The sequence below is a fragment of the Sitophilus oryzae genome, unplaced genomic scaffold, assembly GCF_002938485.1.
Source record: "Sitophilus oryzae breed Bouriz unplaced genomic scaffold, Soryzae_2.0 scaffold_85_pilon_pilon, whole genome shotgun sequence".
NCBI lineage: Eukaryota > Metazoa > Arthropoda > Insecta > Coleoptera > Curculionidae > Sitophilus > Sitophilus oryzae.
In genome coordinates, this window is record NW_022147483.1 from 247,962 (window position 1) to 384,761 (window position 136,800).

The 136,800-nt window shown below is 33.7% G+C and overlaps 14 protein-coding genes and 5 long non-coding RNA genes across 33 annotated transcripts in view; 8 read left to right on the top strand and 11 right to left on the bottom strand.

Annotated features, from left to right (window-relative positions):
* The window catches only part of LOC115890153, a 15,381-nt gene extending 10,138 nt beyond the window's left edge, over positions 1 to 5,243 (bottom strand). For 2 of the 4 annotated variants that reach the window (XR_004051581.1, XR_004051580.1), the window contains exons 1-4: positions 3,620 to 3,748; positions 2,683 to 2,984; positions 2,196 to 2,299; positions 1,691 to 1,860 (exon numbers count right to left, since the gene is read on the bottom strand). This is a non-coding gene — a long non-coding RNA (uncharacterized LOC115890153). Of the gene's footprint in view, positions 1 to 566; positions 764 to 1,690; positions 1,861 to 2,195; positions 2,300 to 2,682; positions 2,985 to 3,619; positions 3,749 to 4,221; positions 4,356 to 4,421; positions 4,756 to 5,125 lie in introns of those variants that run through there. The other 2 variants (XR_004051578.1, XR_004051579.1) reach the window with 2 other exon arrangements.
* Positions 5,244 to 12,236: 6,993 nt separating this feature from the next.
* LOC115890116 lies at positions 12,237 to 48,345 on the top strand. Its single transcript, XM_030910261.1, is given in 43 exon segments — positions 12,237 to 12,436; positions 24,864 to 24,967; positions 29,781 to 29,862; positions 31,344 to 31,531; positions 31,588 to 31,788; positions 31,847 to 32,071; positions 32,128 to 32,970; positions 33,030 to 33,208; positions 33,264 to 33,447; positions 33,502 to 33,951; positions 34,006 to 34,118; positions 34,179 to 34,490; positions 34,542 to 34,977; positions 35,036 to 35,408; positions 35,462 to 35,918; positions 35,976 to 36,213; positions 36,271 to 36,764; positions 36,818 to 37,031; positions 37,082 to 37,299; positions 37,406 to 37,658; positions 37,713 to 38,209; positions 38,266 to 38,444; positions 38,537 to 38,702; positions 38,972 to 39,413; positions 39,473 to 39,763; positions 39,821 to 39,982; positions 40,041 to 40,163; positions 40,221 to 40,466; positions 40,519 to 40,684; positions 40,744 to 40,995; positions 41,434 to 41,597; positions 41,600 to 41,644; positions 41,706 to 41,759; positions 41,762 to 42,247; positions 42,307 to 42,430; positions 42,558 to 42,722; positions 42,854 to 42,922; positions 43,525 to 43,715; positions 44,502 to 44,675; positions 44,872 to 45,103; positions 45,201 to 45,432; positions 46,438 to 47,113; positions 47,181 to 48,345. Coding segments are annotated over 42 exon segments (10,731 nt in total). The 5' UTR covers positions 12,237 to 12,436; positions 24,864 to 24,867; the 3' UTR covers positions 47,216 to 48,345.
* Positions 48,346 to 48,685: 340 nt separating this feature from the next.
* LOC115890119 (cytochrome b5) lies at positions 48,686 to 50,822 on the bottom strand. 2 transcript variants are annotated; one of them, XM_030910265.1, is made up of 3 exons: positions 50,543 to 50,822; positions 49,470 to 49,669; positions 48,686 to 49,086 (listed from the first exon to the last, which is right to left on the bottom strand). In XM_030910265.1, exons 1-3 carry the CDS (start codon positions 50,648 to 50,650, stop codon positions 49,008 to 49,010), a joined length of 387 nt encoding a protein of 128 aa, XP_030766125.1. In that variant the 5' UTR covers positions 50,651 to 50,822; the 3' UTR covers positions 48,686 to 49,007. The 2 variants fall into 2 exon arrangements, with proteins under 2 accessions (XP_030766125.1, XP_030766124.1); XM_030910264.1 differs by lacking the exon at positions 50,543 to 50,822 and adding an exon at positions 49,940 to 50,361.
* Positions 50,823 to 50,887: 65 nt separating this feature from the next.
* On the top strand, positions 50,888 to 57,985 carry LOC115890117 (chromobox protein homolog 1-like). Of its 2 annotated transcripts, XM_030910262.1 has the most exons (7): positions 50,888 to 51,220; positions 51,695 to 51,919; positions 54,034 to 54,172; positions 54,231 to 54,373; positions 54,426 to 54,651; positions 55,674 to 55,752; positions 57,794 to 57,985. In XM_030910262.1, exons 2-6 carry the CDS (start codon positions 51,889 to 51,891, stop codon positions 55,729 to 55,731), a joined length of 597 nt encoding a protein of 198 aa, XP_030766122.1. In that variant the 5' UTR covers positions 50,888 to 51,220; positions 51,695 to 51,888; the 3' UTR covers positions 55,732 to 55,752; positions 57,794 to 57,985. The 2 variants fall into 2 exon arrangements, with proteins under 2 accessions (XP_030766122.1, XP_030766123.1); XM_030910263.1 differs by lacking the exons at positions 50,888 to 51,220; positions 51,695 to 51,919 and adding an exon at positions 53,897 to 53,978.
* A 1,134-nt stretch (positions 57,986 to 59,119) lies between these two features.
* LOC115890120 lies at positions 59,120 to 69,154 on the bottom strand. Of its 4 annotated transcripts, none has more exons than XR_004051565.1 (10): positions 68,991 to 69,154; positions 68,677 to 68,895; positions 67,544 to 68,420; positions 67,164 to 67,486; positions 66,651 to 66,900; positions 66,191 to 66,312; positions 64,996 to 65,211; positions 63,004 to 63,240; positions 62,528 to 62,649; positions 59,120 to 59,204 (listed from the first exon to the last, which is right to left on the bottom strand). It is a non-coding gene; the product is annotated as an uncharacterized LOC115890120 (long non-coding RNA). The 4 variants fall into 4 exon arrangements; XR_004051568.1 differs by having other exon boundaries at positions 59,121 to 59,204; positions 67,544 to 67,673; positions 68,789 to 68,895; XR_004051566.1 differs by having other exon boundaries at positions 59,121 to 59,204; positions 67,544 to 67,695.
* Positions 69,155 to 69,509: 355 nt separating this feature from the next.
* On the top strand, positions 69,510 to 71,030 carry LOC115890176 (zinc finger protein 391-like). The gene is made up of 3 exons (XM_030910338.1): positions 69,510 to 69,723; positions 69,779 to 70,520; positions 70,571 to 71,030. Exons 1-3 carry the CDS (start codon positions 69,562 to 69,564, stop codon positions 70,984 to 70,986), a joined length of 1,320 nt encoding a protein of 439 aa, XP_030766198.1. The 5' UTR covers positions 69,510 to 69,561; the 3' UTR covers positions 70,987 to 71,030.
* A 637-nt stretch (positions 71,031 to 71,667) lies between these two features.
* Positions 71,668 to 76,769, bottom strand: LOC115890103 (cellular tumor antigen p53). Of its 2 annotated transcripts, XM_030910246.1 has the most exons (8): positions 76,610 to 76,769; positions 76,208 to 76,335; positions 76,078 to 76,144; positions 75,131 to 75,322; positions 74,882 to 75,071; positions 73,458 to 73,689; positions 72,815 to 73,022; positions 71,668 to 72,109 (listed from the first exon to the last, which is right to left on the bottom strand). In XM_030910246.1, the coding sequence occupies exons 2-8, from the start codon at positions 76,270 to 76,272 to the stop codon at positions 71,942 to 71,944; spliced, it is 1,122 nt and encodes a 373-aa protein (XP_030766106.1). In that variant the 5' UTR covers positions 76,273 to 76,335; positions 76,610 to 76,769; the 3' UTR covers positions 71,668 to 71,941. The 2 variants fall into 2 exon arrangements, with proteins under 2 accessions (XP_030766106.1, XP_030766107.1); XM_030910247.1 differs by lacking the exons at positions 76,078 to 76,144; positions 76,208 to 76,335; positions 76,610 to 76,769 and adding an exon at positions 75,387 to 75,980.
* On the top strand, positions 74,625 to 76,114 carry LOC115890105. Its single transcript, XR_004051562.1, has 2 exons — positions 74,625 to 74,717; positions 75,979 to 76,114. It is a non-coding gene; the product is annotated as an uncharacterized LOC115890105 (long non-coding RNA).
* Positions 76,770 to 76,908: 139 nt separating the features above from the next.
* On the bottom strand, positions 76,909 to 77,776 carry LOC115890104. The gene is made up of 2 exons (XM_030910248.1): positions 77,489 to 77,776; positions 76,909 to 77,429 (listed from the first exon to the last, which is right to left on the bottom strand). Exons 1-2 carry the CDS (start codon positions 77,718 to 77,720, stop codon positions 77,236 to 77,238), a joined length of 426 nt encoding a protein of 141 aa, XP_030766108.1. The 5' UTR covers positions 77,721 to 77,776; the 3' UTR covers positions 76,909 to 77,235.
* Positions 77,777 to 80,607: 2,831 nt separating this feature from the next.
* Positions 80,608 to 90,244, bottom strand: LOC115890021 (zinc finger RNA-binding protein). Its single transcript, XM_030910123.1, is given in 18 exon segments — positions 80,608 to 81,005; positions 81,072 to 81,158; positions 81,161 to 81,173; positions 81,230 to 81,484; positions 81,544 to 81,639; positions 82,337 to 82,428; positions 83,895 to 84,015; positions 84,073 to 84,259; positions 85,420 to 85,520; positions 85,585 to 85,847; positions 85,909 to 85,963; positions 86,671 to 86,853; positions 86,914 to 87,379; positions 88,332 to 88,575; positions 88,637 to 88,763; positions 88,821 to 88,994; positions 89,053 to 89,197; positions 90,141 to 90,244. Coding segments are annotated over 18 exon segments (2,730 nt in total). The 5' UTR covers positions 90,194 to 90,244; the 3' UTR covers positions 80,608 to 80,937.
* Positions 90,245 to 90,390: 146 nt separating this feature from the next.
* On the bottom strand, positions 90,391 to 93,445 carry LOC115890022 (arginine/serine-rich protein PNISR). Its single transcript, XM_030910124.1, has 10 exons — positions 92,859 to 93,445; positions 92,369 to 92,808; positions 92,225 to 92,314; positions 92,060 to 92,168; positions 91,847 to 91,900; positions 91,567 to 91,679; positions 91,355 to 91,514; positions 91,059 to 91,305; positions 90,659 to 91,003; positions 90,391 to 90,575 (listed from the first exon to the last, which is right to left on the bottom strand). The coding sequence occupies exons 1-9, from the start codon at positions 93,346 to 93,348 to the stop codon at positions 90,691 to 90,693; spliced, it is 2,016 nt and encodes a 671-aa protein (XP_030765984.1). The 5' UTR covers positions 93,349 to 93,445; the 3' UTR covers positions 90,391 to 90,575; positions 90,659 to 90,690.
* A 263-nt stretch (positions 93,446 to 93,708) lies between these two features.
* On the top strand, positions 93,709 to 95,768 carry LOC115890024 (threonine aspartase 1). 2 transcript variants are annotated; one of them, XM_030910127.1, is made up of 8 exons: positions 93,709 to 93,767; positions 93,881 to 94,013; positions 94,073 to 94,201; positions 94,253 to 94,447; positions 94,502 to 94,768; positions 94,825 to 95,065; positions 95,134 to 95,281; positions 95,342 to 95,768. In XM_030910127.1, the coding sequence occupies exons 2-8, from the start codon at positions 93,995 to 93,997 to the stop codon at positions 95,441 to 95,443; spliced, it is 1,101 nt and encodes a 366-aa protein (XP_030765987.1). In that variant the 5' UTR covers positions 93,709 to 93,767; positions 93,881 to 93,994; the 3' UTR covers positions 95,444 to 95,768. The 2 variants fall into 2 exon arrangements, with proteins under 2 accessions (XP_030765987.1, XP_030765988.1); XM_030910128.1 differs by lacking the exon at positions 93,709 to 93,767 and adding an exon at positions 93,789 to 93,806.
* A 130-nt stretch (positions 95,769 to 95,898) lies between these two features.
* Positions 95,899 to 103,539, bottom strand: LOC115890023 (girdin). Its single transcript, XM_030910125.1, has 19 exons — positions 103,189 to 103,539; positions 102,872 to 103,127; positions 102,648 to 102,808; positions 102,344 to 102,588; positions 102,206 to 102,287; positions 101,954 to 102,152; positions 101,792 to 101,898; positions 101,528 to 101,741; positions 100,225 to 100,967; positions 99,601 to 99,798; positions 99,327 to 99,548; positions 98,437 to 98,724; positions 98,166 to 98,366; positions 97,836 to 98,074; positions 97,694 to 97,766; positions 97,464 to 97,626; positions 96,929 to 97,021; positions 96,692 to 96,871; positions 95,899 to 96,366 (listed from the first exon to the last, which is right to left on the bottom strand). Exons 1-19 carry the CDS (start codon positions 103,243 to 103,245, stop codon positions 96,218 to 96,220), a joined length of 3,870 nt encoding a protein of 1,289 aa, XP_030765985.1. The 5' UTR covers positions 103,246 to 103,539; the 3' UTR covers positions 95,899 to 96,217.
* A 224-nt stretch (positions 103,540 to 103,763) lies between these two features.
* Positions 103,764 to 104,854, top strand: LOC115890028 (dehydrodolichyl diphosphate synthase complex subunit nus1). The gene is made up of 2 exons (XM_030910135.1): positions 103,764 to 104,211; positions 104,372 to 104,854. The coding sequence occupies exons 1-2, from the start codon at positions 103,911 to 103,913 to the stop codon at positions 104,803 to 104,805; spliced, it is 735 nt and encodes a 244-aa protein (XP_030765995.1). The 5' UTR covers positions 103,764 to 103,910; the 3' UTR covers positions 104,806 to 104,854.
* On the bottom strand, positions 104,807 to 108,016 carry LOC115890026 (SCY1-like protein 2). The gene is made up of 5 exons (XM_030910129.1): positions 107,600 to 108,016; positions 106,917 to 107,537; positions 106,632 to 106,852; positions 106,272 to 106,574; positions 104,807 to 106,214 (listed from the first exon to the last, which is right to left on the bottom strand). The coding sequence occupies exons 1-5, from the start codon at positions 107,736 to 107,738 to the stop codon at positions 104,967 to 104,969; spliced, it is 2,532 nt and encodes an 843-aa protein (XP_030765989.1). The 5' UTR covers positions 107,739 to 108,016; the 3' UTR covers positions 104,807 to 104,966.
* Positions 108,017 to 108,144: 128 nt separating this feature from the next.
* LOC115890027 lies at positions 108,145 to 110,955 on the bottom strand. 5 transcript variants are annotated; one of them, XM_030910134.1, is made up of 9 exons: positions 110,815 to 110,951; positions 110,747 to 110,753; positions 110,300 to 110,594; positions 109,953 to 110,210; positions 109,677 to 109,855; positions 109,358 to 109,620; positions 108,828 to 109,011; positions 108,477 to 108,744; positions 108,145 to 108,423 (listed from the first exon to the last, which is right to left on the bottom strand). In XM_030910134.1, the coding sequence occupies exons 3-9, from the start codon at positions 110,567 to 110,569 to the stop codon at positions 108,262 to 108,264; spliced, it is 1,584 nt and encodes a 527-aa protein (XP_030765994.1). In that variant the 5' UTR covers positions 110,570 to 110,594; positions 110,747 to 110,753; positions 110,815 to 110,951; the 3' UTR covers positions 108,145 to 108,261. The 5 variants fall into 5 exon arrangements, with proteins under 5 accessions (XP_030765994.1, XP_030765993.1, XP_030765990.1 ...); XM_030910133.1 differs by lacking the exon at positions 110,747 to 110,753 and having other exon boundaries at positions 110,815 to 110,955; XM_030910130.1 differs by having other exon boundaries at positions 110,747 to 110,955.
* Positions 110,956 to 113,014: 2,059 nt separating this feature from the next.
* LOC115890039 lies at positions 113,015 to 114,156 on the bottom strand. The gene is made up of 3 exons (XR_004051553.1): positions 113,825 to 114,156; positions 113,314 to 113,625; positions 113,015 to 113,078 (listed from the first exon to the last, which is right to left on the bottom strand). It is a non-coding gene; the product is annotated as an uncharacterized LOC115890039 (long non-coding RNA).
* Positions 114,157 to 124,730: 10,574 nt separating this feature from the next.
* Positions 124,731 to 129,894, top strand: LOC115890179. Its single transcript, XM_030910341.1, has 3 exons — positions 124,731 to 124,831; positions 126,659 to 126,817; positions 129,764 to 129,894. The coding sequence occupies exons 1-3, from the start codon at positions 124,786 to 124,788 to the stop codon at positions 129,892 to 129,894; spliced, it is 336 nt and encodes a 111-aa protein (XP_030766201.1). The 5' UTR covers positions 124,731 to 124,785.
* On the top strand, positions 127,512 to 128,536 carry LOC115890040. The gene is made up of 3 exons (XR_004051554.1): positions 127,512 to 127,706; positions 127,904 to 128,217; positions 128,455 to 128,536. It is a non-coding gene; the product is annotated as an uncharacterized LOC115890040 (long non-coding RNA).
* Positions 129,895 to 136,800: the final 6,906 nt, after the last annotated feature.

Sequence of the window (136,800 nt, forward strand, 5' to 3'; positions counted from 1 at the left end):
TTTTTACAAGAAAAATAAAAAAAATATATGAAGATATACTTGAATATTTTCTAACTCACAAAAATCAAAACGAGTAGTAATACCATTTCCTTTTCACTCTTGGGTAGATGGTTATTAATTTTAATTAACGTCAATTTTTTGCTATTACAATATGTTAAAAAAGCACAAAATTTATTTAGTTCAATGCTAGGAAAAACATGATTATAAATTTTATGCTTTTTAAAAATTTAATAATAGGAAAAATACATAAATAATGAAAATACATCAAAATTCATAATTATATTGAAATTATATTATCATAGAAACGCGTTTTAATTTTTAAGACTACAAAACCTTCACCCCATAAATTAAAATTTTCTTTTTCTCTAAAAACAGTATGGACATTTAGAAAACTATAAATGGGATTAACCATTTTAGAACAAGCAATTATTTTTATAAAGAATGCATTTTACTCAAAATATGAATAATAGAAAAAGGTTTGCTTCAGGTGATCTGGAGACATACTGTATAAACACGCGTTTTCTATATGGTACTACTAGAAAAAACTCTACTGAAAATAAACTTACATCTTTTAAAGGTGAACATTGTTTGAACACTGCCAATGTCTCAGTGAAGCTAGTACTTGCAGTGCCCTGTATACAAAAACCATTCAAATAACTCCTTGAAATCCAAGTGCATATTGCCACAAAAACTCTATTGACCACGTATTTTCAATACTCTCGTAAGTAAGGAGAACTGAAGAAAAACCATAAATTCTTCATTCCTAAAATGACAAAGAAATTAACATTCGTTGATTTTGTTGTTCTAGGCATTAAATTTATTTTTGAAAGGATAGGCAACCAGTAAATCAGAACAAAAAATCTAAATTCAAAAATAATTCGTTTTATGTCTGTCTAGTCTCTCTTTCTTGGTTTAGATATATTTAATAATGTGACTAAACAAAAGAAAAACAAGAAAAATATATTCTTTTCTATATACAGTATGTTACCGGATCGTCTTTGCAGGAGGACAAACTTTTATTATTTACTTTTTGAGACTAATGTATTCCCCATAAAAATTGTTAATTCTGTTTATACTTTTCCAAATTTCCATATCGTTTAAGAGAAAAATAAAAAAATATACGATGATATACTTGGTTAAATATTTGAAAAAAATAAAAAAGACATGAATTTCAATGGAAATATTATTTCTTTTTTGTTCTTCGATAGATGATAATTATTAATCTTGATTAACATCCATTTAAATTAAAATATTAAAAAAGCATAAAATATATAATCACTTTTTCTGCAAAACACTTTGAACAAAATAAAATTTGTACTTCTTTAACATACAAAAACAGCAAAAAATATGACGTTAATCAAAATCAATAATAACCATCTATCAAACAGTGAAAACAAAATTATATTAACATAGAAACGCATTTTAATTTTTAGGACTTTGAAAAAAGTCACCCACATTTCTTAAAAAAAATATTTTTCTTTAAAAATAAATTTAGAAAAGTATAAACTAAGGACTAACCGTTTTAAAATACATTTTTATTAAGAATGTTTGTATTTTACTCAAAATGTTAGTAATACAAAAGTCTTTCCTCCTGTAAAGATGATCTGGAGACATACTGTATGAACACCAAACACGCGTTTTTTTTATGTGGTACTACAAGAAAAAAAACTATACAAAAAAAAACACTTACATCTTTTAAAGGCAAAAATTATTAAAACACAGCCAGTGTCTCAGTCAAGTAGTACTTGGAGTGCCCTGTATTGGCAGATACCATTCAAAAAAAACTCTTACCACCATAACTTTTCAAAATTCTTGTCAACGAAAAGGAGAAATGAGGAAAAAAACGGAAGTTTTTCATTCCTAAAATGAAAAAGAGAATAATAATTATTATTTCAACAAAAAGAAAATACATTAAAATACTAGATAAACAAGAAATTAATATTGTTATTGCTTTCCTGGTCTAAGATTATTTGTATTAAATAATTTTAATAATAATAAACATAATTTTAATAATAATAAAAATAATTAAATCATTTCTAGAAAACGCTAGAAATCCCGTCGTCCATATTGGATTAATGACTAACAAATAGAGAAAAAAAATTGAGAAATTGTAAACAAATACAAAGAAAAATTGTAATTTGTAGTTGATTTCTTAATAAAGTAGTAACGATTAATCACAGAATTAATATATTTACCTTAATCACATATAATTTATATATAATTAATAACAAAATAACAATTATTGCTTTATCCAGGGCTCCTAGTCTATGGAAGGATGCAGAAAAACATATTTAAAATACTGCAAAAATAAACACTTTATTACTAAAGACTAGCAATTTATATCTAGAAAAATATTTTTATTACTATAACAAAGATATTTAGATAGTTATTTTTAATCATTAAATTAATAATAATCATTTATCAAAGAATGAAAACGAGATGCTACAATCACACAGACTCATTTTGATTTTTAGGACTTGGCAAAATTTCAACCATATTCTCATAATTTTTTATGTTTCTCTAACAGTATGGATATATGGAAAAGGATAAATGAGATTAACCATTTTAAAACAAGCAATTTTTTTTATAAAAAATGCATTTTACTCAACATGTTAGTAATAAAAAAGTTTTTCCTCTTGTAAAGGCAATCCGGAAACATTTATTAATAAAAATAAAACTTACTTTGAATTTCTTGCACAGCAGTAGTTGAAGATAGAGCTGAACTTTTATATAGACCTCCTCTTTTTTTCCTTCATTTGCCTTATGATGATGAAACATTACCTTCTTGCAGCTGATTTAACACTTGGTCGAAGATTAAGACTCAGCCAGCTTGTAGACACGAAGGGTAGCAACTTCCTTGAGTATGTGCACATGCTATGCAGGTCCTGGATGGTCCTACATCAAAGTTAGAGAGTGATCCAGGTCTCCTAGTCTATGGAAGGATGCAGAAAGACACCATTCTCTTGTGTTTCATATTAACATGTCTAAAACAAAAAAAAACTTATTTAAAACACTCAAAAAATAAACACTTTATTACTAAAATTTAGCTATTTACATCTAACAAAAAATTTTCTTGTTTTTGCCTATGACAAATATATTTAAAATTATTTTTAATCATTAAATTAATAATCAGTAGTGTTTTGGAAAAATGTCACTAATAAAAACCATCAAAAATCAAAGCAAAATACATAGCAATGATTAAAAATACCTTTTTTACAAAAGAAAAGTAAAACTACATAACACTATATCGATATAGGGCCAGTATTTAGAATAAAATACGTAAACATTAAAAATAATTAAATCATTTCTAGAAATCGCTAGAAATCCCGTCGTCCATATTGGATTAATGACTAACAAATAGAGAAAAAAAATTGAGAAATTGTAAACAAATACAAAGAAAAATTGTAATTTGTAGTTGATTTCTTAATAAAGTAGTAACGATTAATCACAGAATTAATATCTTTACCTTAATCACATATAATTTATATACAATTAATAACAAAATAACAATAATTATTGCAAAATTGAAGGGATGCCGGAACGCCATGACGGTTTACGATTACGAAAAACTTTTTACCATGCGAAAATACGTAATATGCTTGAAATAAAACGCACTTACCGTTTCGGGAGATTAAGTGGAACTTAGGAAAGAGGTTACACACGAATAATGTAAATTAAAATCACTTTTTCTAGATTAAAATTAAAAAAATTGGAAGAACACACGGGAGGACGTGCGAATCAACCAGTTGCAAAAAATGACAGTCGGTGTTGTCAGATTGTACGAACGTAAATATTACAGGCAATTACAGAAATATCTGTATTAAGAATAATTAAATATAATAACAAAAATATTATGTTATAGATGTTATTAAGAATAACTTATGTCAAACAAAATAATAATTGTATTATTAACTAGCTAAATTTTGCTTCAAAAAAATGTTGAAAGATAGGAAAATGGCAGTAAATTATAAGAATTTATTGGTAGTTTGGCAACATAACTAATAGTGTCCTTTGCGGAATCCTGGCGGAATCCAAATAGACCAATCACAATTATTAAGCATTTGTAATATTTGTAATCAACAAACTGTCAATTTAATAAGTTATGTAAAAGAGAACTAAGATATGTAATTACTTAATAACAGAGCAAAAAAAATAGAAACATTTTGTATATTTTTATACCAGTTCTAATAAAATTTAAGTTTAAAAATAAAAATAACCTACCTTTAAACATTGTTCTTCTACCCGTTCTACCCAATTCCCTGGCTCAGTTGTACCAGTATTACAACTGAGTTGTAACAACATGGTAACAACTCCCTGTTAGACCAAGAACTCGTAAACCAATATGATATGATGATCTATAATGAATTAAATAAACGTGTATTTAAAATACTGAACTGTCTTATACTTTGATTAACTGTTACAATATGTACCGTAGCCACAGAAATAAGAACATTTTCTTTTGATCGGCTCACAGAAAACTGTGTTTCTTTCTTTAGGAAATGGGGTCTTATTGATTTAATAAAGAATGTTCCATCGCCTTCTGAACTAAGTTGAACTTCAAGTTGGTCACTTTCACACAGTGCCACATCACTCACTACCGCTTAATTTTGTTTGTCCTTTGTCTTTTGCTTAAACACTGTTAAGGTAGCTTTGAAGGGTTTTCTTGTGCATCATCAATAGAATGACATTGTTTCTTAGGTAAATTCTGTGAGGGAACTATATATCGTTTCAGTTTTGGTTATTTCATTTTTATACCTAGAAAAGTACTTTAAATAACTGTTGAACTTATACTTGCGGCTGAAGTAAAAACGCAGGGATGCCGACAATAATACACAACTTTATATAAGATGCTAAGGTAATGACCATGATTTGTATGATTTATTTTTAATGTCATGGAACCTTATAATAAACAGAAATACCGTATGATCGGAAAAAAACGGCGTCAGTGTCCAGCGACGGCTGTGAAATGAAGATCGCAGTCACTTTATATGGGAAATGTCATTGATCGTCATTGCCTAGCCAACTGGACACCATTTTTTACTAATCATACGGTATGATACACCATAAAAATACACTATATATGCCACCTTTTAAAATTTAACTGGTGCTATGTTTACCTGTTTACCTTTTATTAGCTTCAAATGTTTGTTGGCTGGTTTGATTACTTTCAATTACTACATTCATTACCGCTGCTGAACGTCACATATTTCTATGCAGCTTACGTATTTTCAATTCTGAATTATCAATATTATAGTTATTAAACGTTTCTTCGTTTCTTGTATTTCATTTATATATTTTTAAACCACTTTTAAACTCTGATTTAAGGTTAGGTGAAGAAAAGCCGGTTGCCGTGATTGATTTTCCAACGGACTTCCTGTAACGTTCAAAAATAAGGGAAGATAATTAAAATACATCAATTTAATGTTACCTTTATCGAAAAATTGGAGCAACGTTACCTTAGATATGCCGTTCGAGAGCAAAAACCATATTATTTACTGGCAAGAAATTATCCAACTGCATTTAACGGTATCTTGACGCCGTTTTTTCGATTAAATTGCTTGATCAAAATGTTCTATTTCATAATGGGGCAAACTGGAAGCATGCTGGAACTTCCTATAAATAATTGGAAAATTATTTTAAAAAAAGTAACAAAAAACATTCCCAAGTTTATAACTCCAAGCATTTACGGGGTGAATTGCAAGCGTCGTCTCTCCGACTAGACGAATCTTAACAATCCCCCCCGTAAACGAAGGTACCTGAGAATGCGGAATTTCGTGGTAGAAATTGACCGGCGCCTCGGCATCAAGACTACCTTGACAGACATCGTACGACTGCAGACAATTCTCTAACAACAACTCAAGAGGGCTAAATTATGGGCTGGCCAGTTCCCATAACGTCGCATTCCTCAAGCGCCAGAAAGTTAGGATTAGAGTCTACATCGCACGCCGCGTCTGCGAATCCCAAATAAAATTCTTTTGTTTTTTGTATAAGTACTTATTTTATGTCGGAAGCGAGCGGTGAGATATTAAGGCAATGACGTATACCGAAGGTGTATTACTGGTTGCCTATTAGTTAGAAATTTTAAATTTAATATTTATTTTTCTTGAAAATTTTCATTTCTAGAACCAATGCTGGCTTTATTATGACCAGAACAGCTGGAATTTGGCATTCTGGATGCTTTGAACCATCATATTCGATGACAAACCTGGGAAAACACGCAAAAAAACTTGGATTTATAGGTAAAAAATTAATAACATAAACTTTAAGAAGAACTATGTCTTTTTTTCAGGTGGTAGTGCAAGTCAGCTACCTTCACCCGAAAAAAAAAACAACCCAAATCACCTTAAGACCATCATGGATATATTTGATGTTGTCTGGATAACGATATCTCCAGAATGAGATCAGGTAACGTGTGCCTTATGTGAGAGTTGTATGTTAAATTTTTATATTGCATGTTAAATTTTTATATTGTTTTTGTGCTTTTTGTTTTTTCATTATTTTGCATATTTTATTTTTTAGATTCATTTATTTTTCTATTTAATATTATTTTGCTATGATTTTATTTTTGGTTCTAATAAAGCTTTTTTATTTTGTTTAATATATAATAATAAATATAATATCTTTTTTATTTTGTTTTCTGCACTATTTTTATTTAATTTAATTTTTCATTTGTATTTTTTACCGTTTGAATTTTGAATATTCTTGATTATACAGTTTCATCCATATGGTCGAGAAAAAACGGCGTCAAAGACGGCTGGGGAATAACAATCGACGATAATTTTGTCGAGGTTTAACTCTAGACGTTATTACTTGGCCCGCACTGTTTTATTTTTTAATGGCGCTTACTGCCAGTTGGTTGTAAGAAGGTTGTAATTTATTTTTATATTCAGTAAAAAATTTGAGATAAAATAATTTTTTGGAAATAGGCTTGTGTGCCTGGAAATGGCTCTATCTATTTTTAATGTATATGACGCCGTTTTTTTCGATCTCACAGTATTTGAAAAATTACATAAAAAATCCAAGTCCTTATTTAAATAAAATAATACAATAGCAGTAACGAAAATAAGCCTATTATAGTTATTTTTTATACAAGACGATAAAACAATATTTTTTTCCATAGCGAGTTACGTTTTAAAAAATATTCAGAAATTAATATTTCAAGGAATTTATTACGAGTAGAAAAAATATTGTGCTGGGTTGGCGTTGGTTTCTATGTAATTTGACAAATAAATAAAGCTGTCTCTTTAGTTGTCAGTTTTGAGTCAATATTTTTTAATTCTCTTTCGTGTCGATTGCTGATTGAATTGGAGCGAGAAATGGCTCAAAACGAAATAAGTAAATTACCAACAGATATTCAGGCTGAGGCGACAAACGCCATATCCAAACTACTTCCATTTAAATCCCGAATAACTTATGAAAAGGAATACAAAAATTTTCAAAAATGGAAGCAATTAAAAGACGTGCGAGAAGAAATAAAGTTTTTAACCTATCCTCGCTGTTAAAGTATCATTTAATCTACCCTTGGGGTTAAACTACTATTTTATCTACTATTTTTGATAGATATAAGACAATTTTAACAGTTGATGCTATGGAAAAAATGTTATAAACTATATTTTAATCCATGATCAAACATTTTAATCGTGTATATGGGTCTTTCCCCGTATTGGTTCGGCCATATTGGGCGATCATCGACCCATACCAAAGCAACGGTTCGACCAGGGGTCGGCTGGAATGCGACCTGCTTGCCAAAATCCCAAACGCACGCTTGCGACATATTTAAGTTGGTCAGTGCGGTCAGCAGAGAGAACGCCAGATACAGCTGGCTAACTTCTTCACAAGAAATTCGGCCACTTTTTTTAATCGCTCCGTATTAATGCTCTATATTTTCTTTTGATTGCTGTGAATTTCTGTCTTAATTTATTAGTACCAAAGTGTATAATATTTACCTACTCTTTACACACTTAATATTGTTATAATTGAAAAATTATGATTTAACAATATCTTCTGAAACCATGACAATAAAACTAAAATAATGATTTCATCTAGATCAAGCATAATAATTACAGTACATAGTTCCCATTCGCCTTTTTTTATTTGAAAGAAAGGTTCACTAACCAACTTGCCCTTTAAAAGAACCAAAGTATATATTTTCGTGATACGAATTTTAATTAAGATAAAAATTCAAACCTTATATCTGTGTCTCTCTCTCTAACACATTTGTTTTAAGTATAACGTATGTCGTGGATTTTTTTAACTGTTAGGTCTCATTAAAATGCTTATTAATAAGGTGTGATACAGACAGAGCTTGACCCGTAACGAATTATATGGACTATAAACAGTTAGCTGTGATTAAAAATTGTTTAGAGCTTACGCGTGATTTTTTTTCGTCATTATTTATTTGGTCTTACTACATTTATCAAGTAAATTTCATCATGATACCAAACATATATCCTGTGTTCTATTTAATTTCTTAGTCTGAGTTGAGGAAGATTCTTAAAAACCACCTGTTACTGAAAGTAAAAATATCGGAACACCTGTTACTAAACTAAATTTCTCTAATAACGTCAATAAAACCCTTAAGAAATATATATACCATAAAAATTTGTAATACCAATTTTCATATAAAATTTGAATTTTGATTTTATTTTTAAAAGTAAACGTTCTTTTTCTTTAGTATTATCTGTTTATTAAACTACTTTATTATACCTAGTACCAGTATAATATAGAATATAAAATATAAATAAAAAAGAACCTGCTGTAGAAAATAAAATATTTTAGCACCTGTGCGCAAAGACCCTTTTGAGGGATCGTAGGTAAAAATTTTGCAATATCCAGCCATAAAATCTGCCATAAACCATCATTATTACGTGACTTAGTACCCAGTTTTAAATACAATCTCGTAAAGCTTTAATGTTGCTTCTTTTTTTTACGATTCAACCAAGTATTGATTGGTTTTACGACACCTTTTTATGGCTTGGACCCCCAACAACTGTTTAAAAGAAGATTTAACCAACCCTAGATTGTAGATCTGAACTTATTGTAGAACTTAGAGCAGAACTTGAGAACCAGAGGACTATCTAAGACACTATTAGAAATTTTCTTGAATAAGGTTTGCAGAGCTTCAGCATTTGCCATAAAATAGCGAACAATTTGTTACAACACCATATAAATTATACATATACAATCTATTTCCGTATAGTAACGGAATTTTAAATTATGTCTTTAATTTCGGGAAAATTTAGTCCAAACATAAGGAATATTTTGTTGCATTTGCTACTTTCAACGCTTATTTTGCTACTTTTTGGGACTAATGAAATGGACTTTTAAGTAATTAAAATTATTTAAAAAAGACTCAAGTTTTTTGTGAGCTTGCAACTCTGGTTGTCACTCAAGAAACTTCTTGAGTTACTTGAAGAAACTTCTTCCATCTGATACAATCTACATCCCTAACAACTGTTTGAAAAAAGATTTAAGCAACCCTAGTTAAATTAAAATAAAAAAAAACAAATGTTTTCGAGTGTTATATTGTTTTAAACGAATTGTTGTTTGTAATTAGGGGTTCGTAGATCGGTATAAAAAGATGGGAAAACAATAAGAGACTATTAAACAGTCGACTGGTTCGATAATTTGCTTTCTTTTTATCTATTTGGACGATTTAAAGGAAACAGCCGGTTTCTTCTTTGCTAAAGCGTGAAAACGTACCATCCATCACAATTGCACAATTTCAAATTAGAATATCTAAACAATCAGGCTCATTTTGCTTAAATTGTTACCTTAAATTCAGAGATAATAAAACACTTCATTAGTGGAAAATAAGTGATATACAGTAGAGACTCGGTAATCCGGCTCAATCAAAGAATGGGTTAATCCGGATTATCGCGTCTTGCATTTTTATATAGATACCATTATAAGAATATACAGGGTGGCGCCCCTCATTCACCTCGGTTGATTATACGAAAACGGAAAGATGTAGAAACTAAATATTTTATGGGTATATGTGGGGAGTCAATGTGCACAATTTAAAATTATTTTAAAATATACAGGGTGTCTCAGAACTAAGATCCATACCAAAGTTATATTTTTTCTTATAGAACACCCGGTATTTTATTTCATTTTTCGTTTCTTGGACCCAAAAAAAGACATTTATTATAAGGGTTAAATATGTTTAAAATCATTGGTTTTAAAGATATTTAAAGATATTTAAATATGCATGCTACAAGAGAATTGATTTTCAATACCCTGTACATTACTTTTCAGAATTAATTCTTGTTCTGAGTTTAAAGACAAAGAAATAGACTTTACTGAAAAATGTTACTGCTTCCTTAAATTTATACAGGGGTACCAAAAATTAGTGATCTATTTTAAGGATTTATTTTACATAAAAACTTTGTTATTTCAAATGCAACACCCTGTATTTTCTTAAATAAATCGAAGCAGATTCAAATGCTCTTTCAAACTATATTAGGGTTTCCTATACCTATCTATCTCAGATTTTGAATAAAAAGCGATTTTTAAATAAAATGGCAATCAAGATGGCTGGTATCGCTATTGCAGTTTTCTAGTGACAGTTAGTAACTGTCACAAAAGCGCCACCCTGTATATCCTCCTTAAATATTAGCATGTCATTAAGGAACACCCTGTATATGTATTCTACCTGAATTAACTATTTTATGGTATTCTTCCTGTTGTAATAAAAAAAGTCAAAATCCTAGCTTCCTTTTTAGACAATCCTAGTGATTTATAACACCTAAAATGCCTCCCTCGCTACAAAAACTCGAACTTGCGACATTAGAATGGGCGTACTCCCGTGGGTTCTTGTGTTCGTTTTGTGCGCTTTGTTTGTGAGCCTGGCTGGAAGGATAATAAGCCTGAAATACCGAGCGATTCAAAAAGAAAGACCGCTTAAAGCGAGAAACATCAACAGTCGCATGGACGAGTAACCCTAGTTTTGTAGATTGTAAATTATTTTATTATTATAATCTATCCAACGCTTTGAATAAGAAGACTAAGGAAGGAGCATATCAAAAATCTTAGGTACACCGCGATGGGCCTCAAATATGGCCGACTTAAATTCCGGTTTATCAGTGTCGTTCTAATTTTATTTAAAAAATGTAAAACTATGATAATAATATATATAATTTGTTGTTTTATTTTACGTTGTGAATAAATGTTGGTAGTTATTAAAATTGTTATAAAAATATATAATTCTAATAAAAATAGAAAAGTTATAATAAGTATTTATTAACACAAACATCCGATACGCTACTGAAGCAGGTAAGTCAAATTAACGTATCTAAATTCTTTGAACATCTTTGACAAGTAATGCTAAAATGCAAGAAAAATATATAATTTAGTAAATTTAAGTGAATTTCATAAATGATCGGTTTACTACACGTATGTATATTATATAGTCACTTACTAGCGAAAAGTTGTTCCATTATTTCACTCGATTTTTGCCGAGATCTACCGCACGCTACACAACCAACTATTTTAGAGTCTTTTTCGATAAATCGCGATAGTGTCACTGTTAGTTTAAGTTCTGCCAAAATTTCCATCTAGATTTACTACCTTTATACAACTATCAGTAGTAGAATAAAAAATAAATAACATAAAATACGCTCCGTAAAGACTGACAAATCAACAAAATTTCAAATCAAATTCAAATGTGTCAAATAAATCGTCAAACAGAACTGTCAAGGATCCCCACCCTAGAGTCCTTTTTCCGCCCACCATGCATGAATACATGGATAGCATTATGCTCCTTCCTTAGTTTTTTTATTTAAAACTTTTTTTAGTGAAATAAAAGGATTGGTATGGAAGTCATCTGCTTTTTTTCTGTCATCGTCTGTCGAAATCTTACCTGAGAAAAAACAGAGTATATACAATGTAATATATGAAGTATGTAAAGAAAAATAAGAAAGTTCGAAATATAATATACCAGCTGTCTTAAAAAAATCTCTATAATATGACGTATTATACATATTATATCGGTGTTTCTTTAATGTAATTTGGTTATACGGAGAACCAGATAACAGTGTTTTATCTTGTTCTAATTTGTTCTAACACCAAGACATATTATAAACTATGTCAAACATTTGAGGAATTCGAAACGGTACGATTTTTTAGAACCACCGGGTAGTACCGAACCTCGCGTCCAAGAAAACCTTTCTCCCACTAGCTACCTGCGTCCGGCCAGTCTTTAAGAATTCACCTGAATATCTTTAGTTGGCGCTGGCGATACTGCAGGCTACGGTCGTACCGTCTCGTGTGGACGCGTGCTAAGGTGAACGGTACCGTTAGAACTAGAGTTGTGAGAGAGAGAGTGGCAAAGGACTGAACACCATCGAAGCTAGTGTGGAAATTTCGACATTTTCATGTGTCCGAACCGAGCGAAGTAGTTTTTATTTTCCTTCCAGATAGATTACAGTACCTTAAGGTAAGTGACTGGGTACCGTTTTGCAGATAGAACGGTACCAGCTCAAGTGGAAATTTCAGAAAGTACATGTGGTTAGTCTAAGTTGCAACGGGTTTTGATTTTTATTTGAGATACGTTTAGTGCTGTATTGGTCCTAATCAGTCGATGGTACTTCTTAAAAGAAATAAAATCCATGGTGGTCCATATAAGAATGTTTACTATAAAAATTTTGTAATCCTCAAGAGATACAAAGATGGTTAAAGTAACCATGTATATGCATTTTAAAACGGTTTGGGTAGCACTATAGTTTTTAAAAATAAATACCAATTTCCATACAACAAAGAACGATGTCAAAGTGATTTTTCAAATGACAATTGATGAAAAATTGATAAATTTTTATATAATAATATCATTTAAGAATTTTTGAAGCTGTTGACGTAGTAGTATGGTACCTATTTATTTATTCTGAATATAAACACTGGCAGGTTAATTTTGAGTACCGACAAACAGTTAGGCCTTGCCCATACTATACCATGATACCGTTTTGAATAGTTCCTCGTGAATACTAAGTGTTCATACATTCCTCAGTGGTTAGATAACCTGTTCTCGGGAGGAACTTCAACGCGAAGATACCATAATACGACTGAATCTGAGATTTTTTTAGTCTAATTTTGTCGGGGGTTTACAAGTCAAGAAGGTCAGGAAATAATATTATAAACAATTATTTTTTTATATTTTCTACGACATAATAATATTTTGGAGTTGGCCAAAGAATGCATAGAGAAGCTGAACAAATTAGGCAAAGAAAATAAAGTCATTCTGCTCTGGGATACGAGGCTAATAAAAAGCGCCATTTTTTAAGCATTTTTTCACGAAATTACTGAGTTATAGCCAATTCTTATCTTTCTTGACTAATTTCACTTAGTTAGCCATGGAAACAAGTTCAATCGTCGTGGCTCTCAGAAATGTGAAACTGTCACATCCAAACTTTGTAAATTAAAATAAAGAAAAATTGTAAATATGAATTGTTCAAATGAAGAAAAGCGGTGTAGGATTATTGGTTCAACTTTTCTTGGCTATACAGTATCGAGGATACGTTGACAGGTGAACGTTACTTACGTTTTTTAAAAAATGGTTTTCAAAAACATGTTAGAAAAGTTAAATTTAGATACTTGCGCATTAATAGAGTGGTTCCAACATGACTTTCATTATGACACACCACCCTCCCCCACAATGAAAGAAATGTTAAAAATTATTTATATCATAATTATGTAGACTCAGGGATAGAAAGAGGTGGACCAATTGCGTGGGCCTCCTCGATTATATCCATTTTAGATTTTTTTATGCAATATGCTTAACAATAAGGTTTACAAAAGAACTTATCAATTAAGAGAGGCACTCGAAGAGGCGGTAGAGGAGAGGTTTAATTAAGTCCATCGGTCGTTCTGTGAGAATAGCTAGAAATTCAGTTTTAAAAAGATGCATTTATGTACTCAAAACAATAGCGGATTTTTTGAACATTTTCTAAAATAACTTAAAGTGTATGTAGTGAATGTATGAATTTTTTAAGTTTTAGTTTGTTAATGTAAATTGTAAAGAGCCGTTTAATAATATATTTTGTCTTTTTATAAGTTATAAATGATAACAAAATAAGAACACCATGCCAACTAAGTGAAATTAGTCAAGAAAGATAAGAATTGGCTATAACTCAGTAATTTTTTGAAAAAACATATTATAGTTTATATCGCTGAAAAGCTTAAAAAATGGCGCTTTTTATGAAGTCATGGCCAACTATGGTTTCCATTTAAAAAAACATATGTTTGTGTCATATGTCAAAAATGACAGGCTTTAGAAAAAATCGGAGAACACAAACACATGTGATTATCTACAACTTTTATTTGAAAATTTTTGTCTAAAATAGATTATAATGGAATTACGGACAATTTTTAAAATAATATTTCGAAATTTCTACTAAGCCATGAACTTTTTCAAAAATCTGAAAGGCGCATATTTATGACTCCACAAAACTGCAATTCTTTCCCCATTTAACCGACTCTCTATCTCCAGTAGTTTCCGAGATACCCCTAGAGAACATCGTAGGAAACTCACCCTGTATATAAACAATCATAATTTCTATGTTTTCTACGGTATATATTGCGGTTTTGCACTTGCACGATCTAAGTTATATAAATTTTCATGAGAATTATGACCCAAGGTCAGATTTTTGAATCGGTTGGAAGGTGAACTTGCTTAACGGAAATACAAGAAAGTTTTTCAATAACTCCAGATGCAAATGGGGCACTTACCTTGCGCGTAGGCACATTTTTAGCTCTAGAGAATCTGTTATAGTACTTTAATCAATTAGAACCTGTTAGAAATTGGAATAAATTAATGTAAAATTATTAGTAACGGAGTCAGAAAACAGTCTAAGGTCGTCATTTATCAAATTCAAAGACAAGGAATTCGTTCTTTTTGATAGATATACCAAAAATAGTAGATAAAATAGTACTTTAACAGCAAGGGTAAATTAAATAATGATACTTTAACAGCGGGGATAGGTTAAAAACTTTATTTCTTCTCGCACGTTTTTTAATTGCTTCCATTTTTAAAAACTTTTGTATTCCTGTTCATAAGTTATTCGGGATTTAAATGGAAGTAGTTTGGATATGGCGTTTGTTGCCTCAGCCCCATATCTGTTGGTTTGGTTTGGTTGAAATTACCAAATCAAACCAATCAATTAGAGTTTTTCACAAAAGAAACTAGCCAGAACTTACTCAATTTTACTTGTATTTTTTATCTGAATAATGAAATACTTTTTTTAGAAAACATCCGGTTAAAAAACTTCTTAAAATTCTCTGTTTACTGACCCACTGACTTACGCTGACGTCACTACACATCGACCCCATCAAATTCTTTTATTTTCAGTGTAAATATTTACCAAAAAACTTGTTAATTAATTTGTGTGTGAACAAAGAGAGAACATTAAGAATTCACACAGTAACCTGATTACTTTCAAGTACCGAACAGGTTTCTGTGTGATTTTTTCCCGTTTTTGAATTCCTCACTTCGGCCGTCAGACGTATCTGATTTGATGCCCGTTGAATTTTTCGAATGGCACTTTTGACAAGGGAAGTCTTTGTTTTGAGCTGCTTCAAGGTCGAGAAAGAAATGAAGGCGGTGTTTGTATGCCTACGAGTACCACTATATTTTCTTGTGTTGGTGGGTGGATTGTTTGAGTTTTGAATTTAGCGGAAAGTAAGAGTTTGGTTAGCACATTTTATTTTGGATATTTTTAGGATAAAATATTTCTTTATATTTAAGATTAAAATTAATATTGATCACTGCAGCAATACATATTCCTTAATGAATTAGTCATGGGAATAGTTTAAAATAAATTGCATAAATTAATTTAACCTTGATAAGTTTACTATAAATACTCGTAATTTCAGATATCGGTGATGTTTTGCAAGGTTCGCTGCAAAGGATAAGATAATTATTAAGAATTAATTAAATTTAAACAAAATCCTGTTTATTGGTACTGTATAATATTTTAAAAACAATTCTATAAAACGACTATTATGATAATTAAAAAAAAACAACAATTATTAATTTCTAAATTCTCCAGAAAACAATATAATACAAAGAGTAATAATCTTCTTTAACGTAACCAAGAAGAAAGAATTACTTAAATGCGGTAGAATTTTGTTCTCATATAATCATTATCTTCACTACCATTACATAATGTTCTTACCATTGTTGTTTTCGGAGAGTGCAAATCTTGATTGTATAGATTTAACACTTTTTTTAATGCCTATGTCACTTTGAAGAAATTTTAATAAAGCTCTTATTGATATTAGTTCAAACTTGCTAAAATGAATGTTTGGTATTAAATAAGAATTTTTAAAAAAAATACGCAAAAGGAAATTAGTATTCTCAGGCCTGACAAAGGATAATTAAACTAGCCAGAGCGTGACAGCAATGTCAAATATTATATAATGGTGTAAATAATTAGTTTCAGAGAGATTGCTGGTGACAATAAAAATATTGAGTTAATAAAAATGTATTAAAGATGTTTTTTACAAATAGAAATCATTTTTCTGTGCTATTGGACTGTTAAACACACAGTCCAGTAGCTCTAAAACTGTTTTAAACATTTATTGAGCCACTGAAAGACTACACGCGCTATCCAGTGGCTCTGTAACTGTTTTAAACCTTTTCTGTGCTACTGGAAAGTTACACACACAATGCAGAGGAGTTCAAAACTGTTTTAAACATTTTCTGTGCCACTGGAAGTTTACACACACAGTTCAATGGCTCCAAAACTGATTTAAACATTTTCAGTACCGCTGATATGAATAAAACTTCCAATCCCATGGGAGGCTACACACCCAGTTGGTTCTTAAATTCTTTAAATAAGTTTTTTTTTAAATAATATCTTGAAATTTCTATTATAAAATATTTAGGAAAAACTTTTAAATAAAAATTTGGAAAAATAAAACATTAAATACGTATTAGACAGTTAACTGAAACCAAAACAGTAAAAAGAAAGGTAGAACAATTGGAAAAAATGCAGTTTCTAACTAGTCAAGGAAACGATTTGATAAATTCATAACGTTTATTACCAAGGTGATACTAATTAAGGTAAACTTGTTCTAATAATCGAAAACACATACATATACATACATGGCACGAAATATTCTTGATTTTATACAAAACGCTTTCGTTTTTGATTTTTTTCGATAAAAGAAATTCTTTTTATAATGTTGTTTCGTGATTGTTTGACCAGTTTATACAATTACCATACCGAAATCTGGGCTGTAACCCAAAAAGCGTGCCTGCAGTTAGGCGATTCGATGATTCACAATTAGCACGTACTCACTAATTAAACGTAAGCATAAACGAACAAAAAAGAAACAGAATGGACAACAAAAATACACGCAAAACTTTCTAAAATCGTCTCGGAATGTCCACAAACACACCGAAACAATTTGTTTTACTTTTTCTTGAACTTCATATATAATATTTTAATTATCTCAAGACTTTGGATGATACTTCTTCATCGAATAGATTTTAACCCAAGAAAAATTGATTTACTATTGAATAAATTTAATAAAACTTTATTCTCCCATTAGATTCAGCGATCTTGCTTCACTCTTCATCGGCTATCGACCGAAAGTAGGTTAAAAGTTGCATAAGAATTTATTAAATTAAGCTTATAAAACGGTTGTTCTGCAAAGATGCAGTATCGATGCAAGTATTAACTGAGAAGAATCGATTTTAGGTTAATATCATTACTAACTTGCGGTCGTACGCTTTATTTTTACTTTATTTAGTACTTGGAATCTTGTTTTAATTTGTTTAAAATTACTATAAAACTACAGTACAGTTTAATATTGTATACAATTTAGTTACAAAACGTATATTTTTTGTAATATTATAAAAGAAATAATAGGTCAAAAAAGTTTCGAATTTTCTGTGGCAGTTAATTGTTAAACACACATTATATTTGTTCCTGAATAGTTTTAACCATTTTCTACGTCACTGGCAGGCTACACACATAGTCCGGTGACTCTCAACCTGTTTTAAACAATTTTTGTGCTACTGTAAGTCTATAAAATGGCTCTAAAACTGTTTTCTATGCCACTGGAAAGTTTAACATACAGTCAAGTGGCTGTTTTATACATTTTCTGTACCACTGAAAGGCTACACAGAAATTCTAGTAACCCTAAAACTATCGAAAACATTTTTTGTGCCACTAGAACGCTATAGACAGAATCCAGTGGCTCCAAAAGTATTTTAAACATATTCTTTGTCACTGAAATAACTTTATATGTTTAGTATACAGGGTGTTTCAAAACAAATGCGAAAAACTTTAGGGGGTGATTCCTTGTTCAAAATAAAGGGTAGTTTGCTTCATAAACGTTGGGTCAAAAGTCAACCATTAAGGAGATATCGCGGTACAAAAATGGCGGAAAAATAATGTTTTTATTTTTTATCTTGAAAACGAAAAGAGATAGACTAATGAAATTTTATGGAAGCATTACTCTTATGAAAACACACTTTCTGGTAATTTTTTCACTTTTTTAAAATGAGTGGAAGGGGTTGAAATAAACTACCCCTATCATTCTTGTTAACGAAATTTAAAGAAAAATCTTATCAAACACATGCAAAAAAATTAATTTGGATAGTTTAGTTTGTTTAGAAACGTTTTTATCTTTTGTGTTTTTTTGATAAAACTCACCGATTTGAAATTAAAAAATAAAATGTAAAGCATTATATGTCAGGACAAAAAAACATTTTTAAATAAAGAATCTAGTGGGCTGCTGTAATTTTTTTAGGAAAAATCTAGTCGGCCGCTGTCACTTTTCAGGATGTTATTATCTAGATTATTATTATTATCTTTATTATTATCTACTAGATTCTTAATCTAAAAATGATTTTTGTCCTGACATGTAATGCTTTACATTTTATTTTTTAATTTCAAATCGATGAATTTTGTCAAAAAAATACAAGAGATAAAAAAGTTTCTAAACAAACTAAACTATCCAAATTAATTTTTTTGCATGTGTTTGATAAGATTTTTCTTTAAATCTCGTTAACAAGAATGATAGGGGTAGTTTATTTCAACCCCTTCCACTCATTTTAAAAAAGTGAAAAAATTACCAGAAAGTGTGTTTTCATAACAGTAATGCTTCCATAAAATTTCATTAGTCTATCTCTTTTCGTTTTCAAGATAAAAAATAAAAACATTATTTTTCCGCCATCTTTGTACCGCGATATCTCCCTAATGGTTGACTTTTGACCCAACGTTTATGAAGCAAACTACCCTTTATTTTGAACAAGGAATCACCCCCTAAAGTTTTCCGAATTTGTTTATTAACACCCTGTATAATTTGAAACTTATATATTTATTAAAAATAATAAATTTCAATAAAAAAAAAACAAATTTCTCTTAAAAATATCCCATGTATGTACTTAAAAAAAACAGGACTCCATATATATTGAAATGAATTATGTTCAAATGTCAAACAATACCGTTAAAATATTAAAATTCATCGTGGACACGTACCACCTTAATTTTCATTCGTTCAAAGGCTTCATGCATATCCTCGATACATTTCCGTTTTAGGCGGTAAACAGTACTACCAACAAAAGGACTTCTTCCGCTACCAAAAACAGATCCTTGGTTGAGTTTGTTTATTCATAAGGCGGTGGTACCCAACGCGGACCTAACTGTACCGCGCCATACTTACTTTCCGAAGAACTTTGACTCATATTTTATTAAATTCCTTTTCTCTCGTGTCACTGATGTCATTGAGACGAGAATTCATCGCTGATCTAACCTTTTGGTCGTTTGATTTCAATAGAAGTACCGTAGTTTGGATGTAAAGTCGTTTTAATGGTTATATTAAATATTTTTAATGTATGTAATAACACTTAAGACTTCAGTCTTTTTAAAACTGACTCCAAATCTATTAAATAAAGAAGAAATCATATCATTTTAATCGACCAAATCTTGTAGTTTTCGGTTTCATACGTGACCCAAATCCACCACGATCGGACCAACGAAAATTCTGTCACCGATTTGATAACGGTACGACCTACAAAACTCTCCGGTTGTATTTCGCGACATAACAAGCATTATCGCTCAACTTTCTGACGTTGCTTTCGGCCCGAATTAGATCGGCATAATGAGATTTGCCACTTAAAAAACGCCTTTTCTCACTCGTAAAACATATTTATTTCTCTACAGAACTGTTAAAGTAACGGCAGTTCAGTATTTTCGATGAAAAACCATAGTATAAGGTACGTTGTCGATTAAATGGGCGTTAAAGAGTAATAAAGTACTGTATGGAGTGTGTTTCTTGCTTTAATTTCACTCATATTGTTTGATATGAGCACAGTTACGATTTATATGTAAATAGGGCGCTATAATATATTTATTATAATTATGCCTTACTTATAAACAAGGTGTATAATAAATATGTGCAAGGTATTTAATTTTATTTGATACTACACTCACCTTAAAAGGTTCATGTATTTTTTAAATTTTATATACCGGGTGCGTCTCAAAAGTGACTTCTTTGAGTTAAAAAAACGAGATTTAGTATGTTAGTATATGTCATTTATTAGGATTGATTGACGTATTCAATTGTTTTCGGCCACTTCCTGTTTCACCGGAAATGACTACGACTTTTGATTTTAAAATGGCACCCTCGGTATTTTTTTTACTTTATTCGAAAGAAAATAACACTCTAAATAGAATGACATATCATATGTCAACTTTGGACATTTTCGCATAAGGTTTATTTGAAATTATAACTTGCGGTTCGTAACGAAAATTTGACTCGAAATACCAAGTGTGTAAATTATTCGTAAAAAAATGCCTTTTCCAAATATGCTAATGAGCCACCCTCGTTTCATTTGAAAAAATTGAGATATGATTAAAAATACGATTTGGGCATTTTTAACCGACCAGGACAAGACACGAAAAACATTAGAGAATCAAATCTATTTTTCCAAGGCTCCATGATTAAGAAGTAGTGTGTTTAACATAGCCATGGCAATCTAGATTGAAATTTAAAATACGATTTTTTGTTAAGCAAGAATGTCAAAAGTTGACATATGATATGTCATTCTATTCAGAATATCATTTTCTATCGAATAAAGTAAAAAAATACCGAGGGTGCCATTTAAAAATCAAAAGTTGTAGTTATTTCCGGTGAGTTATTCGATGAGACACCTCTTAATATTAATATTAAAAGGTTTTTTTAAAAAAATTTCACGGTAACTAAAAAGAAACAAAAACATATTTTTTGGTGCACCCCACTGTATACTGTATAGTGTAAATAAAACTAAACTAGCTATCATATTCTATTGGATAAATTCACTTCCTTTTGTTAATTTCCTGCATCTCTCGCAATGCTCCACATAACGTATCCTCTTCGAAGGCAGGCTGTTTAACGCCGGGGCTGCGGATACCGTAACGCGCTTTTTTCGCCGCCTAATGCGTCTTTATGAAACGTAATTATATTTATGGAAAGCACGCCGGCTCACCAATCGTACTGCACTAGTTATCAGAGGAATGGTAACACTCGGTATCGCCGTTTAATTATTGTGATTTTTGTTGTTTTTGCGGGCCGTTGGCCGCCTTGCAACAAGCCTCTCTGGCCCAGATTATCGGCGTGGAGAGCACTTCTCTCATTAGGCATATGGTCTGTTGAGAGATTATGCTAAGCGGGACGGGGTTCAAAAATCGCGTACATAACCCATTATACAATAATAAACAGCAGATTCATATCTGTAGCTCATATCAAATACAAATACAACTTTTAATCACGTAATTTATCGATTTACGCATTTATAGAATTATCGATTTATCGATCTATTGATTTATCGATTTATTGATTTATCAATTTATTGATTTATTTCTTTTTCTCTCTCTCTCTCTCTCTCTTTCTCTCTCTCCCCCCTCGCATCCTCAATTTATTGATTTATCGATTTATTGATTTATTGGTTTATTGGTTTATTGGTTTATTGATTTATTGATTTGTTGATTTATTGATTTATCGACTTATCGACTTATCGACTTATTGACTTATTGATTTATTGATTTATTGATTTATCGATTTATCAACTTATCGATTTATTGATATATCGATTTATTGATTTATTGATTTATTGATTTATTGATTTATTAATTATCGATTTATCGACTTATCGATTTATCGATTTATCGACTTATTGATTTATTGATTTATCGATTTATCTATTTGTTGACTTATTGACTTATTGATTTATCAACTTATCGATTTATTGATTTATTGATATATCGATTTATCGATTTATCGATTTATCGATTTATCGATTTATCGATTTATCGATTTATCGATTTATCGATTTATCGACTTATTGACTTATTGTTTTATTGATTTATCGATTTGTTGACTTATTGATTTATCAACTTATCGATTTATTGATATATCGATTTATTGATTTATTGATTTATCGATTTTTCGATTTATTGACTTATGGATTTATCGATTTATCGATTTATCGATTTATCGATTTATCGATTTATCGATTTATCGATTTATCGATTTATCGATTTATCGACTTATCGATTTATCGACTTATTGACTTATTGACTTATTGACTTATTGACTTATTGACTTATTGATTTATTGATTTATTGATTTATCGATTTATCGATTTGTTGACTTATTGACTTATTGATTTATCAACTTATCGATTTATTGATATATCGATTTATTGATTTATTGATTTATTAATTATCGATTTATCGATTTATCGACTTATCGACTTATCGACTTATCGACTTATCGACTTATTGACTTATTGATTTATTGATATCTCGATTTATCGATTTGTTGACTTATTGACTTATTGATTTATCAACTTATCGATTTATTGATTTATTGATATATCGATTTATCGATTTATCGATTTATCGATTTATCGATTTATCGATTTATCGATTTATCGATTTATCGATTTATCGATTTAACGATTTAACGATTTATCGATTTATTGACTTATTGATTTATCGACTTATCGATTTATTGATTAATCGATTTATTGATTTATCGATTTATCGGTTTATCGATTTATTGATTTATCGATTTATTGATTTATCGATTTATTGATTTATATTAAATTGGTTTTTCCTTAATTTTTCCTCAAGCCAACTAAAATAATTAGCTTATTTTTGAGAGTATCGCTCCACCTATCGATGGAAGAATGAAATACTCGTCCGAAGTCGAAAAAAAAGACTGGATCATATCTGATCCATATATGATCTGATTGAATCACGAAGGGGATTTCCCGGAAGTCTGAACGAAATGTTAGATGTTAGTGTCTTATTAATGTAAGTTTTATAAATTTAACAGAATTGTGCTTTTATATGAATTACTCTTATATCCTACTAATAAGTATTTTTTTTTGTGTAATTATTCACCTCCATTCAGATTTCTGAAACCAGAAACTTATACATTTCTAGTCTCCACCACCAACAAGCGTTGGTGGTGGAGAAAGAGAAAAAAGAAAATATTTTAAGAAACAAAAATAAATTAATTATAAATATATAAACAGTTATTACATCAACGAAACTCACCTCCTTAAGAGCACTTAAGAGACAATAAGGGCCATTATTACCGCATTCCTGTTCAAAATATTCTAATAAAGTTGCGATGATTTTTTTACGGCTATTAAGCTATCTCGTACACTTCGCACTAAAAGAGGTTCTAAAAAGAACAGTGTTCGACTGCAAGGCTGCTAGTTTTAAGCTTAAAGGATCACAACACGAATGACAATGTCAGGAAATAAATAAATAAATGTGGAAACTTGACATTTTTCACAGCAGAGCTACCACCCGAATCGTAGGTAGAGGAATTCGGTGTCCTGTTAAAAACCCCGTAGCAATCCCAAGATTACTCTTCAAGGGAATATAGACTAAACATGTAAAAAAATTGATAAAAAAAAAGAAATTGGTTACTTTACGTACGACCACGAAGAATGTAGACCCACAACAAGTTTATTTTTTAACTATCACAAAAAAAAGCAAAACCTGTTCTCGGTAAAATGTAAAACAGAGAAATTTTGATGATGATTGTGCCATCAAAAAAAAAAGAACACGAAATTCTTCAATTTAAAATTCTTCCGATTTTTCCTCCTATTCTTTACATCGAAGAATAGCTTTCAGATGTTAATTGCGTTGTAAGATTGCAGTTTTATTGCAAGAATTAACATTAAACGCTTTTTGTAGTTATATAAACATCGGGGTAAGTTGCTTTAATAGCGTATCGTACTATTGTTAATGGCCGCATTGATTTCAAGGATAATTTTACGTAAGATATAAGAATTTTAAATATTTTCCTTTCATACTGTTTATTTATCTAGTAATAATATAAACGAGTTATTAATTCAAACGTATCTATATTATTTATTGGTTTTAATTGTTGTCTTAAAGTAAAATAGGTTCCTGTATATCAGGACACAAGAATGAACAACTTTTCTACTAAAATAAATTTTATCCACAATAATAATGGTACAACTGCTATTGGAGATGGATAACTAGCCTCTGTGAAACCGTCTCAGATACTGGTTTTTGTCAAAGCCCTGAGACTGTATGATGAGTTATAATTCGTTATAACTCAAGAGAGAAAGAAAAATTATATAGGGTTTATTGTCTAATCGACTGTTGATCTCTCCTAGTATTTCTGTATAAAACATGATGAAACTTCTAGAGCTTATAATATATCGATTGTTTTATTATTATTTTGACATTGTTTTAATTGATTTTTTGTCTTCTGTTCCATGAATGTGTTGAAAAATATTTTTTTAAATAATTTTTTCCTTAATTTAAATTTATTTGAATATTTTCTAATTTTAGTGTCTTATATTTATTTTATTCTTCTTTTTGTTTCAGGTTCATGTTGATTAGGATAGAGGCGACCATATTGGTCGCCATTTTGGCCATACTTAGGATCGACTCAGCTCAAAGTTCCAGTGGTCTCTTTAGCTGTCCAAACGGTGAGTCAAAACCATTTTTTTTTAATTAAATTATTTTTAAAACAATACTTTTTCATAGTTAGTTATTAGCTTATATGACTAGCAAACCGTTTAATAATATTTTATTTATGTTTAAACCTCTGCAGTCTCTGTCATGATTGTGTAATCTTTCAGTCACTTCAGGAATGCTGCTTGTTTCTTAAGGATATTTCATATACAGAGTGTTAATGCATATCCTGTCTCAATGTTATTGGTTTCTTTTAATCGCCATATTTAGTACCTAATAGAGTTACGCAAACAGAAATTAAATAACTTTGATTCAAACTACGGGTATCGGTATGTTTCTCATGACAGGCTGTTTAAAAAAATGCAGTAGTTGCAAAATTTATATTTGTTTCTTCCTGTACATAACTGCATGTTTGTGAGCCTAGCCCATACATACATCGATAATAAGTTATTAATATGATATTGTGCAAGAGGCTCGGACATTTTCTGCGTTTTTCTGATGAGTAACGTTATATGATTTTTTTTTCATTTCTTCGTTAGTGTAATAGTTATTCCTGTCGTTCGTTGGTTTCTATTACATCACCTAACCAACCTGTATAATATATTGTTATTTTATTCTTTGTATTGAATTAATAAGCTGTATCTTATACAGTTGAGTTAGAATTTAATGATCTTTGGTTTGTGGGATAAGTATTAATGTTACCAAATATTTTAAAAATAAATAGTCTAACTGTAAAAGGACATAAAAATGCACTGTTTTCAAAAAAAACCGTCATAGTACCCTTTGAAATCATTGATATATTTTTCTTTTAAAAGGCTACTGCGACAGTGATTTTTATCTTATTGTATGTCCTGCAGGTATATTAGTGTAATGTCTACGTATAGAAAGCTGCTATATCCAATAATCGTGCTGAGAATTTTTGGACTTAAATTTCGGATAACCTGTGCCTACTAATATGGTGAAAGTTAATATAAATATCAACCTATAGGCCCGAGCAAAGCGTTGCAACACACAATGAGATCAATGAATTTTTCGTTTCTTGTAGATTTAATAATAATAACAACTGAAGTGTAATAATAATGTGCAGAGTAGTAAATTTAGGTCAACAATTGACGTTGCAAAAGACTGTCATCGAAGGCAGCGATTTTATTTTAAATAGCAGTCGATTTCTTCTAAAATTAGATTGATCGGTTATCTCATACGGTCCTTGAACTGTTTATTTTTTTATTTGGTTGACATTAAACGGTTTAGTAAATGCCTTTATTACCAACTTATTTTAATTACTGTTGTAATTAAGTAATCAAGTAGTTTTATTAAAAATAGTGTCAACATTTAAGAATAAAAGCTACAGAATAGATTTTTTCGCGATATTTTAGTATAATAATGCTTGAAATTCAGTTGAATTTTGCTTCCAACGCATCTGCTATGGGCAATTCCGGTAAACATTGGAGTTTAGTCACCTTGATGGTACGAATTTTTGTTGTGACCGGTTGTCTTCGGCGTTGGCAGTACCCAAGACCGTACCTAAAAATGTCAAGGTCTCCCACCGTTTATGCAAATCGCAAAGAACCCATTGGGTACTCTCTTTCTCTGTGTATTTTCAAACGGTTTAACTCTAGGTATGTTTCTTGGAAAAGAATTATAGGTTTTTAGCCACTGAAAATCAACAAAATAAAAAAGATATTTTTAACACAGTGGTACTCTACTAGTAAAACAAATTTGCCTAACTGAGAAAAAAAGCTTTACGTTTCAGGAGGTATATCTCCTCTCGCCTTCAGAAGCAAAATGACACCAAGAACAAAGAAAAATAGTTATCAGTGTATTAAGGGAAATATAAAGGTGTTAATTACTAAGGGCATAGTTTTAGGAGAACAATAATAATTGCCCAAGGTTATTAACACTTTGTAATTCCCCTGGTACATAGATAATTTTATTTCTTACTGAATTTAGTATATTTTGTCCCATTTTAAAATGACTCAAATGTTGTCTGATTTGAAAAGTAATAACTTTTTGTCCGTACCTGTATAAAACAACTGAGTAAAAGAATATACATTTGCGACGTTTTTTACGTAAAAAAGTTCTCTTGATAAAAATCGCTACGAGTAATGGTTCTCGAGATATTTGGAATCGAAATTATCAATACCTGTCATCATTAAACATGTTGAGAAGAAAATCAACAAAATAAAAAAGATATTTTTAACACAGTGGTACTCTACTAGTAAAACAAATTTGCCTAACTGAGAAAAAAAGCTTTACGTTTCAGGAGGTATATCTCCTCTCGCCTTCAGAAGCAAAATGACACCAAGAACAAAGAAAAATAGTTATCGGTGTATTAAGGGAAATATAAAGGCGTTAATTACTCAGAAGAAATGTATATTTTTTCACTCGGTAGTTTATACAGGTACGGACGAAAAGTTAATACTCTTAAAAACAGTTAAAACACATGTAGGTGGCGCCCCCTAAAAATAGGAGTCATATTGACATCAAAATCAAATTTCTCATATCAAAAAATTTCCCAGACACCAATTTTCATCCAAATATTGACGTTACTTCAGAAATTATTTGAAAAAATCGAAATAAATATGAAACTTCTACACCCTGTATCTCCGAAACTAAGCATTTTAGGACATATATTTATTCAAAGTTTTTTACTTATTTTTATCTGCAGAATATGCTGCCGAAGTTTCCGGAATACAGTTTGAACCACCCTGTATATTATTACTCAAAATCTCTATGTATGATGAACAAAACATGTCGATTGAAAAAATTGCCAAAGATAGTTATGATCAAAGACGATGTTGAAGTTTTTCTTTGATGTTATGTTATTATACTAAAGTTCGCGAAATATGATCGAATATTATTTAAGAGATGTCTGACCTAGATGATCGGCGATTCACTGGCGATATAAAATTATGTATATTGCATATAATCCCCAATGAGTGAGAAATGAATTTCTTTGACCTACAGAAACACTTTGTACAACATGGCGGCCGCCTAGGCGGTAAATACTTGGAATAATTGCCGATAGAAAGTACCACTAAATGAGTTTTGCTTTTGCCTATGCCGGAGATATATCGTCAGTATCTATTTATTTAACCGTACTCATCGGATTTGGTGTACCTTTTGTTACTTTTTAGTGCATATAGGAAATATTTAGGTACTGAAGAAATTATAGTATTGGTCATATTTCAAGAAAATTCAACAAAATATCTAAATCAAATATTCCTTTTTGCCACCTGTAGCCCTTATGCAAGCTTGTATCCGCGCTGGCATGCTTCTTGTTAAATTATCCACGTTGTCTTGGGGTATAGTATGTTTTCCCATTCTACTAATGATGCATCAATAAGATGTGCGAGATTTCCTGGATTGTTTCGACGAGCTCTAACCCTTCTTTTGAGCTAGTCCCACAAGTGTTCGATAGGGTTTCGATCTGGTAAATCGGCAGGCCACTCTAAAACTATGACACCTTCCGTTTCAAGACATTCTCTAGTCACTCTGCTGGTATGGGGAGGTGCACTATCGTCCATGAAGTTAAAATAACGCCCATTTGCAGGCCTCCAAAGACTAACGATTGGTTCTAGCACGAAATCAACATATCTCCGACCCGTTAAAATTTGTTGAAGTGGTAACAATGGACTTTTTGCTCCCAGTATACTCGTAATACCTCCCCAGAACACTACAGTTCCTCCTTTATATTTTGGTACAGATTTGGCAGCCTGAAGTCTCGCTCGTCTTGAGCCCTCGAGAACCCGAATTCGATGGTTATCTGATCCTAGGCCAATTCTGGTCTCGTCCGAAAAAAGAACATTTTGCCAATTCTCAGTTTTCCAGTTTTGATGTTGAATGCATCAATTTAGCCGGTCAATTTCATTTTGCCGAGATAACTGTGGGATCCGTAACTCTCTCCTACTGTAAAACCCTCGTGCATGAAGCATTTTTCTTATGATTTCAACTGAAACGTTCACACTTGTAGCTGCCAGAAGTTGTCTTTATAGCTCTGGATGAGAAACATTGGGATTTATTCTAGCAATTTAGCATAATGCGGTCTTGTTGTTAAGTTGTGAATCTTTGACGGCTTTGCCTGGGCCTATCCTTGTGTGTTCTTAATTCCAAGTACCTTGCATATGTTTTCGGTAGAACACCCTGGGTAATGCCTACTATCTCTGCTACGTCTCCCTGAAGCATTCCTTGTTCGGTGAGAGCGATAATTCTTCTCCTCTGTATATCTGTTAATCCAACATAAGGCATTTTTTAATTTTTTTGGATTGAATGAAAATTACCGGACAATCGTGATTTTACTACTGAACACAAAATTCAAAAGAAAATAAATTGCAGCAGTCGTTTATTCTTTATTATCATGTTTATTTACAACAAAAAGCCTTATCTTAAAGTTGTCTACCAATTTTTATCCTTGCAAGAAATTTAGTCAGAAATAAAGAGTGATATAAGTCCATATAAGTTTGGTTGTGTGTATAAAGTCAGTAAGAAATAAAATTATCTATGTTCCACGGGAATGTCAAAGTGTTAATAACCTCGGGCAATTATTATAGGCCCTCGGGACAGAAATTTTGCCCCTTAAACACCCTGATAATCCCCTTGACGCATAAATAAGTATTAAAGTCACTTAAAATGCAAATTGTTTTTCCTATCTTTTCCCAAAATACTTTCCTCTGTAAAATGCTGTTAAAATTTAATTTCCCGCTACACACTTACCTTACTTACCTGATTTTTCCTATTTCCTATACCGGAGAAAGTTCAAATAGATTTTTATGCGGGTTATGTTTATGTTCTATTGACAATAACAATGATTTTCCTTTTTTGTTGCAGGCTGGGAACTGCGGGGACTGTCCTGCTACAAGTTTTTCAATATTAGGCATTCGTGGGAAAAAGCTGCAGAATTATGTAAAAGGTAACTATTTGTTTGACTAAAAACACTCCAATTCTTTGTCAGGACATCTTTTTGACCTTTTAACAGCGTTCTACAAGTTATATAATAAGTTTAGATACATTTTTTTACTTTTCAATTGGCAAGGACGTGCTAAAACTCTTCTTCGAGCATCACACACCTGTACCATCATCGACTGTCGCTGACGAAGACCTACTTTTTCAGTTTCCTTATGACCAACTCTGTATAACTTACCTACAGATACGATTTCTTTAAGTTGTTTAATTCTATTTCATTTCCTCAAAAGCTAAACATCTGTTAGACTTATAGAAAATCCGAAATTTGCTTTAAAAAAATCTTTATTTTTAACACCCTTTTATTAGCTTCACCTATACAGGGTGTTTCAGAAAACATCACGTAAAAATATGATTTATTTTTCATATCAACATAGGTCCGATTTTGCTTTGTTTCGTAGCTACAGGGTGTTAAAGTGTTAATATTTTTTTGAATATTCCAGTGATAACCCATACGCACGTCCCTGGTGAACATGTCAAGACCATTTTACCATTAAAATATGTCGCATTTATAGTAACTTTTACCCTCAAAATTTCATTCGAATCGCTAAAAGTACTTGGAAGAAAATTATAATAAATCAAAAAAATATTAAGACTTAACACCCTGTAACTACAAAACAAAGCAGAATCGGATCTATAATCTATATTGATATGAAAAATAAATCTTATTTTTACGTGAGGAATCTCCCCACGAAAAATGGTACATGTTTTTTTTTAACACCCTGTATAAATATTCCATTAATTATTCACTCAACTTAAGAAGAAAAAAAAGCCTGCACAATTCCCTAATTAAGAAGAAGTATTGGGCAAGATTCCTTATACACCCATTGGATACTAATTAATATAACTATAGTTTCTGCTAATGCAAGAGGTAGGCAACACAATGCTTGCCTTGTCGCCCATGATGGTCTATAATAAGAATTATACCCGTTAATATGCGCCCACTAAGCTTAAGTAAGCAATTTTGTAACAAAAGGATTAATAATTTTTAATTAGCATGAGATAATTATGCAAGAACTGCAGTTTTCGTATATGTTAGATTCTTAATTTTAATTGAAAATGTCTTATGTTATCGTTTCTCAACTTTCAAATAAAACCACCTATAACCACTAACTTTGTACGATTGTACTAAAACAAGCCTTCGAGCTAATATCATCTTCTACTTCTTCTTTGAAATCTCTTATTCCTATATACACTGCTACGACCATCCTCGTTTCATAACGTTTTAATTTTAATGCAAGACAGAGACAACTTTACATAGACGAATACCTTGACACTCCTATACCTTTGTTAATATTAACATTAACAGACACACAGCTGCATGATACTGTAACTTTCATCTTTTGAGTCAAGAATAATAATGCTAGGAAATTGTGAAGAGCTCCGTAATTTTTTGACCTTTAATTTTGTATGATTTAATATTTCTTCTAGATATGGTAGTGACCTGATGGCGGTAGAAACTTTTGCCGAAAATAATTTAACAGCTAGTATAGCAAATTCTTCCGTTCCTCTGGAACGGAGAGGCTTGGATCATTATTGGTTAGGTCTGGCATCGCTGGATGACCTTAAAACCAATACTCTGGAGTCAGCAGCTGGAACTTTAGTCTCTCAATATTCTGGTACCAGAAAAAAACAATCTTTAAACGCGTTTATACTATTTTCTGTCATATTACAGGGTTCTGGTCGTTAAATCAGCCAGATCCATCATCAGGAGAATGCGTTGATGTCACCATTACTGAAGAGAATCAGTCTTGGGAACTGACAACTTGCGAGAGTCTTTTACCCTTTATGTGTAGATCTAGGGCATGCCCTACAGGCTCATTTCATTGCTCGAACGGTAATTGTATCAACGAAAAGTTCAAATGTGATAAACAAGGTACTGTTATCTCCCCAAAAATAATTAAAAACAGGAAATGCAAGTTTTTTCTTTGTAGATGATTGTGGTGACAACTCAGACGAATTAGACTGCGCTCAAAACTGTAATTTCTACCTGGCTAGCAGTGGAGATGTCGTAGAATCCCCTTATTACCCTCACAAATACGCTCCTTTAACCAATTGCAAGTGGACTTTGGAAGGGCCTCAGGGTCACAACATCCTGCTCCAATTCCAAGAGTTTGAAACCGAAAAATCTTTTGATACCGTTCAAATTCTTGTGGGAGGTCAGTTTTCTGTCATCTTCACTAAAAAATAATCTCAAAAATGATTTTTTTTGTAGGAAGAACCGAAGATACATCTGTAAATTTAGCTACATTATCAGGAAAACAAGATTTAGGCAACAGGTCTTTTGTCTCCGCATCAAATTTCATGATTGTCAAGTTCAGCACTGATGCCTCGGTGGAGAAAAAAGGTTTCAGAGCCTCCTGGAAGACTGAACCTCAGATTTGTGGAGGAACTTTAAGAGGAACGCCTCAAGGACAAATCCTGAAGAGTCCTGGATACCCTAACCAATATCCAGGAGGCTTGGAATGTTTATATATCATTCGAGCTCAAAATGGCAAAATAATAACTTTGGAAATTGATGATTTGGACTTGGATGAGACTAGAGACTATATTTTAGTTAGAGACGGAGATTCTCCAAGGAGTAATCCGATAGCTAGGCTTACAGGAGAGTTAGAAGACAACCAGAGGATTGTTATGTCCACTAGCAGTCAATTATATGTTTACTTCAAAACTAGTCTTGGTGATTCAAGGAGAGGTTTCAGGATTAGATACACTCAAGGATGTAAAGCTACCATTGTAGCCAGGAATGGAACGATTACATCGCCCGCATTTGGTCTGGATAACTATCCAAGCAACCAAGAGTGTCTATATAAAATAAGGAACCCTATTGGAGGACCTTTATCTTTAAATTTCAACGAATTTGACGTAGACCAATCTGATTTTGTACAAGTATTTGATGGAAGTACACCAAGTGGTTTGAGATTACATCCAGGTTCAGGTTTCACATCAAACAGCAAACCAAAAATAACCTTGACAGCTTCAAGTGGAGAAATGCTGGTCAGATTCACTACAGATGCCCTTCATAACAGACCTGGTTGGAGAGCCACCTTTTCTGCTGGTATTTAAACCAAAATCGTCATTTTTTTCTTGTAAAATATTTACGATAAATTATTTTAGATTGTCCCCAACTTCAGCCAGGAGTTGGTGCTCTAGCTTCAAGCAGAGACACCGCTTTCGGTACTAAAATAATCTTCAGTTGTCCCACTGGACAGGAATTCGCTACAGGGAAAAATAGAATCACTACACAGTGCCAACCAAGTGGCAACTGGTCTGTTAGCTACATTCCAAGATGTCAAGTATGATTGGATTGTGCATTTTTTGGTGTAGTACTCAAATTTTGGTGGTTTTTAGGAGGTATACTGTGGCCCAGTGCCACAAATCGACAATGGATTCTCTATTGGATCTTCTAATGTCACATACCGAGGTCAGGCGATGTATCAATGTTACGCTGGCTTTGCTTTCCCTTCTGGAAAGCCTATTGAAAGAATTTCTTGTCTGGCTGACGGTAGATGGGAAAAGAAACCAACTTGTCTTGGTTAGTCCCCTAAATCTATTACTTAAACGCATAATTATACCATCTTTTTTACAGCTTCCCAATGCGCAACATTGCCTGACGTACCACATGCAAACATCACCATTTTGAACGGTCTAGGAAAGTCTTACGGTACCATAATCCGGTACGAGTGTGAACCTGGATATATCCGGAGCGGTCATCCAGTAATCCTCTGCATGAGCAACGGAACTTGGAGCGGTGACGTTCCAGTTTGTTCCAGAGCTAGATGCCCTACTTTGCCCAAAATTGAAAATGGAATCATTACTGACACTTCCAGGCAGTACTACTTTAATGACGAAGCCAGAGTTCAGTGTTTTAAGGGATTTAAACTGATTGGAAACAGTATTTTAAGGTGTGGAGAAAACCAGGAATTCAATAATCCACCTAGATGTGAAGATATCAATGAATGTATCAGTACCCAGTGTGATGTGGCTTCTACTGAATGTGTTAATGCTCCTGGATCGTTCCAGTGCAAGTGCAAGAAAGGTATGATGAGTTTTACGAGTTTTTAACTGGATTTCCAAGTTATATTTTTTCCAGGATTCACGCCAACTAATGAATGCAGACCTGTAGCAGATTTAGGATTAATAAACGGAGGTATTCCAGATGAATCTATCACAGTATCCAGTACAGAGCCTGGATATGAAAAATCGGTACGTCAAGCTAATTTATATTAATCTAAATCGTGTTTAACCATATCTATTTTTTTGTAGATGATTCGTTTGAACAATGGTATAGGTTGGTGTGGAAATACAATTGAAGGAGGTTCAAATTGGGTACTGTTAGATTTGAGAGCTCCCACAATTATCAGAGGCTTCAGAACCATGGCTGTAACAAGACTGAATGGAGATATAGCCTTTACTTCGGCTGTCAGGCTACAGTATACAGACGATTTAACTGACGTATTCAAAGACTACAGGAATCCAGACGGACTGGCTGTAGAATTTACCATAGAAAAACCAACATTGAGCATCCTGAATTTACCTGTTCCCATCGAAGCACAATATATCAAATTTAAAATTCAAGTAATGTTATTTTAGGATTTTTGGATTATTTTTTTAATGATTTTTTCTCAGGATTATGTCGGAGCTCCATGCTTAAAACTAGAAGTAATGGGTTGTACCAGATTGGAATGCTCTGATGTCAACGAATGTTCTGAAAACAACGGAGGATGTCAGCAAAAATGCCTCAACACTGCTGGAGACTACTCTTGCGGATGTAACGTAGGATTCGAGCTGTACCAACAAAACGGTACCGCCTCATATTATATAGAACCCTCAGAAAACGGTCTACGTGACGGAGATGTGTACCAAGTGAACAAATCTTGCGTTGCTGTGATGTGTCCTTCAGTAAATTCACCTGAGAACGGACTTATACTTTCTACCAAGGAGAAGTACCACTTTGGAGACTTAGTACGCTTCCAGTGTGACTTTGGATACGTCATGACTGGAAGTAGTTCACTTTTATGTACCTCTACAGGTGTCTGGAATGGTACAGTACCTGAATGCAAATGTAAGTAAAAAAAAACTGTTAATTTCAGATTTTTTCACTAATTATTTTTTCGTTTTAGATGCTCAATGTGTATCTTTACCTGACGACAAGAATGAAGGTCTCAAAGTACTCAGGAGTAACGAGGAAACAGTATTAGTACCTTTTAGAGAAAATGTCACACTTCATTGCGGTTCTACTGGAAGACATTTAAGGAAAACATCAAGCTCAGCTTTCAGGCAGTGTGTTTTTGATCCTAAACCAGGCTATCCAGATTATTGGTTAAGTGGTGCTTTACCCTCTTGTCCAAGAATCGACTGTGGGATTCCTCCTCCCACTCCTGGAGCAGAATACGGACAATACATCGACACCAGATACCAATCTTCGTTCTTCTTCGGTTGTCAGAACACTTTCAAGTTAGCTGGACAAAGCAGCAAGCACGATAACATTGTCAGGTATGTTTAAAGTCCAACACTAACGGTTCCAGAAAAATAAATTTTCTTTCCAGGTGTCAAGCTAACGGAGTTTGGGACTTTGGCGATTTAAGATGCGAAGGACCCGTTTGCCAGGATCCAGGAAGACCGAGCGACGGTTTTCAGATATCCAGAAGTTACGAGCAAGGTTCTGAAGTCAGTTTTGGATGTAACAGGGCTGGATATATCCTGATTAACCCTCGACCGATCACCTGCGTTAGAGAGCCTGAATGTAAGGTTGTTAGACCTCTTGGATTGGCTTCTGGACGTATTCCGGACTCAGCCATTAATGCCACGAGTGAAAGACCTAATTATGAAGCTAAGAATGTTAGGTTGAATTCGGTTACTGGCTGGTGTGGAAAACAGGAAGCTTTTACCTATGTTAGTGTGGATTTGGGGAAAGTTTTTAGAGTTAAAGCTATCCTGGTGAAAGGAGTTGTCACAAACGATATTGTAGGTCGTCCAACTGAAATTAGGTTCTTCTATAAACAGGTAAAATCAAAATATTTCAAAAACCATAACTAGTTTACAAGAAAATATTGTTTCCAGGCTGATAAAGAAAATTATGTGGTATATTTCCCTAACTTTAACCTCACGATGAGAGATCCAGGAAATTATGGAGAACTTGCCATGATTTCTTTACCCAAATACGTCCAAGCAAGGTTTGTAATTTTGGGAATTGTAAGTTACATGGAGAATGCCTGTTTGAAGTTTGAACTAATGGGTTGCGACGAGCCAGAGAACGAACCTTTGTTAGGTTACGATTATGGATACTCCCCTTGCGTTGGTAAGATCCAGGAAACTTTATATTAAATTTTTTGGGTAATTAAAATCTTTATTCCAGACAATGAGACTCCCGTTTTCCAAAACTGTCCCCAGCAACCGATAGTAGTCCAAAAAGACGCCAATGGAGGTCTTCTACCTGTCAACTTTACCGAACCAACAGCTGTGGATAACTCTGGAAGCATAGCTCGTCTGGAAATCAAGCCTCCAAACTTCAAGACACCTGTCTACGTGTTTGAAGACATGGTCGTCAAATACGTAGCCTTTGACTACGATGGCAACGTTGCCATTTGCGAAATCAACATCACCGTTCCTGATAACACTCCTCCACAACTTAGCTGTCCTCCAAGCTACGTCATCGAGTTGGTAGACAGGGAAGACAGTTATTCAGTTAACTTCAACGAAACTAGAGTCAGAGTTAACGCTACAGATGCTTCTGGAGAAGTCCATTTAACTTTTGTTCCAGAAAAAGCAACCATTGCTATTGGAGGTTTTGAAAATGTTACTGTCATTGCTTCGGACAAGTATGGCAATAAGGCTAGCTGTCATTACCAGGTAAGACTGAGTTTTTATCGTTTTTTTATCTGTCTTCATGATGATTTGTTTAGGTTTCAGTCCAAGCTACGCCTTGTGTTGATTGGGAGCTCAAACCTCCAGTCAACGGAGCTATTAATTGTCTTCCATGGGATAGGGGATTACAGTGTATAGCTACATGCAATCCAGGTTTTAGGTTCACTGATGGTGAACCTGTAAAGACGTTTACTTGTGACAAAAACGTACCGTGGAAGCCTACAGGAGTTGTGCCAGACTGTGTTTCAGAAAGTATGATTTTATTTACTTCAAAATTTGCATATATGAATGATTTATTCCAGATACTCAGCAAGCTGACTACCACTTCACTGCAAGCGTCAATTACAGGGCTAATGGTGCTGTGGCTTCGGCCTGTTTGAACCAGTACACCGATCTGTTGGCTCAGTTTTACAATAATTTGAACAATATCCTGTCTGAGAGATGTTCTGCTGTTAACGTCAAGATGAACGTGTCAATTATTAACGCTGTTGCCAGTTTGGTAGACGAAAATGTTGTAAAGGTAAGTCAGAAGGATCTCTGTTGGTGTTTCCCATAGCATTGTATCTTAACTTTTTGTCAACAACTTTTTACAAACTCTTTATTGATTATTTACTATTATTTTTTAGGTTGATTATATTGTCGACATTGTACCATTGGTCAGACAAATCCAACTCTACGAATTATGCGGTAGCACCCTAAACCTAATGTTCGATCTATCAGTACCGTCAGCTAACGCCGTTATAGAACCTCTCTTAAACGTCACCTCCATAGGCAACCAGTGTCCTCCGCTCAAAGCCCTCAAATCAGACAACCTAAGAGGCTTTACCTGTAACGTCGGTGAAGTACTCAACATGGATACCAACGACGTACCCAGATGCTGTAAGTCGCTTTATATTACTCAAATTTACTAAATAACCCATATCTCTCTTATAGTACATTGTCCCGCGGGTACTTTCGCCGGATTAAAACAGAAAGAATGCTCGTACTGTCCCAGGGGTTTCTTCCAAGACAGGGACAGGCAAGGGGCTTGTTCACGATGTCCTCAAGGAACCTACACTAAAGAGCAAGGTTCAAAGAGCATATTTGACTGCGTTCCTGTTTGTGGATACGGAACGTACTCACCAACTGGAATGGTACCTTGCTTGGAATGTCCAAGGAATAGTTTTACTGGGGAACCACCTACGGAAGGATTCAAAGATTGCCAGGCTTGTCCTGCTAATACTTATACGTTCCAGCCAGCGGCTCCAAGCATGGAATTGTGCAAACCCAAGTGTAATCCTGGACATTATTCTCCAACAGGACTAGCTCCGTGTTCTTTATGTCCAAAAGACTTCTATCAGTCTATTCCTGGACAAACGTCTTGTAATGAATGTCCGACAAACATGAAAACTGAAGTTCCAGGAGCAAGTGGACGCGATGAATGTAGACCGGTACGTCTAAATCATTCAAAATATCCAGAATATTTTTAATTCGATTTTTTTTTTAGCTGGAGTGCACTGAGAACGCCTGCCAGCATGGAGGTATCTGTATCCCAATGGGACACGGTATCCAGTGCTTCTGTCCAGCTGGATTTTCTGGAAGGCGTTGCGAGATAGATATAGATGAATGTGCTTCCCAACCTTGCTACAATGGAGCTACCTGTATTGACCAACCTCAAGGATACAGGTAAGAATTTTAATATATCTTGTGGTGAATTTTTTTTTTTACTGAATGAATATAAGCTTGTATCGTCTTGGTAATAATTTATTTATTTCTAGGTGTCAATGTGCTCCAGGATATTCCGGAATTAACTGTCAAGAAGAAAGATCTGACTGTTCAAATGACACATGTCCTGCCAGGGCTATGTGCAAGGACGAGCCTGGATACAAGAACTTCACCTGCTTGTGTCGGTCTGGATACACTGGAATTGACTGTGACATAACTGTAAGTATTTTTTCCAAAGGGGAGACAAAACACTCCATTCATAAAACTCTGTTTCTTTACAATCATATACTCGTATATTTTAATACTTTTATGTGAATTAAAAAGAGACGGTTACATCAATATGGCAACGCTGTTGAGTTTCGTGTGCATTTCTGTCTTTTCGGTCTACGTATGTGTAATATAACAATTATTATTTCTCTATTAGAGTAATAGTACATTATAATTCAAGACGAGTTCTCTTTGGTTATAACTATATTTTTTGCCGGTAGATTGATCCATGTTCAGCCAACGGCAATCCATGCAGCAACGGCGCCACCTGTCTGGCCCTGGAACAAGGCAGATTCATGTGCGAATGTCTGCCAGGTTGGGAAGGCCAAACCTGTGAAATCAACGTAGACGACTGCGCAGAAAAACCGTGTCTTTTAGGCGCAAACTGCACAGACTTAGTCGATGATTTCAGCTGCGCGTGTCCTCCGGGATTCACCGGCAAACGATGCCAGGAAAAGGTGGACCTTTGCGGACGAACACCCTGTAAAAACGGGATTTGCGTTGACAAGCTGTTCTATCACGAATGCGTGTGTCAACCTGGATGGAGTGGGGAGAATTGCGAGATAAACATCAACGATTGTAACCCGAATCCTTGTGATAATGGAGGACATTGTGTGGATCTGGTTGACGATTATTTGTGTACCTGTGAGCCAGGATATACCGGTAAAAAATCCCTAATTTTTATATCAAAATTTTCTAATTGTTTTTTTTATTATTTCAAGGTAAACGCTGTCAACACACTATAGACTTTTGTTCGTCCAAACCTTGTCAAAATGGAGCTACATGCACCGATTTAGTAGACGGTTTCAGCTGCAAATGCAGGCCAGGTTATGTTGGTCTTCAATGTGAAGCTGAAATAGATGAATGCCTGAGTGATCCTTGTAACTCTGTCGGTACAGAAAAATGCGTGGATCTGGATAACAAATACTTCTGTATGTGCAAGGAGGGATACAGTGGAAAGATGTGTGAAGAAAATATGGATGATTGTAAGAGCGATCCATGTCTCAATGGAGGTAAGTTTTTATTTGAAGTGTTTTATAATTTATTTTTATAATTTTCTTCATTTTCAGGATCATGTAGGGATGAAGTTGGTGGTTATAAATGCGTGTGTCAACCAGGATGGACCGGAACTAACTGTGAATCTGACATAGGAAACTGTCAAGGAAAACCATGTCAAAATGACGCAAAGTGTATTAATTTGTTCCAAGACTATTTCTGTGTTTGTCCTTCAGGTAATTTGTGATATTTAAAATTTCTTATTTTAGATTATTATGATTTTTTTATTGACAGGTACCGATGGTAAGCAATGCGAGACAGCTCCGGAAAGGTGCATAGGCAACCCGTGTATGCACGGAGGAAAATGCAAGGATTTCGGTTCTGGCCTTAACTGTTCTTGCTCTGAAGGATTCACTGGTAAAATTCCAAAAAAAAATATATTTAAAGATGTTTTTAATTTGATTTTTCTGAAAGGTATCGGGTGTCAATATGAATACGACGCTTGCCAAGCCAAGGCGTGCAAAAACGGAGCTACCTGTGTCAATAACATCTTCGGTTTTACCTGTCAATGTCCGCCAGGATACACTGGAAAATACTGCGAGAAAGATATAGTAGACTGTAAAGAAAACTCGTGTCCACCCAGTGCAACCTGTATAGACCTAACTGGCAAATTCTACTGTCAATGTCCTTTCAATTTAACTGGAGAGGACTGCAGAAAAAGTAAATTTAATTTTTTTTATTTTATTTTTTTCTTAATACTCGATTTTTACAGCTATCTCGGTGGATTATGACTTGTACTTCAGCGACGCTAGCAGGAGCTCAGCTTCGCAAGTGGTTCCATTCTACACTACCTCAGCTTCAAGCCTCACCATCGCCATGTGGATTCAGTTCACTCAGAAAGACGAGAACGGTATTTTCTTCACCTTGTACAGCGTCACGTGAGTTTAAGAAAAATACAAAAAATATAATATTTTTTTAAAAAATATTTTTTTGGTAGGTCCAAGCACGTGCCAACTAACAGAAGACCGATCATCCAGGCTCACTCGAACGGTGTCCAAGTGTCCATTTTCGAGGACTTGCAGGACGTTTACCTGAGTTACAGGGACTATACTGTCATAAATGACGCTCAGTGGCATCACATTGCGATCGTGTGGGATGGAGAAAATGGAGGTGAACTGAAATTGATCACTGAAGGACTGATAGCCAGTAAAATTGACGGGTATGGCAGTGGAAGAAAACTACCAGAGCAGTAAGTATTTATTCTTGATAGTTTTTGTTTTCTATTATTTTTTTTATTTGTTCAGTATGCTATAAAGAAAATTAGACATAAAACTTAATAAAAACCACTTTTAGCAAAAAACGACTGTGTTTCTTGATAATTATCATCAGATAAACAAATTACAATAAAAATTCCCCGAAGAAAAGTAATAGAAACAATTTTACAAGACCTGGTGCATCAGCTCCGTATACTATAAAGAAAATTAGAGATAAAACTCAATAAAATCCACTTTTAGCAAAAAACGAGACATGTGTTTCTTGATAATTATCACCAGATAAACTAATTAGAATAAAAGTCATAGAAACAATTTTACAAGACCTGGTGCATCAGCTTCGTATACTAAAAAAAATTCTTCACTCTCAAGTCTTTCATTTAACGAACATCCACTAATGTTTGATGATTTTCCAGCGCATGGGTCACCTTGGGCAAACCCCAATCGACCAGTCCCAAAGCCTATACCGAATCCGGATTCCAAGGCCACCTCACTAAAGTTCAGATCTGGAACAGAGCTCTGGACGTCACCAACGAAGTCCAGAAACAAGTCCGAGACTGCAGGACCGAACCAGTTCTATACAAGGACTCGTTTTAACGTGGGCAGGTTATGAAGAAACAGTCGGAGGTATTTTTTGGCTATATATCTTTTTAAATACTCGTAATAATTTGTTCTATGTCATTTTCAGGAGTGGAAAGAGTGGTTCCCTCGCATTGCGGCCAAAGGAACTGCCCAGCAGGGTACTCGGACCGAAATGCCAGAACCTGGAAGTAGACAAGATCCCTCCTAAGGTGGAATACTGCCCGGGAGACCTCTGGATCATAACCAAAAACGGATCGGCACTAGTAGCTTGGGACGAGCCACACTTTAGTGACAACGTCGGCGTTGCCAGCGTGCAAGAGCGCAATGGACACCGACCAGGCCAAACGCTGCTCTGGGGCATCTACCAGATAGCCTACGTGGCCAGCGACCAAGCCGGCAACACCGCGAGTTGTACCTTTAAGGTCTCGGTGTTGTCAGAGTTCTGTCCAGAATTACCCGATCCGATTGGAGGGTATCAGACATGTAAGGATTGGGGTGCAGGAGGACAATTTAAGGTGTGCGAGATTGGGTGTAATTCTGGCCTTAAGTTTTCCCAGGATATTCCCAGGTTCTATACCTGTGGAGCTGAAGGATTTTGGAGGCCTAATATCAACCCGAATTTGGCTTTGGTTTATCCTGCTTGTTCTCGTAAGTAAAAAAAATAAAAAAATTGACCATTTTTTAGTGATTTTTTAATGTTTCTACAGCATACAAACCAGCACAGAGGGTGTTCAAGATCAACATGCTCTTCCCCAGCTCAGTGCTGTGCAACGAGGCGGGACAAGGGGTCTTAAGACAGAAAGTCAGGAACGCTGTGAACAGTCTTAACAGGTAAAGAAATTGTATAACACAACAAAAAAATATATTTTCTATTTGAAATTAAAAAAAAAACTAATGCCAACATTTTGAGGACTGCCGGTACCAACAACATAATGTTTATATATTTTTTTTTTCTTAGGGATTGGAACTTCTGTTCATTCTCTGTCGAGGGTACCAGAGAGTGTAAAGACCTGAATATCGACGTCAAATGCGACCACAGGGCTGGAAGACAGGCCAGGCAAGTACCGGACCAAGAGGAAGATGGCGGTACTTACGTTATCGATGCCAGTGTACCGGTAGACAAGTAAGTAAATTTTCAAGAAAAAAAAATAGTAGGTAGAGTAATATTTGTTTAGATATCGTTATATTTTCGTCATATAGTGTAGAGCGTAGAGTAGAATTGTGTGTAGAATAGCATGTCCTTTCTCTTTATAGAACAGACAGACAAGGACGCCAATCTTCCAGTGACATGTACACGGTAGAGATAGCATTCCCGGCATTGAAGTAAGCACTTTCACTCCTCTTCCCGTATGCATATAGTTTTTCTTGCATAACTTTTCCTCCTTTTGACATAATAATATTTAACATTGTGTAGGTATGGTAACTTTTTAGATCAAAGAAAAAAATCAAACACAGACATGACATTTAAAATTTCTATTAATTTATACCATATTGGGAAAAGTTGCGTGATAAGAACTATACATTTTTCTTTTTCATGCATGACTAGTTATTTCTAGGACAGTTTTCATGTTTTATTTAATTTTATATGAATATAGAACATAAGCATGAAATTATATTATACAGAGTTTTTTTAAAATTTTGATAACCTTTTTTTGGAATAAAATCGTACGCCACTGGAAAGAAAATAAATCATGTTTATTAATTTATTAACAAAAAAAATATGAAATAAAAAAGAACGTCTTAAACTAAAGCTTAATTTTTGCTGCAGATACGTAGGTATATCTTTTTTTATGACAAATTATGTGTTATTTACAAAAAAATAAAAATAAAATTTAGGAAGAGTGTCTATGTTTATGAAACACTCTGTATTTAAATATGATCATAGGGTTAGCAAATTACTAAGACTTTTTTTAATCATTTTATAGCGATCCAGTAGTGAACTCCAACTCCAACGACAGATCTACAGTGAAGGAACTTTTGGAAAAACTAATTTTGGAAGAAGGACAATTTGACGTTAGGGATATCTTACCAAACACTGTCCCAGACCCATCGTCTTTGTCCTTGGAGTCCGACTACGCATGTCCGGTGGGACAAGTTGTGGAAGCTCCTGATTGTGGTAAGTTTTTTTATAGTTATATTTATAATAAAAAATATATACTTAGCCAGTTTAATTTGATCAAATAAAATATAGAATGTTTATCTGAAATAATACCTAGGTCAATATAATTAGATTACAAAAAGGATGTTTTAAGTTGACTTTAATTGTTATAATATAATAAAAATTTGTTAGAAATTAAATCTTTATATACGTCTTAAAAAATGAATCTGTTTTGTACTTGTTTTTTTAATATAGACAATAATGCGTATTTAATGTTAAACATATTTGAATTTTTATAATTTTTTTATTCGATTGTAATTAAAAATGGGGTCAATTACAGGTCATTTTAGTTAGTTCATGGACATTTGATATACCTAGATACAAATTCTATTTTACAAATTTAAAAGTATTTTTTTTTTGTTAATAACAGAATACATTTGAATTTATTTTGCAGGTTATTTATTCTTTATTTTTTCGTGACTATATAATACTATACTATGGAAACTATATAATGGATAGAGTAATTCCATGTTCTTTAATTCTGTTTTTTGTAATATATTATACATACAGGGTGTCACAAGCTCAACAAAACTTGTTGAATATTTTACATTTTTTTTGCAATTTTCTTTTTCTTTACACATTTTCAAGGAATTATTTAAAAAAAACTTTTTAATGCCTTATGTGCATTCATTCAAAAATTCATTGACCACTAATTTTTAATACTATAGCCACTCAAGTGGCTATAGTAATATAAAATGACTCTCAAGTATTAACTATACATATATTTAAACGTTTTTTCTTCAGTCCCATGTGCCATTGGAACTTTCTACAACAAAGACACCAAAACTTGTCTACCCTGTCCACAAGGATCCTACCAAAGCGAGGCTGGACAGTCTCAATGCATTGAATGTCCAGTCATTGCGGGACGTCCAGGAGTCACTATAGGTCTAGGAGCACGTAGCGCAGCGGATTGCAAAGGTAAAAACCCTTCAAACACACTTAATTAATTTATTAAATCACTAAAAACTACAATACACTACTTAATAATGCCACAAATATCTCAAAACAAAACTAATAAATAATAATTGTCAATCAATTCCTGGCGCATTCGCCATTTAGTCAAAAATTATCAAATCTATGCGAATGACGGATATTTTACCGTGATTTCTTTTAGAACGATGCCCAGCTGGTAAATTCTACGACCACGATGCCGGATTGTGCCGATCCTGCGGTCACGGCTTCTACCAACCGGAAGAAGGCTCGTTCTCGTGCCAGATTTGTGGATTGGGCAAAACCACAAGGACCAATGAGGCTGTCTCTTCGAAAGAATGCAGAGATGAATGTGGTGATGGACAACAACTGGCTCTGGATGGTCGTTGCGAGCCATGTCCTAGAGGAACCTTCAGGTTTGTTGTTGTTATTCATCTTATTTTTTTGTTTTACTTTTTTATTTCCTTTTACAGTGCTTTTTAATTTTTTTTGTTTATTTTTTTCTTTTTACAGAGCTCAAGGGTATCAAGCAGCTTGTGTTAGCTGTCCTCCTGGAAGGACATCACCAAAATCCGGTGCTATCACAATTGAAGAATGTACTTTACCTGTATGTGCTGCTGGAACCTATTTGAACGGTACTTTGAACAGTTGCATTCAGTGCAAGAGAGGATTCTACCAGCCAGAAACACAGCAAACGACTTGTATTCCATGCCCACCCAACACCAGTACCAAAAACACTGCCTCAGTAAGTACCAGGACCTCTATAATCAGTATACAAGTACTGGCTCCAAGGCCTAAAATATTACATTTCAACAATAGTAATAAATTAAAAATTAAGTACAATAATATCGAAAAAAAAACGGCGTCAGCCATGGCTATAAAATCTGCACTTTTCTATATACAGGGTGGCGCCTCTCATACAACACGGGGGCTCCAATAAGAACGACAGTTTTTATTGAAACTAATTTTTGTGAGTATATGTCGTATGTCAATTTGGAGCATTTTTTAGAAATGTAGACTTCTACAGGGTGTCCTCAAAAAAGTTACACATCAAAGTTGTATTTTTTGTAACGGAACACCCTATATATTAATTGATTTTCGGATTCAAAGAGAAAAATAAAGGAGAGTTTCATGAAAGAGGGTTTTTGACTTACATATTTAACATTTCCTAAAGATGAAGAACAAATTTTAAATATCAATAAAAGCTATCTGCTTATTAAATTGGAATTTACCCGGTGTATTGCCTAATATGGTCGTTAAAGTAACTATTGTACTTTAAACCAAATTAAAACTCGACCCAAAAAGTCATACAGGGTGAGACAAAATTAATATTGAACATTGATCACCTTTAAAAGCAAGTTTCTCTTTTATTTTAAATGGAACACCCGGTATATTATTCCGATATTCAATGGAAAATGTATGTCTCTTCAAAATATATTAATTAAGGCTGCCTACCCCTCAAACAAAGATTTTCCTAGATGTTTTCATTTTTATAATTTAGTGTCAGTAGATCTTTTTTATTTAATAAAATAAATCTTAGCCACAAAAAAGCAACTTTGATTCGCCACTTTTTTTGAGGACGCACTGTAGAATTCTGTATATTTTCGTAAAATACTTTCAATTAACCTACATATACTCACAATGCTACGTATTTTCTCTTTGGAGCCACCGCGTCGTATACCCTGTATACAAAAAAGATGATTGATGATTTCAAAAGTCTTCCTGCCTTTTCAAAACTAATTCTTTGCAGAAATCCAAGTCTGAATGCACGAATCCATGCGAACTGAAGGGCCAAGAAATGCATTGCGATCCAAACGCCTACTGCCTGCTCATTCCCGAAACCAGCGACTTCCGGTGCGAGTGCAAACCTGGCTTTAACGGCACCGGCAAAGTATGCACCGACGCGTGCGACGGCTTCTGCGACAACGAGGGCGTATGCGTCAAAGACGTGACGGGATCTCCATCTTGCCGGTGTATAGGCAGCTTTACCGGCAAACACTGCAGCGACAAGTCCGAGTTCGCCTACATCGCCGGCGGTATAGCCGCCTCTGTAATACTCATAATATTCATCGTCCTGCTGATCTGGATGATCTGCGCCAGGGCCAACAGGAGGAAGGAACCGAAGAAACTGCTCACGCCAGCCACCGACCAGAACGGTTCCCAGGTTAACTTCTACTACGGTGCGCCGACGCCGTACGCAGAATCTATCGCGCCCAGTCATCATTCGACTTACGCACATTACTATGATGACGAAGAGGACGGATGGGAGATGCCTAATTTCTACAACGAAACCTACATGAAGGAGAGTCTGCACAATGGGGTGAATGGCAAAATGAACAGCTTGGCGAGGAGCAATGCCAGCCTCTACGGTACCAAGGACGACCTGTACGACAGGCTAAAAAGACACGCTTATCCAGGAAAGAAAGGTATTATTGTTGAATATAAACATTCGATTTCTAACAAAAATAATGTCTTGTTATTGTTGTGTTTCAGATAAAAGTGACAGCGACAGCGAGGCAGGTCACTGAGGTCATTTAATGCTCAACGAAACGCACTGTATATTATTTGTATACGGGCCTGTGGCTCTGGACATTTTTTAAACGTCTTCTGTGCCACTGCAAGGTTATACAGTAGATCCAAAAAGGTATTAAATATTTTTTACGCGATCCAGTGGCTCCAAAACTGTTTATAAGACGTGTTATACGCCACTGGAAAGCTAGCAAACTGTCCGGTGGCTCCTAAACTGTTTTAAACATTTTCTGTGCCAGTGGACAGCTATGTAATGGTGGCAAAACAGTTTTAAATATTCTCTGGGGCACTGAAAAGCTAAACATACAATCCAGTGACGCCCAAACTGTTTTAAAACATTTTCTACGCCACTGGAAGGCTAGACACAATATCCAGTGGCTCCTAAACTGTTTAAAACATTTTTTATGCCACTGGAAAGCTAAAAACGTAACTCTATAGTTCTTAAAACTGTTTTAAACATTTTCTACGCCACTGGAGAGCTATCGAGTTATAGAATATATTCCATTGGAGAAATTGATCAATAAAATCACAGACCTTTCTTATGGAATATCGTTATTATATGAGTTGTTACACTAACGACCTATTATAGATAGTTAAAAGTTGCGAGTAAGTTTTAATTAAAAAATGGCTAGTCAAAACAAAAAAGGAAAAATAGGTCAATCTGGCGTCGCTGTTAAAACTTATTTGCAAATAAATTTCCCTCTAAATCCTTCTGTCCTTCCCTGTATAAAGTATTTTAACTCTACATAACAGTAATTTACCCTAAGAAACCACGATGTTATTATTTTTAAGTAGATTTTTTTTGTACCTTCTTATAATTAATGTTATTTTTACGGTATCACCATATAGCGATATTTATACATTTATATACTTTCTATTTTGAACAAAGACTTGTTTTTTATAAAATTAATAACTTTATACGTTGACGATTCTTAGATAGAGATATATTTAAATATTTTTTTTTTGTAATTATTACTAGATATTTTTTTATTGCGAATAGTTTTTTTTTGTACTAAATAATCGTAACTGTGTGTATGTGTGTGTGAATGAGAAAAAACAATAGCGTGAAACGTTCAAAATGAGTGAATAAATGAGTATTAGGTATTAAAAAAAAGAAAATTATATTTTTTGTTTTGTTTTTTATTATTTAAACCCTGACACCTTTAACGGAGAGATATTTATTTGTACGCCACTGTGATTCTAGCGTTATAATTTTTAATAAAAAAAATAGTTAATATAAATAAAACAGTACAGTGCTGTTATTTTAAATAATTAAATTATCCACATTATAATATATCTTAAAATAATATTAATAGACGTTTTATCACCAATAAATTCTGATAACTCAAATAAAAATACTCTTCTGTAAGTATTTACATAAATTTAGTTTCACAATTAGTAATTTTTGATAACAACTAGCATAATTATCTAATTACATAACGGAATAAAAATAAATAAAACGCAACAAACTACTTAAGACATAGTTTATTTGACCGTTCATTTAGAGAAGGAAACAAGACAGATTCCCCTAAAAAAACACACAATTTTTTACGTTATAAATAAAAATCTAAACAACAAAGACGCAAACTACCTAATTAATTAATATTAACACGCTGAAAAATGGAAATCTCTGAAAATATATAAAATTTAAACTTTTCAACAGCTTAATCAGTATATATAATCATCGTAAATATATATTTTTTTAGTCCCTAGTACCGTAAATGCATCTTTTATATTGTTATAGACGAGTATATAATGTAGCGGCTCTTAACATTCGTACATTTAAGTGGTTTATGACATGAAATACAGGCGGTAGATTATCGTAGCGGCAAGTCCGAGAGCTACTGGGATAATCCAGGACTTCAGAGAGCTGGAAAACACACAAAAAATATAGGGTTAGGTATTATTACGTTTTAAATTTTTGGTGCGCCACTGGAAAGCTACACACACGCTCCAGTGGCTCCAAAATTGTGTTATAACGTTTTCTGAAAAATTTATACAATTTTTATGTGCCACTGGAATGGTACATAGACGACCCCATGGCGTTAAAACTGTTTAAAATATTTTCTACGCCACTAGAAAGCTAGGCACAGTGTCCAGTGGCTTCAAAACGGTTTAAAACACTAAAATACAATCCAGTAGTTCCAAAACTCTTTTTAAACATTTCCTAAACTCTTATCTTACAGGAAACCGAAAAAATCATAAAAAATTCTGTATATGACTCCCTAATAATGATTTTTATTTCATCCGTACCTTTCCGAAGACTCGCTGGTCTCCTTCCAGTCTACGGTGCTTTTCTTGGGTTGTTCAGGCTTCCTTTCCGAAGCTACCAAAGTTCCTACTTTATATTTAAGCATCATTTCTCGAGCATCGCTCGAATGGCCCACATCTTCAAAAGCTTCGGAAGCATCCTTGCCCGCTTGTTCCAACAGGACCTCTTCCCCTCCTGGATGCTAAAAAAAATACAGTCAAGTGAGTCAAGGGTAATACCGTACAATTAAGTTTATAAAAAAAAACAATTTAAGAAATTACATACTGTGCAGGCGACTTACTGAATAACCTTGAGTAAATAATTTTATGTCGTGCTATAAAATGCAACAATGGGTAATATCAGTACTCAAAATAAACTTTTGTTTAAGTAAGTAACACAAAAAGATAAAGTTAAACAAGGGCAGAGGTTAAATAGACTAAAAATCTATTTTTGTAAAATCTGATTGACAAACCTCGTTTAGAAAAGCCGTAACATCATAGATATCGTTGTGAACAAGCACCCAAACGCTTTCCTTCTTATTGTGGTCTCTCACTTGAGCCTTTGTGTATTCTTGGACCATTTTTAAACCGATATATCACAGTAAAATTTAAGATTATTCTAGAATAGGATAATAATACAGTACCGCACGAGGCAGGGGTTCAAAGTATCATAAAACTATGAATTTCGAACTCCGAGATGTCGATTTTACGACCGATATGTTTGAACTGAACTTGGGAAACGACGAAAACCTACTACTCATGCAAGGTGATAAATTTAAAATTGAAATTTGTTGAGTGGTGGTATTATGCAGTGTGGTACTTGTTTACCAGTCACAATTAGTTACGTCGCGATTACTGTTATTAACGCGTCGTCATTTCGTCGCTTAAAATTGAAAAATCATACCTGTTCAGATGAGAGATAAGCGCGTAAAAAGTCGCATCATTCTACTAGACAAAAACTAAACAAAAACATATAACCAGTACCTAGATTGTTTAGAAAACTAAAGGCTATTTTTAATTTCTACGCTAATAAGTGGGTACTTGGAGCAAAGGTCGCGTTTAAAACCTAAACTTACCTCGTTTAAAAATCGCGTCACATCGAACACATCGTTGTTGATTACGATCCAAGTGCTGGTTTTGTCGGTGTGTTTCTTGATTTCTTCGAAGGACAGTTCGCTAGTCATTCTCGGGCTTTATTTAAAAACAAAATAGGCTCAGAATGTCTTATTTTCAATAGAGAAAACGTTAATTAAGTCCGGAAAATGCTTGTTTTTTGCTTTTCCAGAGTTTTAGATGACGTGCCACGCTTAACAAGTGTCAAAAAAATCACATCACATGGCAACTTTGACAACTCCTGTATATGATGTGATCATATAATTATTCTAAAAATATTTAAGAGAAATTGTTACTGTAAATGAAATGTGCACCGAAAAATGGTTTATAAACACAGCTAAAGTATTTGTTTATAATATCAATTAATTATAATGCTATCTGCATACCACGATCTCTAACGACAGGTGTATCCGTGGTTGCCGGCACGGCATATAACATGCGTCTATGGTATAAAACAATCGGCAGGCCTGGATTCCTGGACCTATGATCTATGGTTCTATCCCGGTAAACTTATCTATGGTACCTGGTTTTTTTTAAACTATTTTGGATAAATCTTGGAATTTTAAAATAAAAACTGATAATAATGCATAAAATTCCTATTTGGCAAATCTCTCTGATATTCTGCTTAGTGTCCTGAAAAAGTAAGTGCCGTTAATATCCCTTTTTTCCGTATTTTTATTATGTAAATTCTAGTTCTAATAATTTGTTTGTGTAATACATTTTCCATGCATATTTTTTATTAGATAATCGCTAGCTATAGGTGAGTCGAATAATAAGAGCCCCATAGCTATCAGATAAGCTATAAAGAAATGAAATTTATTATGAATTACATACCTTTGTTTTCTATAACTGCGATATACATTTCGCTACTTATTTTGTTTGTCTGAGCTACTTGTGTGTATCTGTCTTATATTATACAAAGATGATTATGTTTCTTCTAAGATTTAACATCAGAAGGTATTAAGGTCATTTTATGTAAAGTTACTTATATTTAAACACCGCTACATTTAACTTTTTTATTCTAAGATTATTTGTTTGAGTATTTGGTATTACCGAGTATTTTTACGTGTTCTTCATTCTGAACCTATTGATCTACTAATTGTTTCCCTTTTTAGGACAATTCAAATTCATATATGATGTATGAAACCTAGTTTTATCTTGTATAAACTGCTGGAGGCATGGTAAAATGGGTTAAATGTTAACTCACAATCACAATGACTGAGTGATATTTACAATGAATTCAGGCTTTTGACGTTCATCAAACCAGTGTGATGTAATTGTTCGTTAATAATAAAAATAGTGCAGAAAAATGTACTGGAGAAGGATATATGCATATGATGGTAAGTACAATACTTACTTTTTATTAAAATGCAACACTATATCTTGCCTGGTTTTATTTATTTAACGTTATACAGAAGTTTTGTAGTATTGTAGTTGAACAAATCAGTTGTTGTGAGCTTCTACAACACTTTTACACCTATTTATCCATTTTAAATCACCACACTATACATATTTTTAACTCTAAAACTTTGAAACTAATACTTTCTACCCAATATTTCAATAATACAATATAATTAAACTTTTTCAACGCTTTAAAACACCTCAAATGCCTCTTTTAAACGCGTGGAAATATTTGAATTAAAAAAAATTCGCGGGTAACTGGTTACAGCGCCATTTCATCCTTGTTGAGTTTCTTCGAACTAAATCTGCTTGTGGCGCTACCTATCGGGAAGTAGTTAAATTTGTAATATCCTTGTTATGGGTTTCTGTAATAGAATACTGTGGCGACATCTGGTAATTAGTAACTGAAATTGCACATAATTTAAAGAATTCTGTAATTTTTAGTGTCCAAAGAGAGTTGAATTAGCGTCATCTCTGAATAAAATTTTCGACTATATTTTATCTTAATCCAAGAAAATACGAAAATTTTCAAAGTTTTTCATTAAATTTTAACTTAGAATTACAAAAAAAAGTATAGAAATAACGTCGTCATCGTTTTAAAAAGTGGCTGGTTTTAGTTCAGACCGCGGTTCGATATTACCGCCCTTAAGAGACATTGGAAATATCGTTTGTTACACTTGTTCGAAAGAGTACAAACCTGAAAGTGTTTATTACATGTTTCCTGAGCTTTATTTACTGATACTATTCATGTTTTAGTGTTAATAGAGGAAACTAGCACTGTACATTACACTAAACACTTTAATTCGCGCAATGTACAAAAGAAAAGGGAAGATTTGAAGGTATTTGATGACGAGAAGGAGGAAGGTGAGGGGCCTATAGTTCAGAGAAAATGCCCTAAATGTGATAGTAACTAAATGTCTTATATGCAACAATTCAACTTAGGTCTGCCGATGAAAGGCAGACAGTATTTTATACTTGTAGAAAATGTAAATACAAGGAGAGCGAAAATTCTTAATAAAGCAACTGCTTTTCGTACATAATTTACTTCATTGTATTATTTTTGAGTGAAAAATAGATTATTTAAATTTATCAAGTGGGTATTACAGTAAAATAACTTAGTTATAATGCATAAATTTATTAAAGTCAATTTTAGTATTGTTATTAACATATTAACTGCAGTATCTATTTTTATTTCATTGATTTTCTGTGCCGCGTTTTCTTGTTTTCACACTAATTTATGATTATATAGATATCTCACATCTATCTCACTTACTAGTGAAAAATTATTCTCTCCACAATGTTTTTACATTGTTAGAAACAGTTTGTATGTATAAGAATATTTTTTTTAGTACTTAACTCCTTTTAAGTCCTGAAATATTAATGTATTTAAAGTGAAAAAAGAAAAAACAAGTAGTAAGTACCTCAGATGTTCTCTTCGCTTAGTTTTTTCCTTTAGTTTTGTCTTTAGCATTAAACAGAGGTGCTTCAAGCTGTAGTTTCTAAACAGCTCCAGTTCAGAGTAATCAAGATTCACTTTGATTATATGTATTATACTCCTTGCCTCGGATATTAATATACTAATTTTATTATTTCAGTTATCTAGATTTCTTCTTACTCAATGTGAACCTTCTACTGTAATAATTACTCTATTTATTCACTTCTATTCGCAGTAATTGTTTTGGGTAAGATTTCTTCAACCTAAAATTCTTCAGCTGGTAGATGGATTGGTGAAATAATATTCAAATCGTCATAGTATAGCTGTAAAAGATTACTTGTTTTAATAAATATAAAAGAAAACCTAGATATTGTTAATTTTGGTCATATTAATATTTATTTTAAATTATTTAAAGAAAAATATTTTAGTGTATATTGAGTTGCCTATAGTTAAGGGGGAAACTGTTTATTTTTGTTCATCCTGAAATTTCAAAGGTTAGTTTTCAACAGAGACATATCCCATTTAATAAATATCAAAGTAATAACTTATTAATATGGTTAAAAGCAAGTATTTCTAGATTCTGTGTTATATTTACTCTAGCAAAGCAAATTTTTACAGCTAGAAAGGACGATGTAAACGTTCCTGCACCAACACCAACTGATCAACCAGCCGAAGAGTTTTCAGTAGAGAAAATCTTAGATAAAAGAAGCAGAAATGGAAAAGTGGAGTATCTGTTGAAATGGAAGGGTTACAATGAGTAAACTGTTGGTCTAGGTAATTCAAATTATTAAATTAATGTATTAATATCACTGTAGTGAGGATAATACGTGGGAACCTGAGGAAAATCTTGATTGTCCTGATCTTATAGCTGCCTATGAATCTCAGTTTGAAACAAGCTTACGGGACACCGAAGACAAGAATAAAATAAAGATTATCAGTGAAGATAGCAGAGCCAGAGGTATTTGTATTATTTGTTAAGTTATTGCACTAACTACTGTCTACAATTAAAGGGTTCGATAGAGGTTTAGAACCGCATAAAATTCTTGGGGCGACCGATGCAAGTGGGGAACTTATGTTTCTAATGTTGTGGAAAAAGTGTAAAGAGGCTGACTTGGTGCCAGCCAGCCAGGTGAACGTGAGATGTCCAGAAATTGTTATAAATTACTATGAAAACAAGAAAATTTGGCACACTAAGCAGACTTTTAAACTGTGCGATCTCTCTGTGCTTCGTATTTCGTAAGTCCAGTCTTTTGATCTTCATATATAGAGTTAAATTTATATATTATTCAATGTACAGCAGCATTTTTCTCTATTTGCACTAAAATAAGAACGGTTTCAGGGTTTCATAAAATTAGAGTAATTAAATGATATAAAATATTCCGAGCTTATATTCTTTCCAACAGTACCTATAACATGCAGTTCTCATATTTAGTAGTTATTTTAATGACAAAAAGACTCAATATCCTGCAAAAAAACTATCTAAACTAAAATAACATTACTAATATACCTTTTTTCGAAATATATTTAGAAATTTAAATAAAAATTTTCTGAAATTTCAAAATTTCTAAGGTTAAAATCTTTAAAAGTATTGGATTTTAAACATAGATGGCGCTAATTCAACACTTTTTGAAACGTAAAATTACAGATTTCTTTAAATTATGTCTAAGTTTCGTTACTAATTGTTAGATGTCTCCACAGTATTTTATTACAGAAACCAGTAAAAAAGAAATTACAAGTTTGACTACTTTCAACGAGATGTCGCACCTATCTTAAAAATAGTTATCTGTAATGTAGTTACGAAGTTCAGCCTTTGTCCGCTCGACGGCGCCATAAGGGTTTTTTTAGTTCCAAGATATTCCGCATGAATGAAATGGCGCTGTAACCAGTTAACCGCGTTTTATTAAAAATTTGAATGAGTGCAAACATTTTAAAATACTGTAAAATTATTTTTTAATACCATTAAAGGTATTAAATACGTTTGATGTCATTCTATTCGTGATATAATTAACCGAAAGTACTATTATCCAAGTTTTATAATTAATAATACGTTTATTATAAGTAAATAATTCATTTAATCAGTTAATTGCAACACTAGAACCTAAATCTGTGCTAAATAAAATATGATATTTATTTATTATTTAATTCTGTTTCCGTTAAATATAGTTTGGAACACAACAAACATATCATACACGTATATTTCTTTATATAATATCTTCTTTTAAAGGACAATTATTTTAAATATATCTTTTTTGTTTCAGATTTTCTACAACAGTATCCCCTAGCGGTAGAGTCTTGATCTTGTCAGCAAATGAATAATGATTTAGTGTCCCAAATCAGGTACTAATTAACTTATTTTCTAAATACATGTACTCACTATTAGATTTTGAAAAGAATTTTCAAGAAAATTGCTATAGAATTTTTAAACTTTCTCAAAAATCATCATTTTTTGACGTAATTACCCCCCTGTCTATAGTGTTTATAATTTTCCTTCGTGTACTTTTACCATATCAATCGAAGTATTTCACCGTGGGGCACCCTGTATACGTATTTCATTAGTATAATAATTTATTATTAGTTGACCATTTAATAGTAGTGAAATATTAAATAATAATGAATTACTAATGGGGGTATTAACAATACGATCGTATAAACGGCGTCTAAATTGACCTGGAAATGACGATTGCTGTCATTTCATACGTAAGTTCTTGAATATGTATAATTGCAATATGATCGAAAAAAAACGGCGTCAGCGATGGCTATGAAATGAAAATCGCTGTCATTTTATTTGTAAAATTATTTGGGAAATGTCATCGATTGCCACTTGCCAACTAGGAGCCGTTTTTTTTTTCGATTATACTGTATAAACAATATTGTTTATATTATAAATATCATATCGATCGTCATTTCTTAGCCAACTTGACGCTTTTTTTTATCGTACGGCAGTACACAATCGAACAAAGGCAATAGAGTTATTATATATAGTTTAAATTATATGGTAAATGCGTCATCGATCATCATTTCCAAGCAACGTCGACGCTGCTTTTTTTCATACCGCACCATACGATCGAAAAAAACGGCGTCAGATTTGATTTGGAATTGAAGATCTCTGTCTCGTTTATATGTAATTTATTTATACGGTGAATGTCTTGATTATCATTTCCAAGCCAACTTGACGCTGTTTTTTATCATACGGTCGAAAAGAACGGCTGAAGAATTGCCTCGCAAATGAAGGTCGCCATCATATATATAAAATTACACGGTAAATGTTATAGATGTTCTTTTCCAAGCCAACTTGACGCTGTTTTTTTCGTCATACGCTAATACCATACGATTGAAAAAAACGGCTTCAAAATTGGTTTGGAATTGAGAGTCGCTGTAATTTTACATGTAAATTTATATGGTGAATGTTATGGATCGTTATTTCGAAGCCAACTTGACGCGGTTTTTTATCATACGGTCGAAAAGAACGGCCGAAGAATTGCCTCGCAAATGAAGATCGCAGTAGTCATATATTTACATGGTAAATGTTATGATCGTCTTTTTCAAGCCAACTTGACGCTGTTTTTTTTTTGTCATACGCTAATACCAGCTAATACCATACGATCGAAAAAAACGGCTTCAAAATTGGTTTGGAATTGAGGATCTCTGTCATTTTACATGTAAATTTATATGGTGAATGTTATGGATCGTTATTTCCAAGCCAACTTGACGCTGTTTTTTATCATACGATCGAAAAGAACGGCCGAAGGATTGCCTCGCAAATGAAGATCGCTATCATATATATAAAATTACATGGTAAATGTTATAGATCGTCTTTTTCAAGCTAACTTGACGCTGTTTTTTTCGTCATACGCTAATACCATACGATCGAAAAAAACGGCTTCAAAATTGGTTTGGAATTGAGGATCGCTGTCATTTTACATGTAAATTTATTTGGTGAATGTTATGGATCGTTATTTCGAAGCCAACTTGACGCTGCTTTTTATCATACGGTCGAAAAGAACGGCCGAAGAATTGCCTCGCAAATGAAGATCGCTATCATATATATAAAATTACATGGTAAATGTTATAGATCTTCTTTTCCAAGCCAACTAGACGCTGTTTTTTTTTCGTCATACATATTTAAGTTAAGTATTCTATATGGTAAAAAAAACAGCGTCATACGCTAATACCATACGATTGAAAAAAACGGCTTCAAAATTGGTTTGGAATTGAGGATCGCTGTCATCTTACATGTAAATTTATATGGTGAATGTTATGGATCGTTATTTCCAAGCCAACTTGACGCCGTTTATTCTCAATGGGACAGCATTTTGATTTTCTGTCTCTTATTAATGTTCAATAATTAATTGCTTACTAATTTATGTTTTTTTTGCAGATTTAGAACTTCCAATGGGCGTACCACCAAGGACACCAAGGGTCGAACATTCTGCTCTGCAAATGGACGTCTTACACCAAGCATCAACCGTTGATAATATATATTCATAGTTCTACCGTATTCTGTACTTATTTACTTTGTTTTATGCTTATATATTTTTAATGTCATTTAAATGTGTAAAATATGTGAAATAAAAACAATAATTAAATATAAACTGACTTTTATTGAAGATAACCCTGGATACTAACGTAAAATCCAAGACAAAGTTACCTCCTCGCTCTTATGTACTTTTTGACAAAAATTGAACGAAAATTTTTAATCCTTGTACAAATTCACTGGTTTCTATCAGGAGCACATAAGTGTGAAGAGGTAAGGAGTAAACTGAGGTACCAACATTTACCTCCTAGCTCTTATGTACTCCTGATACAAGTCCCTGATATTTCAACTTTTTGACAAAGATCGCACGAAAATTTTTAAACCGCGTCCAAAATCGCCGATTTCTATCAGGATAGCATAAGCGTGAAGAGGTAAGGAGCAAATTTAGTACCACACGTAAATAAAGCATTTTTCAACGATATTCTGCTATCTCTAGGACTTCGAACTCGTTTCCAAACTTCAACCCTTAATATCTCGGAAACTATAAGGGCTAGAGAGGAACGGAGGGCGGGTTTCAATAGGGAATTCAACCCTCTATAAGGGGGCAAAACGAGGGCGCGATCGGAAACAAAAAAAAATTTTGGCGAAAAATGAGGTAAGGGGTTAACCTTCCTTCATTTTTGCCCAAAATTTTTTTTGGTCTCCGATCGCGCCCTAATTATGCACCCTTATAGAGGGTTGAAAGGCAAATCGAATGCCGAGTTCCGTTCCTCGATATCTCTTTTAGTTTAGAAGTTATGGCCGTTTTTCCAAAAAAATCTAGCAATTCTAACTCGTTGGTCAGTTGCTCCAAAATTTGCCAGGTCGAAATTATTTTTAGTCGGTTTTGTCAAAAGCAAAGAAAAATTGAATTTGTATCAGGAACATATGAGTGCGAGGAGGTATTTTTCGATACCAGGAGCAGGCGTTGCATTCACCATTTTGTCAAGAAATTATTTTATTTTTTTTTACCTCCTTACTCTTTATGTTCTCCTGATACAAATCCCCGATATTTCGTCTTTTAACAAAAATTGCATGAAAATTTTAACTATCATAATTCACCGATTTCTATCAGGAGCACATAAGGGTGAAGAGGTAAAATGCATTTCTAATTATTTTTTCAAATACAAAGGGAAATAAAATACCAAGTATTTAACTAATTCGATTTATTTATAATATACAACGTACAAAAATAAAATAAATACAATATACAAGGTTTAAAAAAAGTTGCACGTAGTGGACCTGGATCATGGAGATGGGGATGGAAACTTCTACACTGAAAAGAACAGAAAAATCATATTAGTTCAGCTGCATCATTTTTTTACTAACTATACCATAAGGTAAAAAACGGCGTCAGAGATGGCTTGGAAATAAAGATCGCTGATATTTTGTATGTAAAAATATAGGGCATGTCATCGATCGCAATTTCCAAGCCCACTGAACGCCTTTTTTTTGAACACACAGTACACGATTAGTTTATATACAATATGATCAAGAAAAAAAACGGCGTCAGCGATGGCTATGAAATAAAGATCGCTGTTTATTTTTTTATCAATGTTCATTTCCAAGACAACTGGACGCCGCGCCGTTTTTCTTCTCTATCATATTATTATTTGCTACTTTTTGTAGCTTTAAGACTATTTTTAATCAATTATTTTTAATAACCAGGAAATATAAACTAATTTTGTATATACAATGTGATCTAACGAAAACGAGGTGTCACAGTAGGCCTTGAAATAGATATTTCATTTTAAGTTTTAATGTATCATCACTAAAGTTCTCAGAAACAGCAAATATTATTTACCTACTTCAGGTCATTATACATTAATCATATATAGCAAAATATACGTTACGTTACGTGCTGTAGAATATAAAAAAACAGCGTCAAGTTGTATAAGAAATGACGATCGATGATACTTACAATATAATTTACATATAAAATAACAGCAATAGTAATTTCCTGGCCAATTCTGATGCATTTTTCTTTTCTCGATCATATAGTACCGTATGATAAAAAAACAGCGTCGAGTTGTCTTGGAAATGACGATCAATGACATTCCCCAAATACCGTATGATCGAAAAAAAAACGACGTTCAGTTGGCTGCGAAATGACGATCGATGACATTTCCCATATAAATTTACATATAAAATGACAGCGATCTTCATTTCATAGCCATCGCTGACGCCGTTTTTTTTTTCGATCATACCATTTCGTTTTACATATAAAATGAAATGGTCATCATTTTCGAACGCATGGTACCGTATGATAAAAAAACAGCGTCAAGTTGGCTTGGAAATGACGATCAATGATATTTAGTAAATATCATCGATGGAAAAAAGCATAAGAATTGGCTAGGAAGTGACTATTGGAGTCATTTTATATCTAAATTATATGGTAAATAATATTTCACAGTCACTTCCTGGCCATTTCTGAGGCTTTTTTATTTTTTTTTTATCGTATGGTACCGTATGAAAAAAAAACAGCGTCACGTTGGCTTCAATAAAAAAAAACATCGTCAAGTTGTCTAAGAAATGACGATCGATAACATTTATATTATAATTTATTTATAAAATGACAGCAATAGTAATTTCTAGGCTAATTCCGATATTTTCTTTTTTTGATCCTAGGGTACCGTACGATAAAAAAAACAGTGTCAAGTTGTCTTGGATATTCCCCAAATAATTTTACATATATAATGAAAGCAATAATTATTTCCAGGCCAACTAGAGTGCTTTTTTTCAATCGTGTAGTACCGTACATCAAAAAAACAGCGTCAAGCTGGCAAAGAAATGACGATCGACAGCAATCTCATCTCTCTTCAACTCCGAAGCCGTTTTTTTTTGGCTGTACGGTATATTTTACTATCTATATATTTTTATAATATAATTTTAATGTTTAACAAGAACTACCGTATGATCGAAAAAAAAAACGGCGTCCAGTTGGCTGGGAAATGGCGGTCGATGACATTCCCCATATAAATTTACATATAAAATGACAGCGATCTTCATTGCATAGCCATCGCTGACGCCGTTTTTTTTTCGATCGTACAGTATTTATAAACACATAGACATAGAATAAGTTACACTGAAATGTTATTTCAACGCCTACTATGCATAGAGCATAAAAATAAATCTAAACTTCTGACTTATTATAGTTAAATAACAGGAAAATCTATCTATAACAAATTTTTCTAATTTTAGTACACAAATATAAATTATCATGTTGCAATTATATTCTAAAATTTCCAACATATTTCAGGCCAGATTCTTATGTATCTCACTAACGAATATTTGGTACTACAAAGACAAAATAATATTGTATATCTCCTCAAATTACACATATTAATAATTTACAAATAAATTAAATACAAACTGGTATTCCTTGTAAACATTTTAGAAGATGTACAATACGTGTGTTATATTAACAAATTTATCCACTAGAACCTTTATTTTTTATAGTAATGTTCAATAAACATTTTAATTAATTTAGAATATTTTTAATTTCTACCACTTAACCGTATAATCGAAAAAAAAGGCGTCAGCAATGGATATGAAATGAAGATCATTGACGCTGTCATTTTATATGTAAATTTATATGGGAAATGTCATTGTTCGTCATTCCTTATAAAAATGTAAACAAAATTAATTAAAAAAATTATTGTGTTTACTATTGCAAGTTTGATCACATTTTTCACATTACAAGATAGCCTGATAATATTAAAAACGGATATAAGAAACACATTTTTAATGTAACATCCCCTAGCGCATTCGCCATTTTTCATCAAAATACCACTTTTGGAATTGGAAATAAATCTATTTAAAATAATGGTTACTTTAAACTGATTTTACCATGTCTATAAACTTATATATCTGTCGAAATCAATATAAAGTAAACATATATGTAGATCTATATGGATATGTTTAATTTAATCATTTTCTGTCTTTTTTACTGTAGGAACGTGAAAAATGTTTCTTAGAACACTTAATTTCTATACTACATTAGAGCATATACATAAAAATGTATGCAAAATTAATTTAAAAATTATTGTTGCTAGTATTGCAAATTTGAACGCATTTTTCACGTTACAAGATAGCCTGATAATATAAAAAACGGATATAAGAAACACATTTTTAATGTAACATCTCCTAGCGCATTCGCCATTTTCTAAAATGCATTTAAAATATCTGAGCTGATTAATACAAATAAAATTGTATTAAAATCAAAATAACATTTTTGGAATTGCAAATAAATCTATTTAAAACAATGGTTACTTTAAATTGATTTTACCATGTGTATAAACTTATATATTAATCTGTTAAAAGCAATATAAAGTAAACATATATGTGGTACAGTCTTATATCATTTTGGTGGCTTCTGACTTCATTACCATACAATCTTCTAGGAAAAACAGATAAATTTATTATTGTACAATATATCAAAATCGATATTTTGATTCTTAATTGTTTTGTTTCAAAGATTAGAACCCCTAAAGATTATAGTAGTAAATCAGCTTGTAATTTTAAATTTTTGAAACGCCATAATAAATCAACATGTTTCATTAAATTCTACTTTATTACCAACATATAAGCTGGACTTACTGGACTGGATATATATATGTATGTCTGAATCTTGGTAAATTCATATTTTCTTTATATTCCATCAAGGACATCCTGGACACTGTGAGATTGCTGCAGCGAAATTGTATGCTCTCTTGCTGGACCTATGGTAAATGTAAATAATACGTTTATATAATACATAAGTAATTTTAACAAATTAATATTTTTAAAACAATTAAAATTTATAGTATTGCTATTTAGCAAGTATATACGCATATACAAGTATATTAAAGCATATAATATAACCATTCAAAGTATTTTTAAATTAACTAAGATGCATCTATATACTAGATATTAAAATATAAATGTGTTATGGAAATATTTCTTAATAGAAATCGTCTTTCTATTGAGTTTTTAGTTTCTATAAAAATACACAATTATTTTTAATTCTCTGCTTGCCTAGTTATATCACAAAAAATTACGGGAATATTGATCATATTATAAAACGATGTACTTACTTTAAGATTTACTGTTATTTCCTATACTACGAGCTAATTGGTATTCAAAGGGCCTTCAAGTTGTTTCCATCACTCACACAGATATCATTTTAATCATGACAATGGCAAATTTCTAATCTTTCTCCATTCCACAATGCTTTTGACTCGTTCGTGCTTGTATATGTAGAGATTCTTCATTGAGAAGAAAGGACTGCACATTTTGGCTCTCATAAATATTGTTTATCCATATAGAAATCCCTAAAACACAAACAATATATGAGTTATACATATTAATAAATACATTTTAAAAATGTTAGTGTCATAAAACATTATAAAGGGGATAATTAATTTTTCACCAATAAGTCAGATAAAGGTGGCATATCCATATAGCATTATTAGTTAGTGTAAAAATAAGAAAACATGGCATAGAAAATAAATGAAACAAAACTTGACTGCAGTTATGTATTAGATTAATAAAGAAAAGTCTGCATTACAACTAAGTAATTTAATTGGAATACCTACTGGTTATATTTAAGGGATTCATATTTATCACCCCAAAGAGATGCAAAGAAGTATATAAAAAAGCAGTCGTCTTAAAAATTTTCACGTTCCTTGTATTTACATTTTGTACAAGTATAAGACACTGTCTACCCTTCATTAGGCAACTTATGTTGAACTGTAGCAGAGAAAACGTTTTATTAATATCACATTTAGGACATTTTCTTTCAACTATAGACTATAGGCTCAACATCTTCTTGCTTCTCGTCATCAAATACCTTCAAATCTTCCCTTTTCTTTAGTACATGGCGCAAATTCAAGTGCATAGTGTAATATATCGTACTATTTTTATTCTATTAATATCAAAATTAAAATAGTATCTATAAATAAAGCTCGTGAAATATATAATACCCAATTTCAGGCCCATGTCTTTCGAACAACTGTACCATACAATATTTCCATTGTCTCTTAGAGGCGGTAATATTGGCATACCTTCTAAACAAAAACCAGCTCCTTTCTTAAACAAAGCCCACATTATTTATACGCTTTTTTTATTAATTCAAGATAAAATTTAACTAAAAACGTTTAAAAATGTAATTTCGTTGGAAAAAACTTTTAGTGTAAAATTTCACATAGAGATGGCGCTAATTCAAGACTTTTTCGATACAAAAAATTAAAGGATTCTCGAAATTAAATAATTTAATATTTAAAGTTCGGTTACCAATTAATAGATGCCGCAACATATTCGTTACAGAAATCCGTAAAAAAACTGCTAAACATTAGCGTACTAGTCGATAGATGTCGCCACAAATCAGAAAATTAGAGGAAACATTAATAAGTGAACTTTGGCAATCGCTCGCTGAGTGGCGCCACTAGTGCGCATAGTCCCGAAAAATTCCGCGAGGACGCAATGGCGCTGTAACCATTTACCCGCGCTTTGTTTCCAATTTAAACGAGCGAAAATGTGTTGCAAGTTTAAAAAGTGGCGTTTTGAGCTGGATTATAATGTTGAAAGAGTTTAATTATGTTGGATTGATGAAATACAAGTTAGAAAGTGATATTTTAAAGGGTTTAGTGTTAAAAATACGTCTGTTATAGTGATTTTAATGTGTGGTGTTTCCAAAACTTTAAAAAAATAAATTAAATAAAACCGAAATATACATGAAGATGGATGTAACACCGTATCCAACGCCGCTACACACAGTAAAAATATTCATAATAGCCTGAAATGTTTTGTTAATGTCTGATAAACTCTACAAAAAAATTAAATCTATGATTTTTGCTGTAAACAACAAATCTATGATATTTAAGGATTCTTATATCTAATTTCTTTTTGATCGGACCATTCTAATCTTTTATGAGACAACTATGAGATTGTGAGTGATAAAATGTGTATTTTGCATAGGTATTTTGTTTGTGCGTTGTGTACATTATGTCAATATTTTCTATGTGGCTTTAAAAGAACATTATGCATTTTGAAATATGCTGTTTTTTTGTAGTAAGGGTTGTACTTACCCCCATTTCAATACCCCTTCACCAGTCGATTCTTCTACATTGTTATCTTGATTCTTCTACATGGCTCTGGGTTACATACATAAAAAGCTTCAATTGTCTGTATATCAGGCCATCATCTGGAGTTAATATTTAACCCATTTTACAAAGGACTTAATGCTGGCCAGTAGAAAGCAAAATACTTTCATTGTATACATCATATATTAACATTTCTCATCTCTATAAAAATAAATTAAAAAGGGATATAAGAAACACATTTTTAATGTAACCTCCCCTAGCGCATTCGCCATTTTCTAAAACGTATTTAAAATATAAATTCTTAACTGATTAATACAAATAAAATAGTATTAAAATCAAAACACCACTTTTTGAGTAGTAAATAAATCTATTTAAAATAATGATTACTTTAAAGTGTTTTTACCACGTATATAAAGTTATATATTAATCTGTCAAAATCAATATAAAGTAAACAAATATGTAAATCTATGTATATGGATATGTTTAATTTAATCATTTTCTATCTTTTTTACTGTAGGAACGTGAAAAATATGTTTCTTAGAACACTTAATTTCTATACTATATTAAAGCATATACATAAAAATGTATACAAAATTAATTTAAAAAACTATTGTTCTAGTATTATTGCAAATTTGAACACATTTTTCACGTTACAAAAGATAGCCTGATAATATTTAAAACCGATATAAGAAACAAATTTTTAATGTAACCTCCCCTAGCGCATTCGCCATTTTCTAAAACGCATTTAAAATAACATACAAGCCGATTATTACAAATAAAATAGTATTAAAATCAAAATACCACTTTTGGAATTGCAAATAAATCTATTTAAAATATGGTTACTTTAAATTGATTTTACCATGTGTATAAACTTATATATTAATCTGTCAAAATCAATAAAATAAAGTAAACATATTGTACGTAGTACTGTCTTATATCATTTTGGTGGCTTCTGACTTCATTACAACACAATCTTCTAGGAAAAACAGACAAATTTATTAATGTACAATCTATCAAAATAGATATTTTGATTCTTAATTGTTTTGTTTCAAAGATTAGAACCCCTAAAGATTATAGTAGTAAATCAGCTTGTAATTTTAAATTTTTGAAACGCCATATTATATAAATTAACATGTTTCATTAAATTCTACTTTATTACTAATATATAAGCTGGACTTACTGGACTGGATATATATATGTATGTCTGAATCTTGGTAAATTCATATTTTCTTTATATTCCATCAAGGACATCCTGGACACTGTCAGATTGCTGCAGTGAAACTGTATGCTTGCTTGCTTGACCTATGGTAAACATAAATAATACATAAGTTATTTTAACAAATTAATCCTTTTAAAACAATTAAAATTTATAGTATTGCTATTTAGCAAGTGTATCTGCATATACAAGTATATTAAAGCATATACAACCATTAGAAGTATTTTTAAATTAACTAAGATGCATCTATATACTAGATATTAAAATATAAATGTGTTATGGAAATATTTCTTAATAGAAATCGTCTTTCTAGTGAGTTTTTAGTTCCTATAAAAATACACAATTATTTTTAATTCTCTGCTTGCCTAGTTATATCACAAAAAATTACGGGAATATTGATTATATTATAAAACGATGTACTTACTTTAAGATTTACTGTTATTTCCTATACTATGAGCTAATTGGTATTCAAAGGGCCTTCAAGCTGTTCCCATCACTCACACAGATATCACTTTAATCATGACAATGGCAAATTTCTGTCCATTCCACAATGCTTTTGACTCGTTCAAGCTTGTATATGAAGAGATTCTTCATTGAGAAGAAAGGACTGCACATTTAATTCTGTAATTTCTTGAGCAGGCTCTCATAAGTACTGTATATCCATGTAGAAATCACTGAAACACAAACAATATATGAGTTATATTAATAAATACATTTCAAAAATGTTAGCGTCATAAATCATTATAAAGGGGATAATTTTTCACCAATAAGTCAGATAAAGGTGGGATATCCGGATATCCATATAACATTATTAATTAGTGTAAAAATGAGAAAACATGGCATAGAAAATAAATGAAATAGAACTTGACTGTAGTTATGTATGAGATTAATAAAGAAAATTCTGCATTACAACTAAGTAATTTCATTGGATACCCACTTGTTATATTTAAGGGATTCATATTTATCACTCCAAAAAGATGCAAAGAAGTATATAAAAAAGGCAGTTGTCTTAAAAAATTTCACTTTCCTCGTAGTTATATTTTGTGTTCAAGTATAAGACACTGTCTGCCCTTCATCAAGTGACTTATGTTGAATTGCAGCATTAAACATTTTATTATTATCAAATTTAGGACATTTTCTTTCAACTATGGGCTCAACATCTTCTTGCTTCTCGTCATCAAATACCTTCAAATCTTCCCTTTTCTTTAGTCCATAGCGCAAATTCAAGTGTATAGTGCAATATACCATACTATTCTTATTCTACAATATCAAAATTAAAATAGTATATGTAAATAAAGCTGGGGAATTATATAATACCCAATTTCAGGCCCATGTCTTCCGAACAATTGCAGCATACAATATTTCCAGTGTTTCTTAGGGGCAGTAATATTGGCATACCTTCTAAACAAAAATCAGCTCCTTTCTTAAACAAAGCCGACGTTTTTTTCTTAATCCAAGTTAAAATTTAACTAAAAACGTTTAAAAATGTAAATTATACGGTTAAAAAATTAAATATAGTGTAAAATTTCACATAGAGATGGCGCTTATTAAACAATTTTTTGATACAAAAAATTACAGGATTCTCGAAATTAATTAATTTAATATTTAAAGTTCGGTTATTAATTAATAGATGCCGCAACATATTCGTTACAGAAATCCGTAATAAAACTGCTAAACGTTAGCGTACTAGTCGATAGGTGTCGCCACAATTCAACAAATTACAGAAAACATTAATAAGTTTTGGCAATCGCTCGCTGAGTGGCGCCACTCATGCGTATAGTTCCGAAAGACACCACGAGGACGAAATGGCGCTGTAACCATTTACCCGCGCTTTGTTTCCAATTTAAATGAGCGAAAATGTGTTGCAAGTTTAAGAAGTGGCGTTTTGAGCTGAATTAAAATGTTGAAAGAGTTTAGTTATGTTGAACTGATAAAATACAAGTAAGAAAGTGATATTCTAAAGGGTTTAGTGTTAAAAATACGCCTGTTATAATAATTTTAAAGTGTAACGTTTTCAAAAGTTTAAAAAATAAATAAATAAAACCGAAATATACTTAAAGATACTGTGTACAAGAGATCCCAGGGCCCCGTATATCATCGAAATACTGCTTAATGTTACTACAAAACATACTGCTCATTTTTCAGTAAAAATATTCATAATAGCCTGGAATATTATGCTGATGTTTGATGAACTCTACAAAAAAATTAAATCTATGATTTTTGCTGTAAACAACAAATCTATGATGTTTAAAAAATATCTACATTCTTGTTGATCGGACCATTCTAATCTTTTATGAGACAATTATGAGATTTTGAGTGGTAAAATGTGTATTTTGTTTGGGCATCGTATATATTATGTCAATATTTTCTATGTAGCTTTAAAAGAACATTACGATATATATTACATTTTGATATATGCTGAGTTTTTTTGTAGTCAGGATTGTACCTACCCTCATTACAATATCCCTTACAAAGCTTTAAAAGCTGGAGGTACAAACTATGGAGGCTAAAAGGCCTCCATAGTTTGTACCTCCGACTTTTAAAGCCCTCCATAGTACAAACTTATAGAGCACTGAAGACAAATTCCATTCATCCATATTCATCTACGATGCTGATAATAAATCATCTTGGATGAATGCGCTACACTTCCAAGACACACCAATGGTTTCCTAAAATCATTAGTCATATTATATAAAGCATAAAACTAGTGCATAATGATAAAATATCCTTTACATTATCCTCTACAAAATCAATTAATACATACAAAGGGTAATGTAATCTTTTGTGCTTGGAATATTTTTAAATTGTCCACAGGTATCAACTAAATTCTAAATAAAGCAATAATTTCTATTTTTACTTTCTACAAATTTTTAAAATCTATCTAAAAGCCAACTAACTAAAAACTTTGAATTTGAAATCATTTTGAAATATTTGAAATATATATATTTCAATATTATTGTAATATAAATCGCAGCTCTAAAAAATAAATGATATTGTTTACTAATGTGTAATTTATTTACTATGAATTTTCTCTGAAAATAATAACTCTTTAATAATATCATTGATTTGCTGTGTAAAGTTAATAGACATATTTTTTAATACATTAAATTATATTAAAGTAATAAAAAATATGTTTATTAACTTCAAACAGTAAGTCAGTGATACTTATAAAAGTATTTTTTAAAAAATTTCCCCTCTTTTAAGCCCCGCCCCTCCAATTCCCCTCAATTTAGCTAGTACTGCCAGGCGACACCAGGTAGCGTCTGTTTCCATTTTTTAACATGAAGTTAGCATTTCTTTAATGTACCTATTCTCTGGTTGTTTTTTTATGAAAAATGGATTTGTCGGCTTACAGAAATCTTGTTGATTTTAAAAATATATGCCGTACGTGCATGAATAATCAAAATTTGAGACACAAAATCCGTGATGAAAATATTAAGGTCGATAACAATAACACCTCGGTTTTAGAGCTGCTCAATGTTATTTACGAAGTCAAAGTAAAGGTGTTTTAAAAAAGTCTTTAAGGTACTATATAATGTTTTAAATTTCCAGTTACACAAAGGGTTTCCCGACGAAATATGCTCAACCTGTTTGGAACAACTGCGTTCCTTCTATAAGTTCAAACTCCAGATTGAAAAGTCCGAATCAGTTTTAAAGAAGCATTTAGGACCATTCGACGAAAATCACACCGCTATCAATTCCTTCGCTCAACATAAAATCGGCCTAAATACCCTATCTTTCACCAAGCAACATAGTTCACATATTACAAATACAGTATTTGTGAAAAATGATTTTAGCAATTTTGTTCTATCAAAATACAACGAAGCCGATATAGATTTGGGTCCTTTAAAAATATCCGACGAGAAGGATGACAATGTTGAAACCATCGATAACAAGAAACCTGAGACTGAAAAACGTAAAGACTTTACAGGGAGAGTATTTTCAGACTGTGAAGAGAATTCACTGCAGGAAAATGACCCAAGTGTGGAAATAAATCCTGCCGTTTGTACAATTTGTAATAAAACATTCAAGTCAAAGTACATTCTAAATGTGCATTTAAAGAGACACAAGTTTAAGGGCCAGTATCTGTGCACCCTGTGTGGTAAAGGGTTCAATTCTCAGGGATGTCTTAACAGGCACGCCAGAGTCCACACTGGCGAGAAGAACTACCAATGCGAAACATGCCAGAAACGCTTCCCATCATCCAACAATTTGAATATCCATCTAAGAACGCATACTGGTGTGAAGCCTTATCTCTGCAATCTATGTGGGAAATCTTTTACTAATCGCACAGGTAGAATGTATGTTTTTATCTGTATTTAAAGTGTAGAATTTATTTTGTAGGATTGAATTTCCATGTGAGGACTCACAGTAAAGAAAGACCGTATGCATGCGACGTGTGTGGAAAATCGTTCGGGGCTCAAAGCCATCTGGACTGGCACAAGATGATTCACACTGGCGAGAGACCGTTTCCTTGTGATCAATGTGAGAAAGCGTTCATCAAGAAGTGCGACCTGCAGAGGCACCAGTCGGTGCACACGGGCGAAAAACCCTTCCCTTGTGCCTATTGCGACAAAAGGTTCAGTACCAAGGTGCATCTGCAGTACCATACCATGATCCATACCGAAGAGAGGCCACACCAGTGTCCTATTTGCGGCAAGGGTTTTATTCGACGGTACTATTTGCGAGATCACATGCTCAAACATCACGGCACTTTGGACGGTACTACTTTGGAGGAAAAGGGATCCGTTAGGAAGTGATATGTTATCTAGTTTTATAGAAATAAATTGTTTTTCTTAGTTTATATTATGTCTCTTTTAATTAGTAGTGTACTCTACCTACAATAATTGCCATTTAGGATATAAATAAAATACGCAGAACATAAAATATAAAGGGTAAAAGTTGAAAAATGTCTCAACATTATGCTCAAGATAAATAAAATTTTACGTGTAAAAAACTAGTTTTATTATGTGTAGAAATAACATCTGTGGACAGAAATGTTTTCAGTTTTCTACATGCCCATCCCTGTCTTTAAATCTATGCAACCATATATACAGAAAAAAAACGTATTTTTTTTCTTTAATTTTCAAAGGCAAATATATAGACTATTTCAAAGTTATTTGAAAAACAGTAAGAGAAAATATGTTTCTTTTATCGAAATTTACCAGAAAATATGTGTACTCATTGAATAATAAGAAATTGAAGAACCATATAACAAATTAAAGATTTGAAAACATGATATCATTATAGGAGTTTTATTTCTATTAAAATACTTATGGGGTTGTTTAGAAATCTCTGCATGTTTTTGCAAAAAGTTTATTTTTTATAATTCGTTACATAAATTGACCTAAATCTAGTATATAAATATTGCAAATCGTAGAAAAATAATAGCTAAAAATCATGTATAACTAACTAAATAATAAATTTCCAATCACAAGGAGAATATCTGTGTTGAAGGCACAATCACAGAGACGATATTTAGACATCTCCGACTTAATCTATTAAGCCATATTTACACCTCCATTAAATTTAGGATTTCAAGGAAACCCTCTGTATAATTACTCCCTCCTGGATGTAAGACAAATAGCTCAGGTACTGATAAGTTTCCCCCAGCAGAACAATTTCTTATACTTCAATAATAGTAATAAAAATAGGTAATAAACTTAAGAATAAAAAAAATAGTAAATAAAAAATAGGTAAAATATGGCACGATTATTAGTGATGAGGGTTGAGCGCTCTGTTTTTTTCAGCTTTAGTGTCGTCGAGCACCTTTTGGTACAGCCCCTCCGAAGGTTCGCCCTGATGATTGAGCAAGTCGTGCGCTAGAGCGTCCTCGATGTAAGAGAGCACTTTGAGCTGAGTTTGTTTGCCCACCACATTAATCTACCGTCAAATTAAAACGTCGACTGTTAAATTATATCGCTAAAGTAGTACCACTAGAGATTAAATTATTTCCGGAGAACATTTACGAGAGATAGAAGACATAGATTTGGATAACTTTCTAAAAAATGTTTAGCAGCGGATTTAATTTAATCTCGCGTGGTATTTGGCAAGAAAATTTCACACTGAATTGTGTTTAAAATAATTTTAAAATTATATTTTTTGATTTTTAAAAACTAGTTTTTAATTTAAGAAAAATTGCACCTATTTTTAAAATAAAACTGAACAGGTAATATTGCAAAAGCAGGCAAATGTCAACACATTTTTTTTTAATGAAATGAACCATCTTGATTTGTTGAAAAGTACCGTATGACCGAAAAAAAAAGGCTTGGAAATGACATTCCCCATATAATTTTACATACATAAAATGACAGCGATCTTCATTTCGTAGCCATCGCTGACGCCGTTTTTTTTTCGATCATACGGTACTTTTCTAACTAGTTGAACTAGCTGATCTCTAACCAGTTGAATTTACTTTTACCTTAATAATTCAGGCAATAATTTCTAAGTATTAAAATTTCTTTGAATAGGCGCATTCGCCATTTCGTCAAGAAAAAAACGATAAACTTGATTTTTGCAAATTAATATTAGAAAATGTGATGACTAGTGTGAAATTTTCTAGAGAATTTTTGTAGTGTCGCTACTTACGGTAATGGGGTACACCTTGGTATCGTTGTCCGACGCGGGCAGTACCTTTCCAGGGTTGGCCGGCTGGCAAGCGGCCTTGCGTTTTTTGCCCCTGGGAACCGGCGGCCCGTTCTTGTTATTTTTGTACTTGGCCTCGTCCTTGATCTGGTCCCGTTTGGGACATGCACAAATTTTGACGTTTACGGATTTCCTTCCCACCACCGAGCCACTAAAACACACAAAATCAATCTAGAAACTAGTTTTGGCCATTGCGCAGGGTGTTTCAAAAAAACATGTGCCATCTCTCATGGGGAGATTTCTCAAATAAAAAAGGTATAATACAATTTGATAGATAATTAAATTGTGCATCTCATTCACGTAAAATATACAGGGTGTACAGTACAATATTTGATTTTAAAAACTTAAATACGCCTACAGAAATGAGGCCAACCCAGCACAATATTTTTTCTACTCGTAATAAATTCCCTGAAATAATAATTTCTGAATATTTTTTAAATGGAAAAAAATATTGTTTTATACACGACTATAAAATTATTGCATTATCGTCTCCCGTGAATTAATCTTTTCGGTCGACGATAAAATAACATTTTATCGTTTTGTATAGAAATTTACCTTTTTTACCGCGTGTCCAAAAAAGACTTACTTGACATTTTCCAGAGTGAATATCAGCTCGAGGCTCCTGCGATTGATGCCGGGCGTGGGGCAAGTGCTGGTGCACACGAACTGGAAGAATTCAAACACGCTATCGGCCCCCACCTCGGGCTTAATCAGCGGCAGCACCAGGCTGAGGCGCTCCTGCTGGTCCTTGTTTCCCAGGTAGCTCACCTGGCGATTGGCGCACCGTATCACGTGAGCTCTCACCTCGGCAGGAATATCTAGAAACAACAAACAATTGTACGATTTATACCGGGCGTTTCCTATAAGTAATCCAAAAAATTTCAGGGTGTGATTCCTCCTTGAGAAAAAATGTTTATAAAAAATTGATGATGGTCCCAGAAAAACAAAACGCCTCAAGTGATTTTTGAAGTAAAGTACAAAGCTAAATAAGTTCCTTTGTGTTTGTGGATTTTTTGTAACTGTCAAAATAAATTCGTTAAAAAATAAAAACGCCACATACAGGGTGGTCCTAACTGTATTCCGTAAACTTCGGCAGCATGTTCTATGGATAAAAATAAGTAAAAAAGTTTGTATAAGTGTATGTCCTAAAATGCTTAGTTTTGGAGATACAGGGTGCACTATAGTTTCATTTATTTTTCAATGTTTTCCCAATTTCTGAAGTAACGTCATTATTTGGATGAAAATCGGTGCCTGGGAGTTTTTTGACATGAGAAATATGATTTTCATGTCAATATGACTCAAAGCTCTAACTGGTAAAGGGCGGCACCTACATATTCTTAACTGGTTTAAAAAGTAATAACTTTTCTTCCGTACCTGTATAAAACTAATGAGTAAAAAAATATACATTTTTGCGACGTCATTTACGTAAAAAATGTCTCTTAGTAAAAATTGCTACGTGGAATGGTTCTCGAGATATTTGGAATCGAAATTATCAGTACCTGTCATCTTTGACGTAAATTAAACATGTTGACTAAATAGTTATTAGAATGAAATAATAAATTTGAAATGTTTTTGTGCCAAAAGTTCAACAGAAACTATTTTATCATCATTTTTTTGTAGAAAAATTTATGATTGATTTAAAAAAATTAAAATTTCCCAAATTTATTATTTCAGTCAAATAACTATCTACTCAACGTGTTTATTTTTTGTCAATAATGACACGTATTGACTATTTCCATTTTAAATATCTTGAGAACGGTTGCTTGCAGCGATTTTTACCCAGAGACATTCTTTTACGTAAAAAGTCACGGAAATGTATACTTTTTTATTCAGTAGTTTTATACAGGTATGGACGAAAAATAATTATTCTTCAGAACAGTTAAAAAAATATTTATACGAACTTTTTTACTTATTTTTATCCGGAATACAGTTCGGACCACCCTGTATATAAACGCTATATTTAAAAAAAACTGTATTATTTTTTTCTGTCTGTGTAAAATAAAAACAAACCTTTATTAGAGGGATCGGCGTGATAGTCGTGCTGGATGCAACGCACTACCGCGTCTATCGAGTGCTGACTGCCCGAGTACTTGGGGGTGACCCTGATAAACAAGGCTTCCTGAGGAAAAGTTCTGGTCTTAAAGGTGACGGGGAACTGTTTGCCCAGCTCCAAGAACACTTTGTTTAGCAGGGGCGAATACTGAAACGTAACGAAAAAAAAATACAATCATAAATAAAAATTTTAGAAAAGGCACTCACAATCCAAGGGCTTTTCTGGTCGGGAACTATGGCCACTTCGAACTCGTACGGCCCCGAGTACTCATCGTTGATGAGGGGATCATTCAATAGACGAGGCTGGAAAATAGGATAAGTCGGTTCTGGTAAGAGCTCTAAGTGCCCTGCGGGCTCCAAGAGCACCTGCTTGTACTCCTCAAAGGGAGCGGTGTCTTCCTAAAAAAGGAAGTTTATTAAATGAATTAATCTATTTGTGTAAATCAATCTGAAGAGCACTCACTATTTTAGCTACAACCATTTTTCTTTTTATTTTTTAATTGACTAGAAGTGTATTTATTTAAAAATAATAAATAAAGCTCAGAAAATGTTATTTTAAAATGAACCGCCGATAATTTTGTCGCCCGTTATATCAGAGAATCGTGGATGAAATAGACAAGTTCAAACTTGCTCAACTTGATGTTTTTTCACCCACCACAAGTGGTGATTCACCCTTATGAATTAGCCTCTATAATTATTTCTTTCATAATAGAATGTAATATTTACAATTCTAGGAAGGGCTCATAAAAACATAAATTAATAGTCATTGTCCTAAAATTGATCTATTGAATCATGAAGATAGTAAAAGTACAATGGTAAAATTAAACAATAGCTCTCAAATAAGTATTTAAGATAACTTTTAATAGCAGGCATAGCCATTTTAAATGCATTTTGCTCTTTAATATGAATAACAATACAATTCATTTTAAACTTGTTTATTTCTTGTGGACCAGTGGTACCTGCTAAAAATATAATACCTAGACTCATTCTCCTAGTAAAAAGAAAACAAATATAATGAAATGTTTACTAAAATACCACCTTTATATTCCTCTTAGAGACACTGTAGTCGTGATGGAACAAGAACCTATGATTAACAGTAAGAAACATACCCAAGCAATCACTTCATATATACGATACCCTTGTATGATACTCACCAAGGTGTAGCTGCTATAATTTACATCAAACAAAATACTACTGGTACAGTCAATCTCCTGCTGAGAGCTAGAAGAAAATTCAAGTATTGAAATCACTCGAGGGTTGGTATCTCAATGTGTTATAACTTACACTTCTTTAAGAAGCTCCGTTGTAGTGTCTTGGGACAAAAAGAGACAGGAATCTGAGCAGCTCATTCTAGTTTCAGCTCAATAGTTTACGAAACAGAAAAAGAAAACACCGAATAATATATGCCCCGACTAAAAAAAACATGTCAATGATACAGAAAAAGTCCCCCAATAACTATTGCACAATAATTAATTAAACTTCATAATACACGAAAAAATTGTATGTATTTAAGCTTTAAGATAAAAACCGGATGTAAAATTGAGACTTATTTCATTTATTCTAACTAGATTTCTCACTAAATATAAAAACTGTTTAAAGTTTACGGTATTCTGAGTTTACAATTGGCGAGTATCCCATAGTTTTGCAAAAAAATAGTCAGAACAGATACCTAGAATCATGCATTACCTGTAAAAATTAATATTTGGGAATTAATTATTCAACTGGCCATAATTTGCTTTAAAAACTGCCCAAACATTTATTTCCACTTGTTGAATATTCACCCCCGCAAGCCAAACAAGATGAATCATCGACTATATGGCCACAGATAACATATGGCTTCAGTGCAGCATCTGTCATAGCGCCATGATGGTATGATGATGGTCATCTGTGATGGTCATTTGCTTCCATAATGCTTCCATATCACATTAATTTAATAGGTAATAAATGTGAAGAAGGTATATTGTTTCTATAAATAAACAAAAATAAAATATTTCAATTTTATTAGCACACAGTATACCACATACATTTCCATCCGTTAAATTATCCTTAAGCTTTTAATTATGTAATAAAATTGGCGCCAAAATAGAGGCAACCAAATATACTAAACATTTAAACCGGTGCTGGTTTATTCAAAGCGCTGGATTTATTCCTATAGTTTATTTGTATTAACCAACTTTAAACGTAAAGAACAAACACCTCTTAAAAATCTAAATAATGGTTCTTATAATTTACTTTATTGTATAACTATTAAATATATTCAAATTGGCTAGTGTCTGTTGTCACTTAAAATACAACTTTTACGCTGACACTTATTAATAGTATTCTGGAGCTTTACAGCAGGGAAAGAGACACAGAATTCCTGTAAATATTTGAATAGTGCACAGGCCCAATTGTATTGAGCATATGATATATTCAAAACGGAGTACTTCGTTCTGCAACACCATTAAATATACGACTCCGAGCGCAGACGGTATCGTCAGTAAAATTACTACCACTATCAGCCACTCTAAAATATAAACATTTTATCATAGTTACAGATGCGTATTATTGTTGAAAACTACTTACTTCTTTCGCTTACATTGGCACTGCGTGCAACGATAATTCGGAATATTTCTATGCAACAAACGAACATTAGAACAATTAGATCAGTGGAGAAATGATGCAGGTCGTTTAAATTCACGAATTTTACCAAGTTCATTCCCGCTTCGCACGCCAGGAATAATCCGAAATAAAAGGAATTTAAATATAACAATACTTCGAACGTTAAGGAAATATTTATTTTACAATTATCCGTCATTTTGCGGCTGTGTTTGTATTAATTTCGTAAATATTGAGGGTTGATCGATTTAAATTTATTGACATGCGCGGTTAGAAACGTAAAGCATATACTACAAATAGACACGGAATTGTATTATAGTATTGAGACTGTGACATCACAGAATGGCAAAAACAATTTTATTTAAAAAAAATATACCGTTTTATTCGAATTTTAAAAATATAAGGAATTGCTTTTATATTAGGTCTGTTCGTTTTCCTGTTATTATCGATTCTGAATCGTCCTAGAACTCTCCAGCGCATGCGCAAATGAAATAATGTCTTCATATTTCCTTCTGCGCATACGCATCACAATTCTAGTACGGTTCAGAATCGGTAATAACAGGAAAACGAAAAAAGCTATTGTGTTCAATAGGTTTCACGAATTCCTTTTGAAGTTATAAAAGATAAAAACATTCTAAATTAACTGAAAAACCAGTCCTGAAGAAAAAAATTATTTATAATAAAATATTATTTATTGATAAGGATCATTAATTGCGAAAATTAATAAATAAAAATAAATTAAATATTCTGTTACAAGTGGAAGTTGAAAAACAAGAAGTAAGTACCATGCAGAATACTTAGAGAAATAGATGTAAAGCCGATGCTTTACATCTATTTATTTTATTTATTTTTTTTTACAGTGATGAAGAACGCAGGGCAATTATTCTCAAAAGTATAATATAATTAACTATATATAACATCTATTTTTTTTTTTATTTTTTATTTTTTTTTACAGTGATGAAGAACGCAGGGCAATTATGCTCAAAAGTATAATATAATTAACTTTATATAGAATCACCCTCTATAATAAATTATTAGCTGAAGTGGCTGTTATCAGCGAAAACACAACGTTTATTTTTGTTTAACTTCCCGTCATTTTAAGACACCACACTTTAAAATCAGTATAATTGACGTATTTTTAACACTAAACTCTTCAAAATATCACTTTCGTACTAGCATTTCAACAATATAACATAATTACCAGCAAAAAACGCCACATTTTAAGCTTAAACACATTTGAGCTGATTTAAATTGCAACCAAAGCGCGGTTAACTGGTTACAGCGTCATTTCGTCTTTGTGGAGTATTTCGAAACTATATGCGCTTGTGGCGCCACTTAGGGGGCAATTACCAAAACTTTTTTATTAATGTTTCCTACAATTTGCTGGTTTGAGGTGACACCTATTGACTAATGCGTTTATCTTTAATAATTTTTTTACGGATTTCTCTAATGAATATGTTGCGGCATCTATTAATTAGTATCCGAACTTATAAAAGGAAATTTTTAAATTCTTTCAGAAATCGGCGATTTCTACCAGGAGCACATAAGTCTGCAGAAATAATTTTACACCTCCTTGCTCTTTATGTACTCCTGATATAAATCCCTGGTATGTCGTCTTTCAATAAAAATTGAAAGGAAATATTTAAATTCTTTCAGAAATCAGCGATTTCTACTAGGAGCACATAAGGCTGCAGAGATAGTTTTTACCTCCTTGCTCTTTATGTACTCCTGATCTGATAAAATCCCTGATATGTTCTCTTTTAATAAAAATTGGAAGGAAATATTTTAAATTCTTTCAGAAATCAGCGATTTCTAACAGGAGCACAAAAGTCTGCAGAGATAGTTATTTTTACCTTCTTGCTCTTTATGTACTCCTGATACAAATCCCTGATATGTCGTCTTTCAATGAAAATTGGAAGGAAATATTAAAAATTATTAATTTATGAGTTTGATTTATGGATTTATTGATTCACGAATTTATTGTATTATTGATTGGTTTATGGATTTATTGTATTATTAATTTATAAATTTATTGATTTATGGATTTATTGTATTATTGATTTATGGATATATTGATTTATGGATTTAATGTATTATTGATTTATTGATTTACGAATTTATTGTATTATTGATTTATTATATTATTCGATTAATATTAATTATCGATTAATCAATTTATGGATTCATTGTATTTTTTCATTGTATTATTGAGTTATTGATTTATAAATTTATTGTATTATTGATTATTTATTTATTGAATTACGGATTTATTGTATTATTGATTTATAGATTTATTGTATTATTGATTTACGAATTTATTGTATTATTGATTTGTTATATTATTCGATTATTATTAATTATTGATTTATGGATTTATTGTATTATTGATTTATTGATTGTATCGCTCCACCTATCGATAAATCCATGAATCAATAAATCAATGAAAATCAATAAATCAGGCAGAGACAGACAAAGACAAGCAGAGGCAGACAGAGACATACGAAGACGAAGAGACAGACGGAGACGTGGACAAGCAGAATCAATAAATCGGCGTCAGCGATATTTAGGCAGAAGAGAATAATAATTATATTGTAGCTATGTACCCAGAGTACTGAAACAATAATTTAAAATTGAAAAAATCCTGTTTATCGTTTTTTTCTTGACGAAATGGCGAATGCGCCTATTAAGGGAAACTTTTAATACTTGGAAATTGCCTGAATTATCAAGGTAAAAGTACGACAATTCAACTGGTTATAGATAGAAAAAAAAACGGCGTCAGCGATGGCTATGAAATAAAGATCGCTGCCATGTGTAAAATTATATGGAGAATGTCATCGATCGTCATATCCCAGCCAACTGGCCGCCGTTTTTTCGATCATATATTTTCCCAATATAAATTTACATATAAAATGACAGCGACTTTAATTTCCCAGCCATATCCGACGCCGTTTTTTTCCCGATTGTATGGTATCATCGTAAGGCGTTTGTATTACTTAGTCCAATGCCAATATAGACATCTACATTCTGGCACTTAAAAGGAAAATAATAAACAATTTCTTTGAAGAACTTTATTAATTAGACGAAAATAATGTCACAAAACATTTATCATTGTTCAGGAAAAAATTATACACTGCTTAATTACTGAATGTTACCGAAAATTGGGATTATAATCATCATCCCATGTACTTACTGTAACTATATGTTATAATTAAAATGGATCGATCTATCATCGTAAGTCATAAATACTGGTGGTTGATGAATTAACAAAAAGAAAATCAAGTCATGAAAATAGTGATTCGCTTGGAGCCAATCAAAACGTCCTACAAACTAAACTTAAAAAGATAAATTTATATGGTATTTTTAAATTAAACTAACAATCGAAATATTTTCATAGAACTAGATGCGTGGCCTCCCAATCACTTGACGGGGGTTCCCTCGGTGGCGGTCGCAGCGCCCTCGGTTTTAATTATCTTCCCCGTGTCACCTAAAACAACGACAAAGGTCAAGATTGCGCAAGCGGACACAGAACAAAGACAAGCAAAAAGCTTACTTTCCGAACCTTCTTGTTCGCCTCCGGAGCGACGACGCTTCCGCGCAGATCTGTCTTTCCTGAAGGCCTTTTGCGGCGCCGGAAGGGGTCCATGCCCAAAACCTGAAACAAGAACACACGTAAACGTCGGTCGTAATAAAACAGGGACTTATTCCCACCTTATATATTTGTCTAAACGCGATCAGCCTCAGCGCGTACTGAGCAGAACAAGTGAGATCCTCTCTCTGTTGCGCGCTGAGGGCGCCAGCGGCGTCCGGCCCGTCCTTCTCGCAGGGGTCGGAGAGACCCGGTCCTCCGGGCAGCAACAGGCCGCCGGCCACGGCTTCCATGACGCGCCTCAGAGCGTCGCCCGAAGACAATTGCACCTGTCCTGGCGTGGACGAAATCACTTTTTCCGCCAACAATTCCATGGCCTAAAAAAAGAAAACGTAATTAATAGGTGCTACAAAAATACAAGCGCGTGGCTTCTTACCCAAGAACTCAGAGGAGACCAAGTGGGTACTCGCTGGCAAAGATCACGTAGAATCCTGATGATCATGACGCACGAATGAAGTCCTAACGCTCTAGCCTGCAAAATTCCACAACGTGTTAGACTTATTAGTGCGGCCGTGGACGAGGCTCCACAAGAAAAATCGTTGACCTGTTTCGGTGACACAAAACTAACAAAAAAAAGGTATCAAATGCTGACGCTGAATGACGCGATTGTGGAGCCTCGCCAGCTGGTCTCGTTTTTATCGTCTACAGCAATGATTGAGATGTGAAGTTTTCGTCTCGTTCGGTATAATTGAAAAACGCGAAATTTACGGGTTTTTATTTTGAATTATTGATCTGACTCAAAGAAAACTAAAAAACAGTGTCACAGGTGAAGAGCGCGTCGTACGGGATCTCTTTCTATTAATGGCTCCAAGCAAATTTCTTATAGTAATGTAATTAATGTAAAATCTACACCTTCGTTTTTTCCTTTTCAGTCTTATGAGTAAAATGTCAGCCCAAGTCATTAATAAGAAAAATCCTAGGACGCGAACTCCATCTCCGACACCGTTACAAATCAATCTAAAAGCTAAAGCGCGAAAACAAAAAAGGGAATAGAAGCAGCGGTCGATTGAGTGAGTGTAAAAAAATGAGAAAAAGTTCTAGAATCGCTCCGATTCCCTGAGACGCGAGCGCGACTTTCAAAACCCACATCTTCAGATCAGGCGCTGCCGGGGTTCGTCGCGCGGGCGCGGTCTCTAAACTGCGGAATCGCGAGTGATAAAAACACAAACCTGGAACCATTTGGTGTGTCTGAGCGCCGCCAGCGCCTGGAGACACTTTCCTCTCGAGAGAACGTCCCGGTCCGACCCGCCGCTTGCAGCTTCTATAGACAAACAAAAGGGTGTTTGACCATTTGCGCCGCCAGGGGGTGCCGCCGGCTCGCGCCGGTGGCACCCCGCGGCGCCGCTCGTGGTCAAAAATCCTTATTCCCCGCACCGCAGGAATAGCTGGTGGACTCTAGAAAATGGGATATTAGGGCACAGTACACTAAGTATTGGACGGTGCGGCGGGGAGGCGCGGGCCTCGAAAGGCCGGAGCCTCCCGCCTCACTCCCAGCGCAGCTCTTCCACCTAGAAAACCAAGTCCAATATTTATTAGCAAATCAAGGTTTAAGCTGCGTCTCTTCACTAACGTCGACGCAGCTCCACGTCCGGCGCGCGAGTTTATTTGCCAACACCGTCCATGATCACGATTCTGTTCTAGGCCGAACGATGCCGCGTATACAGCATACCATATGGCCAAATCCGTCTAGGAAATAGCGTCCGTGATTCCAAATTGGAACAGCCTTAACTCCTCTTATAAACAGCAGACGATATCGCGAAATTTGTTGATTGGTTACTCGTAATCAGCATTCAAGATCGCAAAATTCTGGCTGAAATGAATAAAGTTACAGAATATTTTAAATTTCCAGGACATTTTACCCAATGCTGAGAGAACGACCAGCTTTACTTCGAAAACTTAAAATAAAAACTAAACTTTTTGTTAATTTCTTTGTAGATAAAATTTGACTTTTTCTAGTACAAGAAGATCAAGAAGATTGTAACTTAGTTCCTTCTTCAATATTTTTTATAGTCAAGTCATCAAAAGTTAGGTTTTAGAAATTGATATTGAGTCCTATGGAAATATATTACATCTCTTATTTTGTTTTTAAGTAATTTGCATATGTAAGTTGGATGAAAATAAAATAGTGTCATCTGGAATTATATTTTCTGTTGATTTCTCGACACGATTTTAGGTTTTACTTAATTTTTATGAATCAACCGCACGTCAACGTGTATTTTTTCGTACGATCACAAAAGTTAAGCAGCAATATGCGTGGTTGTTATTGGAAGGGGTGGCCGCTTGAACAAAAAAAACCTTGTATTGACAAACAAAATTTGCGATCCTGAATGCTGATTACGAGCAACCCATTATTAAATTTCGCGATATCGTCTGGTGTTTATATAAGAGGTGTTAAGGCAGTTAAAATTTGGAATCACGGATGCTATTTACCAGACGGATTTGCGATATCGTATGCTGTTTACGCGGCATCGTTCGGCCTAGAAGTGAATCGCGATCATGGGCGTCGTTTACAAATATACGTCCGGCGCTGTGCAGCTTAAACCTCGCGGTACTGCCCGCCGTCGACTAAACAGTGTTTCTGAAAGACAAAAAGCCTCAGCGGCCTGCAACAGAAAAGGTAGAATGAAGGACCTCCCTTAAGGCAACATTGTTTCTCTCAAAAACACGTTTTTCGAACGCCACGTCCCCCTGCACGTCGTCCAGCCATTCTGTAGCACCCCCACTTACCCCCGCTTTCCCTCATCACCGGACTGGTCAGTTGCACCAGTACGGTCAGCCCTTCCGCCTGCACCGTCAAACCGGCCTCGGCCGGATTGATGAGGACTTGGTAGGCGGATTCCGGCGCCACCTGAAACACAAACGGAACATTAGTTGGGATGCGCGGGACCGTCGGCCTAATTCTTGCCTGTTTTAAGGCGGCGGGAAGCAACTCCACCACCTTCTTCAGCAGCGTCAGGGTGGGCTTGTCCGCGCAGAGGACCACCAGCTCCACAGTGTTGTCTCCTTTCAGTAGCAGTCCCTTGGCGAGGTGTCCCACGCGCATCACGCCCCTTAGCATACGAGTCGCGTCCCGTTCTTGTTGGAAAGAGAACCTGAACAGAAGAAATTAAACTCTATATACAAATTTTATCATAGAGTCTATTGCATCGCCATCCTGAACATTTAAGACATTTAAAAACTAAAGTGTTCTAGAGTAGTTGAATTTAAATATTTTAAATAGTTCTTTTTCCATAGCAACTGTTAAAATTGCCTTATATCTATCAAAAATAGTAGATAAAATAGTACTTTAACAGCAAGGGTAGATTAAATGATACTTTAACAGCGAGGACAAATTAAAAATCTTTATTTCTTGTCGCACGTTTTTTAATTGCTTCCATTTTTGAAAATTTTTGTATTCCTTTTCACAAGTTGTTCGGGATTTAAATGGAAGTAGTTGGGATATGGCGTTTGTCGCCTCAGCCTGAATATCTGTTGGTAATTTACTTATTTCGTTTTGAGCCATTTCTGGCTCCAATTCAATCAGCAATCGACACGAAAGAGAATTAAAAAATATTGACTCAAAACTGACAACTAATGAGACAGCTTTATTTATTTGCCAAATTACATAGACAGCAACCCTAACCCAGCACAATATTTTTTCTACTCGTAATAAATTCCTTGAAATAATAATTTCTGAATGTTTTTTAAAACGTAACTAGCTATGGAAAAAATTATTGTTTTATACACGACGATAAAATTGCATCGCTCACACTCAGAATTTTTTTTAGAATATTTTGAAGTGATGGAACAATATGAAAAAAATTAAAAACTCTTTTTTTTTCTAAAATCTTCTGTTTTAACCTTTGAGAACTAACTTATATTTTTGTTTACTTTTTTCTGACGATTTTTAGTGAGTGACATATTTCACAAAGGCTAAAAAAAACTGAAGATTTTAATTTTCTTTCCTCTGCTAAAAATCGGCTTTTCGTTTAAGAATCATGATCATATTATTTTTTCACGTCTTAGACTTCTAAGAATTAGGAAAAAAAAATCACCATTAATTAATTTTGAATTTTACTATAAAAATAAAAATATAATTGAAAAAACAGGTTTTTTTTTGAAAATCTCGAAAACCGTTTGAGTTAAAGAGCTAAAAATTTAGGTGAATTATTTTGATTCGACACCAAATCGACCCCCTGAGTACGAGCCAAAAAAGCCGCGGAGACAGATTCCCATATTAATCCAGCTATACCCTTTACATGGGATTACTTACAGTTGGTTATCACGCCCGTCCTCCTTCTGAGGCTGTTCCATCGCCTTGTCCTTGTTCGCTTCTCCCTCCGCGGGCTTTGCCTCCGCCAACTGATCAGACACCTAATAAATAGCGTATTAACGCGAGCATTACAACGCATTTCCAAGCACCAAAGACGACTCGTACCTGTTTGAGAGCGCGCTCCGTGTGCGACACGATGCGCTGCACCGCCTGCAACTCCTCCTCTTTCGGGTAGATGTCGTTGTGCTTGGCTATGACGTGGCGGTCGTCGCTGGACTCGGCGCGTCTGGGACCGCCGGGACCTCCCGGGAAGAAGGGGGGACCGCCGGGGAAGGGCCTGCCGCCTCTGGAGAAGGGACCGCCTCCGCCGCGAGCCATCATGTCCATGTAGTCCTCGTAACGTCTTCTGTCGTCCCAGTACATAGATTCTGTTGTTTGATGGAGTTTATTAGAAAGATGGTTTTATTTTATTAATAAACGCTTAATTACCTTCTTCCTCGACGTTGAAAACGTGACGACGATTCCAGTAGTCTTCGCGCATAGCCTAGAAAAAAATAAATACAAAACGTAAGAGACAAAAAACATGAGAACGGCGCAGCGGTCAATGTATGAGGCCATTGTGCAAACACGCAAAACCCCACAACATTTTAACCTCCAAATGTGCGGGGGTGAAGGAGTTCACAAAGGATATTCTTCGACGACCATAAAATTTCGAAAAACGAATTTCACATTTAACAAAAGGAACGATCGTCGAGCTGCCGTACCAGTACCATTGGATCGTCTTTACAAGAGGAAAAACTTTTTAATATCAATATTTTAAGAAAAATGCTTTGTTTTATCTTTTTTGCTTGTTATAAATGTTAAAAAAAATGTTTAAACTTTTTAAAAAATGTTAATATTATGTTTCAGAGAAAAATTAAACAAACCACAAAAATACTTACGTTTTCATTCTTTGATAGATGATTACTAATTTTGATTAACACAATTTTTTTATATTAAAATATTAAAAACACAAAATTTATTCAGTTCAATGTTATAGAAAGAGTGATACGTTAACACCAAAATGTGACAATCAAAATTAATAATAACCCTAGATATACTGCCTTTTCATTTTTAGGACTCAGCTTGGTAAAGTGTAAATGGGATAAAGCACATTTTTTTCAAAACGCTGATAACAAAAAAAAATCCTTTTGTAAAGAGGATCCGGGGACATACTGTATTCAGAATCATTTCTAAGGCGATAAAACTTACAGCCCTACGCATCTTATCCTCCTGCAGTTTCTTCTGCCTCAGGGACGGTTTCACATCCACCACCAGGTCCGGATTCACCTTCTTCTTGTACTGGAGCCGATGCCTGCGCCCCTTCATGTGCATCTCCTTGGCGTTGGGATCGTTGAAACGACACTCGCACAGCTTGCAATTGAAACTAATCACCTACGGAAGAAAAAAATTAGAATGATTCAAAGCAAACATAACAAAAGCTCCACTACTGACCTTGCCATCGTCACTCTTGATCTCTTCAATGTAATCCTGGCCCACGGGCTGAATGTCCGGCTCTGGAATGCCGTCGTCCACGTCCTCCTCTTTAATGGCCGCCTCGCCGTTACTGCCGGGTCCTCCGCCAGGGCTCACCCCCAGGCCACCCGACTGAACAAAGTTGATCTTGGGCGCGGACGCCACTGACTTGCGGCCGCCGCCGATCACTTCAGGCTCCTGCGGCGGGATTGGCTTGCCCAGCTTGGTGTGGAGCAGCACCACCTTCTGGTGCTTGGCGCCTCTGATGTGCGCGGCGTACGCGTCGTTGCCGGTGCACGTCACGTCGCACAGCTGGCACCGTAGCGAGTTGCCGGAACGGTTGGCGTTGGTGGTGGCCACCGAGGCGGCCATCTTCGTAGCCGCCTCGCGTTTCTTGTGCTTCTGGCCCTCCAAGTGCTCGCGGTAGGTCTGGGGACCAGCGCAGCTGTTAAATTACAACAAAAACTCTCTTAGAACATCGCCTTTTCATATACTGAGTGGTGCTTCAACGTCGGAAGCATAGGAAATTCCATGCAACTTTAGAACTGTCCAAATATTGGATCCCCTATTGACTTTATGGCAAAGTCGTAAATAGTTTTTTAAATATCTGCGTATGCCGAATGCACATGCCAAATTTCAACGATTTTGGACAAGCCGATTTTAACTAATATAATAAGTGTCAAATTCAACGAGTGTACAAATTGTTGCTTGATTACTGTTCATATTATTTGCAATGTTTGAAATTGATTAAAAAATTATTTGTAATGTTTTAAAAGAAGTAGCATGTACTATTAAAAACGAAAATAAATAGTATGTTCTATTAAAAAGAGTAAAAATGTACTTTTTGTACTTAAAATGTCTTTATTAAATTGAAAAAATCACATGCCAACCCTGCTTAAAATCGGCCAAAATTGTTCCAATTTAGCATGCTTGTTCAGTATATTCAGACCTTTAAAAAATTTATTTACGATTTAGCTGTAAATTTAATAAGGCAGCCAATATTGGGACAGTTCAAAATTGAATGAATGGGATTTCCTGTTTCGAATGCCGATGGACCACCCAGTATAGTGTCTAATAATATTAAAACTATCACAAATAACATTTTTTAGATAAATTATATGAATAAATTAAAATGTTTTGAGGACTTCACAAAGACTTCTTTAAATAAAATATAGATTTGTAAGGAATCACTTGAAATATAGATCTCCCAAAGATTTTGAAAGATCTCTTTGGTTAATGACGCCTAATAATTTTGCAAGGTGTCTGAACACAGATTAATATCAATGAATAAACGTGAAATTCTCCTTGCATCAAAGTAAATTTTTTAATTGTTTACTACAAGAAGACAAACAGTGTAAAACAAAGACGGTTAAAATGAGTAACAAGAGAGCACTCACCTGATTTTACAGACATCGCAATAATGCAACTGTTGCGGCTTAGGCGGCGCCTTGGCGCGCTGTCCCTTGTTGGCCCCTATGCCTCCCCTCTTGAATCCCTGCCAGCCGCCTCCGGCCTTTTGCGCCACTCCGGCAGCCTGTCCCGCCTGCGCTCCGGCCGCCTGTTGCTGCTGCGCAACGTACATAGTGGCGGCCGAGTACAGGGCCGCGTCGTACCCCGAATACGTGGTGTTGGCTTTATTCTCTACAGGGGGGAAAAAGTACAAAATAACCACGAGGAATTGGCAAATTCTTCTTGAACTTACGCTTCGCCTGAGTAGTAGGTTGGGCTGCTATGGTCGTCTGAGTGGCCGGCTGAGCGTAAGTGGCCTGGTACGCTGTGGCGTTGGGCTGGTAAGTGGCGGCGTACTGCGCGGGCTTAGCAGCTGCGGTCTGGGTAAAGTAAAGCGGCAGGTTAAACGTCGAAACATACTCCAAAGGTGTACTTACTGCAGCCTGAGCTTGCTGGCTGGCTGCTCTCTGTGTCGCGTAGGTGGTGGCGTAAGTGGCCGGCTTGGCAGCCGCCGCTTGCTCGTAACCCCCCGTGTAACCAGCTGCCGCTGTCTGCCCGTAACCGTACTCGTAAGCTGGAGTTGCTCCTGTGCCCACTGCAGCATAAGTTCCCTACAAAACGAACGTAAATTAATTGAATTACCTGGTCGAAACGCGTCGAGAAGTTTACCTGTGTGGCAGCCGCCGCCTGGTAGGCTGTATCGTAGCCTGGAGCCCTTTGAGTTCCGTACGTGGCCGCCGCTGCGGTCGCTGGTGACGCTGCTACTGCATAGCCTGGCTGTCCTGCCTGGTAAGCTGCCCCGGTGGCAGTAGCACTGAAAAAATATTGATAAAACTAACATTTCCTGCAACTCACGAACTTCAATTCAAATTCATACATCTAAATTTAGCCATTAGTGCATTATCAAGCAAATTAATAAAAATACACTGATCCAAGTTTATTTCAACAAAGTCAAGCACAATACAATGATAATTAAACTTTAGATAAAAGCTGATTTATTGTGTTAGCAAATTGTCCACCTCAATCGTTTCTGTACCTCCTTCCCTTGAACCTACCTCGAAACGATTGGTAGAAAACAAGCTAGTCCAAAAAGCAGCTTGCCCTAAAGATACGCACTATTAAGAGGAATTATGTACCGACAATTTACGTCGCAAATTTGGAGTTTTTCACGCGAATTTTCGCGGAAAATCGCACACGTGCGATAGGAGGGCGATGCGGAGCCGGCGGCCAAAATGGCGGATGGACGGCGCCCGCAATCCAACGTTGCCACATATTTAACCAAGGTATGAGAATAATGTGCAAATATTTTACTCATTAAAGAATTAAATTTAACGAATGAATTCCAACAAGAATTAGTTCTCGTTTCGCTAAATTGGTAGTTATCAAAGTATCCTTCTAAATTAGTACAAATACAAAAATGCAGTACTAAAGCAGAGAAGGTAGAACGACTTTAAAATGTTTACTTCTTATGTTTATCAAACACTGACTCTTTTGTTAACCTTATCTTGGCTTGGAAACTAAAAAAATATTGGTCTGAGATTAAAAACAAATAATCTACTTTTATCAAATAATATTATCGACAACGTTGCACAGTATATTGATCTGGCTTTCGAAATGCCGGTAATGGCCGTTCAAGGACACCGGTTTTATCACAATTTTTTACGCATTATTAATATACCAAATATAACAGCAGCAAAATTTTATACTACAGTAAAAGTTCATGCGTTAGAGATATAAAATAAACAATTTTAACTCACCTATACTGAGTTCCACCGTGTGTAAAACCAAAATAATTATTAGTAGCCATCATACATCAACACGCTTACAAACTACCATCAATTAAACTAGCGCCACCATTTGACAGTTCTAAAAGAAGCGAACTAATAAAACGGAACCGGAAATTGACATCTGTCATTATGTCAATTATTATTCCCGCACTTTTCAAAATAAAATTAAAAACGTATAATTTTCCAACTTACAATTTAGTGGATATTATAATAAAACAAATAATCTTTGAACTTGATTTATTTGCACCAAATAATAATGACTGAGCAATACTATAGAAAAATTTACATTAAAATATTCAGAACTAACACAAGAACTTGTATTTAATTAGGAATCTAAAACTAATATATACACAATAATTAATTCTTCTCTAGATTGCTGAGACTTGGGAACCTTTATTTATATACCTGGGAAAGAAACAAGTACATTAATATATATATTTTTTAAATAATAATCATAAACGTAAATAGAAAAGCATAGAATATACAACCTGTAAGGGTTCAATTTTTTTCCTTGCTGGGCTCAGCGTCTGTGAGACCTCTTACCCCTGCTGGAGGACCTGGACGAGCGGCGCCTCCTCGACCTGGACCTCTCCTTCCTCCTGGACCTCGACCTGGACCTCCTCCGCGAGCTGGAGCGCGACCACCGCTGCCTCCTGGAGGACGTCCTGGAGCGGGACTCCGACCTCTTTGACCTCCCCCGCCTGCGCTCCCGCGACGTGCTACGCGACCGCGACCTGCGGGAGGATTTGACCGAACGCCGCGAGGAATAGGAGGACTTGGAGGGGGAACGGCTCTTGCGGGAGCGTCGGGAGTAACGAGAGTCGGATCGAGACCTGAAACGGGAAGATTTATCGATTATTTATCGAGAGTTTGCCTGCGTCGACTCACCGCCTGCTTCGTTTGGTTTTCCTTCCAGACTCGCTACTCCTGGAGCGCCTTTTCGCGTCCCTCCTCCGTCTGTCGCGTTCCGGACTGTCGCTCCTCCTTCTGGAGTCGCTCCTGGAACTGGACGTGGACCTCCGGCGCGACATCTTAGTTTTAGTTTCCAAGTAGTTGGAGCTGGCCGAAGAACTGACCGAACTGTGTCGCTTGGTTTGGTGTTTAGTCTCTTCCGGAGCGAGTTTTTGGGAATTTCCTAAAAATACAAGCTTAATTTTCCGTCTTGGCACAGGAACGGGACCTACCGTCTACGTGGAGCTGCGCGGGCGAGCTATTCCCGTCGCGGGACTCGGAAGATTCTGATTCGCTCCTGCTGCGTCCTTTCTTCTGTTCGGCCTCCGTTAACCTCGCTTCTATCTCTCTCTCGGTCTTGGCAAATTCAGCCTGCTTCCTACGTATGGTTTCCTACAGTAAAAAAATTTGTAAAATTCCCTAGAACGTTTTCTCGTCTACAAACTTTAAGTTCCAAGTCCGAATCGTTTTGGTCGTTCCTCTGGCTGTCCCTGTTGGCCCCGTCAGTGTGATCCTCTCCGCTGTCGCTGTCGGATCCATCGTCATAGACACCCAGACCTATTACAAGAAGTCACAACGTAAAAAAGCATTTACCTCGGGTGGATTATAAGCTTGGAATGTTGGAAGGGGAAGAATATAGCTTATTTCGGGGACTAAGAAGCACTGAGGGGATAAAAACGTGTAGAAAAAAGGTGATAGAGTTTTATACAATAATTAACACTTACCGAGTTTGGCGCTTAAGACGGCACCACTGGGTGCGGAAGCTAGGTGATCGGAAGCTGAAGTTTATAAGAACTGGTTAATAAAAACCTTTTTGGACTTTGCAGTCGAAAAAACCCACTATAAAAATCTCATATAAACAATGTTTTTGCTATAGGTGAGTGATAATAAAAAAAAAACTTCACGTTTATTATTTAGGTTTATATTGACTAAAATACCTCTAGTTTTCTTTAAATACCGTTGTATCTCCTCTTTGCAGATCTGCTCAATGTGCTGGTTAGTTGCTTTCAACAGAATTTCTGTCATAATTTTCCGGACTTTTATCATCTAAAAAAGAGGAAAAAATGGGTATAAATACAGGTTAAATCACTTTTATAACTCACCAGTTGTTCAGGAGTCATGGGAGTTATGGGTGGTGGAGAAAATTTCTTTGTTCGTGGTATGTCTTCATCTGAATTATTATCATCACTGTCCTATAACACCATTGAAACATAATATTAATAAACAATTTCTAGATAAAAACTCACAAATCTGCTTTTTCTCATCTCCCTTTCGTGCATTGTGGTTTTAAGTATCTCCATCTTTTCCTTCTCCTCTTGTTTAATTTTCTCCTTGTACTCCTCCCTCTCGTACTTTTCTCTCTCCTTCTCCAGCTGTTTCTGTTTGTCTCTCTCCATTTTCTCCAAACCCTCTCTGATCCACGCAGGAAGTTGTTTTCTTTTATTGGCATCCAGAGTTGGTGTTGGAACAGGAACAGGCACTGGATCTGGTACAGCCATTATATCTGGTGCAGGTGCAACAGCTGGTGTGCTGGCTGGAGGAGTAATAATTGTTACTTTTGTGGGAACATTCACTTTACTGTAACGTTTATTATGTGGCTTTATCTCAGTCTGAGTTATTTTCCCACCTCCCATTCCCGTCCAAAAACCTGGTGTAAAGTTATTTGGTGGTGGAGCAGTTGTGTATCCTACAATTAAACATTTTAGTGTACTGGATACTCTAACAAAACCTACTTACCTTTGAAAGATACAGCATTGTCGTTTGCATTATCTGGAGGACTAGAAAATGATTCTGGAGTGGGCAAAAGGGGAGTTTTAACAGGTGGTATTCCAATGGGTGGAGGTACACCACTGGGTACATTCCAACTGTTGGACCAGTTCCAGTTCGAAGGTGGATTCCAATTACTCCAAGCCTCTGTTCCAGGCGGCGGAGGTGCATTGTCCAGCGCTGACGAACTCCAAGATGAGGCCTCATCTTTGTCAGTCTCTACTTCCATAGGCGCTTCTCCACATTCGTCTATATAACTTTTGGAGCTCTTAGATTCCTTGTTTAGTATGACGGGTTGTTCACCTGGAATGGGAGGTGGACCGGCCTCTTTCATGATGATCCATTGTTGAGCCAGAGCGGCCCAATCCACTTGGTCGTTTGGCGTGTTTTGATAGGCCGCTGGATTTATAGGCCATTGCTTAAACTTCTGCGAGTCAGCGGAATCGCTTCCAGAATACATCTTGATCTATTTTAGTGTTGGTGGTACATTAAAATAGGCATATTTAATTTTTTTCCGAAGAAAAATATCACAGGGATCTTTTGGTGACCACAGATTATTCTAAATTCTAAAATGTCAATTTCTTCTCTCAAAATTAGTTACGGCCTAAGCTACCACGATTATCCGGTCTAGATAATGACACAGAGTATAATCAGAAATATGATCATAGCAAATATATGATAGAGTTACCACAGAATAGCTAATTAGAATTATATGCTAATATGAGGAGATCAGAGATATAAGGAACTAATTTTCTCCATATCTCTGAAAAAGTTCTTCTTATGGGATCTGTGGTGTATGTAATAATGGATGTCACAAAATATAATTGGCTAGTAGTAAAATACGTAATGTAAAAATCAGTAAAAATATATAATCTGTAGGTAATAAATTTTCATTCAATTTTTCTCCGTTTATTTAAGGTTTATTTAAATATCTTATAACTGCTTATAATAGATTAATAAATATTGATTTTATTCTATTTTCTTCTTTTTAGATTTGGATAGACGGAGTACGATTTTACAAAACAATTTAAATTAGGTAGCCGATACCAGAACACAACACATCTAAAAAAGATTGCAGTTTAATATCAGATCATTAATATCTAGTTATGATTGCAGTTCATTGCGGTAATTCAAACAATTATTGCTATTCCTTGCTATTTAAAATGCTAATTTGAAAGTTATAGGTGCTGGTCAATATAACTCTGGAACAATAAAAGAATACAAAGTATTAAGTAAAAGAGCTTGCAAAAAGAGTATAGCAATTTTAGACAAAGGAGGAACTGCAATACATGCTGTAAGAGAAGCCCTAACAGGTAAAAAATGAGACATGTTAAAATTATTAAAGCCAAACCTATCTTTCTCAGTGTTGGAGAACGACCCATCTACAAATGCAGGTTTTGGTTCAAATCTTACATTAGAAGGCTATGTAGAATGTGATGCCTCTATCATGAACGGAGAAAATCTCAAATTTGGAGCTTGTGGAGCGGTCAGAAAAGTTAAAAACCCTATTGTATTAGCACATGATATCTATGAGAAACAATCAACTACATTGCCATTAGGTGACTTACCTTAAAAATATGATATTTATAAATTTAAAACCTTATGGTTTCAAGGATTAATTCCACCACAACTCTTGGTTGGATCTGGAGCATACCAACATGCTAAGAAATCTGGTATAAAAATTGTCAAAGATGATAAACTGATAAGTCCAAAGGCTTTAAAGTATTATAAGAAATATAAAAGACTTCTTGAACATACCACACTCAAAAAAGATTGTGCAGACCCTGTAGAATTCACTATTGATTATTCAAATCGTAATGATACAGTGGGTGCTGTGTGTATTGATGAGAGAGGGCATGTAGCAGCTGGTTGTAGCTCTGGTTAGTTATAATAATAGAGTAAATATGACTGAAAAACAAGTTTTAAAATGTTTTAGGTGGGCTCCTATTAAAACGTCCAGGTCGAGTAGGACAAGCTGCTCACTATGGCTCCGGCGTGTGGGCTGATAGTTGCAATGGACAAGACAGGTCATCTGTAGCAGTATGTACGACGGGATGTGGAGAGCAAATCATGCAAACGTTTTTAGCAAAAGCACTGGCTGATGACCTAATTAAGAATACGGATTGTCCTACAGTGAGCCTGTACAAATCAATGACTGAAAACTTTATGAATTCAAGGTAAAAATATCAAGAATTATTGTAGACCTAATACTAAAAAATACAGTTGTTTTGCTTTATTACTCTAGGTATTTACAACAAACTGAAGCACCAAAACTAGGGGGAGCGTTAGTTTTAAAGGCTGATAGTTGTAGTGGAGACATATCTTTGTTGTGGACCCATACCACACCATATTTAGGTATTGGATACATGAAGAAAGGAGAAAAAGCCGCTCGTGTAAATTAAAAAAAGTTTAATCGTTTTAATATCAACTAATGCAATAAATTTATTTTGCAGAGTGTAATTTCTACTCTACCAAGAAACGCCAAAGAGGGACATTCAGTAAACGTAGGAGGCACAGAATTCTGTTACAAAAAACCAAACTCGTTCTCTGTATAATAAAATATTTGGAGTCGTTGTAAAAAGTTTATTATTTTGTCGTTGCACATTATAAAAATCCTGAAAAAAACCTAGTTTACTCTTATAAATTAAAACTATCCTCTAAAAAACGCAGAAGAAAAAAAACAGCTTGTGTAAATATCACTATAAAATGGTAATTTGTTTCTGTCTAAAACAAGTTACAAAACAAATCTTTTTTTGCACTGCCTGAAAAAACCTAGAAAAAAAAATACTGACGAGATATTATAGGAACTCTGTACATGTTTTTATAAAATAATTGTCACCAGATATTAACAAAATAAACTTGGATATTCTACTAATAAAATACGATTTTGATTTTAAAAAGTTAAGAGGACGAACTTAAGGTGCGTTCACACCAACTGCGCCGCGCAAATAATTTTTTTAACATATACTTTTGTGCTAAAAAAATACACTTCCAAAGAACATGCTAAAAAAATGTTTTGCGCGGCGCAGCCGGTATGAAGGCACCTTTCTACGAGTCTTTATACTTATTACGCCAGGAAAAATTCCGGTTTTTATTTTTTCTGGAAAAAAGCGCGTTCGTACTTAAGGAAGACCGATTTCGATAGAGCTAAGTGCTTATTGTTAGTCTTTAAGTAGCTCTGGCAATAACCAATAATCCTATTATTAACAAGGAATAAATTAATCGTGATCCGTAAATGAAAAGCATAATAAAATTAATCGTTGCGTGTAATAAATAGTTAAAGCTGGGGTGTGTCTTGAGGAAGAACGGGTTGAGGCCACGGGTTCGAGTCAAACGCACCCGTACTCGTACCAGATGGCCGTCTCTTTGGAATTCTTGTCCCTCTTCTCGCCGTTAGTGACGCCCTCGTCGTTGTTGGGGGGCGAAGTCACTTGCGGACTGGGGGGTAGCTTCGGCTGGGACTGCGTAGCGTCTCCACCTATATTAAGACAAGTACAGTCTATTTATAGCACTGGTTTTATACAGGGTGTCCCAGGCTGAGCGTGCATTAGAAGTTTCTAAAATTCATAAAATTTTACAGAGAATTTAAATACGTAATAAAAAACGAGGGCACCCATTTAAAATAAGAAAGTTGCTGTCAACTTCTGGTATTTCCTGATGTGGTGCCATATTGAAAATTTCTTTAATATAGATAGATCACATTGTAAAACAATGGTGTGCAAAAAATCTCTGATCTAGGCATTGTAGTTCTCTAAAAACTTTTAATACACGCTCAGCCTGGGACGCCCTCTGTTCTATACTACCAATAACGGTGGAAATTCTGTTGTAGACCAACAAGGGGGCCAGGGGCTGTACAGGTGGAGGCGCCGGAGGGGACGATGACACAGGCGCCGCGTCCTCTTCGGACAAGTAAACCGTCCTACGGGATCCCACCGAGCCCAGGCTGAGGGGACTTCCGGGTTCGCGGCCAAACACGCCGTCGCCTGTAGAATTAAGTCATTGGTGACGATTCCCGATGCATTGAAATGAGAACTACTTACTGGCTATGCTGGTCCTGTGCGCGCCAAGGTCCCTGTGCGATCTGCGCAGCGCTACTTCGTCCCTGGGCTTGTGCCCATGTAAGCTACCAGTTCCTGAAATAAATCCAAAAAATCATATTTTGCATGTTTAATGTGTTATTTCGTTTTACAAAATTATTATGGATATACAGAAAAAGTAAAGTTTATTTTTTATACAGGAATTTAATGAAATTATTCTTGTTTCCTTTCTGTGAACGTTTTTTTTTCCTTTCGTGTGTGGGTAATATTTATTTAATGAAGTTTCATTTTTTTATTTCTCTATTTAACTTACAAATTGACTAAATATGCTAGGAACTTAATATTAGATTTTATCATTTAATCAGAGAAATATTTCTTTATTAAAAAAATATTTTAACTGTCGCCTTCGCCAATTTGTCAAGAAAACATTGCATTTAGAAATGTTTTATTATTATATTTATTTAAAAAAAGTCAAAAATAATTAAGTAAGCGTAGAATTTGCCAGTCCACGCAATATATTCATCTGATTTCACCATACCTATAGTGTTCCTTTTAAAGGGTTCTAAAGGAACCTGTTTCCCTGCCGGTTCTTCGGCGCTATTGTCAGAGTCCCTATTATCCGATTCGCCAGAGCCCGGTCCTGCCAAAGTGAACTGGGATTGGGTTAAACGGGCGCTGTCTTCGTGCCACGATCTTCGGTTCTAGAAAAGTAATATTATATATTTGTTTTTAAATTAATATATGAACGAAAATATAGAAACCACTCACTCTGCTAGGTACTTTGTTTATTATGTCCGAACTGGCCTTCCTCACTCTGCTCACAAACGTCGAAAAACCTCTCCTGTCAATTAGGAATGTATTAGAGATTAGGAATAACGTTAAATTACAGTTAGTAATTTAATTTAATTACTTTTTCGCCGACGCATTGTCCAGCTTTCGGTAATGCTCCATAATTTTCTCCTCGAGCTTCTCCTTCTGCCTGCACAAGTTGTTCACCTTGTCGGTAAACAATTTCTCTTCTAAATGGTAATGCTGCTTGTCCTCTAGGGAATGGGTCAGCAAAGAATGGTACTGGGTCAGCAACTGAGAGACGTGGTCCATGAGGGCCCGCCTGTCCGCGTCCAACGAGTTGTTCATCTCGAACAACATCTGCTCGCAACCAAATAAATTAATGAAAAATCATGTAAAGTTGATCGCGCGAATCGGAAATTGTTTTGCGATTACATTTTTACATGCTTACATCACATTTCTGTTGTAACTTGGCGTTGTCCAGCTGCAGTCCGGCCGCCTTGTCCGACCTGGTGCTGAGTTCGTCCTGGATTTCCGTCTCCCTAAGGCGCAGGTTTCGCGACTCCAGCCTCAGGTTCTTCAGCTCGTCCTGCAGATTCCTGTACTCGACCTTGAGCCGTTCGCTCGCGGTGAACAAGTTTCGAAAATCGTCCTGAAATGGTTTATTTACAAAATTTAAAAAAAAAACTGTCTGTATGAAATGTGAGTCTTTCGTCGCCCACCTTCAGTTTCGAGTGTTCCGCCCTGAGGTTGTTCAGATTCCTGGCGTCGGCCCGCAAGTTCTCCTTCTCCATTTCCACGTTGGAAATCCTTACTTCCAGGCCGTCGTTGGTCTCCTTAAGGCTCCTGATCTCCGACCGGAGGTCCCTGTTGGTCCTCTTCAGGCTCTCCCGTTCCGTCTTCAGTTCTTCGTACTCGCGGCCCAGCTGGTCGTGCAGGGAGCGCAGGGTGGCCTGGTCCGAAAGGAGGGCGCCCTGCTGGTCGGTTTGCAGCCGTTGTCTCTTCGACAGCTACAGCAAAATGATTCGTTACAAAAAAATCAGATTTTTATATAGGGTGGATTCAGGCCTCCGAAAATGCTCTATATTGGGTTTTTGCTTTGTGAATTTGGTTTCATTTTGTTTACATAAAGTGCAACATACTATGTTGACAAAAATATGTACGTTACCTATGTAAAAAATTGAAATAAAATTCGCAAAGCAAAAACCCAATATACAGGGTGCCATCTCTCTTGGGAAGATGGCTGACGTAAAAATAAGATTTACTTTTCATATCAACATAGGTCCGATTCTGCTTTGTTTCGTAGCTACAGGGTGTTAAAGTCTTAATAATTTTTCGATTTATTATAATTTTCTTCCAAGTAGGTACTTTTAGCGATTTGAACGAAATTTTGAGGATAAAAGTTACTATAAGTGCTACATATGAAAAAATATTAAACCTTTAACACCCTGTACCTACGAAACAGTAGAATCGGACCTTGTTAATATGAAAAATAAATCTTATTTTTACGTGAGGAACCTCCCCACGAGAGATGGCACATGCTTTTTAAAACACCCTATATAGCTTTTTCGGAGGCCCTAAGAATCACCCTGTACATGCTATACTGTTCCACCTCCTCTTTTTCCGCCACCAGTTGGCTGTTGGCCAGCTGCAGAGCGGTTTGTTGCGTTTGCAATGTGTGCACGTGCGACTTGAGCGTGGAAACGTCGACCTTGAGCGTGGCGTTCTCGTTCTGGAGCGCCTCCTTCAGCGACTGCGACGCGGCAACGTCGGCCTGCAGTTTCTCGCAACGTTGCCGCCATTCCTCGACGACGGACTTGACCACTTCCTCCGTCTAGAAATTTCAGTCTCTAAAATCGGACACGAGAGAAAATTAAATACTTTACCTGTTTCAAGACGTTTCCTTCGCAGGTCTTGCAAGCGGTCTCGCCTATACATTTGTTTTCCTTGATGATGGAATAAACGCATTTCGAAACGTTTTCGTTATCGAGCAACCTGGCTACTATAAGGTTCACGTCGCCATCCAGAACGTCCAAACTTAGTCCCAGTTTTTCCAGATTGGATTTTAGTTTTTCGTTTCCGACCTAAAAATTAAATTAAATGCACAAATTGGTCATTAGAAGAACTGTTTTATATCGTTAAAATCGGTAAAAGTATTTGGAAAAAAATTATATTAAATGAAAAGAAAATTAAATCTGTAACACCCTGTAGCTACGAAACAAAGTAGAATCGAACCGATGCCAATTAGCACTCTCCACGAGATATACCACATGTTTTTTGAAACACCCTGTATTATAATAATCTTGTTGATTAAATCACTCTTAAACAATAATAATCTCCTTTTTTTGCCCACAAAACTCTACAAAAGAAAAAAACAATGTCCAAAAAAAAAAAATTATCTTTTTCCTAAATATATTTGAAGATATTACTTTTGTTAACTGAACCATACTGCTTTAATTTTTGAAACCATGATATTTATTATTGAAAAATGTTCTATTTTGTAAACTCACGGTTTCCCTAACGAGATCCCTTTGCAGCGCGCTGATAGTGTCGGCGTCCACCGAAGCCCTGGAGACCAGCTCGGCCGATTTCTTCTCGAACTCCTGCAGTTTTTCCAGCTGCTCTGCCAGAGCGACGTTCCGTTGCTGCAGCCGCTGCATTTCCTTCTCTTTCTTCTCCTTTTCTCCGATATTCACGTCTAACAGAACGTCCTTGGCCTCGACCGCCTCCTTCAACTTGACCGCCTCCTTCTGCAGGCCGGCGTTCTCCTTTTCCAGCACCGCCACCCGCTCCTGCAGTTCCTTCTCGGCGATTTCGGCCTTTCTTCCCTCCTCCGCGGCCCGCTGCAAGGCCCGCACCTCCTCCATGGTTTGGTTCAGGCATTTTTCCGCGTCGTCCGCCCGTTTTTTAACGGCGTCGCACAGCGCTTGGACCCGCTGCTTCTCCTTGGACAAACCGTCGATGGTCTTCTCCAGGTCGCCGATTTTCGTCTTTTCGTTCTGGACCTCTTGGTTCTGTCTGTCCAGGACCAGTTTTTGAGAGTCCAGGTTGGCCTGCAGCTTCTTGTTTTCGACGATTGCGTTCTTGAACAGGCTCTCCAGCTCGGAGTTTTGTTGCGCCAGTCGGTCGCCGTTTTCCTGCAGCTGTTCGCATTTCAGGCTCAGTTTTTTCTTTTCCTTTTCGAGGTCGAGAATTTTGCCCGACGTTTCGCGAAAATTGTTCTCCTTCAAGGACTCGATGGTAGTCAGCAGCCCTAAATATTAAAGGTTAATTTAATCTTAAAAAATGATAAACAATCATAATACACCAAATGAGCACCTTAAAATTTTGATTTTAAAATTTTATACAAGGAGGTCCGAACTGTATTCCGGAAACTTCGTCAGCATATTCTGCACATAAAAAAAAGTAAAAAAGTTTGTATAAATGTACGTCATAAAATGCTTAGTCTCGGAAATACAGGGTGTGGAAGTTTCATTTTTATTTCGATTTTTTCCTAATAATTTATGAAGTAACGTCAATATTTGGATGAAAAGTCTACTCTACAAGTAGGAGTCATATTGACACCAAAATGAAATTTCTCATGTCAAAAAACTCCCAGACACCAATTTTCATCCAAATATTGACGTTACTTCAGAAATTATTTGGAAAAAAATCGAAATAAAAATGAAACTTCTACACCCTGTATCTCCGAAACTAAGCATTTTAGGACATACATTTATACGAACTTTTTTACTTATTTTTATCTGCAGAATATGCTACCGAAGTTTCCAGAATACAGTTCGGACCACCCTGTATATGAAGAATAATATTTACTTTTGTTTTCCAATTCCAATTTCAAGGCTCTTGCTTGAGCATTGTTGGTCAATTGTTCAGAGAGACTGTTATCGCCTGAATTCGATTCCTCTTGATCTGAATCAGTAGTGATGTTGCCTAAACTTGTATCCTGTAATGCTGACTTGGTTATTTGCTGTAACTGCAAATTTTCCTCCACCAATTCTTGAATCTTTTCCCTAGCTGCATCTCTTTCCTACAATTTTATTACTAATACAGCGGTAAAATTGTTTTCAAAAACTTTACCAGTATAAGGTCGTTTGTATTTTGTTTGCAAGCTAACAATTCTGCCTCCAGTTCCAACACTTGATCTGCTCTTTGTCTAATCTTAACTAATTGCGCCTCTAATATTTCTGCAACGGCCAATAAATTGTATAAATTTTACAGGTAAACATGTTATTTACTTACCCCTGGTCTCTAACAACACCCTATTATCTTCCCTGAGTTCGTCCACCCTAACTTTATAAAATTCTGCATCTGCAAGTCTTTCTCTATATCTTTGCACCTCCAACTCTAGCCTGTCGGCCCTTTCTGCTCGTTCCCTTATTGCATCCACCTCATCTCTGTACGCCTTAGCCTTCCTGGCTTCTGTCAGTAAGTCGCTGTTCTAAAAATGACAGTATTAAGCTGATAGACTTGCAATTAAAACATACAACACACTTCTGCTTTTAGTTTGGTTACTAAATTATTGGCATGTTCAAGTTCCTCTTTATATTCTGTCAAAATTTCAGTTTTCTCTTCCCTATAAATTCAAACGTTTAACTGACTGCTAAGAAATGTTCTAGGTTAGGTACTTACAATTCTTGTCTCTGTTTTCTAAGTTTGGCTTTCCAGTCGGCAAGTTCAACTGCCCAATGATTTGATTCTACCTCTTCTGTTCCATTTTTTACTATGTTGCCGTTATTCTCTTGGCCCAAGTCAATCACCCATTGTTGTAGTAGCTTGTCTCGTTCTGTAGTTAGAGATCGAACGTGCAAATACAAGTTCTGAGTGGAATGATTAGAGCAATCTCCAGTAAGCACCAAGTTTTGCCCATCTGTTACCTACAATAAACAATACAATTTTCATATTTGAAACAGAAAAAATAGATATATCTATTTGCCTGCTTAATACACTCCACTATATTGTGTTGCACTTCCAAATCCAACTCTTTAATTCTAGCTATAAATGATTCTTTTGTAGGGCCTTGTACTGCACACCCCAATAACAACAATATTAATAATTTTAACTGTTCCAATGCAGTTTGAGAAGCTGGAGTTCTACCTACAAAAAATAACAAGTTGTAGGTATATAAAATTTTTGTAATTCAATACCCCCAATACAAACCTAAAGTAACACAATCTGGGAGACTAATAATAACTTGTCCTAGTTCCTCTTCATAAATACTTTTTATGTTCCTTATAATACAGTGAAATACCTTTGTTCTTGCTGCCGTAATATGCAAGCCCTGTAGATTGGCCGTTGTGGGGACTGGAAGAGATGGTTCGGGATCAATTTGAAGCAAAACCTCATTAATGGCTGTGCCATCAAAGAATGTCTCGTAGACTTGTAAACAATCTGGTTTCTTTACACAAGTAGAAAGCTAAAACGGTAGGCTGTATATAATTCCAATCAAAAACTAAATTAAAAAAATTTTTACTTACCCATTTAACCAAAGGGCCTCCCAAGAACTCTTCTATGTCAGTCGGGGACGCAGCCATTATATCTCTTTAGAATACTTAATTCAAGAACTAACTCGAAGAGTATTCTTTTAGCACCATACTATTAAAGGTAAATGCAGCTGATCAGTTATCATTGTTCCAAAATTCTCATAAACTTTTTATTATAACTAGGTAGACAGTGTACAGCACGGAAAGTAAATTCAATATATAATAGTATAATATAATTCAAAGGCACCGTAATAAAACTGTATCACAATTGTAAGCCCTGTTTTGACTTATTTTACTCTATATTAAAAAACATTGTAAAATGTTAAAAATAGACGGCCATTTTAATTAAAATTATATTTTTTGACATATGGCATTTAGTTAACCACAGATCATCACGATTAAAGTCATACATCCTGGTAGTTAGCTGCCGCAGACCCTTGGCCGCAGACTACTTCTACCACTTAGACAGTACTTTCCTAGCCCAAATATATATGATGGGAGTAAATCTATTCAATTTTTGAAAAGAAGTCGTCTATAGCTAACTTTACGTTTCGGCGCACCAATACAACAGTATGACAAGTGACAACAGTATTGCCAACGTAATAAATACACAAACTATGATTTTTACAAAATAATATTTTACTTTGTGCCACGGTATTTATAATTTACAACTAATTAATAAAAATTATGTGAAAAGTGTATTGTTTTTAAATAAAATGTTTAACAGTTTGTTTTTCAAAATTCTTTATAACATAATACATGGGATATTTACCGTATTGGAAGGTATATTTGATTTATTGGAGAGGATAATACATGGATTTGTTGATTTTTGTCACGAGTTTTGTACCGCTCACAGGATTAATTATTTAAAATGTGAGCTTGAAAAAGGAAATAAGCTACCTAAACATTTAACAGTACTGCTGGTAAAAGAAAAGCCGTCGTATAAAGATTTAAGTAATATTGTATTATGGTGCATTAAACATCACATTATTTATCTTAGTTTCTATGATCCTACAGGTAATTTACTTTAAGTAGGTATATAGCTATTTTTTATTTTTGCCTTAGCTTACTTTAAATCTATTTAAAAATCTCTAGCTTTAAAGTATTTTTGAGATAAAACTAATGTTAAGTGACCCTTGACTTTTTCCTCTAGTATGAACTTATCACTCCTTTTCAGAAAGTTTACATCAGCACAAATTAGAGAAGGAACTGAACGGAAAATTAAAACCTGATGATCATGTTATCTGGCATAATAGTTCAGACATAACATATAGAAATGGATTTTCAGGCAGGAAAGTCCACGTAAAAATCCTTAAACAAGAAGATGGAAGAGCTAGTGTAGTAAATTTAACTAAATCTTTAAGTAGCACTGTAAGGACTAAAGATATTTCAGTAGAAGATATTGATAGGGGTCTTTTCAAATATTTTCAATTTCCCGATCCAGAATTAGGGCTCGTCTGTGGGAAAAGTTTAAACTTTTGTGCTTATCCACCTTGGCAAATGAGACTAACAGAATTTTTATGCATAAAATCCCACTATAGATTAAGTTATAGGACTTTTTTGGAGCAATTATACAGATATAGTAAGTGTGAGCAAAGAAAAGGCATATAAATTTTTTTGTGTATATTTATTAGAACCAATAAAACTTTATCAACCATAATACTTGTTTTACTGACTAATTTTTTATACGGTTATGGAATGTAAAATGAGAGAAATAAATTAACATAAAAAATATTGCACAATAAAAAGCTAGTTAAATATACAAGTTCACTTTAATTGAGAAAATCTAATAAGTCACTTTGACTCAGCTGATTACCATTAGCGGAGTTTTGTGGTAACAAGGGAGCCTGACCAGTAAAACCTTTTTGACTACTGTTGAAATCGGGAGGCAACAGATTATCCAAGGCAGACCAACTTTGAGCTGTATTATTAGAGGGTTTGTTGAAGTTCTGAGGCTGTCTAGAGCTCCAGGGATTAATATTCTGATTCATGCTGTGAAATGTTGAACTTTGTCCCAAGGGCCTGTAATTTAACTGATTCAAGTTCTGTCCAAAACCTGCATCGGTGGTGAAACTATTAACTGAGGCACGATCTTGTCTTTGATTGATATTGTTATTATTCGTGGAAATTTTTAATTGATTTTCGTCGGTTCTCTCAAGCAGAGAATAATCCTGTGATAAACTGCCAGTTAGATCTTTAGTTTGTGCTTTAGGGATATTCACGACCTTTTTTGGTTCTATTCTAGTTTGGTGCTGAAACACTTTCATGGCCTCCTGCTGACGGGCCAGAGATTGCTTCTGCTCCAGACTAAAAGCGGTCGCGTTTGAGGAACCTGCCGAAAAGTCTTCTAGACCCAGCCCAGAGAAAGCATCAGCAAGATTTGCAGGCTTGATGGTAGAAGGTATGCTAGGCATTGCAGAAGTGAGCATCTTCTGTTCGTCCTTGACGGAATTCAGCTGTTCCAATTTGGTGCGATGTTCTGTCTCCACCAGCTGAAACATGTCTTTTATTAGGGCGGTTATGGCTCCAAATTGCGGCAAGGTTAATCCATTCTCGATGCACAGAGGAATGAGGAACGGCAATATCCTCGTCGCGATAATTTCCTTACTGATGCCCAGCTTCTTGTGGTTGAGCGCTATCTTGTAGATCCCTAGAATGCCCATGAGCACCGCGGGCTCGCGGGAAGGTATTTGCGGCAGAAAGGGAAGCACTTCGTCCAGAACAAGCCACTTATCCAAGTGCTCCAACAGCTTACCCACGCACAACAAACAATTGACTCTGACACTTAATGTGGAGGTGCTGAGGCACAGCTTCTTTATGCGAGGCAGGAGGCTGTTCTTAACGTTGGCGTGGTCCAGGAGCCCTGCAAAGGTAGGCAACACAGACAGGCACAATTCGTGAATTTGGGGTGAGTCTGCATCTAATCCTCTGTACAGCATTGGTAACACATGTTGCTGTATATCCTCGGCTGGGGTTAGATTTAAGAGCAGTTCCATTCTTTGGAGCATTATTAACAAGACCTACAAAGTTCAGCTGTTTGGGTCCAGTTAATAGAGCTATAAATAAAATAATATTACCTGGATTGGCTCTATCAGTTTCATTAGAGGTTTCAGTTGTGGCAAAATGTAGATTACATATTCCTCTTTGGTACAATCTCGTGCTATGTCAAAGATACTTGGCAGGATAAAGGGAACCATGCTGGGTTGGCCTAAGTCACGAACCAAGCAAGCCAGCACCCTCTGCAGCTGTACCCTGTGCGGCAATTTTGATAAGGCTTCGGGAAGACCTTTGTAAAACTGAGACTTTTGCAGATTGTCCCATTGTAACAGAGAATCTAAATGAGTGAGAGTCTTGATACCAACATCATCAAAATAGGGAATCTAAAATCAAGGAAAATACCATGAAATTTAATGATATAATTATTGAAACCTTCTTACTTTAACAAATTGATGCGCATCTGGTCGAATTTCTGGAGTGACATTAAGAAGCAGCATAACAGATTCTTTCAATCCTTCTGGAATATTAAGGAGTTTAGTATTTCTAGTTAAGCTTGTACTCAAGTTCTTCAGCTGCTGTACCCTTGACTTATGTTCATTAAAATCTCTCAAGGGAAATAGACATTGTTTTTCTATAGAATAAACAGTGTAGATCAACATTCCTAAAATTATTTACAATAACTGTTAGTTTAAATATAACAAGTGTGAGCAATTATTCGCTCTTACCAAAGGAGAACATGTCACTAGCTGTTGAATGATTCAGACTTTGAAAACATTCTGGTGCTAAATAATTTAATTTTGGTTGAGATATATATGGTACAGTAGGAGAATATTCATAGAATGGATATTTTGCTGGCTGGTTGGCTGGACTGATATTGTGCACACAGAAATCCAAACCAAAAATCTTCCATATCCCGCAAGAATTTATTACTATACTTTCTGGACAAATATTCCTGTGCAAAAGCTTCACATCATTATGTAAAAAAGCTAGACCTTCTGATATTTGTAACAATCCATATTTTATTTCTATATCGTAGAGTTTATAATCTGACATATTAGCTGGTTGCGGCATGTTGACTGTTTCACCCAACACATTAGCCAAACTAGCAAACACGGGCTCAGTAGCAAAGGCGATGCTTTCTCTACTTTCTTCCATGGGATGTTGAACTGTTAATACTTGTGGATGCCGTATTTTGGTCAGTTGTTGTACACCATACCTTAAAGTCTCTAAAATCAATTCCCTATCTGTCTTATTCCATTTGTCTAGCTGACGCTTTTCAAACACAAAAATCGACGCATCTTGCTTAGTACTTCGCTTGATACCCTTGTATATTTTCCACAATAATCCTAGAAACAATTCGGAAATAGTCTTAATGTTAAACTGCGATGTTAAATCAAATTATGCTTACCAGGACCTGCTGAAGCGATGTGAGCGGAAGATTCGTACTCTCTGGTTACAGGATTTCCGGGTAAAACACCCGATAATTGGGAAACTGTTTGGCTAACAGAACTGCTTACTTGTGAAAGATATTTGTTAAAAACATCCATTTCTAAATTTTCGGTGATTGTACCTTTTAGGTACGTCGCCAATCTTGAAGTTACTGATTTAAATTTTATATTAATATATTCTACTTAATGTTTTTGATTTAAGTACGGATACCCGTCTAATGTTTGAGATCACTTCATGAAAATTATTTATTTTTTGACCAAATATGAGGTTATCAAGGAAGTTTAATGTCAAATGTCAAGTTTTAAAAAGCTGACCACAGAAGAGGAGGAGAATAAAAGCTGACCAACACAGGTGACAAAGACAGATCGCGTTTGCGCATATCGCTGGCGGTAACAATAAAATTTGGAAAATCGGAATTTGGTTTGGTTTGATTTGGATTGGAATAATATCGATATGATTAATAAACATCTGGAAATAACTTTAACTTGAAACTTCCAAGCTTAATTTGATCCAAAAAACTTTAATTAGAGGCAAATATGACAGAAAATCAACAAATACATTCTATTTTAACAATATATAACATAATTAGAACTTATAATGCAGATAATAGTTTAAACTTGTTTATTTGGCGGTTCTTTTACCCTTGGATAAGGCGCTGGGAGCTTTTCGCTTTCTACCTCTTGGCAGAGAATCGGGCAGATTAAACAACGTTTTGATGCGATTTGCCACTTCTCCTATTTCTTTGTCTATAGACTGAGCCGCGTTTCCAAACACGTCTTCCACCTAAATCAATTGACGAAACAATGAAAAAGCCCCAATATTAGTGCAAAACCCACCTCTTCCAACGGCTCGTCCAACAACTTAGATTTCACGTACGCTTTCTTCTTTGCATAGCTGAGGTTTGTGAAAGTTTTTGGACTGTAATCGAACGAAAGGCCTTTTATCAGCAACCGGACCATGTCCTTTTTCTCTACACTGACCTCAAAATCGGGCAAAGGATTCAGTACTACCGCTTTAGGGGGGTGACATTGACCAGCGAACGGTATGTTTTTGATCAGAAACAGTCTCTGATTGTTGGCAAATTTTGGTATCAGTTCCACATATCTAAAAAAAATATTAGGAGAACGTGACTATAGCCAACTTTTTAAGCATAAAGTAACTGCAAACCTTTATATATATAAACTGACCTTATGGGAGCAGGATTGCGATACTTCTTTATGCAAACCATGACCTGATTTCTATCAAAACAGTACTGCCAAAAGTGCTGAAAAAATTCCAAATCCTCTTTGGGATCATACGCCAGGATGGAGGTCTTGTTCACCACAACCCCTGCTTCTGACTGTCTATCGGAAACGTACTGGAAATGAAATCCTACAAAATATATTAATAATCGATTAGTGATTTATTTTGTGCATTATTGCTAGCTAATTTGTTGGCACTAATATCTCCCATATACCTTTTAGTGAGTTCTTTATTTATTTAAAACAATTTTTAAGATAAACATTTTACAAGAACAAAAATAAATGGATTTCTTAAATTATAACTGACAATTCTTGTGGTTGTGGTTGCTAGAAGTGACATATTATATCAACGTTGCCACTCTAATAATAATACAACCTTCTTATAATACAACTAACCAAACCTCCACCGTTGCCACCAATTTACCTTTGCTAAATGACATATCCAACATATATAATAGAACATGTGAAATAATTACCTAGAGGTAAATCATTTCCCTCAATATCATATCTATCTTTTTCATTAAAACGCAAAGGCTCTTCTCCCACTCCCAATCTCAACCGATATTTAAAAGGATTAGGCTTATTGCTTCCAAGTTCGCGCAGCACATGAACAGTTTTTAGCATCCTTCCATCAACGGATGCTTTTTGATTGTTGAGTAATCTGGCTTTTCGAATAAAATTCATCTTCATCACGTTTAAGTGTCTGCCATAATCATTCTCAAATGGATAGAATCTAGTCCTAAAAGAAAGTTGGAGTCTTACTAAAGATAAACAAACGTTCGTTTTAAAACAGACCTCAGTTTGGTATATCGAAAAACAATTAAGGGGAGTAACTTTTCAACTATGCCGTGTTTGTCCTGGCATATTACATCAGTTGTGGGCGGTTCAGAATATAAATGGAACAATTCATTGTAAAACTTGGTATAATCAAAATCATTTATCATTGAAACTATTTCAAAATTAATACTATTTCCCTAAAAAAAAACGTTATAACAGGCTACAATGAAAAAATTTATAAGATGGGTTGCAGTTTCAATGTCTATTTTGATCCAATTTTATTCCAAACAATACCTCAAACGTTTTAGCTTCGTTCAGAGCTGTAAACTTTCTTTGTGCATCTCCATCCACAGGGTCATCATTATTTGTTATAAATACTATTGTTCTCTTGTAATAAGCAGAGATAATACTTTTAAACTTTTTCTTGCACAATAGAAAAAAAGCTGCTACATCTAAACTGGATTGCCTTTCATATTTTGTTTTTAATTCAGCATTGGATAAACCACTTTCCTCTTTTAAGAACTTTATGGAGTCCAACATATTACTTTCAACCTACCAAAATAATTACAAAATATATATTAAAAGACATTTTCTCCCGAAATTGCTAAAAATTAGGGTATGTAATTAGTATTATCAAGTACCTCAATTAAACTTGCTTTGTGGTCCTCGTCGGCCAACAAAACTCCAAACTGGTTGAAACTGTTACTGCCAGTTGCAAGCAATAACGAGTCAGCAATTTCAAAACAGGCAGTTAAAGCATCTTTAAAAAAATGTGTTTCACCACTTGCATCCGTTTCTCTTGTTTTAAACATCGACGAGTGTGTATCAATGGCAACTATCACATAGGACGGTTTAAAATTAATTGTTAACGACTCCTGAGGATCTTCAATGTCTTGGCTTTGGTCGTCCATTTCTCACTTATCTTTGGTCTTGTTCCTATCTCAAAATTCATTATTACAATATCGCACCGTATAAAAAATACCGTATACAGGCTCAATTAAAAATAATTGTAAACTAATGCCCTTGTATACAAGGCAAATGCCAATGGCGTGAAATGGTTAGTTAAAAAATGTGCATATTCGAGTTACCTGATACCTGAAATATCTCAAAAGTAAATAAAGCTTTTAGAGGTATAATGTGTCTATCTTTTATTTACATTTATATCAGCCAAATTATTAACAGATCATTACGATATGAGTATGCCGATTTAGAAAAATCAGCAATACAATCACAAATCACACAATACAATCCATAATCCATACCAAGATCCATACAATCAAATACAATATGGCCACAAAATGACAATTATGACAATGGCGTTTAGTGCTGTTACTGGCTGTTACCAGCGTTGCCAGAAATTTTCGAGCGAATTCCGAGCCTTAAAAAACCTTCATTTCCTTCGACTTCACAAAAAATTCTAGATCACAGTTCTATATAGGTAATCACTAAATTTCCTGTATTTTACCTATTCCATAATTAGGAGAAAATTTTTAAAACTTATTTCTAGTAATTTTTAGGCAACGATGTATTTATATAAACTTTTTATTAAAAAAATAGCACGATCAAAAATGCTATGATAGATACTCGATAACAGTATTATAAAGAACGTTCATAGGTATGTTTCAAAAAATTCATTGTTTACAATGACTGCTTGAACCGAGAATAATTAATCCCATGAAAAACATCGAAACTAAAAAAATGCCAAGTCTCGCAACACAATTCTTCCACTATAAAAAGTTGTGAGTTGGTTTAGTTTGGGATAGAAAATTAAAAGCTCTATCTCTATATAAAATATCAGCTCAATTGGAGATACTTTAATTTTTCGGCTCAAAAGCATCTAGGCTAATAAGAAATGTAAGAACCCCTTTGCTAAATTTAGACCGAAAAATGAAAATATCTCTGATTGAGCTCGAATTTTTCATAGAGATAGAGCTTTTAATTCTCTATCAAATGAAATGCATATTTTTAGGTATTTTTTTTTTCTTAGTTTTTGAGATATTTACGTTTTTTTTTAAATCAAATTCCTGGAGCTCGAAAATGTATTTTAAATTAATTTTTATTTTAGAAAAATGCATTTTTAAATACGTAACCTTCACCATTTTGTCAAGAAGGTGAGAATTATTTTTGACTGTATAAAGGTACTATTCCCATGTATGAGTTATAACTCAAGGGGGACACAAAGATCTTTAAGGTCACGGTGATTAATCCCCTTCCCACTTATTCTACATTGTCTCTAACTAAATATAATTGTATTTTTTTGGGTTTTTATTTAACGTTCTTTCTTCACGTTCATGTTTAAATTATCGGTGTTTAGGGAATAAACAAAACGATATCAAGTACTATATTATAGCTTTATTCAACTGTACAAATACAATCTATACGGGGCGTACAAAAATAATTTGCTTACCCTGTAAGCAATCATACCAAATGCAGAAACAAATATGTAATGAATTATCGTAAAAAAAAACGATGAGACTGATCGATCTCTTGATTTTTTTTCATGTTGCATTTTTATTGAGAAAATAAATAAAAAAAAAATAATGGCAAATGGCACAGAAAACAGCTTAAACAATTTGCTAGCTTAATACATTTAAATATATAATGATATACCAGTCTGTTCTTTAAAAAAGATATATACACATGTAACAACTACTGTCTTTTTATTTAGATTATACAGAAAATAGACTATACAATTTTCTTCGTTACTTTTTTTTAAATAAGTTTCTTTTACCTTTTTTTCTCAGAAAATATATATTTATGTATAAGATTGCTATTTTTCTTCGATAATAGACTTGAAAATGCTGGAAATATTCCTTCTGCAAGGAAGAACCGTAGAAATTAAATAAATAGTTTTTTTTGGAGAAATTATATACAATTAATATTATCCTGTCCTAACTATATACATTTTACACAAATATAATATAGTACATGTTTTTTGTTAATATATATTTTTAGGTAGGAAATTTCATTATTAAACCCAAATAATAATTAAACAACTTTCAAAGTTTTTAAATACAAGATAGAGCTAAACTATGTCATGCTATCCTCCATTTATCATAAATCTTTGTCTCCTGATGCATATTCATCTGCCTGCAGCTGATTTTCCCTTGGTCCAAGATTAAGCATCATCCAGTTCCTAGAGTGGTCACTCCCTTGAGTACCCATATATGCTATGCAGGTCCCCAATGGCTAAACATCAGAGTCAGAGGATGATCCAGGTGCCCTCTTTTGTGGACGGATGCAGAAAGACACCGTTCTCTCGTGTGGTATTATTAACATATTATGTCTAAAACAAAATGAAACATATTTAAAACAGTCAAAACAAAATAAACACTTTACTATTAAAGTCGATTAAGACGTGAATAATAAGAAAGGTTTTTGTCTTTTAAAGGCAATCTGGGGACATACACTGACGTATTCCTAAAATAAAAAAGAAATTAACATTGTTCTTAATGGTATTAAATTTATTTTTGTAAAGCATAGGCAACCAGTAAATCACAATTAAAAAGAACTAAATACAAAATTAATTCATTTTACGTGTACTTTAATTTTTTTAGGTTTATTTAACAACTTGATTCAACAAACCAAAAACTATTACATATAGATTTTTTTTTCTATCTATAATATATTAATTAATATAAAAAATAGAACTTACTTTTAATTCCTTGTAATCTAGTGTTTAGAAATACAAGATTGAGCTAAACTATGTCATGCTATCCTCCATTTATCATAAACCTTTGTCTCCTGATGCATATTCATCTGCCTGCAGCTGATTGAACCCTCGGTCAAAGATTATATAAGCATCACCCGGCTAATAGACATAGAAGGTGGTAACTTCCTTGGGTACCCATATATGCTATGCAGGTCCCCAATCGCCAAACATCAGAGTCAGAGAATGATCCAGGTGCCCTCTTTTGTGGAAGGATGCAGAAAGACACCGTTCTCTTGTGTGGTATTATTAACATGTCTAAAACAAAACGAGATATATTTAAAACACTCAAAACATAATAAACACTTTACTATTAAAGTTTAGCAACTTATATCTAGCAAAATATTATTATTTACTCAAAACGTGAATAATAAAAAAGGTTTTTGTTTTTTAAAGGCATACCCGCGTTTCTCTATGTGGTACTACTAGAAAATACTGTATTACAAAAAAAACTTACATCTTTTAAAGGTGAAAATTGTTTGAACACAGCCAGTGACGCAGTATTTGCGACCGTGTTGCCAAGTACAATAATATATTATTTATTGGGTAATCAATAATATATTATTTATTGGGTAATCTAGATAGGAGTAGTTCCAGTTCTTGCTTATTGAACGTTGATACTAAACGCATAGAAATAATAAAAGCGAAAACTCATTAAGAAATGTTGACCATCTTCACTGGAGCTGACTCTGGAGAAGTATTGATTTTGTGACCTTCTGTTTGACGATTTTCTGCTTGATTTAAAAACATTCAAAAAAGATCTTCATCATCCTTCGTATCTTAGCATCAAAGCTGTAAAAGAAACGAAACATATAAGAAAACATCCAAATTTATAAAATAATTTCGTGTATTTCTGGTTGCATATAATCACTACAAAAAAGCTCCATATAAGGTCCAAAAAAAATTAATTTACAGATAAAAGAAAAAAAATTAAGCCTTTAATGTTTATATATTCTAAATCTACATTAAATTTGCTACAATTCTCCAAGTTTTTATAATTTTATCGCTATGTTTACTATTTTTCTGAGTGCCTTGAAAGTCGCTTCGTTGAATCGGTTAAATTTTGCAAGGGTCCAAAAAAATTAACTTACTCATAAAAGAAACATTTTTAAGCCTTTAATGGTTTATATATTTTAAATCTACATTAAATTTCCTACAATTCTCCAAGTTTTTATAATTTTATCGCTATGTTTTCTATTTTTCTGAGTGCCTTGAAAGTCGCTTCGTTGAATCGGTTAAATTTTGCAAGAGTCCAAAAAAATTAACTTACTCATAAAAGAAAAATTTTTAAGCCTTTAATGGTTTATATATTCTAAATCTACATTAAATTTGCTACAATTCTCCAAGTTTTTATAATTTTATCGCTATGTTTACTATTTTTCTGAGTGCCTTGAAAGTCGCTTCGTTGAATCAGTTAAATTTTGCAAGGGTCCAAAAAAAATAACTTACTCATAAAAGAAAAAATTTTAAGCCCTTAATGGTTTATATATTTTAAATCTACATTAAATTTCCTACAATTCTCCAAGTTTTTATAATTTTATCGCTGTTTACTATTTTTCTGAGTGCCTTGAAAGTCGCTTCGTTGAATCAGTTAAGTTTTGCAAGGGTTAAAAAAATTAATTTACTCATAAAAGAAAAAAATTTTAAAAAAAAAAAAAATTATATATTTTTAAATCTACATTAAATTTCCTACGATTCTCCAAGTTTTTATAATTTTATCACTTCGTTTACTATTTCTCTGAGTACCTTGAAAGCCGCTTCGTTAAAGCGGTTAAATTTTGCAAGGGTCCAAAAAAATTAATTTACTCATAAAAGAAAAAAATTTTGTTAAAAAATTGGTTTATATATTTTAAATCTACATTAAATATATATTATTATATATTTTTAATCTACATTGTTTGTATGCCTCAGTCTGTTTATTTGCTTCGTATTCTTTTGTATACGTTGATTCAGACATAAAAATTAGATAAAAATATCAAAATATAGGTAGTTTTTACCTCTCTCTATTTGTTTTCACTTGATCCAACGTATTCGCTAGCTAATTCTTAGAATATCGCAATTTGTGAGCGGAGATTGGAAGTCTGACAGTTCCGTGCGCATTATTCACAATTCGAATATATCAAAACAGTTGAGCCACCATCTCTTGGCAGAACCCGGTTTTATTTTTTTAACTGTATCAATGTGAACAAAAATTTTTTCCAATACTCTACCTGGTTTTGCTTGTCTTTGACTCATCAATATTAATTTAGTTTTTCCGCAACCACAGTTACAACAATTTGTTATATCTTGGTCTAGAAACAAGAAATATTAATGTGTGGCATTTATAAATATATTAGCACTAAGTAAATTGGTATGTACACCGACTAGCTACGAACTGTTTGATTCGGAGCTAAATCTTGTCCCATCTGCCTTAAATTTGTTAATCACTCTGTATCTTCTACTAAGCTATACCGTAAATAATAAGTTTTTTAGGTCTATTTCTAGACACGTTTTAAGTATTATAAGAAAATGTACGTATCTCGTCTGTATAAATCAGTAAGAGAATTATTCATCCCTTTACAACATTCCATTTTTTGTGAGGCATACCTGGTCCAAAAATATCTTCAACACCAAAGGCGTAATTTTATTTATTTAATGATAAATCAGTCTGTTTTTGAAAACTGTTTACTAAATTCTCTATCTTGTTAGCGTTTCAACTAGAAATTCAGCATTAGGACATAAATTAAAGCTAGTTTGATACTTTTCTTGAATATTGAGTGTCGTCGACATCAAACGGTTGGCTTCTTTAGGTTGTAAACGAAAAAGATTTGCATTATCTCGAAGATTTTGTGAGTAAAATATCGATGATATTTATCTGGACCACGAAATTTCGAATCGTTATCGTGTATATGTTGATTTAAAATCTTTTAAAGATATTTTATTGGTTTTGCTCGTCCTTTTATTTTGTTGTTGTCTTTAGTCTAATAATTAGCCATAGATTATAAATGTCCGATCTACAGGCCGGATAGTCCTGGAGCTGCGGCCGAAAAAATAAAAAAGAAGAAAATCTAAATCAAATCTGTGGTTGCACATGATTGGGACCAGAAATATTGAAAAGAAGAAGAATATTACTTTGATTCTGTGGTTACTGTTCTCTTCAGCCCTGATACATGAAAAAGAAGAAGAACGCCCGTGGCGCATGCGTGGCCCATGCGTGGCGCCATTTTGAAAAATGTCGCCAATATTTTTATATTTTTGCAAAAATCTATTCTAGGTCTTGTTTTTGTTAAAAAAAAAAAAAAAAAAAAAAAAAAAAAAAAAATCATTAAAATCTAATAAACACTTATTTCTGTGGATTATCTTTTTTTCTGGCACAGCATTAAGTTTGCAGCAAAAAATGATCATGACTGGGCGACGTTTTCCGTTGTGAGAAGTTGTTCTACGATTTTTCTGATTTTCTGGTAGAAAAGTTTATCTCTTTCTGTGCCCATTTGAACTTATCTTCCTTAGGCCTGTTTATCCATAAAATAATAATACAAGATTTAATCAACTGTAAACTGTAAGTACCCATTTTTTTGACGTAATTGATTTCAGCTAAAAAGCATTTATCTACGGACTTTAGAATAATCATTCGGTGTGTCAATAAATAATACCACACGAGAGAATGGTGTCTTTCTGTATCCTTTACCAGAAGAGGAGACCTGGATCATCCCCTAATTTTGATGTTCGGCCATCAATGACCTGCATAGCAAGTACAGGTACCCGAGAAAGTTACTACCCTCCATGTCTAAAGTGTCGCGAGGCTGAGGGTTATCGTTGACATAGGTTAAAGGTAGCTGGGGCAGGAAGGAAAACATCAAAAATACATTTCAGGAGACGAAAGATTTATACCAGGGAGGTTATATAAAGGCTTCTTGCTCTACTCTTCAACTACGTGCAGTACAGAAATTCAAAGTAGTTTTATTTATTTATAATGTGTGAGATTGTCTTTGAGAGAGGAGAAACTTCTTTGCTTCTAAAACAATATTTTTGCTTCTTCTAAAATGCTTTAATCCCATTATATCAGTTTCTAATTTCCTACTTTAGAGAACATAAAATTATGAGAATATATGTGGTAGCAGTATTCGTTTTTCATTCTTTGGATAGAATGTTTTTTTATTAATTAATGATTAAAATAAATTTTGTCTTTATCATAAAAATATTTTGCTAGAATTATTAATTTGCTAACTTTAATGTAATGTTATTTTGTTTTGAGTGTTTAAAATATTCTTGTTTTGTTTTAAGCACATGGTTATAATACCACACAAGAGGAACGGTGTCTTTCTGAATTCCTTCCACAAAAGAGAGGACCTGGATCATCCTCTAACACTGATGTTCGGCCATTGAGAACCTGCATAGCATATATAGGTACCCAAGGAAGTTACCAACTTCTATGTCTATTAGCCGGGTGATGCTTATATAATCTTTGACGGAGGGTTCAATCATCTTGCAGGCAGCATGATATGCAGTCAGCGCGGCAAGATTTATGTAAAATGGAGGATAGATGACTGTTCTTGCTTCAATCTTGTATTTCTAAACATTAGATTACGGATTAAAGATTTTTTTTTATATTAATTAATATATCTATAGATAGAAAAAAAAATCTGTTTTGTATAAGTTTTTTTGGTTTGTTGAATCAAGCTGTTAAATAAACCTAGAAAAATTAAAGTACACGTAAAATGAATTAATTTTTATTTAGTTATTTTTAATTCTGATTACTGGTTTGCCTATCCTTTACAAAAATAAATTAAATTTTTTTTTTTTTTTTTTTTTTTCTTCTTTCATTTTAGGAATGCGTCAGTTCATTTACAAGAGTATTGAAAAACTGTGGCGACAAGAGTTTTTGCGACACGGAGTTATTTGAATTGTACTTGGCAACACGGCACTGCAAATACTGCAACACTGGCTGTGTTCAAACAATTTCACCTTAAAGATGTAAGGGCTTTTTTTTGTATACAGTATTTTCTAGTAGTACCACATAGAGAAACGCGGGTATGCCTTTAAAAAACAAACCTTTTTTTTTTTTTTTGTTCTATAAGGTATATTAAGATAATATTTTGTTAGATATAAGTTGCTAAACTTTAATAGTAAAGTCGTTTATTATGTTTTTTGAGTGTTTTTTAATATATCTCGTTTTGTTTTAGACATGTTAATAATACAACACAAGAGACACGTGTTTCTGCCTTCCACAAAAGAGGCACCTGAACATCTCTGACTCTGATGTTGGCCATTGGGAGACCTTGCATGCAATATGAGGTTCCCAAGGAAGTATACCACCTTCTATGTTATTAGGCGGTGATGCTTATCTTGACCGCCGTTTCAATCAGCTGCAGGCAGTTGAATATGCATCAGGAGACAAAGATTTATGATAAATGGAGGATAGCATGACATAGCTTAGCTCAATCTTGTATTTATAAACACTAGATTAGCAAAGGATTAAAAAGTAAGTTTTATTTTTATATAATTAATATATTTATGATAGAAAAAAATTCTATTGAGTAGGTTTGGTTTTTTGAATTAAGTTGTTAAATAAACCTAAAAAAATAAAGTACACGTAAATAATTAATTTGCAATTTAGTTTCATTTTAATTTTGATTTTACTGGTGCTATCCTTTTACAAAAATGTAATTAACCGTTAAGAACAATGTTAATTTCTTTTTCATTTTAGGAATACATCAGTTCAGGTTTGCGTAAGTTCATTACAGAGTATGAAAAACTGTTGCGACAAGAGTTTTTGCGACACGGATTTATTTGAATGGTACTTGGTAACACGGCACTGCAAATACTGCGACACTGGCTGTGTTCAAAACAATCTTTCACCTTTAAAAGATTAGTTCTTTTTAAACAGTATCATTTCTAGTCAATTACCACATAGAGAAACGCGTGTATGTCCCCAGATTGCCTTTAAAAGACAAAAACCTTTTTTATTATGACGTTTTGAGTAATAATAATATTTTGCTAGATATAAGTTGCTAAACTTTAATAGTAAAGTGTTATTTTGTTTTGAGTTGTTTTAAATATATCTCGTTTTGTTTTAGACATGTTAATAAATACCACACAAGAGAACCGTGTCTTTCTGCATCCTTACACAAAAGAGGGCACCTGAATCATCCTCTGACTCTGATATTTGGCCATTGGGGACCTGCATGGCTATATGGCTACTCAAGCTAGTACTTAGTTTATGTATATTATGTATGTTATATTTGGTATATTTTAGGACCGATGCAGGCAAATAGTATTTTCTACCGCTTTGTCGGTTGAGTAAAGGGGGCATATGCTCAATAATTATCTACAGTAATACTTTCAGATAAAAATAAAATAGTTTTACACACACGTTTCATACAATACACACTGTGACTGTTTCTCTCTACAATTTCCTGTCTCCGATGTACCGTTTGTGTTCCGGAAGGGTTCTTATTTTCATAGATGTCGATTTTCGAAAGAAATCAGTTAATTTATTTTAGTTCGGCTTTTAGTACTAGTATTCTTATGTTACACAATTGCACAAGAATATAAGTACAGACCATCTAAACATTTTTTAATAATATTTCTTGGAGGCCGTTCAGAAATTTTTTCTGCTGGGATCGTTTTAGTAATAATTGTTTGATTGATGGAACAATATATCAATTATTCGTTATAGGTTCTATGGTAATGGTTTCGTAAAAACTGCAGCTGTTATTGGTACTCCTACTTACTTGATCCTCCTGTATATTCCCCATTGAAGATATAGAACAGAATGCGGACTTGCGATAGGAACACTTCGTTTTGATCACACTGATCTCATTTTTTAATTCTACGATTTTTTAAGTAAAATTAGATTAAAAATTAAATTCTGTTATTCTGTACCATACATTCTAGTCAACGCAAATGTTTTACATAATTTAAGTTAAAATTCAAATTACTATTAATTCTTAAAACTAGTTATCTCGTTAGAATATATTTTAGTTAATTCTAGTTGTAAAAATTACAGAATTTAAAAATTATTAATTGTATTTATTGTTATTTGCAGTTAACACAACCGGTTCAATTTCATATTTTATTCTTGTTTCAGATTGCTCAGATCCACAGCCCACTTGAGCAGCGATCCAACCATAGGCCTATTCCGATCTCCGAAGGATATTCGATTGATATGTTAATAACTACTGCACGTTGTATTTGTAAGCTGAATATATACCATACCGATTATATTTCATTGTATATATTTTTTATGTACAAATAAAAAAAAAAAAAAAAAAAAAAAATATTCAAAAAATATTAAGCTAAATAATTAAAAGATTTGCAAAGCCTGCTTTCCTTCGAAAATCAAAGTAAATTCGGTTGTCCCCATAAAACACACGAAAATGGACACCCTGTACCACAATTATACTTTCAAATAGGTAGTATAAAGTGATGCCAACCAATCCAACAAGTTTGCAGTCAAAAATAATTCTGACCTCCTTGACAAAATGGTGAAAAAAAAAAAAATTTTTTTTTTAAATGCTTTTTAAAAAAATTTTAAATGATCCACCAAATTTACAGTCAAAATTAATTCTGATCTTCTTGACAAAATGGTGAAGTTTTTTTAAAAATGCATTTTAAAAACCAATAAATAAATAACATTAATTAAAATACTTTTGACCAACGAGATTTTTTTTTTGAAAATGAAATTTTTTTTTTTATTATATTATAATAAATACCTCTTTTTGGGCCATTCGATAGAGAATTTTAAGCTCTTCTCTATGCCAAATTGCAGCTCTATCGGAGATACTTTAATTTGTCTGTAAAATGTCGCCAAAATTTTGAGATTTCATTGCAAAGATCTAATCTAAATCTTGTTTTTGTATAAATCTTTTGTCTTTTTTTAAAAAAAAAATCATTATAAATCTAATAAACACTTTATTTATTCTGTTAAATATATATTTTCTTTTAGGCACATCATTATTTATGCAGCAAAAAATCATCATGACTGGGCGACGTTTTCCTTTGTGGGAAGTTTTTTAAGACTTTTCTGGTAGAAAAAGTGAATTTTCTGTGCACTATTTGAGCTTATTCTGTCCCTTAAGGCCTGTTTAATCTACTGAAAATGTAAGTACCCATTGTTTTGATGTAATTGATTGTTCAGGTAAAAAAGCATTTTCAACATCGTTTAAAGTAAATCAGCGTGTTAATAATATCACACAAGAGAATGGTGTCTTTCTTTATCCTTTCCCAGAAGAGGAGACCTGGATCATCCTCTAACTATGATGTTCGGCCCTCAATGACCTGCATAGCAAGTACAAGTACCTGAGGAAGTTACTACCCTCCATGTCTAAAAGCTGGCCGAGGCTGAAGGTATTTATTGACCATAGGTTAAATTAGCTGGGGGCAGGAAGGTAAAACATCAAAAATCACATCAGGAGACGAAAGATTTTCTATAAGAGGAGTTTTATAAAGATTGTAGTCTATCTTCAACTACGCCAGTAGAAGAAATTCAAGTAAGTTTTATTTTTATTTAATATATGAAAGTAGTTTCCAAAAAAAATGAAAAAAAAAAAAACATTTTGCTTTTTCTAAAATGGTTAATCCGATTTATACTTTTCAATTCCATACTGTTAGAAACTTAGAAATTATGAGAATATCTGTTGTAGCAGGTATCTTTTTCATTCTGTGATAGATGGTTTTATTAAATTTAATGATTAAAAATAATTTTGTTTTAACAAAAAAAATATTTTGCTATTTTTTTTTTTTTTGATTTTTGGGAAAGTAAAATGTTAATATTTTGTTTTGAGTTGTATATTATGGAAAATATACATATATATAAAAAAAAAAAAACAATTTTAAAATAAATTTAGTTTGCTATATTATTACACTTTTTATGAGAGCAGTATACTATTGTATATAGTATAGTGTCATAGTAAAGCTGATGTTTTTAACTGGCTTTGCCTGTTGTGATACATGATTTAATCATAAAAAAACATTTTTTTTTTTTTAAATAAATATGTATAGCCTAAAGGGGTAATAAATGATAATATATAGGGGATTTCAAGATTTTTTTAATATGCAAGAGTAAAAGCCAATCTATTCTATCAATTATCTACAATATAAAAACTTACTAACTAACTTTTCTAAATTAATCAGCGAAGAATAAAATTATGCATTACTTAAAACCAGGGCCAAGGTTAAGCATCATCCAGTTCCTAGAGTGGTCACTTCCTTGGGAACGCTAAGCAGGTCCCCAGCATATATTTAGTCGATACAGGTCTGCTTTTGGCCGCTATTAAGTCCCATTGTGCTAAAATTTACTTTCTTCCCTACAAATAATATTAAACAGTAATATACTATGGTAAAATATTTTCATTTTTTACGGTCAAAAAACTATTAACTAATGTTTTAATTACCTTCTGCTGTTATGAAATAATATTTTGGCATTTGGTGTTTGGATTGAACTAGCAAGACTCTTATTTTTTGTTACCTTTTTTTGATTTGATTACATGTGTAGAAGCATCGACCTAAGATGTGAAGTACAAACAAATTTACTTTTGAAATAAAAACAATAATTTTTTTTTTTTTTTTTTTTTTTATTTTAATTATTAGTTTCTAAAAAATATGAATATGTCTCAATTCTTTGAAATATAACAGTGTGTTCGTAAACGGTCAATATCACCATGGTTTAAATCACTAATTCCACTTTCAGTGCCTTGCGCGTGCTAGTTTTTTCTGTGGAGTTTAAAAATGAGAGACAATTTTAGGAAAATATAACCGAATTTCAAAGTATTTTTCACTTTCTTTGAACACATTCATTTTAAAATCAACTGTCACTAAATAATGCCATTTGGCGTTAGTTTAATAATCATAAAAATACCCAATTAACTTGATTTATAACTAATTTACTAAGAAAGTTATATGATTTGTTGCAAATATTTTCTTTAAATTCTGTAAGCGTTAAAACTGTAATATGTATATATTTAAAAAAAAAAAACTAATTTAAAAATTTATATAGAAAACTTGGCAACCAGTAATACACCTTTGGTATACGTCATTGCCTTAATATCTCACCGGTCGCTTCCGATAAATAATATTTATATAAAAACAAAAATGAATTTTATTTGGATATCCGCGCGGCGGCGTGCGATGTAGACTCTAATCCTAACTTTCTGGCGCTTGAGGAATGCGACGTTATGGGAACTGGCCAGCCCATAATTTAGCCCTCTTGAGTTGTTGTTAGAGAATTGTCTGCAGCTACGATGTCTGTCAAGGTGTCTGATGCGAGGCGCCGTCAAGGTTCTACCACGAATTCGGCATATTCCTAGGTACCTTCGTTTACGGGGGGGATTGTTAAGATTCGTCTAGTCGGAGAGACGACGCTTGCAATTCACCCCGTAAATGCTAGGAGTATAAACTTGGGAATGTTTTTTGTACTTTTTACTAATTCATTTTTCCCAATTATTTATAGGTAGTTCCAGCATGTTTCCAGTTTACCCCATTACGAAGTAGAACATTTTGATCAAGCAATTTAATCGTAATAACACAGTGGGGTCGAAAAAACGGCGTCAATGATAACTGGAGAATTTTCTTGCCAGCAAATAATATGTTTTTTGTTCTCCAACGGCATATCTAAAGTAACGTTGCTCCAATTTTTCTATAATAAGGTAACTTTAATTGATGTATTTCTTCATTTCTTCCCTTATTTTTGAACGTTACAGGAAGTTCGTTGGAAAATCAATCACCGCAACCGGTTTTTCTTCTCCTAACCTTAATCAGAAGTGGTTCGAAAATATATAAATGAAAACAAGAGAATAACAAAATAACAAGAAAGTTTTAACTATTATATTCTGAATTGAAAATACGTAAGCTGCATAGAAATATGTGACGTTCAGCAGACGATAATGAATGTAGTATGAAAGTAATCACGTAACAAGCCAACAAACTATCTATGAAGCTAAAAAAAGCGTAACACTAGCACCAGTTAAGTTTAAACAGTAAAAGGTAAATTAGTGTATATTTATGTTGTATTATAGGTATTTATTTCTGTTATATTATAGGTTCCATGAGTATTAAAAAATAATTCATACAAATCATGGACATTACCGTTTCAAAAATTGTAAGCTACCTTTTAACGGGAAAAAATTACATTAAACATTTAATATAAACATTTTTTTTTTTTTTCACATTGTTTTATTTAGTAGTTGGTATATTACAAATGAGTGACTACTTTACAGAAAGCTCATTGTTTTATAGATGCTCTCCTGTATGATCTCGCCCTATAACCAGAGATAAATAAGGTATTCACTTATAAAGTAGGAAACAGGATAAACTAATAGCTTATTGATAAACAAAAAGATGTAATGTGGGAATGTAAAACATAAGTTTATATTTCGTATATGTGTTTTTGCTGGGATATTTTGTACTTTGCTTGCAATTCCCGTGGAAATCAAGCTTGGAATGGCAACAGCAGCTTATCAAATTGAGGGTGGATACAACTGTGATGGTAAGTACCCTTAAAATAATCAGAATCAAGTATACTTTTACATTTTTTTTTTTTTTTTTTTTTTTTTTTTTTTTTATTTATTAGATTTTAAATCTAATAAAGAAGATTATTAAGGTGTACAAAATATTTTTAGGCCAAGGGGAAAGCATATAATTTATTCTTATACACATATACAATCAATGCAGGCAAAAAATTTGTTATATCTTAGTCTCAGAAACATGAAATTAATTAAATGACATTAAGGGCCTATTAGCATTAAAAGTAATTGTCTGCACTAGGCTAGCTGTCATAATTTTTTTGAATTTGGCCTCAAATCTAGTCTTTGCAGGGAAATATTCAATTTTATTATATCTGTGAGAATAAAATATTTTCTTCTTTAAAGACACAAGCATTATTTATTCAGCAAAAATGATCATGACTGGGCGACGTTTTCTGTTGTGGGAAGTTCTTCTACGTTTTTTCTGATTTTCTGGTAGAAGAGTTGATTTTTCTGTGCACTATTTGAATTTATTCTGTCCCTTAAGGCCTGTTTAATCTACTGGAAACTGTAAGTACCCATTGTTTTGAAGTAATTGATTATTCAGGTAAAAAAGATTTTTTTCTAAGTTTTACAATTGTTTAGAATAAATCCAGGTTGTGTCAATCAATAATCACACAAGAGAATTGGTGTCTTTCTGTATCCTTCCACAAAAGAGAGGACCTGGATCATCCTCTAACTTTGATGTTCGGCCATCAATAACCTGCATAGCAAGTACAGGTACCCGAGACAGTTACTACCCTCCATGTCTAAAATCTGGCGGCAGGCTGAGGGTTTATCTTTGACCATAGGTTAAATTAGCTGGGGCAAGAAGGTAAAACATCAAAAATCACAACAGGAGACGAAGATTTATCAGAGCAGGTTTATATAAAGGCTTAGCTCTATCTTCAACTACCGCAGTACAAGAAATTCAAAGCTAGTTTATTTTTATTATAATATGTCGTTGAGGTTGTCTGGAGGAGGGAGAAGAATTTTTTGCTTTCTAAAACTAATATTTTGCTTCTTCTAAAATGGTTCAATCCCATTTATAGTTTTCCTAATTTCCAACTTTAGAGAAACAAAAAAATTATGAGAATATCTGTGGTAGCAGATCTCGTTTTCACTCTTTGATAGATGGTACTTTATTAATTTAATGTTAAAAATAAATTTTGTTTTATCAATAAACAAATATTTTGTAGATATTAATTTGCTAAACTTTAATAGTAAATTTTATTTTGTTTTGACTGTTTTAATAATTCATCTTTGTTTTAGACAATGTTAATAATACCACACAATAGAACGGTGTCTTTCTGCATCCTTCCACAAGAGGGCACCTGGATCATTCTTTGACTCTGATGTTTGGCGATTTGGGACCTGCATAGCATATATGGGTACCCGAGGAAGTTACCACCTTCTATGTCTATTAGCCGGGTTATGCTTATATAATCTTTGACCGAGGGTTCAATCAGCTGCAGGCAGATGATATGATCAGGAGACCAAGATTTATTGATAAATGGAGAGATAGCTATGACTAGCAGCTCATCTTGTATTTCTAAACATTAGATTACAAGGGAATTAAAAGTAAAGTTTTATTTTTTATATTAATTAATATATTTAAGATAGAAAAAAAAATCTATTTGTAATAGGTTTTGGTTTGTTGAATCAAGTTGTTAAATAAACCTAAAAAAATTAAAGTACACGTAAAATGAATTAATTTTGAATTTAGTTCATTTTAATTTTGATTACTGATTTTATCCTTTACAAAAATGTAATACCGTTAAGAACAATGTTAATTTCTTTTTCATTTTTAGGTATACGTCAGGTTTGCGTCAGTTCATTTACAAGAGTATTGAAAAACTGTGGCGACAAGAGTTTTTGCGACACGGAGTTATTTGAATGGTACTTGGCAACACGGCACTGCAAATACTGCGACACTGGCTGTGTTCAAACAATTTTCACCTTTAAAAGATGTAAGTTTTTTTTGTAATACAGTATTTTCTAGTAATACCACATAGAGAAACGCGTGTATGTCCCCAGATTGCCTTTAAAAGACAAAAACCTTTTTTATTATTCACGTTTTGAGTAAATAATAATATTTTGCTAGATATAAGTTGCTAAACTTTAATAGTAAAGTGTTTATTTTGTTTTGAGTGTTTTAAATATATCTCGTTTTGTTTTAGACATGTGAATAATATCACACAAGAGAACGGTGTCTTTCTGCATCCTTCCACAAAAGAGGGCACCTGGATCATTCTCTGACTCTGATGTTTGGCGATTGGGGACCTGCATAGCATATATGGGTACCCAAGGAAGTTACCACCTTTTATGTCTATTAGCCGGGTGATGCTTATATAATCTTTGACTGAGGGTTCAATCAGCTGCAGGCAGATGAATATGCATCAGGAGACAAAGATTTATGATAAATGGAGGATAGCATGACATAGTTTAGCTCAATCTTGTATTTCTAAACACTAGATTACAGGATAAAAATGGTTTAGTGTATTATAGATAGAAAAAAAATCTATATGTAATAGTTTTTGGTTTGTTGAATCAAGTTGTTAAATAAACCAAAAAAAATTACACGTAAAACGAATTAATTTTGTATTTAGTTCTTTTTAATTCTGATTTACTGGTTGCCTATCCTTTACAAAAATAAATTTAATACCATTAAAAGCAACGTTAATTTCTTTTTCATTTTAGGAATACGTCAGGTTTGCGCCAGTTCATTTACAAGAGTATTGAAAAACTGTGGCGACAAGAGTTTTTGCGACACGGAGTTATTTGAATGGTACTTGGCAACACGGCACTGCAAATACTGCGACACTGGCTGTGTTCAAACAATTTTCACCTTTAAAAGATGTAAGTTTTTTTTGTAATACAGTATTTTCTAGTAGTACCGCATAGAGAAACGCGGGTATGCCTTTAAAAACAAAAACCTTTTTATTAAAAAAAAAAAAAAAAAAATAATAATATTTTGCTAGATATAAGTTGCTAAACTTTAATAGTAAAAGTGTTTATTGTTTTGAGTGTTTTAAATATATCTCGTCTTGTTTTAGACATGTTAATAATACCACACAAGAGAGAACGGTGTCTTTCTGCATCCTTCCACAAAAGAGGACACCTGGATCATTCTCTGACTCTGATGTTTGGCGATTGGGGACCTGCATAGCATATATAGGTACCCAAGGAAGTTACCACCTTCTATGTCTATTAGCTGGGTGATGCTTATATAATCTTTGACTGAGGGTTCAATCAGCTGCAGGCAGATGAATATGCATCAGGAGACAAATATTTATGATAAATGGAGGATAGCATTACATAGTTTAGCTCAATCTTGTATTTCTAAACACTAGATTACAAGGAATTAAAAGTAAGTTCTATTTTTATATTAATTAATATATTATAGATAGAAAAAAAAATCTATATGCTTAATAGTTTTTGGTTTGTTGAATCAAGTTGTTAAATAAACCTAAAAAATTAAAGTACACGTAAAATGAATTAATTTTGAAAAATAAAAACATTTTAATTTTGATTTACTGGTTGCCTATCCTTTACAAAAAAATGTTGTACAAATTAAGAACAATGTTAATTTCTTTTTTCATTTTAGGTATACGTCAGGTTTGCGTCAGTTCATTTACAAGAGTATTGAAAGACTGTGGCGACAAGAGTTTTGCGACACGGAGTTATTTGAATGGTACTTAGCAACACGGCACTGCAAATACTGCGCGCGCGCGCGCGCGCGCGCGCGCGCGCGCGCGCGCGCGCGCGCGCGCTGAAAGTTCAGAGCAATTTCACCCAAAAGATGTAAGTTTTTTTTTGTAATACAGTATTTTCTAGTAATACCATAGAGAAGCAACGTGTATGTCCCCAGATTGCCTTTAAAAAACAAAAAAAAAAAACACTTTTTTATTATTCACGTTTTGAGTAAATAATAATATTTTGCTAGATATAAGTTGCTAAACTTTAATAGTAAAGTGTTTATTTTATTTAACATTAAAAAAAAAAAATATCTGTTTTGTTTTTGAACATGTGAATAATATCACACGAGAGAACGGTGTCTTTCTGCATCCTTCCACAAAAGAGGGCGCCTGGATCATTCTCTGACTCTGATGTTTGGCGATTGGGGACCTGCATAGCATATATGGGTACCCAAGGAAGTTACCACCTTCTATGTCTATTAGCCGGGTGATGCTTATATAATCTTTGACTGAGGGTTCAATCAGCTGCAGGCAGATGAATATGCATCAGGAGACAAAGATTTATGATAAATGGAGGATAGCATGACATAGTTTAGCTCAATCTTGTATTTCTAAACACTAGATTACAAAGAATTAAAAGTAAGTTTATTTTTATATTAATTAATATAATATAGATAGAAAAAAAAAAATCTATATGTAATAGTTTTTGGTTTGTTGAATCAAGTTGTTAAATAAACTAAAAAAATTAAAATACACGTAAAATGAATTAATTTTGTATTTAGTTCTTTTTAATTCTGATTTACTGGTTGCCTATCCTTTACAAAAATAAATTTAATACACCATTAAAAAGCAACGTTAATTTCTTTTTCATTTTAGGAATACGTCAGTTCATTTACAAAAGTATTGAAAAACTGTGGCGACAAGAGTTTTGCGACACGGAGTTATTTGAATTGTACTTGGCAACACGGCACTGCAACTACTGCGACACTGGCTGTGTTCAAACAATTTTCACCTTTAAAAGATGTAAGTTTTTTTGTAATACAGTATTTTCTAGTAGTACAACATAGAGAAACGCGGGTATGCCTTTAAAAAACAAAACCTTTTTTTTATTATTCACGTTTGAGTAAATAATAATATTTCGCTAGATATAAGTTGCTAAACTTTAATAGTAAAGTGTTTATTATGTTTTAGTGTTTTAAATATATCGTTTTGTTTTAGACATGTTAATAATACCACACAAGAGAACGGTGTCTTTCTGCATCCTTCCACAAAAGAGAGGGGCACCTGGATCATTCTCTGACTCTGATGTTTTGCGATTGGGGACCTGCATAGCATATATGGGTACCTAAGGAAGTTACCACCTTCTATGTCTATTAGCCGGGTGATGCTTATATAATCTTTGACTGAGGGTTCAATCAGCTGCAGGCAGATGAATATGCATCAGGAGACAAGGTTTATGATAAATGGAGGATAGCATGACATAGTTTGAAAGCTCAATCTTGTAATTCTAAACACTAGATTACAAGGAATTAAAAGTAAGTTCTATTTTTTATGATAATTAATATATTATAGATAGAAAAAAAATCTATATGTAATAGTTTTTGGTTTTGTGGAATCAAGTTGTTAAAATAAACCAAAAAAATTAAAGTACACGTAAAATGAATTAATTTTTGTATTTAGTTCTTTTAATTCTGATTTACTGGTTGCCTATCCTTTACAAAAATAAATTTATACCATTAAAAGCAACGTTAATTTCTTTTTCATCTTAGGAATACGTCAGTTCATTTACAAGAGTATTGAAAAGCTGTGGCGACAAGAGTTTTTGCGACACGGAGTTATTTGAATGGTACTTGGCAACACGGCACTGCAAATACTGCGACACTGGCTGTGTTCAAACAATTTCACCTTTAAAGATGTAAGTTTTTTGTAATACAGTATTTTCTAGTAGTACCACATAAAGAAACGCGGGTATGCCTTTAAAAAACAAAAACCTTTATTATTATTCATGTTTGAGTAAATAATAATATTTTGCTAGATATAAAAAAAAAAAGTTCAAACATTCTTTGGTAAATTTTAATTACTAGTTTAAAAATATATTATTTACAATTGTGTGTAACATTTAACAATGTAATTTATAATAATAATACAATACTGTCTAATGGAACATATTATTTGGTGTTCCAGGTTCCGGATTTTTATCAGAAGAACAGACAGTCCCGCGCAGGTTAGAATGCTGAACACGCACAGTATCAAAAATCCTGAAAATAAAGAAATAGTAAAAATAATAAAATTAATATTTTAGAGGTATTTTTTAGAAAAATGCATTTTTAAATTAATTACCTTCACCATTTTGTCAAGAAGGTCAATATTATTTTTACTGTAAATTTGCACTTTTAAAAAAAAATAAAAAAATGAATGAGTTATAACTCAAAGGGGACACAAAGATCTTTAATTATTATATTATCATAGTTTCATAGTTGTCGATTTTCGAAAAATCAGTATGTATTTCGTTAAATTTTCGAGAAAGAAAATTAATAAAATAGGAAGTAAAGTTGGTATATATTTTTTTTATTAAATAAATTAAAAAAATACATGTTACGTAACATATTTTGGCTTATAAACATTTCATAAATTTATACTACATATTTCTATTAAAAATATATTAAATCTTACAATAATTTTATTTGACTATGCAAAGTTACAAACATTCTTTGGTAAATTTAATTACTAGTTAAAAAATATATTATTTACAATTGTGTGTAACATTTAACAATGTAATTTATAATAATAATACAATACTGTCTAATGGAACATATTATATGGTGTTCCGGGTTCCGGATTTTTTTGTATATTCCCCATTGAAGATATAGAACAGAACGCGGACTTGCGATAGGAACACTTCGTTTTGATCACACTGATCTCATTTTTTTAATTCTACGATTTTTTTTATGTAAAATTTAGATAAAATGATTAAATTCTGTTATTTGTACATACATTCTTAGTACAAACGCAAATGTTTTTACATAATTTAAGTTAAAATTTAAATATTTATATTTTTTTTTTTTTTTTTTATAGAAAATATATTTAGTTAATTCTAGTTGTAAAATTACGGAATCCAAATTATCTAAATTTTGTTTTGCATTGTGCAGTGTTATCAAAACGAAGTGTTCCCTATCGCAAGTCCGCGTTCTGTTCTATATCTTCAATGGGGAATTAAAAATCCAGACCCGGAACACCATAATATGTTCCATTAGACAGTATTGTATTATTATTATAAGAATTACATTGTTAAATGTTACACACAATTGTAAATAATATATTTTTTTAACTGAAAATAAATTACCAAAAATGTTCAACAACATAGTCAAACTCATGTGTAGACTATTACAATAAATGAAACGCTGGTGACCTGTAAACTATGTTCCACGCTGCTCTCCTTGCAATTGAAAAAAAAGTAACACTGATAGTACTGCTGTAAAAGCCCAACGAAATGACTGCTCAATATGATTTCTTTCGCTGACTGTGCTCGTGCTTGTGTCCCCGCACAGTTCTTTCGATGAACGCCGTTGTGTGATATACAATGTGACAGCTAACATTAAATATACAGTAACTGAAAATACTTTCAAGGTAATTTAAAACTATTAATTTATTACCAACTATTTATTTATGTTCCGGGATTTTGATGCGTCAACGTGCGAACTGTCTGATAAAATCGAATCAATATGTTCCGTGTATTATTATTATAAAATTACATTATATTTTTTTTTTTTTTTTTTTTTTTTTAACTAATAATTAAATTTACCAAAGAGTAATTTGGATGCACATAATCTGTTATTGTTGCTCAAAACGACAGAATAATAACAAGGTTTTGTTTTTAAGGCATGCCACATTCCTGTTAGAAAACTGTGATACAAAATACACATCTGAGGTGAATGCAATTTGGCCAGTATTTTGTGCATGTACCATTCAAGTAACCGATGATCGCAAAAATGCTGATACTTTACAGTTGTCTTTAATGTGAACGACCTACAAAATGAAAAAGAAAGTAACGTTGCTTTCATGTTGGATAGATTATTTTCTAAAGGATGAGCAACCAAATCGATTAGCAAGCTGGGTAATTCATTTGCGACCCTTCCACAGGTTTGTTAACTGACTTGGATGTTCGACAAACAACCGTCTATGAATTTTTTTCTGTATAATATGACCAGTGTATATAGAACTTACTGTTAGAAAATACAATTGCAGCTAAATATATTTATCCTCGACATCTGAATGCATGTTCATCTGCCTGCAATGTTCCCTCGATCCCATGCCCGGCTGCTGTCTTGAGTTGAGTCGAGAGTGATCAGGTGCTGCTTTGTGGAAGGATGCCATTCTCTTGTGTGGCATGTCTGAGACCTTAAAACACTCAAGCGCTGCTGAAAGTTTGGCAGCCATCTAACAATATTGTTTGAAACGATGAATAATAAAGGTTTTTGTTTTTAAAGGCATACCCGTTCTAAATACTGTATTGAAACTTACATCTTTGGGTAATTTGAACACAGCCAGTAATGCAGTACTGCTATGAAGTAAATTATAAATGAGAAAGAAATTAACGTTGCTTTTAATGTTATTAAGTATTTTTGTAAAGTCAGTAAAAAGAACTAAGCATAATACAGGTGTGCTACGGTTTTTTTAACAACTTGATTCAACAAGCCAAAAACTATACATACTCAGATTTTTCTATCTATAATATATGAGTGTTAAAATGGAACTTGCACAATTCTTAATGTCTGTCTTTAGAAATACAGATGAGGCTTAAACAAATGTCCTCCATTTATCTTGCTGATGCTCCTGATGCATATTCATCTGCCTGCAGCTGATTAAGCATCACCCAGCTGTGACAGCTCATGATTGCCCATGTGACGATGCCCTCTTTTGTGGAAGGATGCAGAAAAACACCGTTCTCTTGTGTGTTATTATTAACATGTCTAAACAAAACAGTATATTAAACACTCAACAATTGGTACTGAAATATTTTATTGACTCGCTGAAATATTTTAATCATTAGTAATAACAAAATCTGTGCAGTCTTCTCTGGTGGGCTCTAAAAATGAGTAGGAAAACATAAATGAGACTGTGACCCCAGCTCATCTTGACTTTTAACTCTCTCAAGTAATCTCAGCACATATGGTACAAAACACTTGAGCTGGTGAAGATGAAACTAACTATGCCTCGCCGTCTCCTGACAGACACGGTGTTTCTGCCCCAGCAACATGGTCAAGACAAACCGGCCTCCACCGCCACGGAGGTAATACTATCTCGAGCCTGCTTTATATGCAGTATGACCAGGCATCAAGAGCAGAGGAATATTTTCCATTTTTGCCACGAATTTGAACACAAAAAGGGCCTGCGCTGGAGGTGACGCCGAGCCGCCAGCTCGTCACTTGATCAAAGAACTTAATTTAGGGGGTGGCGCCTGCAGTGGGGGACCCTGTACGCTCGCGCGACTAATAAAATGCTTGAGCCCCCTTTACAGGAACGTAATTACTCTGCTTTGGAGTACTAGAGGAAAAAAATCGGCTTTGGTGACTTCTTATTTTAGCGACAAAAGCTTGAGAAATGTGTTATAGAAAGAATAAAAAATGTCTGTCTATACGTAAGTGGCGGAGTGATCTTTCCAAAAAATCCTATATGGGTATTTCGCCCCTGCAAGAAAATCTACAAAATAAAATAGTTATTTTTTGTAAACACTGCTGCCTTGATCCAAACGGAAACTACTTGTCAGAACATAGGTTTACAGATATACAAATTTACCTAACGAACAAAAAAATGCTTAACGTTTCGGAAAATTTATCTCTTTCCGTCGTCGGAAGCAAAAAAAACAAAGAATAAAGAAAAAAACTATTTAAAATATTTAAATTCAACTATTCGAGAACACTTTAGTTTTCTTAAACAGATACGTCTACAAAAAACCGTTGACGTTCTGTTTAAATGACATTTTTTTTTATATCAAGTTAACTTCAAAATTAACAATTTCTACCTGGTAACAATTACTTAATAAGGTAAAACCAAAAAGCCCCAAACTTTCTGTATGATTATTTTTTATTTTAAGTATGTTATGTTCTTTAAAATGAAAAAAGCGATTGCCATACATTACTAACATCTACAGATGCATGAGCAATACATTTATTTTTATTAGATTGTTTTATAAAAGCCTCTTTTATTTTTCTTTTAGAGGCTATCGCTTCTTTGATTATAATTTTGGCGTTATTAAAATTTATTCTGTGCCCTGTGTCTATGAATGCTGACAAATCTTAGATTTGTGAAAATGTCTCTTTCTTAAATAATCTTTATGTTCTTTAATTCGAACTAGGGTCTAGATGTCTCGCCAATGTAAAATTTATCGCATTCACATATTATGGTATTTTATATATTACATTTTTTGTTTGTTGTTCTGTATTCATTATATTATTTTATTTTATATACAGGTTGAATTTCCTACGATGTTCTCTATGGGTATCTCGGAAACTACTGGAGATAGAGAGTAGGTTAAATGGCGAAAGAATTGCAGTTTTGTGTGGTCATAAATATACGCCTTTCAGATTTTTGAATAAGTTTTTTTCTAAAGCCTGTCATTTTTGACATATGACACAAACATATGTTTTTTTAAATGGAAACCATAGTTGGCCATGACTTTATAAAAAGCGCCATTTTTTAAGCTTTTCAGCGATATAAGCTGTAATATGTTTTCCTCGAAAAATTATCGAGTTATGGCCAATTATCATTTTTAAATAATTTCACTTAGCCATGGAAACAAGTTTAATCGTCTTTGCTCTCATAAATGTGAAGCTGCCACATCCAAACTTTGTAAATTAAAATAAACAAAAATTGTAAATATGAATTTTTCAAATGAAAAAAAGCGTGTAAAATTATTTAACGGTGAATGTTATCTTTTTTAGAGAACGATTTTCAAGACTTGTTAGAAAAGTTAAATTTAGTTATAGCCAATTCTTATCTTTCTTCACTAATTTCACTTAGATTGCATGGCATTCTTATTCTGTTATGATTTATAACTTAAAAGTCAGAATATATTACTAAACGGTTCTTTAGAATTTACATTACACAAACTTAAACTTAAAAAATAATATCACTGCAGTCACTGCATAGACTTTAAGTTATTTTAGAAAATGTTCAAAAAATCCGCCATTGTTTTGAGTACATAAATGCATCTTTTTAAAACTGAATTATTACCTATTCTCACAGAAGGACCGGTCGACTTAATCAAACTTCTCTCGTACCGGCACTTCGAGTACCTCTCTTAATTCATAAGTTCTTTTGTTAACCTTATTGTTAACCATACCGCATAAAAAAATCTAAAATGAATAGGTCAGGTTATCGAGGAGGCCCATGCAATTAGTCCACCTCTTCCTATCCCTGAGTTTATATTATTATCAAAATAAAAACACTAAATCACCACAATACACCAAAACACTTTTACTTTTACACTGGACGCGCGTTTCGCTAACCATGTTAGTATCATCAGCAGATGATTATAAACTACAGTTTTGAGTTTATAATCATCTGCTGATGATGCTAACATGGTTAGCGAAACGCGCGTCCAGTGTAAAAGTAAAAGTGTTTTGGTGTATTGTGGTGATTTAGTGTTTTTATTTTGCTGTGTAACACCAAAGGTTCCAACCCTCAACTGTAATTATATTATTATGATATAAATAATTTTTAACATTTCTTTCATTGGGGGGGGGTCATAATGAAAGTCATGTTGGAAATACTCTATTCATGCGCGAGTATCTACACGCTTTTCTTCATTTGAAAAATTCATATTTACAATTTTTGTTTACTTTAATTTACAAAGTTTGGATGCGACAGCTTCGCATTTCTGACAGCAACGGCGATTGAACTTGTTTCCATGGCTAACTAAGTGAAATTGTTTATAATTGATAAAAATTGGCCAAAAACTCAGTAATTTTTGGAAGAAAACGTATTATAGCTTATATCGCTAAAAAGGCTTAAAAAATGGCGTTTTTTATGAAGTCATGGCCAACTATGGTTTCCATTTAAAAAAACATATGTTTGTGTCATATGTCAAAAATGACAGGTTTTAGAAAAAACGAAGGACACAATCTCATTAAGGATGTGATTATCTACAACTTTTATCTGAAAACTTTTTGTCTAAAATAGCTTATAATGGAATTAGGGACAATTTTTAAAATAGCCGAAATTTGTTTTTTTCGAAATATCTAGTAAGCCATGAA

Coding starts and splice junctions, on each gene's coding strand:
- LOC115890119 (XM_030910265.1), bottom strand. CDS start 50,650: ATGACTAGCGAACTGTCCTTCGAAGAAATCAAGAAACACACCGACAAA. Junction 49,670..50,542: donor TGACGCGATTTTTAAACGAG/GTAAGTTTAGGT, acceptor TATTTTTTTTAG/CATCCAGGAGGGGAAGAGGT. Junction 49,087..49,469: donor ACCAGCGAGTCTTCGGAAAG/GTACGGATGAAA, acceptor TGTGTTTTCCAG/CTCTCTGAAGTCCTGGATTA.
- LOC115890117 (XM_030910262.1), top strand. CDS start 51,889: ATGTACTGGAGAAGGATATATGCATATGATG. Junction 51,920..54,033: donor AAGGATATATGCATATGATG/GTAAGTACAATA, acceptor AAATTTTTACAG/CTAGAAAGGACGATGTAAAC. Junction 54,374..54,425: donor TGAAGATAGCAGAGCCAGAG/GTATTTGTATTA, acceptor CTACAATTAAAG/GGTTCGATAGAGGTTTAGAA.
- LOC115890176 (XM_030910338.1), top strand. CDS start 69,562: ATGGATTTGTCGGCTTACAGAAATCTTGTTGATTTTAAAAATATATGC. Junction 69,724..69,778: donor ATGTTATTTACGAAGTCAAA/GTAAAGGTGTTT, acceptor TTAAATTTCCAG/TTACACAAAGGGTTTCCCGA. Junction 70,521..70,570: donor ATCTTTTACTAATCGCACAG/GTAGAATGTATG, acceptor TTTATTTTGTAG/GATTGAATTTCCATGTGAGG.
- LOC115890103 (XM_030910246.1), bottom strand. CDS start 76,272: ATGAGCTGCTCAGATTCCTGTCTCTTTTTGTCCCAAGACACTACAACG. Junction 76,145..76,207: donor ACGGAGCTTCTTAAAGAAGT/GTAAGTTATAAC, acceptor ATTTTCTTCTAG/CTCTCAGCAGGAGATTGACT. Junction 73,690..74,881: donor CGCCGATCCCTCTAATAAAG/GTTTGTTTTTAT, acceptor TGTTGTTTCTAG/ATATTCCTGCCGAGGTGAGA.
- LOC115890104 (XM_030910248.1), bottom strand. CDS start 77,720: ATGACGGATAATTGTAAAATAAATATTTCCTTAACGTTCGAAGTATTG. Junction 77,430..77,488: donor TGCCAATGTAAGCGAAAGAA/GTAAGTAGTTTT, acceptor TTTATATTTTAG/AGTGGCTGATAGTGGTAGTA.
- LOC115890022 (XM_030910124.1), bottom strand. CDS start 93,348: ATGTATTCTGGAAGCGATTCCGCTGACTCGCAGAAGTTTAAGCAATGG. Junction 92,315..92,368: donor AGATGAGAAAAAGCAGATTT/GTGAGTTTTTAT, acceptor ATGGTGTTATAG/GACAGTGATGATAATAATTC. Junction 92,169..92,224: donor CCATGACTCCTGAACAACTG/GTGAGTTATAAA, acceptor CCTCTTTTTTAG/ATGATAAAAGTCCGGAAAAT.
- LOC115890024 (XM_030910127.1), top strand. Junction 94,448..94,501: donor ATCAACTACATTGCCATTAG/GTGACTTACCTT, acceptor TATGGTTTCAAG/GATTAATTCCACCACAACTC. Junction 95,282..95,341: donor AAGGAGAAAAAGCCGCTCGT/GTAAATTAAAAA, acceptor TTTATTTTGCAG/AGTGTAATTTCTACTCTACC.
- LOC115890023 (XM_030910125.1), bottom strand. CDS start 103,245: ATGGCTGCGTCCCCGACTGACATAGAAGAGTTCTTGGGAGGCCCTTTG. Junction 100,968..101,527: donor ATTGGAATTGGAAAACAAAA/GTAAATATTATT, acceptor TTTAATATTTAG/GGCTGCTGACTACCATCGAG. Junction 97,767..97,835: donor GACAATGCGTCGGCGAAAAA/GTAATTAAATTA, acceptor CCTAATTGACAG/GAGAGGTTTTTCGACGTTTG.
- LOC115890028 (XM_030910135.1), top strand. CDS start 103,911: ATGTTTAACAGTTTGTTTTTCAAAATTCTTTATAACATAATACATGGG. Junction 104,212..104,371: donor TAGTTTCTATGATCCTACAG/GTAATTTACTTT, acceptor ACTCCTTTTCAG/AAAGTTTACATCAGCACAAA.
- LOC115890026 (XM_030910129.1), bottom strand. CDS start 107,738: ATGGATGTTTTTAACAAATATCTTTCACAAGTAAGCAGTTCTGTTAGC. Junction 107,538..107,599: donor CATCGCTTCAGCAGGTCCTG/GTAAGCATAATT, acceptor AATTGTTTCTAG/GATTATTGTGGAAAATATAC. Junction 106,853..106,916: donor TAGTGACATGTTCTCCTTTG/GTAAGAGCGAAT, acceptor AAATAATTTTAG/GAATGTTGATCTACACTGTT.
- LOC115890027 (XM_030910133.1), bottom strand. CDS start 110,569: ATGGACGACCAAAGCCAAGACATTGAAGATCCTCAGGAGTCGTTAACA. Junction 110,211..110,299: donor ACAAAGCAAGTTTAATTGAG/GTACTTGATAAT, acceptor TTATTTTGGTAG/GTTGAAAGTAATATGTTGGA. Junction 108,745..108,827: donor CGCAATCCTGCTCCCATAAG/GTCAGTTTATAT, acceptor TATTTTTTTTAG/ATATGTGGAACTGATACCAA.
- LOC115890179 (XM_030910341.1), top strand. CDS start 124,786: ATGGCAACAGCAGCTTATCAAATTGAGGGTGGATACAACTGTGATG. Junction 124,832..126,658: donor GGGTGGATACAACTGTGATG/GTAAGTACCCTT, acceptor TTTCATTTTTAG/GTATACGTCAGGTTTGCGTC. Junction 126,818..129,763: donor AATTTTCACCTTTAAAAGAT/GTAAGTTTTTTT, acceptor GTTTTGTTTTAG/ACATGTTAATAATACCACAC.